Source organism: Squalius cephalus (assembly GCF_949319135.1).
Source record: "Squalius cephalus genome assembly, chromosome: 3".
Classification (NCBI taxonomy): domain Eukaryota; kingdom Metazoa; phylum Chordata; class Actinopteri; order Cypriniformes; family Leuciscidae; genus Squalius; species Squalius cephalus.
Window position 1 is genome coordinate 32,704,952 of NC_137124.1, and position 144,179 is coordinate 32,849,130.

Below are 144,179 nucleotides of genomic sequence, written 5' to 3' on the forward strand. Positions count from 1 at the left end.
TGCACATGAGCTCTGCATTCAAGATAAAAGAAAATTGCTCCTGTTAGGTTGAAGAGGTTCATTTGAGCTCAAGAGAAGTTTCTAATCAATTGAAATTGAGATCATATGTTGGGAGGGAGGGCGAGTAATACATTAGTGGAATTTAAACAGTCTCACAAGCAAACAAGCACCAAAAACAAGACAAACCTCTCAATTAAACCTTCCTTCCTTCCTTCCTTCCTTCTCTCTTGCTCTGATATAAAGGCCAGTTTTAATATTGCCACTTTAAGAAGCCGACTATATTAATTTTAGAAGGTGCGTGTGTGTATGATTGGCTAATTCAGTGCCTCCAATGAGTGCTAGCCCTCATTCTGCTCCAGCTTGTTCTCTTTTAATCGCTTTTTCTTTCTTTTTTAATTTTACACAAGAGATGCTCAAACAGTCTCCTCAGCATTTTGCCTTCCTCCTCAACCTATCATTTCTACCTGCTTAATTCCCCTCTAACGGGCCGCACCAAAGTCGTTAGCTGATTAAGGCTCTTAATTGGACTCAGAAGAAAAGGGTGAAGACAGGGCTGAAGTTTAGAAAAACAACCATTTTCTTTTAGTCGTTTTTTAAGGGTCCACATTTTTAGATGGACCGTAATGTGATGTTACTAAAAACGTAAGGAAATATATTTTAACAACATTTTTAATAATGGTAAATAAAATTGTTTATAACTTTTTTTTTTCACAACTTAATAATCATTACATTGTATAATGCTTAGATCAAATATATATTCAAATAATTATGAATGTGATTAAAGTTTATTCACACATTTTTATTTAATATGCATTCATATTTGAATGTACATGAACTAATAATCTCATAGGAATAACATAATGATCACTAACGACTTGTTAATGAAAGTTATTAGGGGAGTTCAGTAAAAGTGGAAAATCAGGTAAAGTGTGACAAATATGTTTTATGATTGATTGCTCTTTAAATATCAGGAGACAATCAAATGTAACAGTCATTAGTAATTATCACACGGGTCTTTGTCATTATGAAAATGTTTTAATTTGCCTGACATCTTTGTCACAAGTATATGTGATCATGCTTCATCTTCTAATCAGCACCTGGAAAACCCAGCAACAAAAGAAAATGCTCTTCATGAACATGAACATATAAAGAAGAACTCTGTAAAGAATACGAATCATCTGCACACAACTTTTTAACCCTCATGGGATTGTTATATATATATGTGTGTGTTTAGGGTTTCAGAGATCCCAATTATGTATGCGTAAAATAATATTAGAAATTTCCAAATTAGCCTCGTTTCTCCTTTACATTCTTTTAAAATGTTCCTCTGATGTACTTGTATCACAAAGTAAAGAAGTAGACAGAAATGTGACTTGCATCTGTCTAGCTCTCTCTCTCTATGTGCGTATATATGTGAATAAATAAAGTACGCACAATATATTCTATCGATAGCATGATTTATGTCATGTTAACTCATAATATGATGATAATTACTGAATGTAATCCTTTGCAACAGTTGTATAGAGAACTTTGCACATTTATGGAAAACAGTTGAAGTGGGTTGAAATGTTTTTTTTTTTTTGTTTTTTTTTACTTTAGCTCAGTTTGGTCAGATAAACAAGTTCTCTTTAAACTGTTATAATGGATTTTATTCATTAATCATAATTAATCATTCATCATTAATCATTAGCTGTGGGTTAACATAGCATACACCATATTGTACATTATTAAAGTCTGGACATCAGCCTGTAGCTGTGTTAATACAAAAACATGAGATTACATATGGTTTTAGGCCTTTATGTGTCCAGTCCCTGTTTGGTGTTGCAGCACAATGCATGTGTATATTATTTATATTTGTTTATCAGTAAGCCATTGTGAGCAATCATTTTGCACCCTAGGAAAGTCCAGCTAAAACCTGCTTCTGATGATATAATTATGTTATTACCAGCCGAAGCAAGCAGGTCGTTTGTGGTAATTAGCTGGTCCAAGCTGTTCTAGATGATTAATCAGTTACACTGCCAGATGATGTGGCTGAGGACAAGCTGGTAGACCATCTTGGTCAAGTTAGATGTGGTAAAGCAACGTGAACCAGTAACAAACCAGATAAAATGTTCACAGAATTGGTTTGCTTAACAACTCAAGTTGTTTTTCTTGAGCCAAAAAAAAAGTGCCTGTGTGTAGAATCTACAAGATATATATATATGAATTATTATTTTTTTTTTTTTTTTTTTTTTTTGCAGATCTATGTGTGTATATATATATATATATATATATATATATATATATATATATATATACACACATAGATCTGCAGAACAATTAATAAAAAATGTAGCACATTGACTTTGTCATTTTGAAGATTAGCTTATATACTTCCGCAAAACCTGATATATTATATGACTGACTAATTTATATATCATTTATATATGTTATATTCCACAGCGAAGAATGAACCATTGCATTTGCACCCCTGGTGATAAGGGTCATGTAAATGCCGAAAGTGAACTCAAATCAGTTTGTCTCTGATCTCCGCCTGACCTTGTGATTTTCGAGCGCCTCTGCCCTCTCCCTAGGCCGCCTGTCATTAGGAGATGACTGCTTCTCTTTAGTGTGCTGCGCTGTGGGCTGAATGACAATAGAAAACTAATTCACTCCTTCTCCTGCTGACTGGGTGCATGTCTGGGTCATGCGGGACTGGGTGGAGTCACAGTTCAGCAAGGGGTCAAAGCTTTTTTAATGCGTCATTTAAATGTGAATTAGGTCATGAGGTTACACATGAACAGCCTTTTGTGTGTGATGTAATGATTGAAACATGATACGGTTACTTAAATATTTACTTATAATATATGTGCACAGTTTATAGTATCCATAATTAACCGTGCTGTGTTTCTTAATTAAGTCCTTCCATCGTTGTCGCATATAAAACTAATTAGAAATAAATAATAAACCGAAGCCACACTGCTGAGAAGAGTGTCTTCTTTGACAGAGAAGAGCAGCTTCTTTATGACTGAGAAATGTGTGTGAGTATGTGTGTGAGAGGAGGTGATGAGGGCGTTTGGGGGGTAAATCGTTCATTACGGACGAAAAGACATTTGTGGATTTGGGCATGTGTGCTATTACTGAATGATGAGGGGAAAAAAGCCCTGTGTGATCAATGGAGAAAAGAAGAGTGAACTCTGCCAGCTGCCATGATATCACACACACACACACACACACACACACACACACACACACACACACACAGAATCATGAAAATAACACATTTCAACACACATCAACAATTCTCTCTCTCTCTCTCTCTCTCTCTCTCTCTCTCTCTCTCTCTCTCTCTCACACACACACACACACACACACACACACACACACACACACACACACACACACACTGAACAGAGACAGAGCATGACATTTAAAAGGAAAAAGCTGACATTGACTCCATCACTGTCACAGTGGCTGCCATAAAGCAGCAGCAAATATTAAAACATTTTTCATCTGTGCTGCATTATTGGCACCAGAAATTGTTTTCCCCTCCGTCTGATATTCTCCTGAACTGCTACAGCTCTCCCCAGAGACCACATGCTGTTACCAAGGCCTCCAAACATATTGGCAGTTGAAGTGACGGTATTCATGTACGCTTGCCATTCAGTGCATCCTTATCCTGCTCGCCCCACCCCCTGCTTTAACTGCCATCTCTCCTCACACATGTCCTCCTGTCTCTGAGAGAGACACCGTGTGACCCTGACATAGGAGGTGCTATGTAAATATGTTAGTATCTGTGCGTGTGGCACAGTGAATGAATCAGAGTGACTCACGTATGAAAGAGAACCCGTAGGTTGTTGCGTTGTTTTTTTTTATATCGCAGTTACTGTATGCTCAAATCACCCACAATATGTACATTAGAGAGCAAGATCTACATTGCAAGAAAGACATTAAACAGATACCTGTTTTTTAATTACCTTTGCTCCAGAAATTTTGAGCTAAGGTTCTCACACAGGAGAATCCGGCCTGCGTGTTGTCCTGAACCTATTCGTCCTCTTTTCTTCCCATTAGCAAACTGTATCCTCTTTACTGTCTCTATCAAAGAGGAAAACTCACACAAAAAATGACTAGCTATGTTTATGTAAAAAGTTTATAATATTAATAATAATACAAATATATATTATTATTGTTACACAGCTAGTCTCATAGGAAATATATACCTCTACACTTTTTTGCAGAGCCACAAAATATGTTCCATCCGGTACATAACACTGCAGTTTCTAACAGAAATGAACACTAGAGGCAGTAAAACAGCAACCACTTTAAATCGTTTTCTCACACAATTATGATTACAGGGGCAGATTGATAAAGACTTGTTTTCACACGGCTCTTCGCACAATTATGGTATGACCTTAAAACACATTTTACAACAGTGCATGATTTGTAAATGAATATATTTTGGAGTTTGCACCACTTAACCAGCTCCATATGTTCGGTTTTACTGACCCACTAAGTTTGCTCGGTTGCTCAGTTGGTACAGAATTGTAATTGTAATGCGGAGAGCTCGGGTACAAATCCCGTGAAAGACGAGTCACGATAAAAGACCTCAAAGACAAGAGTTCAAAAACAAGCTAAAATGCCATGGTTGCGATTGCCTTTTTATGTCACATTTGATTTTGTTAACAATATCAGGTAGGTTTAGTGTTTAGTGTAGGTGTAGCCTACATTATTTTAAATGGAGCAAGCTTTTAGCGCCACTCACCAGACATTTCAAAACTGCGGTGATTCGCACAAACTCCAACATATTCAAATGTTGCCATTTTCACGCTCATCTGTTCCAGAAAAAAATAAACACGCTTTTAGCGCCACTCACTGCATATATGAAATTGTCGCGAAACGTGTACAACGTAACGTACGCTATTATGCGTTTTGCAAAAATGTTGCCACAGGTAGGGGAGAGGGGGTTACAACCCAACCCGGGGCTAGTTGTAAGTTACACCCTTGTTTTAAATACTTCCACACATGATAGCATGACGAAACTTCGTACTAGTTGCATATAGAGAAACAAATGTGCCAAAATTCAGAAATCTTTGGAAGATATCACTGAACATTTATTTAACCATGGCAAAAGTACATTTCTTACTTATGTTAATTTTTCATCTCTATTGTTGGTGTTTTTATTATTATTATTTTAATCTCCAATATGTTATTTAACAGTTGATATGGTTACAGTATGTAATGCTTCGCTAACAATGCTTTTGTATTTTTATTGTGAATACATTTCCATGTATTTATGCCCATCTCTGGCTATTCTATTCTATACTTTTATGAATTCTATTGAGAAAACATGAGAAAAAGGTGAATAAAGAAATGATTCATTATTATTATGTTTTGAACTATGTTGTATAGCTGTGTTTTCCGGTGTGTTCGTTGTCAAATTTTTTATTATTAAAAAATGCCATTATTTTATATGAAAAAGTTAATAATTGTATTTTATTGAGAAAATATTTTAGTTTGCCTTGTATATTTCTTTGATTAGATCAGATAGCATTTTAAGCAGTCATGTGCCCCTCACATCTTACAATGTCCCCCACCTATGGGACATGTTGTCACATTTCTTTCATTCTTTTGGGGTATATCAAGAAAAAAGCATACATTGTATTAATAAAACAAAACCACATAATTGTACTGGAAAAAAGAAATACTCTGAACCCTAAGTAGATTTACACAAACTGAGAAAGTCAAAACGTGTTAGGTTGTGCCCCACTCTCCCCCTCATTTTTCGAATGAGACCAGGCTGCATATAGTTCACCTGAATAACCACCCACCAACTATCCAATATGTATGAGATGGTGAAATCACAAGATATCATACAAATACAAGACCATACCAATACAAGACCATTAATAATATGACAAAACAAAATCTATTCATAACACATTAACAAAACGTTAACACAAATTATTACAAGTTGTCATGTGTTGGGTATTTATTTAATATAATTATATTATTATTTCATGTATTTGATGTAAAAGTTAAGTTTAAATTGCTCCTTTGTTGCAAAATCATATTTACAGCCCAAAGCAAGCATGGCCATACAGGGAAGTTTTGCCAGAACAGTTTTTCTCAGGTGGCCATATTTAGCTTAAGGGAAGAGAATCTGGCTCTTCCATCTGCTGGCTCCGATAAGTGGTGTGAGTTTGATTAAAATCATTTTCCACGCTGCATCTACTGATGCTTCTGGAAGCCTCTTCATCTTGTCACATCCCTCACGTGCCCGGATGGCCTATTTACACACACAAGCACAAATGCAATTCAATCCAATCGCACAGCACGTGTGTAATCAAAAGAGGAGTATGTGGCAGTCAGTGAAGAGACGACACAGCAAATCTACCGGGATTTATTCAGCTCTCACATCTGATATAGACGTCAGACCACCGTATATACTGTAATAATCACAGAGCTTTGATTACCAGCTCATAAGTCTGCAGTCAGAAATTACACACCTGCTAAAAATAAATCTAGATGGAGTGTATAGGATAGATGAAGGAGAGACCTGTGGTGAATGTGCTCTTGTTTTTACCAGATAATCAGGACTGTTCTCCTTACGTCACCTGCTCCAAATGCACATCAGGACTGCTGTTTCTGCTGGCCTCCAGGCTCTTTTAAGGGCACTGTAAGATATTTGCCTCTAATGCGCACAAATGAGGGGCCCAAATGGTCTTATTACAAGGCCTCCCTCAACAGAGACAATACATCAGGTGAAAACACACTACAAAATGGAGAGCGTGATTGTTCTGGGAGCACAGTGCTCATTACTCAACACAATCTCTCTTGCTTTTTCTCTCACATGTTCTCTCTCTCTCTCTCTTTCTATGTCCCTCCACCTCTTACTCTCTTTTCTTTCACCAACATGCACACATTCACACACTCACACACTCTTTTTCCCCTCCTCCCTCTCTCTTTTCTTCAGCAAGTCTCTGGTTTCTGCAGCCGCACATGCATGGAGCCGGACCGCCCCCCCCCATCTATCAGTCCCCTGCTTTTGTTCTGCATCTCCATAAGAGTAACTAATGCATGTCTGGTGCCTTACTGGATTAGATTAATGTCATTATTGACTGCATTCAGTCTCCGTCAAACGTGCAATGAAGAGGAGATGAGAACAGGCCTTTTGATCAACAGGCCAACATTTCATCATGTGTCTCAGGTTGCTGGCTGGACCTTATGCTGATGCTGATGTCTGAAGCCAGTGAAAGTATGAGAGGGGTGTGTTTGTGCTGTGGGAGAAAGAACAGGAGGATCCATGTTATGAGTGTGTTACCTAACGCTTCAGCTTTTCCACCTCCTGAACTCGGTGCGACCTAGGGGCAGTGTGGGGTCAGTTGCCTATTGGGCGGGATAGATGATGTAGTGGGTAATGACGTTACAGACATCCCTGGAGCCTGTGGCTCTTTAGAGCAATAATCACTCATTGTTACTCTATCTGTGCTTTAAGATTTAAGCCCATTCTCTGCCTGAACTCTGGCATCTTCACAATGCACCACAGCAGCTGATGCATATGCATGCATTATGCAATGCATATTATTAGTAGTACTAGAAGTAAATAATAATAATTGATTATATATATATCAATTTAAATCTCAATTTATTTATTACAGTTTGCTTATTATTTATTTATTCACTGAACAACTATCCAAAAATGAAAAAGTTCTGAGTTCCAACCCTGTCTCATTATATAATTGTATAAGATGTCAAAATCACAAGATGATACAGTAGTTATTCACTGAATAACTATCCAAAAATGTTGAATGCTTGGCATTCCAATCCAGTCTTGCCTTATGAGATGGCAACATAACAATATATCGTACAATTTGGTTCACACAAAAATGCACAACCCACAATTAACTTAACCATAAAATCACACCATTTCTGAAATCTAACTATGATTCAAAAAGAAAAAAAGAAGTTTCACTTTTTCTTTCAAGTTAAATTTTTGTGATATCTTGTGATATCGTCATCTTATTTGAGTTATTACATTGTCATGAGAGTGTGTTGGGTATTCACACAAGCCCATAGACAGAGATAGAGGAGTAGTTTATTGTTACCAATGAAACACAGGGTTTATCTCACCCTCATAGCAAAGAACAAAAATAAAGAGAAACTCTTTCTCCATCTCTCTCTCTCTCTCTCTCTCTCTCTCTCTCTCTCTCTCTCTCTCTCTCTCTCTCTCTCTCTCTCTCTCTCTCTCTCTCTCTCTCTCTCTCTCTCTCTCATTTGCTAGCTGTCTTTGCTCTTGCTGTAATACTCTGTTTATGAAAAATATCAAGAGAAGCATAAGACCACACATGCAGGGAAACTGCTCACTCATTCCTCTCCGCCATCTGCCAGGTCACATGACCCATCTGCACACCACAGCCCTGTCAATCAATCAAAGACTGGGACAGTGGAGAATAATAATCATGACAAACTAGGCAGAGACGAGAGCACACGTCCACACACACACACACACACACACACACACACACACACACACTGACTCACGCTCTCCGTGCATCGAAAAATGAAGGGACAAAACTTAATCAGGAGGGGTCGTGTTAGGGAGTGGGGAACAGATTAAATTACTATGGTATTAGATACGGGAAATGATTTCTGTCAAAACCATCTTTACTGCAATTATAATATGTTAATTATGTATTTCATTAAGTAAGTGGATTAGAGGCAGCGCTGATGGAATCAATCTGAAGAAGGACTGGACCAGGAAGACCAGACACACACACACACACACACACACACACACACACGACAGAATTCTAATGAACTCCATCAGGGGAAGAGTAGAGGTGCTGCCAAATGTGCCATTCTGTCCACTTGAACCACAGCATTTGCTTCCATTTAAATTACACTGACTAAAATAATTTTACAGTTGAATTGAAAGTGTTTTCATCTGTCTCTGTCCAACGTGTTAGGATGGATTTGGCATCTGGTTTTCAGAACACATCCACTTTGTCTGTTCATGAATTTGTGGGGAGATTATAGTATCTACACTTAGTCTGAAGTGTTAACTCAGTACCGGTATATGTAGTTTAATGATAAAAACTGTTAAATATTTAAAATATATTTAATATTAATTTTAAATATTCAAATAAATAACAAATAATTCTATAATTAATATTATAAAATATAATATATATTTATAATATTACAATATTAAAATCTGAGGGATCTGAAGTATGAGAGATGATAAAGTAGTGAAATCTCTCAATTCTGCTCATTCCAGTAAATGCTATCATTCAAAATAATATTATTTTAATGATAAGATAAAGTTATTTTAAGATAATAATACATATGCAAAAATCTAAGAATACCTAACAACAACAACAACAACAAAATCAAATCAAATAATTGAAAGAAGCTTAAAAGTTCCATCTTAAGTTTAGATAAGTTATCTACGTGTGGGTTACAGAACAGAATAGAAAGAAGAATGGCAGAATGGATAACTAAATTGTAAATTTAAAAAGCTACAAAGGTCACTTTGCGGGCCATGAATGTCATCGGAGAAGTTTTGCTAAAGGACATAATACTCGTAGAGAATGAATGGCCAGGATAAAGTTAACAACCATTCGTGACTGGACATATAACAATGTGTTACGTTCCAGTCGGAAACATTGCGTGTGTGCGCTCAATATGGTGCTCTTTTCAAAGGCAGACCAAGACTCCAATTTAGATGCAAATATCTGATAAGAGCGAAGTACATCCTTCCAGTGATGGAATGCACTTTTTCTTTCCAATTTCATATCTGATGTTTATTCTTTGACAGACACCAGACAAAAGTGAATGTTGTGGATTCCACGTTCCTGAGGGAATGTAGAAAATAACAAGAATAAGAGAGAGAAACTGAAAATAGACAGCCTTCCCCAATCCAATTAAGTCGCTTCAGACATTATGTGTTTTTTTTTTGTTTTGTTTTTTTGTTTTTTAAATGAAAGGCAGTCGCTGAAGTATTTGGTGTCTTTCGTAGAAATGTCTAAAAATGTGGCATCATGCATAGAAATGTCAAAATATTATTAGTGGAGACAGTGTTTGTTTACAACATTACCTTTCTGTAAATTCTTCTTTTTTTTCAGTTTTTTTTTTTTTTTTTTTGCCACATCTCAAGGTTTCAATGTCTGAAGTTTTCCATTATTTGTAAGATTGTCCCACACATTTGTAGTGATTCGGAAAAATTCAAAACCTGTTTATTATGTATGTATGCATGTGGGTGGTCAGGGGGAGTTTATCAGTGGTCAAACAAACAGAAACACATACTGAATCATAAAATCACCTCATTCACAGCAGAGAGTCGCCTCCAATTAACGTATTCGTTTACTTAATATGTACAGCATTTTACCTGTCGGAACGCATAGAACACACATGTACACGCAGCCGTGAATAAATCAAAATGTGTCAAGAACAGCACATCACTGCATGTGTATTAATCCAGGGGTCTACTTTATTGGACTGAAGTGCAAAATTTCCATATTAAAGCTGCAAACTTTTAATTCTGCTGATATTGAATTCTTATTCTTGTCAATGAGGGATTTCTTGCTAGCTGTTTGGACTGAAGTATAAAAAAAAATCTCATGCATATGCTAATACATGCAAGATAAGAGATAATAAGCATGACTCAAATACATATAACTGTCTGTTTTTTTCTGGTTCTATTTTTTTCCATTCTTGTTATCATACACCAAAAAAAAAAAAAAAAAAAAAAAAAAAGAATTTATTTACTTGGTCTAAAGTAGGTCTGCATTTGTTCCAGCTATATTACTTTTCACCCAACTCAAAGTGTTTGATGTGCCTTTGAAATGCATTCCTAGAAAACAAAGCCATGTGTAATTAGGAGTAGACTACAATTAGACTGTGTGTTTTCACTGCTATTGAATAATTATCATGAGGATTGTTTGCTTATAGATGCACTGATAGCAGAACAGGAACGAGATGGATTGAAAAGGCAAAGAAATAAGAAATAATGCAGAAAGGTAAAAGTGAATGGAAATTAAAACATAGTTGTACAGGGTATCACTGTGTGTGAGTGAATATGTGGGTATCTATGGAGTGATTATAGAGTCTAAGAGGCTCTGGCAATATGATAAACCCCCTTTTCCCTTCTTTCTCTCTCAGGGGACATATTACACCTCTCATTATGCTACTGATTGGCCTGATTTCATCTACAAAGCATTCTGTGAAGGGCACCATCCCTTCACACCACTAACCCAGCTAACAGAAAAAGAGAGATAACAGAAATAGGTTTGCTCACAAAAACAGCATCTACAGTCAACAATCAGGATATGCATTTACATGTACTTTAAAAGTTATATTTCAGCCTGACTAAACCAATATTTTCTTTCTTTTTATGTTATGTAAACACTTTAGTCTGAATTAAATTCAACAAACATACACTGATCGACTATATAATGCTCAGCTTTGTCCAGCATGCATACACGTTGATCAGACTTCAATTAGCCTTGGTGCTGTTCACATATTCTGTTACGCATTGTGTCATGTACAATTGTAACAAGAGCCTAAGCTTGATTGTGACTACACGTGTAAACTTTCGGGTCCCAACAAATTCCGACCGCATTGTGTCGGCAAAAAAACAATTAGACATTTCTTTTCAAACTATCTTCCACATCTTTTAAATTCCACATAAGAAAAAAAGTCATACATATTTGGGATGACATGAGGGTGTTACAGAATTTTCATTTTTGGATAAACTGTCCCTTTAATGTCAATCAACAATAAATGTTCAAGAATACTTGAGATACTTGCTGCATATTTTAACATTCAGTGCCTGACGGTAAGGGTACAGATACACACCATTCCGAGCGTAGCCAAAAAAGGACATTCCTATTCCATTCTCTTTATCACTGAACTTGGAGCAAACAGTCTAATTTACAGGGCAAACTTTCCTCTCTTCGATAGCCTGATTTGATATACTCCAATAGAGCCTTTCTTCCAGACACCATCAATTGTCTATGGATTTTTTCCTCCCTCTACCCACCACAGAAGGGAAACAAAAAGGAGGCCTGCACAGCCTCCAGCCTGATACGCTTTATTGATATCGATGCAGTAGGAATATTGCCCATTTTCACCAGGGGATCAATCTAGCCCGTCACGGGGTGTTTTACGAGGCGCGTCTTCTCTGTGTGTGGTGGCCCCGTGGTGTGAGCGTGAGTGTGTCTATGTGGGTGACAGCCTCACAGAAACAGGGTGCTGCCGCAAATCAAGCGGCTTTCACGCGCACGCCAGTTGAATGATCACAGAAATCACCCTTGTGACCGAACACAGAGGCTGTTGTTTCTGGAGGTGAGAATCTAAATTGACCAGAAAGCAACAAGCAATCGACAGCAACAAAATCTGATGTGGCGGTCAATATCAGTGCACTAGAGTCTCTGGCTTGTTTTTATGAGTTTTCGCAGGGCAGCCGTGCCGAGAGGAAGTCCACGGCCGCAGCAGGTGTCAGGCCCTGTTGGACAGTGCCTCATCCAGTTGCGCTTTTATAGACTCCAAAGTTGCTCTGATTTCAATGGCAAGTGCGATCTGTGAAGGCATGCTAGCGCCCCTTGGTACTAGTTAGCATGGTGGCTGGCAGCTGGAGCGAGCTGATGGAGGGTGATGAGTGGAGTGGAGCGTCACCAGGATGGAGGGGAGGAATGGGAAGGGAAGGGAAGGGAATGGAAGGGAAGGGGTGGGGGTGGGGAGTACACACCTGGCATCCACCACAGATGGGCATAATCATCTCTTCCCCAGAAGCCCTCCCTTCACCGCCACCATCTCAAACGCTTGAGTGCATGCACACGTACGTAGACGAGCACACACAATCTCACGCTCGCGATAGTTTGCTAGCAAAGCAGTTTTAATCGGTGTGGTGCACACATGCAGATGCACACACACAGACACAACCTCCCACACTCGACATTTGTGGAAACAGTCATATGGTAGTACACAAATCTCACTGAGTGGCTTTGTCTTATTGTTGCCGAGGGTTTGTAGAGCATCGCTTCTTTTGCACAAGGTCCACGGTGCATCATGTGGCACGACACATTACTTGACAGCTTAACATTTATTAGAACACAAGGTACAAATGAGACACACTTATACCAGTGCTCACAGAGGAACTCGAGATACACACACACATTATACCCGTCTATTCTCCTTGACTGTGAATATATTACACAATCACGTTGAGCAATTAGACACATCCATGGGGACCCTACACACAGAAAACAAACAAGCAAACAAATCCTAATAGCTGGAAGAGCACTGGAGCCCTAGAGACACCTCCAGAGGTTTAGGTTCATGTCATTATCAGGGCTCTGTTTTGACACGGCAGAGACACACATCAGAATGGATTTGTTATTTCCAGGGGAGCGAGCTCAGCAAACAATAGGTGGAACACAATTCGAATGTGTATGATGCTTTTTACAGGAAGCAGACACCGCAAGCTGTTATTCAAATGACAAGGCGGCTTTCAGTGGGAGAAAATTTGGGATGGTAAAAGCGGTTTAAAAAAAGACGCTCCGATTATCTCGTGGCCTGTTGGTCGCTAATCGGTTAACGCGTCGAGGGTCCCGTGATTTATTTATCAAAAATATTTCACCAGGAAGCGCGCCCGAGACAGACCATCTCATTTAGCGCCGACACCCCCCAGGGGAGCCCTCCATTTCCAGGCAACAAAAGGGTCCGCTATGCATCCCCTCCACTCCTTTGATGTTTATTTTAGTAGTCCACCCCTGCTGCTCTAGGTCCTTTTGTCTCCAGCCAGGTACAACAAGCTCAAGCTCAGCCCCAGCCAGTCAGGCTGCCTTTTTTTTTTGGGAAGGGGGGGGGGGGGGGGTTGTTTGAAGGCACTCCTCCACTGACCTGGTCATGAGATGTCCGGCCCCCAAAACCCTTTTCCCTAAACCCTTTACCCATCATTCTCCAAGTCTTCTGAGCAGCCCAGGGGCAGCTGGAGGTGGGAGGAGGAAGACGACGATGAGGGCAAATCTCTCACTCAAGCGATGGGAGGGGGAATGATGGGATAGTGGAGAGTATGTGTGTGTGTGTTTGTGTAAAAAAAGGGAGGGGGCAACATTTCCTTTCACTGCCTGCCAATCCATCAAGACTCAGGCTACTGCTGTGAGGCCCATCAGCCAGCACAGAAAAGTACAAGACCCGGCAACAGAGCCCCTCACTCCACGGCCATCACTCATCCGCTCGCTCTGAACTCCCTGTGACCTTTCCCTCACGTTCCCCTCCAGAACTTACAGTCCTCTGCACCTAGTTAGAGCCTAAAGACACAACAAATCGGTGTGGCTCGATTTGTTCTACGCGCTCTCGCCTCATCTCTCGGAAAAGCGGTTTATTTTCATGTCTGTGTTTGATAGTGAGATTACAGTAATAGGAGGAAGAAGGAGAGCGGATGTGTTTACATGACAGTGTGTTTGTGTCAGAACTTTGCTTTTCTCAGCAGTTAGGAGAATGAGAAGGAGAGAGAAAGCAGGAAGGCACACTCTGCAGAGAGAACACTAGTTGACATCATTAGGCTGGACACATTTTTGTCACGCTTCCAGATTTAACCCGTCTGCGTTTCGCTGAATGCCGAATCGGTCTCGCTTTCTTTCTTTTTTTCCTCTGGCTTCTTTCTTTCTTTCTTTCTTTCTTTCATTCTTTATTTTTTAATATCTCACATGGTGGGCATCAGAGACTGTCCATCTCTCACAACAGTCTGATGAAGGGCAGATATTGTGCCATTGAAACCACCTAAACATGACAAAATTAACACATAAAAACAGCTGTCAAGAGGTCAGGACAGCCGAAGACCATATTAAAACACGGAAAAAGCTCCAAATATGTTCTGTTAAAGATATGACTGTCCTTTCCTCGCTGCATCGATTTTTAATAAACATGATTGCATCAGGTGAAATCTAATATGCCCTTGCTTATCGTTTTATCTTCACATAGACTCCTGTAATCCAAACTTACTTTTCCAGCACACTTTGTTGTTTATCAATGACTTAATTGTGTTTGCTGCTGTTGGTTGAGACTGTGAGGCTGTTATGAAATTGTGCAGTTCAAAAACAATCTGACATTGTTGTCTCTGCTCTATGGTGGCGAATCGCGTTATTGCGACGAAGGCCTCGGGACAATGTCTGTCTTTATGACGAGGCGCTCGGCAATATCATGTCCAGATGCCGCACCCCTGAAACAGTACCATAACCTATAAAACAAACCTGACCGCAGGCTGTTCCTAATCGCATGAAGCCTCGGATCGGGACACAATATTGTTTGAATTCTATTTGTATTGGTGCAACTGACCCTTATATGACTCACTGCCGACATTAAAGGGGGAGAGAGAGACGGAGCAAGAGAGAGGAATTGCCCGATGTTTGTGAGCGAAAAGGCGAGGGGTTATTTTTCAACTCGAGATGGATGTGCCAGCATCCAGTGTGATTAGAGAAATGGATAACTCACTAACATCTGTGCAAACTACAATAAAGAGGGATTTAGTGTTACCCTGAGGAAGGAAAGGAGAGGCTGTCTGTCCATTAAACGGTTTATTACAGAGCCAGAAGCCCTGTTCTAACTCACTTATTTCTGCGCGGGGGTTTAGACTCTGTGACTGCTTGTCATCCTCGGCAGACGACGCTCCGGGCTCCGTTTCTCTCTTCTTCTCTCAAACTGACTTCTGTCTTTCTTCCTCTTTCTCACTCCCCTTCTTTCCTCTCACTCTCTCCCATTGCCTCCAATGTCCCCTCCCTCCATATCTCCCTCTCTCTTCTTCCCTCCCTCCATCTAGTTCACTGTCTGCCTCTCTTTCTCTCCTCTCTCTTTGAGTGCACTAGGTGGATGACAATCAAATGACTCATTGAGCAGCTGGAGAGGCCGACCCCCGGCGAGGGCTTAACTACGGAAAGTGAGCATGATCATGTCACACTTCACAATGCTCGTTGGCTGTAGACTTGGCAGCGGGAGGGACAGGGAGGGGCTACTTTAAAGAGACAGCAACACTGTTGAAGCTGGACAACGGAGAGAACCCGTACACGCATATCGTGTTGCTATATTTGTTGACTTTACACTTGATTCATTATTGCGAGGTATCACTTTGTGATGGTGTCTCGTTTTTTTGAAGAATGTGATTGCAGCAGGTGTGCATTAATGTGATATATTGTGTCTGGCTGTTAAGTTTTCTTCTGAAATCTGGCTCAGGACAAGTACAGCTGATGTATTTTACACTTGAAACGGGCGAGGATATCAGATCAGTAATGTATCGTCAAAGCATGACAAACACGAGCGCTTGTCTCATTAAATGTCCCCATGCGCCATTTCAAATCTCGGCTCAGTGTGCGTACGTGCGCGTGTGTGCGCGCAGGAGGAGACAGCATTGGCTGGGAGGAATTGATGCCCTGTGTTTGGCTAATTAAGACAGCACTAGACATTTCCGTGCAGTGAGATGGCGGAGAGGTGCTAATTCATAATTGACGTAATGGATGGAGTCTGTCTGTTGGCTTTTTAAACGCTTGCGATTTCGCTGTGATTAGCTGACACGTACCTTTGTGTGAATAATGAAAATATGCACCATGCTCCACACTTTAATGGATACCAAGCCAATCTCAAACCAGCCTTTTCAGACAGCCATCTTTTCCTCTCTCTCTTCCTCTCTGGGCCTCCCTGGAATGGCTGTCACATGAAAAATGGACCTTATTTGAGATGGACACTTGGTTAAATATAATCTTGTAATATATTCTATTAGTCCAGGTTCCCACCCAGGAGAAAGAGTAGCTACATACAAATCCCTGCTTTCAGCTCACACTGAAGCTTGCTTTCAGCTTCAATGATGGTATCGCAAGTGGAAACCTGCAATTTTGTGTTTGCATTGTGTTATCCAACAAACCTGTGCATTTCATACAATTCAGCATGTTACTTCAAAGTGCACTTTGTATATACATCTCAGTATGGTGTACTGTAGCTTGAACAATGGTTGAAGCATCAATATGATAACACATATGTTTATATTACTATGGGACTGAAACTATATGACCCGCACAACAATGCAAGCAATGCAATGTACGCCTGCAAATGTAACACCATGGTACCACCACAGTAGTTTTGTAAGGGTAAGATATCTACTATCATAGTATAATGATTATGTATATGCCTATATTGCATGGTATGCATATTGTTAATGTAAACACATAATTGTGTGTCTTTTCATCTGTCACAGACATTTAAGTTGTGCAGCCAACCCTCTCTACTGACAGTGTATCCATATCCACGTCACTCACACTGTGGCCCAAACAGACAACTAAAATAACACTCTGGTAGCGTAAACAAAGCGAGATTACACCCATGGGAGTGTGCAGTCTATTGTACACCCTTCACCCCTCTCCTCCTCCTCTCTGCTTGACTACAGCCTCCTGACATTCAGCTGTACTTTTCAGCTGAATGGTTTATATTCTAAGAATTAAATTTGTGTAGGATTGTGAGTGCCTTTGTGTTTTCTGTGGAGATGTATTTCTGTAGGTTTACCCACAAGATTGAAATGATGGGGGGAAAAGAAAACAAGAAAGAGATCTATAGCAGATGCATAAAAAAGATTAACACAATAGAAGAAAAATACTCTAAATGAAATTGCATTAAAAATCATAGGATAAAAAAAAGAGCATGTACATGTGAGAGGAATAAATCCTGTGTTTTTAGCCATAATGAGATTACAGCCATTTTGCACCGTAGTCATTAGCACTGCAGCAGAATAATCCAGCCAATCAGAGTGCAGGGAAGGAATCAGCTCTTCCTCTGATGCCCATCAGCTGTCGAGCAGGGCCAGCTGGGTGACATCATGGGGTCTGTTTCCGTGGTGATGATTGACACTGTGTCTGTCAAAGCTGGAGAGCTGCACACATGTGACTCGTCATTAGCGATGAGAGCGAGAGAGAGAGGTCTCCGCTGCCACTGTCCCCCATCCTGTCTAATCACCTGCCCATTGTAGCTGAAACATGTAAACATTAGCAAAAGAAAAGTGACTGATTTCATCTCATTTCATCTCAAGGTACTCATCGCAGATTACGTTTTTTCCTCCTCAATGTTATTATCTTTTACATTGTGCTACATTTCATGCAAATATGACATACATTTACATGTTTTCAGGCTTCCTTCCTTGCACCATATATGTTAGCAACACTGCTCCGACTGTACTTCAGTTAAACTGTTTGTTCATAGTGTTTGTTCTGACACCAATTTGTAAATGTATGTGAAGTTAAATAGCTGTGTAATATCTTCAGATAATGTCATGTCTATAGGTAGATAGATGACAATAGTACATACATTTTCTATAGTTTTATCAGCATGTTGATGGAAACTGTCCTTAAATAGGTGGCTTGTAAAGTATCCTTGTTCTCTACAAAAAAAAAAAACAAAAAAAAAAATCTTGACCTTCTGACCAGTGGCTGACATTAGCATATGAACCTTGCATCTAATTGTAAGCTCCTGTGTTCTTCTTGGCTGCTGTACAATTACTAAAGATGTTCCACGGTATCCAACAAGTTTGACCAGTCAGAGCAACATTTTCGCCTTTCAGTGGATGTTAAAGTCAAGCGTGCGCCCATGACTAATCGCACTGAAGGCCTCATGCCTCCACAGGGTCAAAAGTGACATGCGGACCCCCAAACCAGCCAGCAAAGCCCTCAATGTCAGCATGTGTACAATGAACTGACATATCCGTTTCGCTTGTTTAGTGAGAGTGTCGTATCCACACTTGGCTACTGACCAGTGGAAGCATCGTATCACACGTGAAGTTGCTCCAGATGTTTCTGCTCTGGCTGGCCACGAGCTGCACATCTGCTTAAGGCAAACCACATATCCAGGTGCAATCTTTAAAGAAAAGATTAATTAGCCAACACTTTAAATTAATGCCCGTTGATGGACCTTTAATTATGGAGCAATTAATTATCATTACAAAACAGACTAATTATATCATTAAGTAAAGTCAACCAAAAATAATTTCATTACACCAAGGTGGTTCCAAGACACTCTACTTATTTTCAACCCAAGTGCATGTAAACAGCATCATTGTTATTATTCGTATGTTCGTGTTCTAGCATCAACAGAGGTGGCAGCTAACCGCACATCTGCCCGTGGGTGTGGGCTTCAGTTAATTCCCCACAATCCATGAAGTTATTTTGAACGTGTGTAATAATAACATCTCCAATACATACAAATAAATAAAAAATAAAATAAAAACATCAGCGTTTTGCAGTGATACAATACTGGGGCTGATTAAAGGATCCTGTATGTGATATCCACACTCTTCTACTCTCTCCCTGTTTTGTTTAAGATTGAAATCCCCATAAGACAGCAAGAGACTGACGGTTCTTCAGCAAAGTTCACACTGTGTGCACCGTGAAATGCACTGAGCCCACCCAAAACTGTCAAAACGACAAACAGTACATCTCCCCTGCAAGCAGAGCCCTGATATCGCAGCCCGTGTCATTGCAAATGGACGACATCTTCTGTGCGTGCCTGATAAGGGCACTCACCTCACGGTGACCTGATTCGATGTACACACGCACACGCTCACAAATATATGCTCGAACGTGAGCATATACAAACACGGGCGCACATCTCATGCAGATACGCAGACACACACAAAACAAATCTCTTGTTCTGTCTCTCTCTGCCATCTTGTTGCCTAGACGTGCATGTCTCTGGCAGATGTACAATGTCACAGGCGGGGGGAAGGAAAAAAGTTGCGTTCTCAGGCAAAAGCCTGCCAATCACATTTCACCCTGTCCATCCTTGTGACAAATCCCGTCATTCAAACCTCACATTACAGACCTGTCCATATGGTTACATGTCTCCTGTCACTCTGTCAATCTCAGCCATCAGAGCTAAAACACAGGTTGGACAAGAGCATGGACTCAAACCCCACGAGTCAGGAAAACTCTCCACCAAGCTAAAGGTTTCCAGTCCTGCAAATGAGTTGACTGACAGCTCATGATTGTCCTTCCTCGGCAGTGACACGTTGGAGTACTCCTAAACTACCAGTGCCTCGTCTTCATCGGGCTTCGCCTTTTCTCATCTTCACTCATTCGTCTACCCCCCACTCGCTTACTCTCGTGCTTTTTTCCCCTGCATGCGTGTGTCAAAACGTCAATTTCGGCACGACAGGATGTGACAAGGCCCGTTGCCCAGGGGGACGGCTGGGAATAGAGGGCTGCGCAAATTGATTTTGATTTCATTCCAAATCATTCAAAGTGTTTAGTTCTAATGGGAGCTGATCAGAGCGCAGTTCGGAGCACGGCACCGGGTCTGGAGATTAGTTCTGTCATTCGGGCGATCAGGGCCTGTCGGGTCCACTCCCTCGCTCGAAGATGGTGAGGGCCACGTCATATTGTGGCTCTCGTCAGCCGAGCTCCATCTAAAGCCTACGGTTTACATAAGAGACACAGTGCAACACGAGCGATACCCTCTACCTCACATGAGAGGTGCAGAGATTCACCCACCAGCACCCAGAGCTGTCAGGAGCATATGCTAATACGACAAGATTGAGGAAAAGAGCCAGTGCTATAAGCACTGTATGCAATCAGGCTTCTGGGACTGGGGGGGGGGGGGACAGAAGTCTCACTGTGGATGGAAAACGAGTGGTAGCTTAGGAAGGTTTCTCGAAGGTTTAGTGGATCTTGACTGCAATTCATGTTTCATGCTCTGCAATCGTGTGATTTTTCAAATGTCACATATTTAGAACAAGTCCTTCAGCCATCTTAGTGTGGAGTAGACTGCCTTTCTCAACATTCATACATATCACATATGCATCACTTTTTCCAACATCTAAATGTTTAGAGTCTGGAGTCTAGACTAGCACACCAAGGGTTGTGTTAAAACGTTTTCAATTCATGAATGTGAATATTAATTGAATTGGTTACACCCTACACAAAGTTGAATCAGAATTACAGGAAGGATTTATCAATCTATAAACCTTTGAACTTCAGGTGTTTGTATTTAAAAAAAATTCAAAACATTTGAAAAGCCAACATTTCAGTTATGTTAATTTCTTGGAATTTCAATCCATTTGAATTCTACTTCCTTATATTCACATTTGAATGACATTGCTTCATAATTTTTGCTACCTCAATTCAAATTAATTTGGAATTTAAAAGGCATGCTCAAGTCACTACTGAATTGTGCACAACCCTAGACCAGCATGTAGACCAGCATTAATGGCTGGTTAAGGTTGTCAAGAAGCATGTTTTTGAACACCAGCCTTTGGGGTCTAGTATCTAAAATAGAACATTGGTGACCAGGGACTGTATTAGAAAAACATCTTAATTCTTGACTTATTAGAATTAAGATTAACATCTTAGTTCTTGACAAAACAAAGTTCTGTCTGAAATTACCGTGGTTATAAAAATATTGGATGGGATTCTAGGTTAGGGTGTTTCTACAGCCCAAGTTACCATATTGTTTTATAATGTGTTTGTTTGTTTAAGCAGGAACCACTCAAATTTGTAATTACCTTTTTTAGTCATCATCTCAATTACAGTCTAGGTGACTGCCACGGAAAATTGGGGCCAGGATATAGTTTTGAAAGCCAAGCCATGACTGCTGCTTTGTGGTGGGTATAAAACAAGATGCCGTCAACTGCACAATAGTTACTCCATGTACAAGGGTTTCTAATTTGCAAGCAGTTGATGGGCCAGAACTTTCTGAGCCGATCAAATGTGACAGCATCAAAGAGTGAGCTAAAGCAGACAAACTTTACAGCCTCTCCATCAGATATGAAATCCCAAGAGAGAGGGCGGAAAGGAAGACTAGAGAGCGAGAAAGAGAGAGAGCGAGAAAAGATCTGAGAGCTTGAGGGTTATTGCGGGACAGACTCCTTAATTTGCACATGCATCCATCTATCTATCTATCTATCTATCTATCTATCTATCTATCTATCTATCTATCTATCTATCTGACTGTCTATGTATGTATGTATGTACAGATAGGTAGATAGGTAATGTCTAAATTCCTGTAAATTTAAAAAAAATAAATAATACACACTGAAGGTTTAATAATCCATCCTGGTGTCCTAGTCACTGAGAGCTTCTATGTCAATCAACAGTATCTCATCAGCCCAAGCTGGACTTATTAAAAACTTTCATCAGTGTGACAGAGGGGCATCACTCCCCAATAGGGTGTGAGCGTCCGTGTGGAATGACAGCAGGGCGAAATGCCAGTCTTCTTAGGGGGCTTGACTATGCCAGAGCCCTGGAGCTTGTGCCCTTACGCCAAGGTCAGGTATGGTGGAACATTAGATTTAGCCAAATGTTCTATTATTTATTTTATACATTTTGCACAGTCTTTTCAGAGATGTCTTAATAATGACATAAAAAAATAAATAAAAAAATAAACTATTTATTATATTTATTAGTATTTGATAAAACATAAACATATTAAACTATTCAAATTCATACAAATTCATTTTACATTCTAAACAAAAATGACAATCATCAAGTAGTACCTTGTACTACTTAATAAGTCTTATGCTTACACAAAAATACAGTCAAAAACTATATGGAACCCCTAAGGGAACATGGTTGTGGAAAAAATATGAGATGGGAGGAAAAATAATAAGTCAATGCTTTTGCGTTCTCTTCCAAATGTTTTGCGTTCCCAGAGAAACTTTTTGCGTTCGCTCGCAAAGAACACAAAAGTTTTGCGAGCGAACGCAAAGTAATATTGTGAAATATATATATACACCTTAAAATATTTCATGTTAATATATTTAAACATGTAATTTATCCCTGTGATGACAAAAATAAAAATAAATCAGCAGCCATTACTCCAGTATTCAGTGCCACGTGATCCTTCAGGAATCACCCTAACAGCATTTATTTGAAATTTAACTTTTTCATTAATAATGTATTTACTGTCACTTTTGATAAACTGAATTTACCCATGCTGAAAAAGTATCAATTTCTTTAATAAATAAATAAATAAAAGTCTTACTGATCCCAAACATTTGAGTGAATATTTGACATTAGACATTACTCGACTTACTCAAGTTCATTATTCTTAGACATCACATGCACATTAGCATGAGAGCTCCATTCAGATGGAAGGTGCGAGCTCACCTGCTAGCGTATCTTGTTAAGGCAGTTTTTATTCTGTGTGAGATCAGAGGCCGGATCCCCATGAGGTCAGCACTTTCTCTCTTTCCCCTGTGTCTCACCACTGCTTTAAGGTGCCTACTCATGCCACGAAGAGACAGAATCTAATAGATTGATACACAGGTTTTGACATGCTATTTGAGCGTGCAGCCGCCCTGTAATTGGCCACGTCATCATGCATTAAATTAACGATATATAGAGAAGTGCCCAGAGACGAGTGTCTTTGGCCGATCCATCAGCCGTCAGGACAAACTGCATCTGACGGCTCTCTCCGTGGGGCTAAGAGCAGCGAGACAGGGAGGGAGAAAGAGAGAGAGAGGAGCAGGAAGGAAGAATTTCAGCAGCAGGCCTTTTTATAGTTTTGCTCATGCTGATGAGGATGTGAGATTGTGTGAGAAGGTTTTTATTTTTAAACTCTTTCCAGGTTGACTTAACTCAATCATTCATCCAGATGATCAGCACGTGCAGCTCAAGGTTCTTTGTTCATATTTGTAACTATAGAAAAATGCCTTCTGGCTACAGTATATATATATATATATATATATATATATATATATATATATATATATATATATATATATATATATATATATATATATATATATATATGTATATAGTAATATTTTATATAAACTGTAATATAAAAAAGAAGAACCTTATATAAAACTAACAGATATTATTACATTATATGATGCTCAATAAGACATTAGTAATTGTCATTGGTAAAAGTGTGTTTGAGAGTGGGACCATCTATTTATATAACCAATTAATTATATACTGTATGTTATGCCTTTAAGGGGATAGTTCACTCAGCCTAATGCTATTCTGAATACAAATCTTTAAAAAAATGTTTAACAGAATGTCCAAGCTGCTCTTTTGCATTCAATGAACATTTGCATTTTGCAGTGAATGAGATTAGTTTTGAGTGAACTTATCATTTAATGATGTTTATCATTTGTCACAGTCTTCTCATTGAGAGGTAATTTCTATTGAATATGTTATTGGTAATGGAACAAAACTTCAGTTGCCGTTGCTGTTAATGCAAGTGTAACCCTCAAGTATCTCACTTCCTGCTGAAAGCTTTATATACATCCAACCTTCCCTCTAATAACCTGGAAATCCACAATTTCCATGCAGCAACCATACAGTGATTAGCTGATCTCTAAGTCCTGCTGTTAAACTAAAAAGAACAAAGGGTGCGATGGAAAATATGACATCCCTTTTTTATGTAGATCTGGATTCAGCCCAGTCTGGAGAACAATTATTCAGTTGGATATATTCACGTAGTGCACAAATTATTAAAAAATATCACCTCATGCTGCTTAAGGGTGCGAGCAAGATGGAGGTGTATAATATGGAAACACTGGCAGAAGCCATTTTGATCTTTAAATTCCTTTAAAAAAGAAGAGTGACCTTTACTTAGAAGTTATATAAAGGTGCAATTTAAGCAGACTCTCTGGAGTTCAGATTTATTAACATGAAATCTGAAGTGGAGCATACTTTATTGCCCCATGCTCTGCCGCAGGACTTACGGGGGCCATTGCCATTTCAGACTCTTGATATTACCATATTATTATTTCATTATTTCTTTATACCAATCCCTAAACTCAAACGTGGCCATAAGTGGCGACGACGTCAGTTTAAAAGGGAAAAGTACATGCGATGTATATTGAAATGCAATCATCGCAGTGACTCATATCTACAGGTTCTCACCCATGGTTTTCTTTGGCTGAGGTTATCACTTACAAATGCTCACTCACCTCAGCCTCTCACACCCTCCCACTTTCTCTCTCACACACACTCCCCACCCTTTATATTCACACAACACCGTTATAGATCTAGTCAAAGGCCCAGGTTTATTTTCCTTTGCACGGGGGATGTAAGCATTGAAAACACAAGCTGTGTTTGAAGGAGGAAGTTGGCGAGACAACAGAGGATGCTTTATGCCGCCGACACAATGGGGAGAGGATCACAATGGCATCCTGCCGAGCCAGTGGCACACAACGTGGGATTACAGCAAGTGGGACTTAAAGCACTGCAGATGGGTGGGGGGGGGGGATCCACTGCAATCTGATGCATCACAAGGGGAGCTCAAGAGATGCTTGCTTCACTCCTAGTGGTGACCCAAATGTTTAAGCTGAATAAAGCTTTGAGAGATGTGTGCCGTGTTGTATAAATATCGAATGTGGCTCTTGTTTTTTCCTCCCACCTCATGATTGAACCAAAGTGTGCACTGGAGATCAGTGAGACACATCCAAACAAACATCATATCTCATAGTCAGCAGTGAAGTGGTTGCCACGTTCAATTACGGAGCATCAAAACAGTAAGTTGTGCAACCCCCCACCCCCCCACACACTCCCTCTTGATACCTGCTCAAACTCAAGTTGTTAACATGCTCTTCCTGGCACTTCCCGCTCATGACTTATCTCCATCCCTCTTGTTGACTTTCACGTCCACATTTTGCATGCGTCACTGTCCTACATTATGTACCTCCAGGTGTCCTTACAGAGGGCTATCTGCAGCCATCGCAGCAGGGGTGCCGAGGGGCTCTGTCATGGGCCCTGCTGTCAGGCTTGGCCCCTGTGACAGGGAGCAGCGCGGCTGCTAATAAGGGTATTCATCACGACGGCCAGGAGCCGTGACAAGAGAGCCTGCACCACTCGATTGTCCCTCAAATATGAACTTATCATTTAATTACTCTCCCGTGCCTCTTGATTGCCTTGTCAAGATGCAGGTTAGTTAAGAGAAGAGATCTCCTGGCCCTCGCCCTGACAACTGCTCATCTCATCAAAACATCAGCTGCCCAGGAGATCCTCGAAAATGAGATTCAATTTCATCCACACTGATGCCGACAGCTTTTTTTTTTTCTCCCCCCTTGCTCAGGGTCGGAGTCATGAAGTGGGAGATCCATAAGTGGGAGAACATTTGATTGCTACACTGTTAGCAGAATAAACAGGGGAGAGAGAACATGGGGACAGGTGGGAGTCCTTACTATGAATCTTTTTTGGATCTTGGTGAGATGAAAGAAATAGTTCACCCAAATATGAACATTGACTTAACTCAATCATAACAAAAATAAATAAAAAGAAAACTGTGCTGTTTTCAAAGGTGGAAAAAAAAACGGGAAGGTATTACCATAAGTAGCAATCCATACAACTCACACACTATATTTCAAGTGTTTGGAAGAGCTTTATGTGATGAATAGACCCATAGTTATTATCTAATGATCTTGCCTATTTGGATCATTGAGTCAGTGATCTTTATAACTGTCCCCGATCATTCAAAAAATCCTTTAGACTGTTTGTGAACTTGATCAACCAATTAACTGATAATATTCTAGTCAAACGAATGATTCATTCACAAATTGGACATCACTCATTAACTCTCAAGTAAATCGAAGGTGTTTTTAAATGAAAGACTAAAGTTTCAGCCTTTTCCTCAAATAAATCTAAAGTATGGCTTCAGAAGACCTGGAATATTGCATATGAGTCATATGGATCACTTTTATGATACTTTTATGGTGCTTGACAGCCCCGCGTTTTCATTCACTTAAATTAAATTGAAGAGTGGCCAAGTTATTCTTCAAAAAATCACCTTTTTGTGTTGTTTGGAAGAAAGTCATACAGGTTAAGAATGACATGAGGGTAAATAAATGATGATATAATAACATCAATTACACCAAACAATTAATTCACATAATGTTTTATTGTACTCATTGCAAAGCAATGTCATCAGACATGCATGCAGCCATATAAAAGTAAGAATTCAAACATAGATAGTATGGATGGATGGATAGAAAGAGCTTGTATAATGAATGTTTATACTTTGGTGCTCAAATAAACTAAAAATAACATGTTATGCGCATAAGTGCACTAAATGCAGAAAAATGGCATTGTGAAGTCATGAAAGTCAAGAGACACTTGGGCTTCTGACAGACTCTTTTCTAACTGTGCCATTTCTGGCTGGCAAGTCGTGCAATTCCACAACTCCAATTCTGTTCAACACTCATGTAATAAAATCACTCTCAGTATTAAGAGGGATCTTGGCATTTCTTTTTTTTTATTTCTGTGCAACAGTTTACAGCCCTCCAGGGGAAACAGAGCCCAACCTATAAAAGTTCCAGCCTAGCATGAACTGAAGCCTTTCAAATGAAGACGTATGTCATGGAGTCAGAATGAGAGAGAGCTAGAGATCTAGAGTTGAAGAAAAGCCAAAGTGAGAGAGGACAACTTTTTAAGTGTGTGCCGTAGATAACCTTTTAAACAAAAAGACTAATAAATTCCACCTGACGTGATACAAATGAAATTGTGAGCATGAAATTTTAGCCATTTCTTTCCCAGATGATTGGAATGAATATGGGGTAGTTAAAGTTTAATATCCTATTATTTGTGTCTGTTTTACTTTCACTGTCCATTGGAAAGGTTACTTTTAGCAGAGTATGGAATCTTACAGAGACCGACTAGCAGTGGTGGGGACAACAAATCTTTATAACAACATGTTCTCATTTGAGTATCAACAGTATGTGTATTAATCCACGTTTCATGTAAATACGATTCACAGTAGACAAGTTCTCAGGAAGAGCATGAACAGTCCATCCAATCCTATCAATCACAACACAAAGGAACTGAATATGTGAGGTCATGTGAGAAAGTGAGAAAGTGAGGTCACTTACCTCACTCCTGTGACAACTCTTTTGCATCCCTCCACCACTACAAACCCACCTTTATTTTATTGAACATTTCAACATTATTAATGAAGTAGCTCAGAGTCGCATCCTTAGATTCTGTTGTAAATATTGGAAAAAAGGTTCTACTAAATGAATACATTTAAACAACTTGTTTTCATATAAAAATGTACAGTACCCCCCACCAAAAAAAAAAGTTACTCAAGTCACATATTAGTAATGTCTAAATGTCTGAATTTGATACGACATATTTAGTGACATTTGCAAACAAACAATGCTACACTTTTTCTGAAATAATTTGAGCGGGTGGTTTGCAGTGAACATATAAATGTATATTCATCTTTACACAGTTTATCACATCATCTATGGACACTTCATAACCAGAAACCGTCCAAATGCTTCATCTTCTTGCTCGCATACCAACGTTAGTTTGGATAATCTCACTGATATTTCTTGCGTATTATTCCTTATGATTAAAGTTGTTGCTAAATGGCATTTCATAATCTTTTTTTCCAGTTACAAACAGCAAGTTGACCTTGCATTATGGTGAAATGATGCTCTGGATATAGGTAAACAACATTTAAATTGACTCTTTTGGCAGTTGCTTTTATCCAAAGAGACTGAGTGCATTCAGGTTCATTTTTTTTTCAGTGTGTTTCATGGGAATCAAACCCACGTTGAGTTACTGGAACGCTGATACAATGATGTGATAGACTAGTGATACCACAGCACTTGGCTGAGTGTCGTACAGCCCTTAACTTTGTTCCTGGCATGGTAGTCAACATCATACAAAAAGATCAGATTGCGTGAGTAGATTCATGATGATCTCACTATGTAGAATGTGTGTTCACCTCCTTTATGAGATCAAGGATATAAATGCCCAGCATGCTTTGTTGATATTGCTGGAATAACATGATAATGGCTCAAATGTGCCCACCCTTCAGACGCCATATGATATTTTTAAAGGCCTCACGGCTCTGTGTAGAGCGTTTTGACGCACTTTCCTTTAAAAGTGCTTTCTTTAACGATGCTGAAACCCATCTTCTTGCAGCTCAAATTTTATCGCTTACTATAAATCCCAAGAATGGCAGAAAGGTGCTGCTTAAAGTGATGTGCGTGGAACTTTCATATGAATTGTGGCAGTCAGAATGCTGACTTTGACAAGCATATCAGCACGTCTCCCTGGATCCCGCATCAGAGGCGCAGTTGAAAAACATCCCGAGATCTACCTGGCCCGTCTCCTCCGTCGGGACGGAGATAGCTACGACGATGGGCTGAAATCACAACGCACTTCCCCCATCTGTGCCGAATCCTGCAGTGACAAGCATGAAAACCTGCGTAATCAAAGCGTAATTGATTATACTAATTGCCAGGGCATAATTGGATCCGACTCAATTAAAAAGCCTGAGTAATTGAAATGAATTACAAATGACGCATTTATTACCATCGGAATAAAAAAAGCAAGCAAGCGAGAGAGAAAGAGAGAGAGAGTGAGAGAGAAAGCAAAAAGCTTGCAGGGTTGGGCTTTGTCTGCAGAGCTTGGGGTCTTGATGCACCTGCAATGCTAAATCATCAGCGCCTCACTAGATAGCGCCGGGCCGGGAATGCTTTGTGCTGTTTTTGCAATTCCTCAATGCGGATTTATATCTTTTGCTTCAGGAAAGGTTGTAATATTTCACGGCGCACGGCACAGAGTGCGACTCAGTACTGTGCGGGCGTTCAGAATGAGTGCTGGAGGGGGACGAAGGGGAGGGTTGAAATACAGTATCAGCATATATTGTAATTTTATTTTGATAAGGCCACGCTTAAAAGCCGAGGAGGCTCCCATGCGCATGGAGGGCGAGCGGGTTTATTTATTTTACATATACACAAAGCCTGCGGACGCTTCCTCAGCCGTCATTAGCGATCCCTCTACGACAGGGGGATATCAGCAAATGAGAACAGGTGCTCCCCTCCCCCCTCGCGATTCAACAGTAGACTTGATAACGTAAACCACTTTGCAGCCACTTCTTGAGATGCAGCATGTGTGTAGTCAGCATCTCCGCATGCCTGAGTGTGTATGTGCACATGAGTGCGCATTTTTTATTCTCCAGCCCTGTCAGAATTTCCTTTCAAACTCGTCTGATCGGGTCGAGTCTCATCACGCTGTCACCCGAGCTCGCTTTTCATTAGTCTGCCTCCTTCTCTTTCTCTCTTAGCCTCCCTCCCGTTCTCTATCTGTCTCTATTCGCCTAGCCAAGCAGAAGAACTCAAACACATGCGCAAATTAAATCGACATCCAAACTCACTCTCATATACAAAGCAATTTAAATGATATTCATTAGAGCGATGACAAGTCCTGATGAGGCTTCCAGGAGGAGAGCACTCCTTCAGCGATTTCGCCGACTCCGTTTCATGCTCACCGATGCGTGATGCCCGTCGCCATACCATCACTTAAAATACAGAGAGAAGAGAAAAAGAGAAACCGAAGAAAACACATATTCCACAACACAGAGGGCTTGTCTCGAAACAGCTCCCCACTCTTTCCCATCCCTTCCCTTGCACACATGCACAAATTCTCTAGACCCCTTTCTGTGTGTCTGTCTGGCTGTTTGCCTTTTGCGCCCTGTCCAAACATCTGACCTTTCTGCTGACAGATTAAACTTCACTCTCTTTTCCTCAGAAAACACGGAAAAGGGACAATTTTTTATGTTACTTCCTGCCTATTTTTGCCTCTCTTTTTCGGTCATTACTCTATTTATGTCCATGGCAATTAACTGCTGTCAGCTACTCTTAATGTATTAAAAAGCCCAGCTTTTCCTCTCTTTTTTATTTTACCCTTCATCCGGACGAGAGCCAATTAATTTGGGCTTTTCTCTCGGCCCTAATTAACCCCTTCAGGACTGTGATGATGGCTAATGCCACTGATTGAGGCCAAGCCTGAAATTACCCAGAATTACCCGACTGCTGTGAGCGAGAAGGGAGATTACCACATGCCCCATTGTTCACAGGGCCGCCATTCATTAGCACACTTACCCATAATTCATTAGGAGGAAAGGAACAAAATGGAGTCGATAACGTAGCGAGCGCGTTACCTACATTTCTCTTTCTCGCTCATGGTCTCCTTTCCTTTCCTCTCTCTTTGTCTGACTCAAAGCTTTGGCAGACATGAGAGCTTGATGTTGTAATCAATATATGTGAGCTGACGTGAGTCTGGACATGCGTGTTAATTAAGCAGCTTGTGGGTGGAAATAATTTGAGTGTGATAATGAGTTTTGAGAGGGGACTAGAACAAGATAACTGTCTCTGGAGTCCAGCCACTGACACGCAGCGCTGTCTAACAGGCTCCGCCTACTTTTCTCAGCCCATTCTGACAGACAAGTAGCAATCAACCAATCACAAACAAGATTCACATTAATGCGTGTTAAAGCTTTTGTGTGGGGATTTACTATCTCAAGTCAAATGCCATCCTTTGGTAGAGTTAGCACCTGAACGGTGGAAGGATCATCTTTAAAATCCACATAAATCAGGATAAAATATAGAGATTATCTATTAATAAATTAATTAAAATGTATACTAAAAATATATCAAATTTAATATTTTAATGCCATTTTTATATACAAATAAATATACAAATATACAACTTTTTAATATAACCGTTGCTTATTAACTTAAAGTATTCACACATTTTCACGTGTAGTGTTTATTTTTTTCAAGCTATTGTTCCAAGAAAAAGAAAAAAAACACCCTCAGGCTGATCACCGCCCCTTGCCATTTCACAAAATATGACACTCACTATAGTTTGGTCATGCTGACCTCTTAATTCTGTTATTCTATTAAAGGTGGGGGTAACATTTAATTTGTGTGTGTATGTGTGTGTTTATGGAGCAGTGAGGGGTGTTCAGGTTAAATGGCGCTAAGCACTTTCCCTTATCACCCCGCTTTAGAAGATTCACCTCTGACCTTTCTGAGAGGTCTTCTTTAGTCTGAGCCCCAGGGAAACAAACCCTCCAACATCAGCAAGCCAAACACAGACAATCAGCTCACATCACTTCCCTGACTGCCCTCAAGCGACACTCACAGAGCTTTCCTTTCCTTTCCTTTCCTTTCCTTTCCTTTCCTTTCCTTTCCTTTCCTTTCCTTTCCTTTCCTTTCCTTTCCTTTCCTTTCCTTTCCTTTCCTTTCCTTTCCTTTCCTTTCCTTTCCTTTCCTTTCCTTTCCTTTCCTTATAAAACTGTTTATTTCATAACAAATTATCTGTTCAATTTTAATTGTAGAGATTGAATTCAACTTCTGTATCCTTTCCTTTCCAAACTGAACCAAACCAAAGAATAAATTAACAAACACTATGAAATGTCATATTTCAAATAACTGTCAAGATGTCAAAAGGAAAAGAAGAAAGATGAAATAGGATGCAAGAACATGTGTCAATGTTGCTAATTCATGAATATATTTTTCTTAATCAGAATATTTACATTTACATTTAATCATTTAGCAGACGCTTAAATGAGGAGAGCAATAGAAGCAATTAAACTAACAATAGGACAACAATATGCAAGTGCTGTGACCCTTCCCAGTTTAGTCTAACACAGTACACATATATATTTTTAATAGGTCTTACATAGAAAAGAAAAGAAATTATATATTAATATATTAACCAGCATTGCCAATCATCCCCAACACAGTGTTAAAAAGCAATACAATGGAAGCAACAAACAGAAAAACAGATCAATTTTTTATATATACAAATTCAATAGGTCCACTTTGCCATGTGAAACTTTTTCTATGTTAATTCTTTTATTATTTTTTTGTGAATTACTTTCTGCTAAATGTTACTAGGAAATACTGAGAAGCAGAGGTTGTGGATGCATTCAACTTCTGCCATTCACCCCCACGATCGGGTCAAAGGTCAGAGGTGGGTGACAGGACAAGAGGGCCATGTCAGGGTCATGTTTGTTTAACTCTTCAACCAATGAGGACGTCACCACATGAGTAACAGGATAGATACCGTAGTGAAAAATAAATATACCAAAATGTATTTGAAATGCATTTAGTTTATGTTGAGTATACTACAAATACATTCACATATACAGTATATAAATACCCTGCAATTGCACTTTCGGTATACTAAATTGGTATACTTAAAGCCTGTTAAATTAGAACAACTAATTTTGTACTGTATGCTTTAACTTAAGTTAAAAAACTAAAATTATTGCTATTGCAAGTATACTTTAGGTAGACTTTAAATATCTATCTATTTAAAGACTGATATTATAAAGTGATCATACTATCCTTACTAATAGTGATATTAAAACACATTTTAGGTTATAGCCTATATTAAGAAATGTGCATTGTGCAATAAAGAAGTACTCCAAAATAAAGTTTAATGAATATTTATATCAGTAGGTCTCAAGCGATATGTCAGTAAAAATGTTAATGACTTTGTAGTATACTTAGTATGAAATAAATTTATTTTAAATACATTTTGGTATAGTTTTTTTTTTTTTTTTTTTCACTAGGGTATAGACATACAGACAGACACAGATTATCTTTTTTTCTTTGCCTGACCTATAACATTTTACTTTAATTTCATTCTTATTCTCTTAAGAGCATTCTGATTCACACAACATTTAGCCTAATAACAGCTTTGTGGCATCTAAATACCATGAACACATTGTACTGAGCATGGCAACATTAAAAATGAACAATTTCAGTTTGTCTCTAGGGCATAGGTGCAGTGCAAACAGAAGTAATGCTGTTTTGAAGGCAAATTAAAATGAATTAGTATATAAATGAAAACATGGTGCAGGCATCAGCAACTCCCAACCATCTCAGACAGATTTTATTGTGTTACATGTGCTAAAAGATTCACCCTCAGTGTCTTTTATAAGCATTTTATAGTGGCTTTTTTTTTTCATTCATCTGTGTTGGTGGGCTTTAACGTCTGCTGTTTGTGATGAATACTTCAGCGTATGTGTGCATCTGTATTGTAGCAACTAACTGCTTTTGCACTGTAGATAATTCTTCCCCCCGGTATGTTTGTTTCATAGACGTGCAGGCCCACGTGGGAATGTGAGCGGGTTAGGAGGGAGTGAGTGTGCGCTCACTGAGACCTTATTACCTTTTTCTGCGTGGAGTGTGTTGTGTCTCGAGTGATTGGTGATCACATTTGTAATGGCACACTGCTGCACAACGCCATTATGCCCTTTGTCATCTTACTGAGCCACTGACAGCCAACCGGCTCTTGGAGACAAGAGGTATAAATGACAAACAAATACACACAACCACGTATGTGAGATGATTCTGAGACTACAGGTGTGCGTTTAGTGCTTTTAAGTATGCATTAAACACTCTCTAACTCCTAGTTCCCTAATATGTGTGGCATATTGATTTCTTGTTGTGCAAAGAACCGTTCAAGCCCCATTTAAGATTTCTATCCTGCACGTAGCCGGGAGCACACCAAGGCCCCGTAAATTAGGGAAATCGCACATTCATCACACGCATTATTTTAAGATACTTTGGGAACGTGACAGCTCGAAGATCAATGGTGGTGCATTACAAAACACTACGACGCCTCCTGTTCTTTCTCTACATTACTCTTTGGGGTAATGTTGGGGTCATTGGGACACACCCATGATTTAAAGGAGGGTTTTTTTGTTGTTGCTAATATCCATTTTTTCCATGTGTGTATATTGTTAGGGCACGAGCGTGTGATTGAGAGAATTTATAAGGTGCTCTAAATTAGCATTTGTAATGGGAGTGCTTCCAAGGTGAGATTGCAGATGGTGAGTGAATTACAGTGCATGTAAATTACACAGGTTAAGAGAGACAGCTCGTCTCAAAGGCGTCCACAGACAAAGTGAAGCCTTGGGTCAGCTCAGCAGTGAATCAATCAGGCCCGATTGTGGAGGAGTGGATGCACGTTGCCTGCGTCATTGTAATTTGCTATGGCTGGATGCGCCGGTGCCCGCTTATTTTAAAGGTCTACTGAAAACTGTCTGTGCATGTGTGTTTGTGATAGTGTGTACACAGATACATTTCCGCCGCCGCCATGCGTAATCCGCAATTTCGTTTATCTGGAAAGTCCAGCAATACATAAAGTCCCTCAGTAGCTCAATAGCATTACAACACACAATTCATTTGTGTTGGAGAGGGCTGGTTCGAGAGTTTCACTGAGCTTTAGACACTCTGGTCTTTTGTAGTGGCGCAACGGAGATAAAGCCTCCAATGTGTGGTTCACTCCTGCACACGTAAACCTCTCATTCTGAGCAGATTATGTATACAGACCAATTACGCTCCTCACATCCTGGGAAATATACTCATTGTTGAGGTATTTAGGCACAAAGCAATTATGAGGGACTTTTTCTACACAAACAAACCTTTGGCTGTGCATGTCTGTTTACTACCCGTCATGAACTGGGTCAAATTCAAAGCGCAACGCAATCTTGAGACCGATATGGCATACACAGTGTCCTGTACATGGATATCATTTAAAGCTTGAGTAACTTTAAAAAGATGCCATTAGTATCAGGGTGGAGTGGGATATTGTTTATTTAACTGTGTAGGCATTTATTGATAGTTAAATGTCTCCATGTACAGTTGTTTTCAACCTTAATAACCCTAAGTTTGGTGGCTCACCAGGCTGGGAGATGCTTTCAATTTCACGCACATTTTCTTTGCGACTAATGAGCACCTTAAATATGGCGCCAGACTTCAGGGTAGCTTGTGAAGGCTGACATTTTCACACACAGCAGCACCTTGTCACCACACATGATGTCCCCTCTACCTGGCTCCTGACGTCTTTGAGTATGTGCGTGCGCATGCTAAATGCTCTCTGACAGATCTGACGAGGAACATATTCGGTAACTAAACAGAGTAAACCATTTTTGAGAAAATGTCCCACCATTATGAGATATTTCTTATACATGCCCCTACTTCCACTGATCTGTTAAGAAAGGTTCTTTCACACACATACACAAACACCAAGCCAGGAATCAGCACATACAGTATGTCATTTACATTTTCTTTCAGTGCAGAATTTTCTAGTCAAACTCTAAATGCGATTCTGTTGTCATCCTGGATGAGGCCCAAACAAAATTGTCCCTGCAAAATGGGAACCTGAGCTAATTACAACAGTGAAAATGGTGAAAAAGAGACAGTTAATGCCAAAGCAATTATCTGCTACATTCCTTTGTAGATAGGGAATGGCGCATCGTTCTTCACACCGCCTGATGCTTCCCTAGTTAAACCATATTAGGAGACGTTGTGAGCCGATGTGTCACCAGGCAGGGAATTAGATGAGAGGAGTGATGGGATAGATCTGCCAAAAATATATGACACCACTAAAGTCTGCCGCATCAGAGATAAACACTTAATGTTTGTGAGACCAACAGCAAAGGTCTATGCACGCACACACAAACACACACACACACACACACACGCACACCTGGCTGATTTTAATATGCTCATGCCTGTCAGAGGTCCGGTGGTCTACCCTTACCGCCACACAAACATATTTTCACACACTTGTCGACTGCTATTTAACTGACAGCAGTTCTCTTTAATCTGCTCATTTCTTATCCCCCGGCGCCCGACAGACTTGTGAGCCATGACACATCAAGTTATTGCAAAAAACCAAAACAATTTCAATTTAATGCTGCAGTAGAAAAAAGGTTATATGAAGTCATATAATGAGTGCTTCATTGTCAACAACAACAAAAAAAGAAACAGCACAGAATGCATAACAGTGCCTGTGCTGTTAACATGCCAATATTTTACACATAAGATTTCCATTCACTGGCAGCTGTCAGTTACTTCAGTAAATTAACTGCCAAAACGTAGCAGAACTGTCAATTGGAGGTAAGGTAACCATGGTTACCTTTCATATCCCCAAAAATGATGAAGCTGCAATGTGATTTTATGGAGGAATAATTAGACAGAACAACAAAATAAAAGATACCAATCAAAAAGGCATTCTACAATATGAAACAACAACCAAGAGTGTTTATAAATAAAAGGTTACATTGTGGAATTCCTCCTTACATTATAAAGTAGCATCTTTTTTATACAACCATTTAAGTGAAATGATGGAACAAGTACTGTCTTGTACAAGAAGTTTAACCCTTTGAGCACGAGGTGGAAATAAAATGTGATTTTTTTCTTCTCATTTTCATATCTTCTGATTAAATAACATATTTATAAAACTATTGTGCAAAACAATTTCATTAATGTCTTCATATATTGTGCACCAGTAGATAGTCATACTCATCTTAAATTAAAAAATATAAAATGATGCATAATTTAGACAGAAATTAGTTTATGTATTTATGTACACATTTTTACACAGACCTGAATTCATAAAGGCCCCTGATTTGAGCAAACTAAAAAACTGCTATTTTGGATTCACATATATTTATGCACTGCAACCTGTATAAGAGGTGATATATCAGATGATGTAACTTTTAATGGGTAGACAAAATACCCTCGAATTTTCCCACTCAAATACATATCAACTTGATTTCCAATCTCTAATTTATCTCTTTATATATATATATATATATATATATATATATATATATATATATATATGTGTGTGTGTGTGTGTGTGTGTGTATGTATGTTTACTTTTGGAGGGGGATTGTAAATATAGAAGTATTTAGGCGTACTCAGAGGGTTAAATTTTTTCTGCTGACACCAGCATACTTAGGTCACGTAAAAAAAGAAAAAAGAAAAGAAAAAAAAAAAGCAGAAGAGAGAAGAAGTAAAGAGAGAGAAAGAAAAGCCCAGATTTAGTTATCAAATATTGAACTAAACCATTTCATTAATGCATGCAACTTACTGCATCTCAAGGATGCCAAAAAAAAAAGAAAAAAAAAAAAGAAATAATCAATTTACACAACTTTCAAATACATACAACTTCATTTTAAGTCTTTTTTTATTTGCCTTCATATTTTACCAGTGACCTCTTCACTCAGCACTGCACAGTAAGAAAATTATCAATTGTCATCATTTTCTCTGTTTTCCATTGTGAACTAAAAATGCAGAAAATGTATGTCTCTAGGGCCAAATGAGTGTTCCCCAGAGGAAAACTCCAAATGATGTGCCAAAACTAAACAGCAGTTTTTTGGCATCTATGTGCAGTTAGTTCTTCGTTAATTACTTGTAGTTCTTTAATATTTTCTTTTTCCTTAAGAAATGTTAGTCAGAAGGCTTGAAAAAAAGGACAGGAGATAAAGAGATGAGAGACAGAGTTTTTGTCCTTGGCCATCGCTAAGGTTTCTCAAGTTCACTAACATACATAAGATGGTCCTCAGGGGATTTACCATGGGTCTTACTCAGATGGAGCTTGACAGCGTGCTTGCTGGCAAAAGTCCGGTTACACAGTTTACACTGATATGAGGTGCCATTTGCCTCCTCATCTGGGGAAGGGGAGGGGGAAAGCGAATGAGGACTGGGGTTGGGGATCGAATGGGCCAAAGAATGCACTTGGGCTGAAAGCAGTTTCTCAGAGAGCCCCTTGGTGTGGCGTGAGATCTGGCTAATAAGATGCTCTCCAGACAACTTAGCCAGGTCCCTGAGCCGGAAGCCCAGATGTGATTCAAGATGGCTGACATAGGTAGAGGGGGAACGGATTTGTGATGCACAGTCACTGCAGAAGAAGACAGGGTGGCCAGAGTCTAGATTTTTCAAGAACTTTGTGCCACCTGTCCGCCTCAGCTGGTATTTGACGTTGGCCAGCCAGTGACTGATGGTGGTCATCGAGAGGCCCGTAAAGCGAGAAATATGCATGCGCTCCTGTGGACTGAGGTCCGACATAATGTACTTGCCATCACCTGTTTGCCGCAAACTGGAGGCAAACTGTGCCTGAAGGATAAGTAGATGCTGAGGATTCCAGTTGGACTGCCGGCCCTTTCGTTTCTGAGCGGGAGAGATCTCCTCTGACTCCTCTGGAGTCGATCCATCTATATCCGAACGCTCTGAAAGACTCGTTGGTGTTGAGGATTTAGACGCATGGCTCTCTGTTAGGTTGCGCAGCATATCAGAGATGTCGGAAAGGGCATTTTCTCGCAGAGGTGAGTTGGACATGAAGGAAACCACAGCAGATGAGGCTTTGGCCATGGTGATGGTTGATGATGGTGAAATTGAGGTGGGAGTGGAGGTGGAGGAGGACAGGGCAGCAGACCCCAAGGAGTTGCTCTTATCGCTCTTGCCTTTGGTCAGATCAATAGGCTGGTCATTGTTGATGTGGTAGAAATAGCGGTCTAGATGCTCATTGTTTTTTTTGGTCTGAGATGGAGTGGAGGCAGCTACAGCTGCCTTCTCTGCCAGGCTGTTGCTCATCTTGAAGAGCATGCTCATGGGATCAAGAGATGGCAGGGCAGGTTTGGCAGCTTTGCCTAGGTGAACATTCATGACAGACTGAAGCGCACTTAAAGGGTTGACAAATGGCTGCTCTGGAGGATGGTCGGTTATAATAGCAGTGCTGCTGCATAAGGTAGACACAGGGGTTTTGACAACATGGTCAGTGCCATTCTCCAAAGACTCTTTTGTGAGAGCATCACCATTTGAATCTTTGTGAGTATTTCCGCCCCCATTAGTCTCAGGGGTTTTGGCTCCTCTCCTTTCCTTGGGGGACTCCCCTCTGGCAGATTCCCCTGCATCGCTACTGCAAGGAGAAGGTGTGGTTCGTCTAAGTGGGGAGGACCTGGCTCCAGGATCCCTCATTTTCTCCTCTACTTTGGCCACTTTTTCTGTGACTTTTTTGACTAGCTCCTCCATGGCATGGAAGTTGTTTTTGGGCAAAGGGGATGTTTGGCAACTAGGTGGAGAAATAAGAGGTTGGCTTTTGGTAGGAGACAGAATCTCTTCTCCAGAAAACATATACTTCAGAGGAGAACTTTTCCCTGAGTTGCGCAGGGACAGTTTCATAATGTTTGGAAGCTGGTAGGCAGCGTGAATACTGGGGTAGCCTCCCCAGCTGGGTGTGCCATTCTGTGCTTTGTTGATGGCAGATGTTACTGTATTCTCAAGAGACTTCAATATGTCAAACCCCCCCTTAGGGCTTTCTTCAAGATCTTCCTCAGTCAAATATGGATATTTGGATGAAACTTCAAACTTCTCGTCGGTTTCGTTTTCTGTTGCCTTCTTGTCTTTGTTATTATTTGTCTCCTTGGTACACTCCACTTCCTTCTCCTCTTTTTTAATCTCCATGGGTGTGATGGCAGGGGAGATACTAGGGGGAGGAGGTGCAGGTGGTGGTGGAGAAAATGCGGTGGCAGCCAGTGGCACTGATTGTACCTTTTCTTCATTGGTAGGTATGGTGTTAGGAGCCGTTATGGACATCGACTCCATGATAGGTTTGCCTTTCTTGATGGCAGAGTTAGTGACCTTGATGAAGTGTCCTGTGACCATCATATGGGCCGTCAGTTCCTGCAGTGTGTCATGCGAGCTTCCACACTCCATGCATTTCAGGATCTGGGATTTCCGTGACTCAAACTGCCACGCATAACTAGCACCGTTCTGGTGTCCATACCGATTGTTGGGTGTGATGTAGGGATTGGGGGTCTTTTGCAGAAGGTCATTGGTGTCAGATAAAGAAGGCTTGGGGGTGCCGCCATTGGAATCTGGTGAGCTGGGGAGTTCTAGCTCAATAGGGGCTCTTTTACGAGCTGAAGAGATAATCTTGGCTGCCACAGGAGTTACAGGTTCCTTAAGAGGCACTTTCTGGTAGTGTTTCGTCTTGATCATGTGAACACTAAGGTCCTGCAGTGACTCAAAGGAATGTCCACAGTACATGCACTTAAGAACTTTCTGGGCATCCTCTTTTCCTTCCATCTCCAGGAGGGAACGCTTGCGAGGCTTTGACCAGCGCTTGGTGCCTTCACTGTCTGTCTCATGGTTGTCATCCCGGTAGTGGCCCGTCTCGTTCATGTGCACCGTGAGCTCGACCAGAGTATCATAGGCGGCACTGCAGTCTTTGCACCGGAACTTGCTTGCACCAGTGAAGATGGAGCCATACAGTTTGGTGCTCTGTCGATAAAGCTGCACAGTACTGAAAAGGTTTGGCTCAGAGGCTGGGTGCATCAGTCTACTCTGGTTCTGTGAAACATTCTGCAAGGTCTTTGCAATGGCTGTCTGGTGCCAGTCGTAACCACCACTACCACAGCTACTGCTGCTGCTACTACTGCTGCTGCTACTACTGTGGCTACGTGGGGGCTTTTCTGCTGGTTGCTGAGACACATTCAGGTTCAGCGATGACCAGTAAGAGTTGGTCAGGAAACTAGTGTAGATAGCTTTCATCTGCTCCAGGCTGTCTGGCCCTAATTGTGTCACCTCCTCACTGATTGGTGTGGCCGTTGTCGTCATCATCATTGATGAAGTTGAAGAAAGAGAGGTGAGGGGCTCCTTGGCTGAGATATCTTCTTCGTTCTTCACTGAGGCACTCTCAAAGTCTGACATGCGGTCACTGGATTCACTCAGGTGTGACTCGCTGTCCATCTCATGGCTGGAGAAATCGGCTGGTGGAGAGTCATGAAAGCCTGGCCTGTCTTTAAGGAGTAAGTCTTTGTCCTGGCACACATACTTCATGGCAGGTTCCTCCTCCAAAGCTGAATCCTCTCCTTCAACATCCTCATCGAGTAAGGCACCCTCCTTTAGCTCCTCTGGCACATATGCTACAGGTAAAAAAAGAGATAAAAGAAACAAAAAGAAAAGATGTTATCACATTGTCCAAATGAAGATTTAACACACTGCATTCCTACAATGCCTTGTATGGTGGATAGACAGCTGATAAAATGGCAAGCATCAGTGTGTTTTCTCCAGTAGTGAAAAACAGTCGGTCAGAATTTTTTATATTATAAAGTGTTGCAGTAATTCTTTCTCTGCTTTCCAATTGCATTACATTGCCACATGAAATGAAGTTATGTTTCTCTTTTCCTTTCTGAAAAGAAAGTGCAGCAAAAATAAAGAGACGTTAAAAGAACGGAAAAAATGACTCTTCAAACTGAAGTTGCCACCTTATTCTTCTCAAGGGGCAACAGCTTGAAATTAAAACTAAATTTGAAATTAATGAAGCACATTCTGGAGGTGGCATTCGTTTCTAAAGTAATAAATTACTTGTATCAACCTCAGAGACAGCAGTTCCTGTCTGTCAATTAATATGTCTTACGCTTCTTCAGCAGCACCTAATGCATTCCCAAACAGACACACTCACCATTTAAATTAAGAAAGCATTCTCACTCATTACACAGCAAAGGGTTGCCTGCTTGTAAATAAAAATTATTGTATGTACAATCTTTCCTACATAAAAATCCCTGCTTTTGAAGTTGAAAGTTATTATTTACAGTTTAGCCTGGAGAACGCAAATGCTCAAGAAAAACATGGTCATGTTTTGTGCACGCCAGCCTGAAAAATAAGAAACTAAAATATATTAATTTTAATTTCCAGTGCAAGTGATGCAGAATGAAAGGCAGAAAAAGAGAAAGAGACACAGAGAGAAATGCAATGCACTGAAATAATTCCAAGAATTCCTAACTGTGTCAGTTTATCATGCTTTTGACCAGGTATGTAAACAATGGAGAGAGAGGACACTCCATTGGACACACTGGTTTTCTGTGAACACATTCAATCATGTCTAAATACCACAAAAGTCAAACTAGTCATGCTAAAACTTCAACACACAGCATTTAGATTTAATTCTAAATACAATATGTAAATTTGTATACAAGGAACATTCAAGGGTTTCCACAACAAAGACTGCATATAATTAGAATTTCATGAATCATCCCCTTAACCCTCTACTGCACAGTGTTGCCATATGGCAACATACCCTTTCTTTGGACATTTCTTGAAATTTGAAAATAAACATGAGCTCTGATTGATCTTAAATTCATGGTAGAACCTGGTGGTAACCAATGATATGCTTTGATGACATCACATGACACTACACACCCTTGCACTGTCATTCTTTTCACACACGTTTGATGACTCCAGTTGCTGAAGAAGTGCTCGTGAATATGTGAAGATTTTCCTAAATTTTTCATATTTCTTCAGAATTTAAAATTACATCATGCATCTGGGGTAAGTTCTAATCTTTTTTCAATCATTGTCACATTGTTTTGATACTACTATTACCTTTTTATTCAATAAAATAGGTATGTTACCAAATGGCAACATTGTGCGGTAATGGAACAATATTTTGCCCATGCTAATGCAGAGTAGCTTTGTATGAATGACAATGTATGGATGCACTGATATAGTTGGATGGTTGTATTCTACTCATATATTTATATATATTTGTATATATTTATAAAGTAAAGTAAAAGTAAAGTATAAAAGTAATATATATATACGCTTATTTTGTTTAGAAAATGAAGCCGTCAGTATGAGAGCCAGGCAGAATTAGGCCTAGTAGACTCAGAGGACGAAGAGACAGGTATGTATCTATTCCGGTATGTTCAACATTCAGGTTACATGTCGTCCTTTGCACAGTGTTGAGCTGATGTTGGGAAAGGTGTAAAGTAGATCAAGAATTTGAGGTTTTTGTCATTCCAAAATCTGTATGGTGAACAAAAAATAACCACATACACAAGTCACTGTGCAGTCCCCATGCACATGTGCGCGCACACACACACATGCAAAGGCACAAACACATGCATGTTCTATCATCCTAAACTTGATGGCAGCAGTAACTATTTTTTCTTATATTTCAGTTGAAGTTGAAGTTCAGAGGAGGCACCTGCACCTCCTGAGGTGGAAAAAGCTCAGAATCTGAATTGGCAAAGGAGGCGAACCATCCTGCCAGTTGAACAGTTCTTATGAGTTTGCGTCAGATGTTTTGTAAATGTTGTTGAAATAATCGTTTCACATTGTTGAACAGTTCTTATGAGTTTGCGTCAGATGTTTTGTAAATGTTGTTGAAATAATCGTTTCACATTGTTGAACAGTTCTTATGAGTTTGTGTCAGATGTTTTGTAAATGTTGTTGAAATAATCGTTTCACATTGAGTAGTTTCACTTGAACAGTTCTTATGAGTTTGCGTCAGATGTTTTGTAAATGTTGTTGAAATAATACTTTGAAAATTAGTTTCATATTTTGTACACAAAGCTCTTGAAAACATTTTAAATAATAAAAACAATTTCATTTCTAAAAGACAGGTCTATAATCATCTATGAATTTCATGTCATTTTGGGAGAAAATACATTAGGCTGTTCCATTGTCGCACAATGTTGCCATATTGCAACGCACCCAAAAGTACCCCCCGAAAAATAAAAAATAAAATTAAAAAAATATAAATATGTTAATTTGAGTCTATTTTATATATAAAAAAACACTGTAACATTTTTTTCCATGATTGCATAATAATGCGTGCAGTAGAGGGTTAAAAACAATCTTTTTAGGTTAGTAAAGAGATTTAATTTAAGCTTAACAAGAAAACACTGCTGCGATGCAGCTATGATGGTTGTGTAACAACAACAACAAAAAAGTAAAAAGAATGCCATAAACATGAGGACAGTCAAATTGTAGCCCTTGGCAGAATGATGTCAAGGGACTGGCAAAAACCCTTTTTTAGTTTGTAGTTGTAATATGCGTACCTCATGGCTTCAGGCATTCTGTGCTGTTGCAATAACCCTTAACAGGACTAAATTGTTTTTTATAATGTAGTCATATTATTATTATTATTTATTTATTTTGTTAGTATAATTATCATTTTTAATTAAAAGAAAACATCTAAACTGATAAATCCAAAAATTATGTAATAGGATTTAAACCATAGATTTCAAATGGTCAGCTATTTAATTTTCTGAATATTACTCATCTCTCTCTCTCTCTCTCTCTCTCTCTCTCTCTGTGTCTGTGTGTGTGTCTGTGTGTGTGTCTGTGTGTCTGTGTGTGTGTGTGTGTGTGTGTGAGAATGTTTGAATCTGACAATATTAAGAAACTAAACAAGTAGTTTCAACAAAACTTTATTCCAAGTAGGCAGAAGAACATTCAATAGTGATTTTTTACAGCATTATTATTAGGATCCATCTTCTCACACACATCACAGTCAGTCTGTGAAATCGAATCACCCCCTACACAAATCACAACCAACTGTGATCGTGCAGCACACACAAACTCACATGCACACGCTTACACACAGCCATCTGTTCTGAATCAGCCAAAACGACAGCTGTTTAAGAGAACAATGCCTTCGTTCAGGAAGCAGGAGAAGCTGAGCTTTACATCAAGGCCAAATAGCAAGGTAAAAACCCAATTCCTTCAAATACATACACTTTAAACCTCCTCTCAATGATTACAACACACATGCACACACACACACACACACACACACACACACACACACCACACACACACAAAGGTGGAGATTTTAGCATGAAATTTTTAGCTCCCACTAAACCACTATATGTAAAATGTAAGGTCAACCTTGAACATAATTACACAAAATGATTAGCTGGTAATTAAAGTTAAAAAGGAGGGTGAGTGTGCCAATGGGTAGAGAGAGAGAAAGAGAGAGAGAGAGAGAGAGAGAGAGAGAGAGAGAGAGAGAGAGAGAGAGAGAGAGAGAGAGAGAGAGAGAGAGAGAGAGAGAGAGAGAGAGAGAGAGAGAGAGAGAGAGAGAGAGAGAGAGAGAGTTTGCTCATCACTTCAAGTACAAGCAAACCTGTCTCACTGTAACCTTGACCTGAACTTGACTATATGTAGAGCACAGAGTGAGTATTGCCAGTGAGTAGGCGTACGCCCTACAGCAAATCTGAGGAGAAGTGTGTACGTTTGTAATGTGTTTTTTTTTTCAAAATTCATTATTCCGACACCAAACACAGAATTAGCACTGCTTGACATCACAATAATCAGCCGTAAGCCCCAAGGTAACATGAGCGGGATGGAGAAAGACGAGAAGAAAGCAGAGGCAGGGGCTAACGAGAGAGAGACCCAACAATCTGTGACACACATCCCGAGTGTTGGTGCATGTCCTGGCTGTATTCCAGGTTCCCAAGCCCCCAGTGTACCTACAAGTCTGTGTGATCTGGCTGGGAACAATATTGAGATTTCATCCCTGGACCTTCAGAAGCCAGTGCTCTGGTCCAGGCCTACTCACACCACACAGGTGCTGTTTTAATTAGAAAACAGGATGCTTGGATCCAAGAGTGGTAAGGTGGGGGTAAAATCAGAATGACCTCCCAATGATTTGGCATCAGATTGGAAAAAGAGCTTGATCTAATTTACACTCAGACATCCAGGGAGATGACCAGCAGAGAATGCTGTTTTCTAAGGCAGTGGAGAGCGTAACCTTGCACATTTAAAGGGCCGTCTGGGTCTGGACTATTAGAGCACATACTGTCTTCACAAAACATCAGAGTAAGTGGAAAACCTTAATACATATAACAGTGATAAAACTAATCCACAAGCCCTTTTATCAAAGGAACACGATTAAATGTTAACTATGCAAATATGACTCTTTTCCACAACCATGTGTGACTAAATTGTTTGATTACAAGAACTAAGGTGCACTTTTTAATTAAAATAAAATGTCTACTGTCAACCAGAAGTAAAAGTCAAATGTATTGAATGTGACAAAAGCTCTTTACTCTGTCCACTAGGATCTAGGAACTAATGTGGGTTTTCCATCTATATGGCCAGTATAATGTGAATATAAGACACCACTAATGTACGAGTTTTTAAATATTTTTTTAAATAAGTCAGTAAATCAGTAACAATGTAAAATATTTTACATTTTTTGTTCTATTTTAATATATTTTACATTTAATTTTGAGCAGCCATTACTCCAGTCTTCAGGGTCATATGATCCATCAGAAATCATTCTTATATGCTGCTCAAGAAACATATTCTATTACTATCAATGTTGAAAACAGTTGTGCTGTTAAATATGTGGAAACTTTTTTACAAGTAAAACAATGTAAATGCAAAATGTAAAGAGTCTTTACTGTCACTGCTGACTAATTTAATGCATCCTTGTTGAATGAAAGCATGAAAAAAAAAAAAAAAAACTTTTGCTTTTGGTGCGTTTCATCCTATATACATAATAATGTAGAACCATACATGCATGTGAACCAAGTTAACACCCCTCAAGCTGCTGCCATTTGTTCTTGTTTGGAATTGAACCTCATTTTTACAGACAGAAGTTGAAGTCTGCAGCCCGGTCCAATACTTCTGGGTGTGCGGATGAGCTGGAGAGAGTGAAAGAGTAAGTAGTTGGTAATTAAAGCTGCTATATATAGCCCCTAAAGCCCACATTTATAATGGGAGGTATCTCTCTCTAATATGCCACTATCTGCAATGTGATATCATTAGGAGGAAAATGGTTTGTAGCCTTAAGCAGACAGGCTGTCTGTGTGCGGCTGGAGAATATGAGATAGCACCAATCCACTTCTCTTCTCCTCTTTCCTCTCGTCCTCCGCCCTCGCACCTTTCCTCACCTCCCCTCCATCTCTCCTCGGCTATCCTGACCCGTGTTAATGAAGTTAATTGAATCTGAGATCAATAATGCTTAATTATTGCAATTTGACATGCACAGACAAATTGGTGGGGAGGCCAGACGTGTACGCATGCATGTGTACGCTAGAGGAGATGTAAGTGTGTGTGTCCAGCACCAGGGTGGGCGAGAGGGCACGGCTGGACAGCAGAGGAAGAGAGAGAAGGATGGACGAAGCAGACAGGCGTGCCATCGATTCCAGAGAGACGCCCCATCGACCAGTCCTACTGAGTGATGGAGGCCCTGCTCCAAGGCTAGCTGGAGAAAGAGAGAGCTCACTGAGACCACTTTCGCCAGCCTGGCCTGCCCTGCCCACAAACGGCACATTGAGATAGATTGGATGGACAGAGGAGCGTAACACAGAGAGAAAACCAGAAAGAAAATGGCAGACACAGATAAGAGGGTTCTACCTATGGAATCACTGGTGTTTTGTTTATAGAACGCATGGCTGTTACTAAGTGATGGTTACCATGGCTATAACTGTAACAAGTTTTGTTTCCCTGCATTGTCTCTGCAACCAGATGAACCAGAGGTATTTTAATTTATGAAAACATTAAAGGAATATTCTGGATTATTTACAACTTAAATGTTTATGGACAACATCTGTGACTTTAATTGCAATGTTGATAGCTGCATATTTTAAATGTTTATTTGTGATGCTGCACACTTGCCTGCTAGGCTTATGCTGCCAGTGCATTGCTGTAAACACATTTCGCGTTTATTGAAATTACTGACTGCAGTAACTGACAGCATACCACAGATGCAGTAGCCTACACGGACACTAAACTATGAAGAATATTCCCAAAATATTCCTTTAAAGTAAATGTGAATTGTCATTTGCAGCCAATTTTACAACCACATTTCCAAGTGAAACGGGACATTCAATTGGGGGAAAAAATAGAGTAGGATTTTAGCTATAAAAACTGATTGGATTGTAAAAACATTCTATTACAAACTGTAATGCGGACAGACTGAATGATAGTTTGTTAAATATGAATGACAACAGCAAAAAGACGAGCTAAATTATTTTAAAAGATTTTTTTAAATAACATGTACCATGTTACCAATTATTCCCAATTAGACCAGGAACATGCATTAAGAAATTAAATTCAAGTTCATTTTGATTGTTTCATGCTCGATTTAAGAAAGAATCATAGCTACAGTGATATCAAAAACCTTGAAAAAATGTTAACAATGAATCACAGGCACTTAAAACCTTTAAAAAAAACCCTCATCTTTTGTTATAATAATGTGGAAATATGAGGTGGTGGAAGAGTGTGAGAGAGAGCGAGAGAAAGAGGTGTGGATTAAAGAAAAGAAACAGGGCTGGAGGTGCATCGGCGCTGGCAGAACTGAGAGAGAGAGCTGGTAAACACAGACGCTAGCACGGCTAATCGCCCGCTCATGCCACTCAGCGGGAGAGCCCCTGACAGTGTGTGTATGTGTGTGTATGTTTACACACCCCCGCTCTCCCCCCCTGCATGTGCACAGCAACCGGTAACCACGCTGGAGAACAGAACTTCCCCCTGCTGCCATAGCACCTCCACTGGAGTTAACACTCCTACACGGCATCAAGATTCGACAGCCTCGAACACACACGTGAGCGCTCAGTCATACAAATGATCCTGTGTGCAACACAATATCGTACAAACAAAAAGTTGATTTATATTCAGAAACGGGCTCGGTGCTGATGCAGGCATTTAGAAACCCCTGGCTAAGGAAACATACTAAAGAAACGTATTAATAGTCTTTAACCTCTGATGAGCGTGTTTTAGCACTGATTATTACAATAACTGCTCAACTGAAATATGCTTTATTCATTGACTTCAGTGATGTACACGTTTGTGTTGACAAAATTGCTCTGGAGACGCATCCTCTCGAGACACCTCCAATAAAAACCTTACATGTGCTTTTTTGGATCTATCTCTTTAGAAATTTGAACTAAGAGGTTAAAACAGCACAGCATGGACGTTCTCAGGAGTAAAAACACGCTCCACCTCTTCCAAAATGCTATTAGTTACTAATGAACACTAACGTCCGCCCTGAATGTCTCCTACGATTCTGGCTAATGCTTCTTCTGAAGGTTTGCCCACAATTGCTCCTTTAAGAAGGCTCACATCATCAGACAATCATTTCCATGTCCTCTACTTAAAAGACAAATAACAAATTAGAAACAGGCAAAGAATTTTCTAAGCAGTGACAGGATTATATATATATATATATATATATATATATATATATATATATATATATATATATATATATATATATATATATATATATATATAGGAAAAGATTCTGAATTTACTGCTCACCTGTGCAGATAAGATTAGATAACAATGAGGATATAATCTCTTTTATTTTCATGTGTGTATACACACATAAATATTCTTTACTGATTTTTTTTTTTTTTTTTTTTTTGACTGGTTGAATATATTGTAAACATGGGGGGCCCAGATATGAACTCTAGTTAGTTAAATGTAACCTAATGTACAAATTTGTATTCAGTCATATTAAATAAAAAATGTAAAAAATATATATATATATTTTAGATGTTACTACATGAATCACATTTTTTATTTTAATTTGTTACCTGAAGTTTTTTATTTATTTTTATGTTTTATAGTTTGGGGTCGATAATATTTTTTTATGTTTTTAAAAAAAGTCTCTTATGCTCACCAAGACTGCATTTAAAAAAATATTATTATGAAATATTGGTAACACTTTACAATAAGGTTAATTAATTAACATTAGTTAACTACCTTAGTTAACATGAACTAAGAATGAACAATACTTTTATTAATTTGTATTAATTGAAACATTTATTAATCTTAGTTAATATTAATTTTTAACATTTACTAATACATAATTAAAATCAAAGGTTGTATTTGTTAACATTAGTTAATGCACTGAACTAACATGAACAACGAACAGCTGTATTTTTATTAACTAACATTAACAAAGATGAATAAATACTGTAACAAATGTATTGCTCAATGTTAGTTCATGTTAGTTAATACATTATTGTAAAGTGTTACCGAAATATTATTTAAAATAACTTTTATTTTATTATATTTAAAATGTAATTTATTCCTGTGATGCAAAGCTGATTTTTCAGCATCGTTACTCCAGTCTTCAGTGATCCTTCAGAATTCATTCTAATATGTTGATTTGGTGCTCAGGAAACATTTCCTATTATTATCAAAGTTGAAAACATTTGTGCTGCTTAATATTTTTGTGAAAAACATGATGTGTAACACCGCGTTTACACCGGACGCGAGCGGCATGACACGACAAAAGAGGACAGAATCCATTATAATCAGTGATGTTGTCTACACTGGATGCGACATGACATGGCAAATACCCTTTTATGTCACGTCCAGAGTAGACAACCTTTAGCTGTTGCGGAGCGACAACGGTTGTGTCCCGCGTAGACAAGGTGTAACTAACTCCATCAGGTCTGTGATCTATATTTCAGGATGTCACACTGGAAATTAGTGGTTTCTAAGGCTGTTCTCTGAACGATGAGTAAACGTTCTTGAGGGCAGACAGAAATCTGTGACTGCATCAGGTGTTTCCTGTACGAAAAAGATGCTGAATTTACTGCTCACCTGTGCAGATAAGATTAGATAACAATGAGGAAAAATGTGTACATTTGTCCATATCTCTTTTATTTTCATATGTGTGTATACACACATAAATATTATTTACTGATTTTCTTTTATTTTTTTGGACTGGTTGAATATATTGTAAACATGGGCCCAGATATGAACTCTAGTTAGTTAATAATCAGTCAAATGTGTGTGTGGCTCTGTTGTCTGAAGCAGCTCTCAAACAGACACCACAAACAATTATAAAGCAGGAGGAAGATGATCTCCAGCAAATGATCCACCCGCCTGCCTTTGTTATTCAGATGAGCTCCACTTGGAGAAGTCACATTCCTAAAGCACGGGGCAACCGGAGGTCAGACACATCTACACAAACACTAGGAACTCCCAAGAGGCCGAAAGAGAGCCGGAGAAAGGGAGGGGCGATTGTCTTTGAATGAGTTTACATGTGTGTCTTACTGAGAATCTCTCGGTTTTTGTCGGTGACTTGTGTTGTTCCTCTTCCTCTTTCAGTAATCCCTCCCATAATGTGTCTTTCCCTCCCTCTCTCTCTTGCTCTGTCCCACTCAGAATCACAGGAGTGTGTCAGTCTCCCATTAGAGAGGGTTGCTGGGTAATGGGAGAGAACAGATCTGCCTTGCTGTGATCCCCAGGGCCTCACTCGGCTCGACTACCACACACACACTCACAAAACACATATTAACACCACAATATAAACATGGTTATGTGTCTGCAGGAAGAAAAAAAAAAAAAAAAAAAAAAAAAAAACCTGCATAGACATGTGACAAAAGACGAATATGGAATTTTAAAAATCGACTAGGCTGTGGGTCTCTGAATGACTAGTTAGCTTATCGGTCTGAAAAGGATAGTTCATCCAAAAATGAAAATTCTGTCATGATTTACATTCTTTCTTCTGTGGAACACAACAGAAAATATTTAGATAAATGTCTCAATTTAATTTTTTTGAGTCTATACAAAAGAAGTCAGTGGTAACCAAAACAGTTTGAGATTCTTCAAAATGTCTTCTTTTATGTTCTGCAGAAGAACGAAAGTCATACAGGTTTGGAATAACTTGAGCGTGAGTAAATGATGACATCATTTTTGGATGAACTATCCCTTTAAGAAACATGTTGTTAGAGGGCATTTACATAATACAAGTTCTTGCATTTGTAATAGTTAGACTACTTTTAATTGAACATGCAATGACGGGACTCTCAACGCAAAACGGCCTAAAGACGTCCATCTGAATGTGTAACTGTACCGGTGCTGCTTTAATGTGTCATGTTCCTAGCATGCTAATTAAAGCACCGGTGCTAAAAACATCCAAATACCTAAAAAAAAAAAAAATCTCAACCTCACTTACGGACAAGTCATCCAACAAGCGACAGTCGTGACCCATCCCTCCCACAAACACACAAAGCCAGAAAATAGACAAGATCTCTGATTTAAAACGAAAAAAGTCACTGTGTCTCTCCAACGTACACAAGCCCTGAACTTGGCAGATACGTTAGGCAGCAAAATAATAGGCATTTTCCAACCCATAATGCAGAGTGTTAGCCAGTGGCAGTCCACTGATTTAGGTACTACGTCGAGACGTCAATCTGAAGGCCTTGGAAGAGAGAGAGAGCGAGAAGGAGGGGGATGTAGATACACAGAGAGTGGGCCTGCAAAGCAAAGATGAGCGAGATAGAGCGAGCGAGATGCTCCTAATGGGAGACATGCAGTCATCTAGTCGCTGACTCTCTCCATTCAGCGTGTCACTGGGTATCCATTACCTGCCACTCTCCTCTGATCTCTTTGGACAGCTCTGATCAAAAGATGTCATTTGACCTACTCGCCCGCTCGTGCTGGCCCGCCGGGGTACGTGGCCCGCGAGCGCGGGGCTGCCTCGCCCGTAAATAAAACGACATCATCGCTTCAGCGTCCCGTCATGTTCTCGGGCCGATTATGATAATAGTGGATCTGTCAGCACGTAAACGGACAGGGCAGCCACGGCGCTAATGCGCAGGATATAGCCTCTCTGCCTCCGCCGCCTTAGTTCCTGCTTTGCTCTTTATTGGGTCGACTTTTCCCTCTCTCTCTCCTGCTCCTCTCATTGGATGGCACCTGAGAAGCAAGCCCCGCTCGTTGAGGATGTCAGGGTTAATCTGTTAGCATCAAGCTGGGGCCGCGGAGGCAAACAGAAAGAGATTTGCCTTATTCTGATTTGGAGGGAGACAGGGCAGAGGGTGTAGATGAGCTGGGGAGGGGACTGATTGTCTATGATATTGCTCGTGCCGCGTTTCGAGAGGTCCTGCTCGGGCTGCGGGCAAACATGGAAACAGACACATAATCTAAACAAAACCAGACGTAGAAACAACACGCCGGCGCACGAGCACATCATAGAAGATGAAGAAAATTACACACAATGCCGCAAGAGGAGACGCACACAAAACGCTTGGGCTCGGTGGAGGCAGGACGGTAAAAGGCAGGCGAACGTGCAGGGTTTTAGAGGCGAGAAAAACGGCGCACAATAAAGCGAGAAAACAACACTGCTCGGAGGCAATTTAGACTGCAAAACACAAACCATTAAGTTTGTGCATTATCTTTTAATTTAATCTGGAATGATTTATAATCCATCACGCAAGGCTTCAACCATATCCAATTATTCTCTGTGCCTTGATTGACAACAAAGGTGATTTATTAAGCTAATAAAAAGTGATGTGCACCCAGCCCCCCTCCTTCCCCCCTCGACACCCCCCACCCCCCTGTGAAAATAGCCAGTGAGAGACACACTCTGCTTACAGGGGTGTAGCGGTTCACTGCCGCCCTTGGCCAAGGGGCTGGGGTCACGTTTGTCGTTCTGGAGGTGTAGTTAGAAAGTAGATCCGAGATCAGAACATTGCAATAAACATGGTTTTTCTAATGACTTCATTTTATCTATATTTCAAGATACCCCTATCGATGCATGACAGGAAATTAACAGTAGCCTGATTCTTGTGAAGTACTATTAACATACTATTTGTTTATCTCAAATGACCAGAAAATTACATAAATGCATATTCAGAGGGAGAGAAAGATGCTCTCTGGGTTTTGGCAAAGAAAAATGACATTATGTCTTGGATTCGTTTATTTTGGGTATGTATGTGTCATCTTGTCGCAGCTGCTAAGGGCTAATGTTCTGCTTTGGATATTATTTCTGATTATTAATGAAAAGCAGAGGACAAGAATGATGGTTTTCTTCAGGACGCTCGTAAATAATATTAAAACTGTGCCAACAACAGGGCCGGCCACCTAATGAGCCTTTAACCCCGTGAGTCGCATATGCCTTGTGTTAATTTTAGACCTATAGAGCTATGAGGTCACATTCACACAGCTGTGTGTGGAAGTAGAGCAAAGAACCCATACAACACACTTTACCTCTTTTTACTGAAAATAAAAGATGTGGCTTTAGGGTACGGAATAGTTTGTGTGCAGATTCCTTCAACTGTACAGTATATTGTCACGTGAACTGTCGATCGCACGTGTGTGTGTGTGTGTGTGTGTGTGTGTGTGTGTGTGTGTGTGTGTGTGCATGCACGTGTTCTGAATGGCTCATAAACCACAGGAGGACACATTAATGTCCACAATGTTCAGCCTGCCCTGGTAAACACACAACCCCCTCAACTAATGATGCAATAAGAAAACAAGCCATCACAGCCCCTCCGCAGAGAGACACACACACATACACACACCCGCTGTAGCCGACAACAGATTTAAGATCTTAATATCACATACTTAATAAGGGTGGGGAAATATGTTGGTGGTCTACCAAAGAAGTATTTACTTTCTTTTCCACAAAATTCTCAGAAATCTCTGGGAATAGCCAGAGGACGACAACAACAGAAACACAACGATAAGATACTGAAAGGTAAAGAGTCACTGAATGGACGACTTATAATGTTGCAAATGGCACATTTTCCTTAGCATGTGTGAAAGTGAGGCTTGAAACTGGCTTCTTTTGTCCAGATAAGCAGACACGGCTCTGGCAGTACATTCTCTCAGCTCATAAAACTGGGGCCCAGGGCAGAGGACCCTGTTCACTCTCTTTACAGGCTTCCACTGTTAACGAGAGAACGGCTCTCGTTATAACTGTCCCGGCACAGCCGCGGACCTTTGCTTTGTGACGTTTAAAAATGTTGCCTGGCTACACTAGGTCACTGTGATGCTATAGAGCCATTATTTCACTATCTTTATCTCCTGCCCTCCTCTCTCTTATATTTGTGTCAATTATATATATATATATATATATATATATATATATATATATATATATGTGTGTACAGAAGTAGAGAAGAAAAATCTATATTATATACGTATAGAAGAAAGTTGGGTGGAAACTCGCTTGTGTGCTACGTGCCGAAATGAAACAATAGGATGTAAACAGGATGTGCAATTAAGACACCACCAATCCAGACAGTTGGGCTGCTGCATAACACACACGCACACACACACACACACAGAGAGATGAACATGCAGAACAAAATACAGAACAAGTCATTTTAAATAGTGATAACTAAATCAACAAACTAAACAAGCAGGTTCTATCAGTCTCATCCTGTTCTGTATAATTATGTATGTTTTTCCTTAAAGCAGAAAATGATTGCATGCTTTTAAATGGTAATAATTCTTTTTTTTATAAAGTCATTGTACTATGATTGCATTTAAATCAGCTGATTGTTGCTCTTCATTAATAAATAATTATTATGGAATTTCTCTCTCTGTATATCACTTTTAAATCAAAGACGAAAAAAACTGTACAGCTGTATTCCATAATAAAAGCGGATTTCACTGACTAAAATATAAAGATAATTTGTAATATTAATGTATATGTATTTTATATAAAATATAGAAAAAAAAAACAGCCACCACCACTAAAAACAACATTAATTATTATTATTATTATTATTATTTTAAATATTTGTAGTTTTAAAAAATACAATAAACTCTGGGATCTGTTTTAGTGATAAGAAACCAAAGTGCTGCATATCAATCAATTTGCAGAACTCTTCGATGAGGTTTGTTTCCCTCTGTGTCAGATTGCATCCTGCATATTTTCCTGTTTAATTTGATATTTCAAAACCTGAGCTCTTATTTGGAATAAAACTTTGATTATTATGTTTGTCTTTCTATGATTTATTGCACGACTGAAATTAAAATGCAACTCTAGATCTTTTAAAATGGCATTCACTCTAAAAGGGCATTCATTTACTTTGATATTGCATTACAGACAAGTTATTCCTAAAATCACAGTGAATGATGGATAGCTAGTACTCTATAGCCATCAACACCTCTTAGTGGGGGCCACGCTCTGATTGGTCGAGTGCCGCAGGGCCCTCTCCTCCCCTCCCCATTGAGTCCTAGGGGCCGCAGGGCCACTGATCTGGGCTGGGAACTGATAGAGTATCCATTTCAAAGGCCTGGCCTGTTCCACGGCTCCAAAAGGGGGGGGAATGAAATATAGCAGGAAGAGGGACGCCACATTTAATTATCTCATTATCACACAACGACAAACGAACACAAATGAAACAGGCCAAAGAGTGATCCCAGAAACGCAGAGCGTTAAAACCGCCCCTATGTCTACGTGTGAGTGTGTGTGTGTGTGTGTGTGTGTATGTGTGAGAAAGTGCGTCAAACCTCAAAGAACTAAAGGCTTGTATTTAGATGTTTAGATGTACAAGCTCCTTTAAACTGCCATTTAAACTCACACACACACACACACACACACACACACATGCACACACCCTCAGGGCTTATGCTTGGGAAGATCATTAACCTCTCCATACCCAATTAAAGTGAGAGTCTGTGTGAGCGAGTGTGTGTAAGAGTAAACGTTTGCTTCCATATGTGTATGTGAAATATTGCATCTTTACCTCAGTGTGATTAATTTACAAAACATTAACATCAAGAACACACGGTGAATACAATGCGCGCACACACGCGCACACACACACACAAAAGCTAATCAGTGTGTCTGTTGTGAATGCAGTAAGGATGAGGAAGAGTTACCACCTAGCATTGTGTTTGCAGGATGGAACTCCACAGGGGAGCACAGAAAACCGAGCCACGGCCATGAACCTCACAATAACACCACAATACAATCAATACGACACACACACTCTGCACACAACTCACGGCTAAAAAAATAAAAAATAAAACTGGTTTCTTGCAATAACCTGCAGCTCAGATGCTGCTGCACACTACACATGGCTACGAAGAATCACAGTGTCGCCTTATGAAATACGATAATAAATTAAGTGAATACTGCAAATGTATGGTCGTGGTCTCCAGAAATAATCTGAGGCACTAGTAAGAGTTCAGACACACACACACACACACAACACACTTCCCTTGCCTACTGAGAGGATAAGGAACTCTAAATGTCACAGATGTTCTGAAACACCTGCTTTGGAAACCCGAACTTACTCAAAAACAAAAAACAATGAGAATCGAGACTGCCCTGCTCAAGGCCAGTATTAAGGATTAAGAGGACTTCAGTCATTTTTATTCATTTTAGTTTAGCCATTTTATAATGTATAGACTGCAAAGGGAGGACAGGAAGCGCAGGATCAGGATATGACGCATGCTGGAATCGAACTGGAGTTGCTTGCATATGAATGTCTCAGCTTGATATGTCACAGCATGTGTAATAACTGCTTGTCCTTTGATGTTTGGATTAATTGCATTTATTTATTATTATTATTTTAAATTTAGTTTTGCTGTAATGGCAAAACGGCCAATGGTCGAGATCATATAATGTATCATTATCACAATAACTTACCAAATATGTCACCGCTTTTCACTCCAGTGGAATAAATCACTCCCTTCTTCCTGAACAAATCTTTGTGTGAGTATGTGTGTGTATCAGGGAAGATAAAAAAAGACTCTAAAGTTTGCCAATTTTTGCTTGATACCATCTTCTCCCTAGTCTCATGTTTTTTTCCACTACCACTTCTACTTTCTCCTTTCTTGCAGCACCTCCAAACAATAAATAAAGCATGTGTGTATGTGTGTGTGAGCGCGGGCTCTGTTGATAATCCTCCAGAGCTGCAGCTTATCTGCATTGTAGAGAGGTGCGAGGCAGACAGTCCCTATCGCAGGTATTAATGTAGCGCAGTTCCCTGTGTCACGATGGAGAGATAAGCAAACACACAGAAGTCCCAAACACTCCACACACACACACACACACACAAAACATAGCCAGATTACAGATTGTTCCCCCCTTAGCCTACAACTGAAACACAACTAAATTGAGAGCAGCTTTATTACTGAATCCAAAACATAAAACACACGTAAAAAAATTATAAATATATATATATATATAATATATATATATATAAATACATTTTTGCAGGAATAATGTGTTAGGATGTTGAAAGAGTGGTTTGGGAGTGTGTGTGGACACAATGGGACAGCTGTATGTCCAGACCTCCTACCCAACTGTTACACTCATGTGCAGCATGTATGCAATTCAATTACACAGCCAAAAATTCATTTGATTCAATCAAAGCCTTCGTTTTGCATCCACACACACACACACACACACACACACACACACACACACACACACACACAAATACCTCTTGCTCAGATGTGCATATGTGTACTTAACACGTTACGGTAAAGATACGCAGTCAAGATGGCCAGCGTCATAACATTTGTGGTTTTACACGCACAGCTGGGAGCGCAGAGACGTACTCTGGCACACAAACTTTTCCCCCACTGAATTCCAGGGTTGGGTGACTGGATCGAGCCAGAGGAATTCATAAACAGTGAGGGCCTTATCAGCCGGGAGAGGGACATCCTCTCAAGCGCACAGCAGGAGTGATGTGGACCGTGTCATCAAAAAGCGCCACAGACAGCCGCAGGAGAGGGGAGGAGTAAATGGCACTCATTCATTTAGTTCTTTTCTTTTTTAAACACCATATTTTTATAAGAAATGTGTTAAATAACACTACAGGATAAAATATGCTTGTAGGAATATGTCACATGCATAAGAATAAACACATGTAGAAACTAAAAATAAACTTTCTACATGTTTTTAATACATAAAAACAATTATTCTATTTTAACACTACTAATAATGCTAAAACTAATTTTCTTCATTTAAAAAGAAAACAAAAATGTAGCATAATAACATAAGAAGAAACATTGTATTCAGAATAATTTATATTCAATTTAAAACCACTTTTGGAGACAGAATTTTTTTAGCAATCCAGTTGTACTGTACATAGCTAACCACGCTGGGTCCATTTTAACATTTGGTTTCAAAGGCATTTGTTTTTAACATTAACCGGCCCGTCAAATTAGGTCTATGTATTGGAGCGGACAAAATTTGCATCAGCAATCAGTCGTGAGAGTTGTAATGTTTGACTTCAGTGCGTAACTAGCAGCTATAGGGACTGACCCAGGACCAGGTCAATATATAACCTCACAGCGACTCAATAAATCACTTAAACCCATGTTTGACACAAGTGCAACTGCGAAGAGAGATTACGCTGATAAGCCATTTAGCTACACATTTACTGAAGCCAGTGACTGAACTTACGATTGATTATGTACCAAGAGCAGAGCAGGGATGCTAGGAAAGCATTTTAAACATTCAGAAGTGCCCTACCATAAACTAGCACACAAATTACATTAGTCCCCCAAAAAAAGATTTATAATATTTTTATCATGGACCGAGTAACTTAGTAACTCTGAATAGTATATGCACCACAATATCGTTATTTTTACAGGAAATCCAATGGGGAAAATTATTTATTTTAATAGCCTTGGGTAAATGCCTATTTTTGGATAATTAAGTGTAATTCAATACTTTACACGTTAAAGGTGCTTCATCTAATTGACTATTTTCTCTTTTTATTTTCTCCTTTAAGATTGACCCAACCATAATTTTATTCAGAGCAAATAAATGATAAGTCTCGCATCAGTGTTAAACAAAACTCAATTGCTCAAACTCAAAAACCAATTACATACTGTTGCAATATGGACAACTAGTCTAAACCCTGTTTTGTGTCACATGTTCACAGCTCTTCTTCGTTTACATTTTTTAGGCATGTCCAGCTCTGCATTTTCTCATTGTGTTTTGTGTCACTCTCATGTAAATAACATAGAATGCCCACCAAATGTCGCATATACACACTCCGCAGTATAAACGGTACAGCCAAATATCTAGCGGTTGACACCTTTTCATAATATCAAAGAAAACGCTCATCATATTAGTCTGCAGAGTAATAGTTTCATGTCAAACATATCAAACACTAATCAGATATAGGCTATAGCCTGAACAACGCCTTTTTTAGCAACCATCCTGTGAAAAAACAACTCTAACGCTCTCACAGACACTGAGTTAAGAGCCTTGACATTTCCATCTCTATAATTTTATCAGAAAGGTATGTTGAGGATGCGTGAGAGTAGTCGTGTCTATCTGAGGCATATTTGTGGTACGGGCCGGCGCAGTAAAGCTATTTTTTCTCCATTTACACAAAGGGCAAACCATGTCAGTGTGACGTCTATGAGTGCGTTCTGCAGTGTTTTGACTGGACTCTTAGTCTCCACCTGTGTGAGAAGATTAGAGTGACTCTTTTATCTGATAATGACTAACCAAACACTACTTACAACATACAGCACGGCACTGTCTCGCGTTTAAACTAGCATGAGGGAAAAGCACCATTTTAATATTTTAAACACCTCTATTCCCATTCTGAACCAAAACATTGAAAGGATTCACAGGATGATTGCTGTGTGAATTCTGACTTTTACAATAAACTTAGATATGAACGTATCATTCGAGAACACTTTGGCTTGGGAGGTGATCACATTGTTCTGACTCTTATCGGTGTACGTAGAGTGAAATGATGGAGAAAGAGAGAGAGAGAGACAGACAGAGACAAAAAGACAGGCCCATGGGAGAGCTGCTGCTAGAGGCAACATGACCTCACATTACCTCAGAGACATGTAGGTGCAGGAGACACTGCTGTCTAACCAAGTGAGCAGAGACACGGGCACAAACACTCCACACACCATGTTACTGCAAATTATTACATGGCTCTCCAGAATACTTGATTCTGATCTGTTAATGCAGGCATTCTGTGGTCAGATATTTTTGGATAATGACAGCTAAACTGTATGATTGATCGTCTGACTCTTTATTATCCTATTTACAGCACAAAAACCCAGCAAATATTTACACACAATGTTTTGCCTGCTATCAAACCCAAATAAATGGTGTGAAAATAAGGCAAAAAAGGTCAAAGGCATAAAAGAGTGATAAAGGAGGAGAATACAATGGTTAGAAATCTAGTCTAAAACACATTTGCCAAAAAAAAGTTTAATTAAAAAATGTCACCAAGAAACCACCAAGCGAAAAATAACAACATTTTACTTACACCTTAAATGAATAAAAATATAATAAATAAATAAAAAACCCTCAAAGCTTTCCATTGACATCTTGTTTTTACAAGTGTTGAGCATTGTAGGCAATCACTATCATATCTATTGAGCACGTGAACGAAATGGCCTATCAGAGGCGCTAGTCAGAATCCGCTTAACATCGATGAAAATGCATGAGGCGCACGCTTGCCAATCCTTTCATTATAACAAAGTGTAAACACGATGTAAATAAGAGATTCATTGTACAATAAAGAGCTTTTTTTATTATAACAGGAGTTTGAGAGCGTGCGGAATTATGTGCTATAGAGATTGACAGTGATCATAAAGTGAGGGCTCTTCTCTTGATTTCTGTATATAACCCATTCACAATCTGAATACAAGTTAAGCTTTTAATGCTGCTAAGTACACTGCAAAGTTTCTGGATTGACAACTGTATTTAAAATGTGCGACTGAATCCGAAACTGTGATAATTGACAGTGATGATAACCAACGGACAAGACAAAATGGGACAAAAATATTTAAAGTAGGTACTTAATTCAACAGTCTTTGCTCTGGTACCGAAATTTTAATGGTATTGGTACAGACTAATGACATTTTGGTACCGTGACAGCGCAAATGTGAATGCTATAGGTTTTAGTTAGGGCTGCACGATTTGGGAAAAATGTCATATTGCGATAATTGAGGTCAATATTGCGATTTGCGATATAATAAAAAAATGGTTTCATGAGTCAACTTGCTTGGTTCTCAAGGAAAATAAATGCACACACAGATTAGTGATAATCAGCCTAAAGAAAAAAGTTCTTTAGTTAAGAGCAGTGAGTGTTTTTCTCTGTTCCCTTTAGTGACAGATTTTTTTTTTATTGCATTTTAACAAGAACAAAACATAATTTACATACAAAAGTACATATAACCATACATGTCAGGGGTAAAGAAAAATAATAATAATAAAAAAAAGAAAAAAAAAAGAAAAAAAGATGAACTTTAGGACAGATGTAATTAGTGGCTACTGTGTACTGTCCCTTTAAGACCAGCCGCTGTCAGAGACGCGGATCTCACACGCGCCTCATTCTTTCACGAGTCATCACAACTCTTCATGTTCATCATAAGACTACTCTTATGTTATTAAGACACTCGACAAAAAGACATTTTGGCATAATTGTGTGTGTTATTGTTCGTTCAAGCTCGAAAAAGAACTGTATTCTGTCATGCTGTTTTGTGCGCACGCACGATATTAGCGCGAGTCTTTCTGTCTGTCACTGTCAGGACGTTCACAGGCAGCGCGTTCATTTTGGCATACATGTGTGTTGTTCGTTCTACCGCGAAAGAGAATTTGATACTGGCGCGCGTCTATCTGTGTGTGTGTGTGTGTGTGTGTGTGTGTCAGGAGGACATTCACAGGCAGCTCGTTCTTTTATGTCTTATCGCGCATGAATGGTTTAAAAGCATTTGCTATAAGTGCGTTAACAGCGCTAATTTGTTTATTTATTATAAAATCGCAGCATTTTGCGTCATATAATCGCGTAGGCTTGACATCGCGATTGCGATTGCGATACGATTAATCGTGCAGCACTAGTTTTAGTTGTTCATATTTTTGTAACAGTAGGCCATAAAATTGATTACCTTTATTTAAAGAAAATAATACACACACACACACACAGATACAATGTAGTCTAAAACCCATTTGCCAAAATTAAATCAAATTGAATGTTAATTCATGGTGTAACTATCAAAAAAAAAAAAAAAAAAAACATTCTCTTTACAACTTGAATACATGTAAGCATCCACATTGTAGTCAATTTAAAAATGATTATGATATCAGGACAGCTGTATATCAACCTGATATTTATTTGAATGTATTCTTGACTAAAAAAGATTTTTAAATAAAAAACGTATGTGCGGTCACTCATTATTCTGGACTGTAGGGCTGTCTGTCTCTCGCTGTATCCGAATAACATCAGTGACTATAAGTGTGTGTGCACACGCATTTCAACAGAGACATCTTAAGCTAGAGTTAAAGAAGGCACACCGTGTAGGCCTGAGGCTTTGTGGGAAAGTCGCAGCACGTACACACACACACACAGACACACACTCTGAGGCACACGGGAGAGCGTGCGACATGGATTTGAAGAGGAACACTTTTAAGTACGCGTTTGTAGCATTTGCTCGAATCAGAGCGAGGTACTCAACCCTTTCATGTGGTTTCTCTCTCTCTCTCTCTTTCCCCTCACTCACTCTCATCTCCTCCGCCAGCCCTTTTATTATTTCTCTCCCCTCTCTCTTTCTCCTCCGATCTCTTTTTAATTAATTACAACCTGGTCTAGTGACGGAGAGAGTAAGCTTTATCTTCCTCTGCTCCACTCTCTTACCGTGTCGAGAGAGTAAGACTGAGTTAAAGAGAGAGAGAGAGGACATGCCACACGCCAGTGCTTTCCTCCTGCTCCACTCTCTTCCTTACCCTCGTTCTTCCCTCTTCACTCTCTTCTCCGGCAACCCTGAGCAAGTGCTAGCAAGGGTCATATCTTTTTAATTATCTTTCTTGCCTTTGATTAATTATTCCGTCTGACAATAGCGTGTTTCTAATGCTTTTCACCTGCCCGTCTTGATTGACAGTGCCTCTGTCTGAGTCAAAGCAAACAGCTGCTGCCATGATTGCCTAGCAACCAGGAGGTGATGGATGAGACCCAGAGATGGATGGCCACAATAAATCATGTCTCCTGCTATAAAACTGGAAAAAAAGAGAGAGAGAGAGAGAGAGAGAGAGAGAGTGAGGGAGGGAGAGAGGGGTACTAGGAAGGGGAAGAAATAGAGCATACAAAAACAAAACAACCTATTCTCTCCATCCTGTTCTTGCTTTCCCTCACGCCTCTATGTTTTTCACATGCGCGCTCTCTCTCTCTCTCTCTCTTTCTATCTCTCCCTGGAATGGGTCTGAAACTCTCTTAACAGTTTGACCCGAGCTTTCAACCTCCCTAAGAAGGGTGCAGCTCAAAAGTGTGGTTTGCAGGGGCAGATGAAGCCCATAGGACTTTATAGAAGCAGACTGCTGAAACCCAAACGCTCGAGGAGTTCGTCATAGGGTGGGGCCTGTCATGAGTTGGGACACGTTCTAGGTGCTGGAAAATTCAAGAACAATGAATCCAAGTACACCCACCACGTCCAACGAGACTGCAAAGCAAAATAATTCATCAAACCCATTTCAATGCGGCCGGGAGCATGATGCATCTCACGTCGACGGTCGCATAGCCCCCTACCGCAACAATGGACAAATATATCAAGCATTGTTGAGCGCTCAACTGCCACTGCCAGAGACGACAGGAATCTGACCAGCCCGTGAACTGCAGGCACACAGCGAGAGCGCACCGCTAACCGAATTATCAGATGCTTATAGATACTGTGAAAATATGATTCGGACAGATCTCCTCTTACAGTCACAAAAGGGACGGAGGAAAACATGACAGAAATGTTTTCATTAACGTGGGCCGGGCGCGGAGGATCACGTGCGATTGGAGCGCTCAGATATGCGTTTCTTTTTCTGCTTTCGTTAAAGGCCGGCTTCATTTCCTGCTAATGAAGCCCAGCTGTTCCCGCTCTTTTCGCGTCCATGACGACAATGGTCACCTCGTTCCTGAGGGGCTGTCGACAAAACTTTACGACCTCGATGAAAAACGTGTCAGCGCTGGGGGAGGAAAACAAAAAAGGGAAAAAAAGTCAGGGTAACCTAGGTTACAGGGCCACAGTGTTGACAAATAAAACACTTTGAGCTTTGTTTTCAGGAGCAAAAAAAAAACAGGGTAGTGAGTGGGTGAATGAGTGAGCAAAGGAGTGCGGCTCCTCTGGTATCTGGTAACGAACAGTGCAAGAGCTCGGCCCATCCATCAGAGGAAGCCCACGTCCTGCTCCGAGCTCTCTCTTGTTCCCTCTCTCTCTCTCTCTGAGCCCTGCTCAGGTTACAGCTTTACACGGCCAGTCTAAATAATATTCAAAATGATGAATGACATGGCCAGCCTCGTATCCATCATCAATTTCTTTTTTTAAGGAGCATCCATCTTCAGTAATGCTCCTTTGAATCATGGGAAAGCGAAAGAGCTCCGATTCACTCATGCAGGCCCCTGGAGAGGCAGAAGGAGGGACAGGAGGAGGGAAAGAGGGAGGGATTTGGGTTCTGACTGATACCTGACAGCCAGACCTGCGCACGGACACAGCCTTACCGAGTCGGACACATGTAGGCTCACTTATAAAACCCAAGACTTCCTGTGACCTCAATAAATACAAACTTTTGTAAGTGTGTCATTAAAAAAATAACCTTCACAAACATAAAAACTGAGGAAAAATTTGAGTGGCATTGTTAGTGGCCGTGTCTCCCCCTCATCCGCCATCCCCTCCCCTGGCTGTGCAGACCCCTCGGTGGCGTGGAGGCAGTGGCAATTCTCAGAGGGGGGGACAGCCCCTAACACTGGGCTCCTTGGCAAGGGCCCGTTTGATAAATGACACATGTCATTCTGTCAGGAGAGAAGGGTGGGTCCATGATGTATGACCGTGCTGAGGAGCTGGGGAAATCGACTGTTTGGCATGGAGAGCCTCTCTCTCTCGCTCTCTTACACTCTTTCGGTCCTGCTATCTGGGTTCAGGACGGCATCAAAAAGGTCGAAGAGTTGTATCTGCGTGTGTGAGAGCCAGAGAACAGGCCGGCTGTTCTTTTTTTTTCCTGTCTATTGCTCCATCTCACTCGCTTTCTCTCATACTGTCCTTTTTTTTTAAGTAAAAGGAAGAGGAAACAGGCCAATGAAGGAAAGAAAGGGGGAAAAAAATGTGTAGGAGAAAGAAACAGACCTAAAAAAAGAAAACCTGGCTCGGAGTAGTGCGAGAGGGCAAGCGTATCAATCAAAGTCAACTTCGGCAACAACGAGACTACTATTTCAAATAAAAACTACATAAGGCAGACAAACGACCTCGGCGCAGGACCGAAACCCGAAACGGCTCGCCGACCGACCAACCGAAACTCTCTACTCATCCCTTCTCGTGTCTCCTCAAAGGCAGGCTTCAACTCACCCCTCCTTTACTGTAAAAGTCGTCTTCTTTTTCCTTCCTCTATCTCATGCTCTTTTCTTTTTTAACACACTGGCAGTGGGGGCCTGACATCTGCAGAGTGCATTTAAAGAAAAAAATGTGTCAAGGAAGCGTGATCCCCCTCCACCCTCTCTCTCTCACTCTCTCTCTCTCTCTCTCTCTCTTTCATTAGCTCACTGGCAGGGTGGCACTTCTCAAGCTCATTACAGCCAGAGGATTTATGGTGCCGAACCCAATGGCGGAGAAAAGGCATCTGTCAATAATTGCAGGGAGCAGCGCACACACATCTCGAGAAGCTTTGAAATCTCATTAGGTATGCAGTTATCAGGCATAAAGATCAAAAACATTACTCAACTCAGACAGAATCCTACCAAGAAACATTAATTAGCAACAGGCCCGCAGTATAAAATAAAACAGACTTCCTCTCTCGCTCTCTCTCTCTCAGCCTCCCTCCCTCGCTCTGCCCCTCACACCTGCCTGCCTCTGCCAAGAACCAACACGACTTACCCAAGCAGGCGATGCGTACGAACACATTAAATAGCGGGATCACACAGGAAGGAAACGCCGGCATGACATTACACTCAAGAAAAATGCACATCATCATACGCAAACATCCATATATGTGCACCGAGGTTGCGCAGATACAGACGTGGACAAACACAAACGCACCGGGGACTCCGGCAGAGTTAACAACATCCCGAACCCCTGCGCGCTACATTCCCCTCTTCTTCCTCTGCCCTCATTAAATAAAACACAACATGGAGGGAGGAGGGATAATTCCCAGCATCTGAGACTGATCAGGACATGAGAGAGAAGGAGTTTGGGAGCATTTGAGGGCCTCCCCTCTCTCTTTCCTCCAGTCTGGGTAGTGAGGAGAGAAGGAGGAAGAGGCCTGTCAGGCCGGAGAAGGATGTCAGAGCTCAGGCTGGCCCTGATTACTAGGGCCCCTCTCTCGCTCTCATTCTCTGCTGCTCTGCCTTTCATCACCCGCACCGCCATCAAAAAGCCTGCATGTCACACGCACACACCGTGATAAAAAGCGAAGCAAGACTGATGGCTGTCAGTTTTCAGGCTCGGAGTGAAAGAGGAGGAGGGTGCCGAGACAAGCCGAGCGGTGGGGCAAGATCCCTGCCATTTCTGTGGAGGAATCGCACACACACTCACACACACAGTGTCACTCTGAAACAAACCAACAACCAGCCCCCTGCCAAAATCTTTACTGTAGTCCCTGCCCCCAACTTACTCTCTCTAAGTAATTTTCTCAGCCTCCCTCGGCACGTCCCTATCCCTCTTCGACATGACAGGGATTACTTCCACGCGGCCATATTTCATTGGACTACACTGGGACTCTCGCAGTTGCGTGTAGCTGCCAGAGTGGACCGGCCTCACAGATACACACACAAAGAACTACAGTATCACTCAGAGTGAGAGAGCGAGAGTGGGAAGGCGGGACAACTCAAGCATATGGAAAGAGCGCAGGCCGGATGATTCATTAGTACTGTGATACTCAGTGCCACCTCTGTGCAAGGCTAAGCTAATATCCCTCACAGTACTGGGCAGGGTAAAAATAACTGTCTACCACAGCCAGACACATAGATCCCAGAAACCCTCTTCATTTCCTGTCTCCTCCCAGATTCCGCCCCACCGGAAGAGGTGTGGGTCACGGTAACAGCGAATCATGCAGCACAGCCGAGAATCTTGACCAATGGCCAGCGTCAAACAACAAGTAGATTTGGAGGCGTATTCTGGGTATCACAGCATAATCGGCAAGGTTCAGTGTCCATTGTTGATCGATAAAATAAACAAGAATCAGGAAAATGAGCAAAAGGGATATGATCAACACTTGCTGTGGTGCGTTCTCTCCATGGGAACTGCTTTGTAAAACATGTTTAACTATCACAGTGCATGTAGTTCCAATTCTCTCAATAACAGAGGAAATCATCAACAAACTACAGCACACAACACGCTGAACTACAACTATTCAAACTTTTCATCAAATCAAAGCACACAGAAACCTTGAAGGGGAACATAAACAATTTGGAAATGTTTCTTTTTCTTGTACTTTTTAACGCGTAAATGGCAGATAAGCTACTCAAAATGTTTTGTTTAAATGTCACCAACAACGCTTAATTTATTTTCAATTTGTGTGACTTTCTCAGCTGTAGGTAAAACAAGAACGATGCACTTTTTCAATGTTATTCTTCAAAAGATGAATAGATTCATTTAAGCAGAATAAAATCAGACAATGCATCACAAACCCATAAGATAGCAAGCAAATTCAGTGTCAAATTTAACAAACACCAAATGCCTAATAAATGCTAATCTATTTTTTTTTAATGTCCACTGAATTCCACGCAGGAAGATAGCCTATTTCAAATGAATAATGTTGCGAATATTTAAAGCTTCACATTATTGCATTTAATACAAGACAAATATAATATATTTTTGACAATGTTTTGCATCCTTAAACAGCATGAACAAAAAATGACTTGTGTGTTTTACTGTAGGGCTGAAATAGCACGGTTATAATTGATCAAATAACGATAATGAAAATAATTGAAAACAAATTTAATTATCAGTTAGTCGGGGCTTTGCGTTGTGCACGGAAAACCTCCATCAACGACATCACTTTAAATTTGTGAAAAACACATTTGGTAAAAAAAAAAATATATATATATACTACATTTTATATGATAATCTTATAATGCAAAACAATGTGTACTAACAGCAAGCGAGCAATTACTGCCGGTGTAAAAAGTAAAATCTGCATTCAGGTCAATCACACTTAGCGAAAAAGAAAGGAAGGGAAATCATCTGGATCAAAACAATATTCACTTTTAAACTGTACAAATGTTGTTGTTTTTTTACTTTAATGGGATTTACTGAATTTTGTTCCCCTTATATTATTTTATTACAGGAAAAACAGCATTTTATGTTCAGATTATGGTCAATATGGTCAGAGTAATAGTGTGTTTCTGCAACAAAAAAATCTACCTTTTTTTACTAGTTAATACTTTGTGGATCTGTATTTTTGGTTATTTAAACTGTTGTAACCACTTTCAAACAGTGAAATCACTTTATATTGTAAACTTTATATATTATAAACATATTTTGCACACAGTGTGTAGCATAACTACTTTACAAAAGCAGTGCGCAAGATGAATCATACAAATAATCAGCAGATAAATTGTTTCTTAAAATAGTTGTTAGCTGGAGTGTGTGTAAAAGTGAGACGCACACAAACAATGGAATCTCTGGAAAAGAAGGGGTGAAAAGAAGGGAGGAGTGAGAAAGAAACAGAGAAGGAGAGAGAGAGAGAGAGACAGTAAGGGGGTAGAAAGGGGGAAAAATGAGGGAAGGATGCAGCCTTGTGAGCCAATTTAAGAAATAAGTGCTGATGCATCAGCTATTGACTGTGTGAACGCTCCTGATAACGCTCAAGGCGAAACTGTGAGGGAAATGACAGCATCAACCGCCTGCAATAAACTGCAGCCCGCGAGACCAAGGGAGCCCTAATTGACAGCTGTCAAGCTAATGGGAGCCATGACGGAAGATTCAGGAAAAAAATTCTGTTTATCAACCATCAACCCTGGTGTGGATCCACAGGGAGGAGAACTTCCCCTCCCTCTGTTCTCTCTCTCTATCTATCTTTCTCACTCTGTTTGGCTGTTAGGTTATTCAGCTTTTTTCCCTTAACCCCCATCCCTCTTTCCTTCGTTCTTTCTTTCTCTTTCTCTCCGTTCCTGTGCTTTTTCCCCGCCTCTTCTGCTCTTAACCCTTCTCATTGTTGCTCACTTCTTGCGGTGAAAAAGGCGGAGGACAGCCATAACTAATCATAGTGTCAGTTGGCTGCCTGGGAGCGCAGGGTTTGGGCCAGAGCAATGTGAGGAGGACGAGGACGAGGACTCAGGCCCCATAATCCACGCGCGCACACACACACACACACACACACACTGCTGAGGAGACACCTACACAGGGCCAAATGCAGTTCTCTTTCCAGCTACTGTGTACATAAAAGCAAAGAAAAATCTGCGACTACAACAATAAACAAATTTCAGTGTAACAATATATCCAACAGGCATGCTGCTCACTCTCCTGCTAAAATGACCATCAAGCTATAACAAAATGTGTTCATGCGCTTCATTGATAATGCTGTTAGATAAAGAAATTTGATACAGAAATACTCAAATGCCTATTAAAGAGCTGCAGGTGATGTTTAATTAGATCTCCTGTTAGATTTGAAGATTTTATTCTTACGCTCATTAAATGCAAAACATCTAGATTAAAATTCTATCCGTCTAGACGTGCATTAGTATGCAAACTTTTGATTAATCATTTTCTGAATTAAATATCTGTATATATTAAACAAAAAGAAAAAAAGAAAAACCCAATCATTTGAGGAGAGGAACGTAATTCTGGACAGTGGTGTACATGACATAATTTTCCTTTTCTTAATAATGCATATGATTATCATGACTAGGTTTTAATAAGGGTAATTAACATAATCAAGTCACCATGACGTTTCATTATAATTTAAGTAATTAAATTGCAGCAGGGGAAGGAAAAAAAGAAACTTGAACCAAAGTGGACGACTCTTAATTTGCGAAGAAGTCAAAAGAGATCACAGACACACACAAAACTTCAACACCGCCAACTACTACAATATACTTTCTGCGATTGTATCTATACTAATCATAACTAACCTATTAGTGTACGTGTGTTCCATATAAGCATGTGCTGGTGATCATTATGTGAATGTGACCGTATTTACGAGCCCACCGGTGCGGTGTTCCCCATATGATCTCACGCATGCAATCCTCCACACCCTTGCCGGAACAGGCTTTGAGTTTGATTAATCATTGCTCCCTGTCTGCAATCAATCAAACACACACAAAATCACAGAAATCAGCTCCTTTCCCCAACTGCAATCCATCTCAGCGCAGCCTCCGTAACATTCGTCACAACCCAAATATTTTTATAAATCATATTTAGCCGCTCTAAACACAATGCTGAGAGTTAACATTTATTCGAACGCAGATGAGATAAACTAACTTTAAACACGCTATGAACGCCATCATGATGACCGATATCAACATCATCTGTCTTCATACATCAAATCCGCTTGGTTCAAACAAACGCACGTATAGAGATTACATTTCACCAAACTATGAGCCGAGAGAGACATGTAAACATGGAGACTGTAGTTTGGACACTTCGGTATTAAGGGCACGTGGATGTTTCCAACAACGCTGTGCTTTAGTAGCTAGCTTTGATATTAAAAACCGAGACGGACAAAGAGATAGCTGGAGGAAAAAAGTTTGATGTTCTCTTCGACTCCCCAAAACAATTGATATGTTTGGTCTGGCAAAAGCTTTGAAGCCTGTGAACAAAAACATGGTGTGTACGCTGCATTGCCTGCGCCTGAATGGCTGATTTTTTTTTTTTTTTTTTGGCGGGGGGGGTGAATCACCCTCACTAGACAGAGAGTGCTGTGTCTGTCTGTTAAAAAAGAGAGATATATAGAGTAGACTGAACAAATGGAGAGCAGGCACACACACACAAAAAAAAAATCACGTCAAAGGTGCGCATGTACGCGCACAGAGCCTGTGACGCGCTTCCACACGGTTACCTTCACAACACGATGTTTCTGCGCCTTTTGATTCTGTTTTGTCACCTCGCCACTATTATTGCTCTTAGTCTCTTGACCATTAAAAGCGCTCTATTTCAGCCAACATGATTACCCAGGTACCCCGGCCCATTTGTCACCTGCAGCAGCAAATTGAGTTAGTGCACCAACTAAAGGCATGGAGGACTGTGTAATATCAACTTGATTACATCAAACTAGCTGCAAACCTAATTGGGCTGGATGACAGTGTGCGGAGCTTGTCATCTCCAATCATTAGGCCTGTCAGGAATCCATCAGCTTTACAGCTAATTAGGTGAACACTAATGAAGCTGGCAAAACAACTTTTCTTTTTCTACGGCTGAGCGGGCCTTCCAGACTTGGTGGGAGGAGGGAGGAAGGGAGAGACAGAACGAGGGAGCGAGAGAAAGAGACAGAAAATGTGAGGGAGGGCGAAATTTTCTCATGCAAAGCTCAAGGTTGCAGGGGACTGGATTTCCCAAAGTTCCTAATCAAGGCCCATCATCTGCCATCTTTCCTTTGCTCTTTCCATCACGACGGCGCAATCAATTTGTCATCACTCTTTGTATGCCACAGTGCAGTCGTCAACCTTATAACTTGCAGCTGTGAGGGCTGCTGGGAGGGAGGGAGTGAGAAGATGAGGGAGAGACGGAGGGGAGGGGCATTGGTTTGAAGAAAGGAGAGAGGGAGTTAAAAAAGAAAAAAAAAATATCACAGGAAGTTGCCTCGTCTAAAGAGAGAAAAAAAGGCTCTCAGCCTGCTTTCGTATTTGTCTTCATCCGCTCATCAAAGGCATAAATGCCTGATTTTCTCTCTCTCTCTCACTCACTCCTCTGAAATGAGAAGCTTCTCAGTCACCCTTGTTCCCCTCCTCCCTCCTTCCCTCTACCTCTGCGCGTCCATTAGGCAAAAGCATTTTGATAAAGTAAAGCACGAGCCTATCGTATTGGGAGAGAAAAGGAGAGGAGGGGAGGGGGACAAAATGAGAGCACTCACTCTGCCAACTTCTGATTGACCATTAGAGCTATTGATGAATGTGGCTGTCAAAGGAGAGACAATTAAATCAAATATGAAACAAAGTTGCTTTGACGGGTCAGACTGATGGAGCAAACCATTCTTCCGTCTCCAGATTAGGTTATTAGTTTGTGCGTGTGTGTGTGTGTGTTTTTCTAGGACTGTAGGTGTGCCCTCTATTGGACCGTTCACGAGTGTTTCATGCTCCGGTGATATTCGTATGCATGCAAGAGTGTCAGAGTTGATCGTACAGATCTGTACATGGTGTAAACTTGTGAACTGTACTCAACTGTTGAATCTGACTGTCAATAGTCTACTTGTTTTTATTTAGATAAGATCTTCACCTGAAAGTTTCAGCAGTAAATATTGTGCCGTGTATGACACAGTAACAGCGTGCAATTCATCCATGAATAAACAAAGACTTCTTGTGTCCCCTAAAGTTAGACAAGGATTCAAAAATCACAAGACGTACGTATTCTAGTTTTGAACACAACAAGAATATCATTCACTGCTTTAAACCGCAGCTACACTGTAGGCCTACAAAAGACATTAGCAACAGTTAAGCTGACAGATTTCTATTTTTGTTTCTTTGACTACATCATTTTTCCTTGTAGCAAATTTGTCGACTAACAATCAAAATGTCATAAGGTATCCGTTGACGTGTTATTTTTAGACAGTTCATTAAAAATAAAGCAGATTTAGATGCCGTCTATCATTATTTAAACGGTCTGTTTTCCCCGTGTTCCTCATGTTAGTGGTCTTTGAGCAGTGGAAGTAAATGTGGCCTTGTGCCCTGGCCTATGTCGAAAAAAAAGTAGAAAAGCAGCAATTAAAGATGTTTTAATGGGCGGTTGTCAGAGCAGACGTGACGTCACGGGGTTGTGGCGTTGCCATGGCGAGTGATTTATTGATGTTTATCAGGAATGAATAGATCAAAGAGCAGCCGAATGACAGGCAATCAATCAGCCGTCAAATCAAAGATGGCAATTGTCCATTAAAGGCTCTTCTTAGACCGCTCGTGCGTCGGCTACAAAATAATCTTTTGAGGCTTTCCCAGAAACGGAGGGGAGTGATAGAATATATATATAAATAATAATAACAATAAAGTTGGCTTTTTGTGATCAAATGTTTTCGCACAAAATCCCCCAAAACAACGAAGACGAGCATCAAAGAGAGTCATGACAGTCAGCTGACACCTAAGCCCTTTTTTCCCTGCGCTTCTTTATAGATCTCTAATTCATGGAGTCAATATCTACGCCCTACGAGGAAAGAGAGCGGTGTGAAACAGAGAACAATCAAAAGACTTGTAGTCGACTCAGCTTCAGCTGCATGGGGCCAGGCGAGTAAAATAGTCAGTATTCACGAGGATAAAGTTAAATATTGTTATTATTCGGTCAGTTGACTACTCTGATGAAAGGAAATGTCACCATGTGGCCTTTCCACATGAAAAAAAAAAAAAAAAAAAAAAAAAAAAAAACCCTGCTTGACTAACATGTTAAACTTAAAATAAAACGCCAGACTTTAAAAAAAAAAAAAAAAAAAAAAAAACTTTTTTTCAAATACACATCATACCGCTGGAACACTGGATGAGTCCAGATCGTACACACACATATTCAGCGTTACTATGAAGAAGATGGCTCAAAAAAAGAATAATAAATAAATAAACAAACGGGAAGGTGAAGAGGAGCAAATGAGGAAGAAGAAGAGCCGTACCTGCCGAGCGCCGGGGCGCTTGCTGTTTCCTCCGCGGCATGTTTCTCTTTCAGGGTTTTTTTTATTCAGGAGCCCCTGAGATCCCGAGAGCTGCTCCGCTTCTGCTCTGATACACGGCACCTGGGGCGCTTTCACACGCCTGACATGTATCGGCAGTTTTCAAACCAAAAAATCAGACGGTAAGATCTGAAGAGGATGAAGACGAAGCGGGATTTTCCCCCTCTTTCCTCTCTCTCTTTCCCCCCGCGCGTCTTTTGGGTTTGACGGAGAGTCGAGCCGTTACAGCGGGGAGAAAAACCGCTCGTGCCTCGGTGCGATTCTCACTCACTCCGCGCTGGAAGCTGCAACAGGCAAGCTTAAAGGAAAACGAAATGATCGCGTCACTCAAAGTCTGCAAACAGAGGCAAACATCAAGCACTGTCATATTAACTCCTTCCATCTCGAATGGGTTAGCTAGCTCATGTCATGTGGGTAGGCATATGTCTCTCTCTCTCTCTCTTTCTCTCTCTCCCTACCGCAGCCAACCCCAATGCACTCTAATAGTAAAAGTAGCAGGTCACAAACACAACACTATAGATATGCAATGATTGACTCTAACATAGGAGTGTATCAAATCGACAATCTGACTTCATGTTTTGTTTAAGCGTAGTACGCTTGCAAGGCAGGCAGCAGTCGCCTTTATCAATGATTTAGGAACGTAATAGAGCAAAGCTTTACTTACTCGATAGCTTGAATAAACGTGTTATCCATGAGGAATCCGGTCCGAGTAATCGCAAAAGCAACACACACGCACACGCACGCACACACACACACACACGCACACACACACACACAAAAAAATACAAAATATTTTTTTTTAAATCTGCGCTGCTGTCGCCGATAGCTTTCTGTAAAAATCCAAAAGACTCCAAGTGCCCACCGCCTTTCAAACGTCCATCTCTTTTATAATAAACAAACCGGGGAATAGACAAAAAGCTTGGAGGAGATGGACGGACTTGTCGCCCGCGCGCTGCCTCGTTTGCTTATTTTGTCCGCGCGCGTTGGGAATCCGCTGAGAGAATCGATGCGATAGGTGTTTGATTGGGTATTCCTGCTTGTAATAACGCACATCAGAAGGAGGGGATTGACTCGGGCTGCGCCTCAGCTGCTGCTGCTGCGAGAGCATGGATCACTGAGCTATTGCCAAACACTTTCTTGGCCGCTAATAGCACTTCTTAGCCTTCTTTGTGGTGCTCGTAGCAGATATTTAAAAAACAGCAACGGGCGATGCAGACGCGTCTTCCTCGCGCGCGCGAGACGCCTTTTCTCTTCTGTAATGTCACTTTCGAAAATCCCTTATCAAACGCTTTCTTCACAGAACGGACTTTTTAAGACGGTAAGATCAACATTTTCCAAATATGTCCATCATCAATTAAAAACAGTGTTATTAAGAGCTGATTTTTCGTTTTTGTTAGCGTGAACTGGAGTCAAGCGTAAACTCTTTGTAGTGAAGAATCAAAGTTGTCCGTATTGGATGAGAGAGGGAGATGGGAACTGTGTCCTCTGTTTACTAGGTGAGGGTGAGTTGTCAGACACTGCCTCTTCCCCTAAAGTCCTCGTACTGTCTTCTCCTCTCACTCATCTGCCCGCAAAGGGAATCGCATCGAGCCCTCGAAAGGGGGCAGTTGGAGTCGTATAGCGTTCACTAAAACTAGAATGTCCAGAATCTCTTGAATGTCCGCGCGCCGAGCTCACGGGGGAGATTGAAAGGGAAGAGCAGTCTTTCACGGATCCGGGATGTTTTTGCCCAATCTCACTCACTCGTGTGTGTGCATGCCGTTAGATCCGCCCAAGCATCTGTCCGTCTAACCATTGGCGCATCCATCAGTGTCACACACACACACACACGCGCGCGCGCGCCGCACGGAGTCGCTTTAACTACGGGAAGCTTCTCTTCTTCATCAAACGACGTATAAAGCAAGATCACACTGTTTTATGGGGGATGCATTCCGATTTTATTGTAAAAGAAATAATGATTTATTCAATTGCTATAGGCTACCTAGGCTAATGGTGCATCGGAACGCTGTACCAAGTAGCCTATATGAGGATGTAGCCTATTTTCAAACTTTAGTGGACGAATGTTTTTCTCTATTAGCTACTTAGCCTACACCTATAGCAACAACTATTAATAATAGCCTACCGACGAGTAATGGAAGCGTACTTGTTTAAAAAAACTATTTAAAAATCTTAAAATCTTACAGCAACTCACAAACAAGTTGATGCAAAGAATGTTTTCTTTTTCTTTTTTTTTCTCGTTTTCTTTTGATAGCCGGCTTTTCAGTCTCGATGGCAGTTGGCAGAGTGATGTGAATGTATTTTTCTTGATTTGCTATGGATTACCACGTGAAGGATATGAAACAGGCTATTCTGGACCGTACTGTTTATTTATAGAGCCATATTTCACCGATGGCCTCAGTGCACGAGCATGTGCAAAACAACTGTAATTATGAACCACAAATTTAATTTCGACTTTGTTAAAAGTTTGAATGTCTGTAAAACTACAATAAGCACAAATAAACTGTGGCTGATTTAGTCTCAAAGACTTAAACAGCAATTAAACAGGTAAAAACTCTCTCCCTTTAAATGTTCTTTTCAAGCTATATATAGCCTAGATTAAATGATCTTAAGCTAAACTGAAACATTTATACAATTAACGAACGAGAAAATCGCATATGTATATATATATATATATATATATATATATATATATATATATATATATATATATATATATATATATAGCCTATATATAAACTAACATCTTTATATAAAAATGTACTCTGTGTGTGTGTGTGTGTAACGGAGAACAGCTGCATGAGTACATGAACGTGAGCGCGCAGTTCATTGTAACCGCCCCCTTTTATGTGCTTATTCTAAAATCCCCCAAAATGTTTTATTTTAAATAACATCGACGTAGGAAGTTTTACAATGCTATTTTGTCAAAAATCACAGCACTAACTGTCATTGTGCTCAGTTGTCCAAAGAGAAGAAAAGGTACGTGATTGTCTTGTGTTTCACTTGATTTTCTATGTATTCCTCAATGGGTATATCCTTCAAGAGTCTGTTTTGTCCTGGTATTTTATGTGTCTTTAACTGTTATAACAAATAACCACTGTTTTTAATGTCAAGACGAGAGGCATCTGTTTAACGTGAAACATAGGCCTTTGCACCTTAAAAAGTCTTATTTTCTTTCAACTTATCCATTATTATTATTATTATTATAATTAATTCACAGTCTTTCAGAATATGCAGACTTGTGATTTATTGTTATTGAGGGAGAATGGAATGACATTACAGAGTTTCTAAGACTGTGAATGAACCTGAACATTATTCTTAAAACAAAGATAAACTTTATACTTTAATGAACCCTTTGCTATTAAATTAATATATCCTAATTTCTGGGAATGCTGGTCTCATTTTGTTTTTGCATATATGCCACTATGAGAAAGAGAGAGAAAGAATATTTGTATCATAAATAATGAGTTATTCAGTACCACTTGGAGGCTCATTTTAATTGCCACATGCGCTGAAGACAACAGGAACGCTACTATGTTTTATTTGCCGCAATATGCTCATGGTGGCTTTGTTAAAACATTCCTGCTTTATAAACTGTTGTTAGCTCAGTTTAAAGAAATAACTTTTTATTACATAAAATTTCTAGTTGAAAATGAAGAAATTAATGCTTGTGTAATCTGAGCATGAACACACATGACGATGTGAAAATACTGTCTTATTCTCCAAAAAGACACTAGAACTTTGACATTCAGAAAAATATACGAAAAACGTGCTAGAACGAAAAAAAAGTCTTAAATATGTGGGTTTGTGTGTGTGTGTGTGTGTTTTTTTTGCCTCCACATATTAGTGGAGCTCTCACTAGTCGGAGAAATTTGAGAGTTCGTTTTTACCTTTAAACCGAGAGCAAAGTCTGAAATAGCCCCAGTGGATCCAAGTCATTAAAGCTTGAGCATTACCCCAACATGACTTTAATCATACACGTATATTTATCCTATACGTTTTATAGTCTAAACTAATACTTTATTGGAAAGTTCCAGCCTTTTTTAATTACACAGATGTCTAAATACCGGAGATTAATTTATTTAATTTGCCCAAACTAATCCAAATTTCAGCCTCAGCTCTTTCAGTTCATTCAGTCTGGTTTCCAAAAGTGTCCGATGCAAGCACGAAATTAAAGAAGTGAAAGAAGGGAAAGTGCTATATTTTGCGCACTATTTTACAGGCATGTGAACTTCTGTTCGTTTGTCTTTTTCCTCATTCGTCTACACATCTTTCTTTTGTTAGACATTTTGCGTCTAAAAAAAAAAAAAAAAAAAAATTTAATTTAATCTAAGCATTCGTAATTAGTGCCATGCACATAAGTTGAATAGTGAAGAAATACGCAGTGCTTCATTCTTTTTACGCAAAATCTTGCGAGGTGGCATAATACTTTGAGGGGGAAAAAACGTCAAGAGCTTATAACAACTTTAATCAGTTCAGCCCCTTTGTAAATCTAGAAAAATAAATAATTAAAAAAAAAATCACTGTCTCATTGTGCTAAATGCAAAAGTTCAACACAATTCCAGACGCTTCATAATCCCTCTCCAGTTTAACACCTGTTTTCCATTTTGTGATCGCAATTCATCCAGAATCTCAGTACGATCACATAAAGCAGTGCCAAGTAACAAACGCGACAAACGACATGAAAACCATGATTTTTACTCCTGCTCAAATGAATGACTGTTAAGTTTAGTTAGTCTGTTTATAATGTGGAATTCAGTCATTTTGTAGTTATTTTGACTAGCTAAGCTAACTATTCATTTAACATTAGTTGTCCTATCAGTGATATCATTAGGTTGGAGGCATTTTATATTGAGGTAGCATAAGCAGGATTGAGATGTTTCTACAGTGAGAACTATCAGGTGCATATAACCTCTGGTGCATGTTTAACCTCCCTTACAATCCTAAAGGAAATAACTGTGTGTGTGTGTGTGTGTGTGTGTGTGTGTGTGTGTGTGTGTGTGTGTGGCCTGGTAAACCCTATATTATGGGGACACAATGGGAAAAGATGGCACAATCCAAAAATTGTTGGTCCCCATGAGGAAAACGGCTTATAAATCATACTAAGTGATGTTTTTTGAAAATGCAGAAAGTTTTCTGTGATGGTAGGGTTAGTGTAAGGGGATAGAATATACAGTTTGTACAGTATAAAAATTATTATGCCTATGAAGAATCACCGCAAAGATAGCGAAACCATGTGTGTGTGTGTGTGTGGTCCTGGTAAACCCTTCTTTGTGGGGACCCACAATGGTAGTAATACCATCTTTTTGGTCCCCATGAGGATAACTGCTTTTAAAACATACAGCATGATGTTTTTTGTAAAAAAAAAAAAAAAAAAAAAAAAAAAGTAAAAATGCTAAAAGTTTTTTGTGATGGTAGGTTTTAAGAGTAGAATATACAATAGAATATATAGTTTGTATAGTATAAAAATCATTAAGTGTCCATAAAACATGGAAACGTGTGTGTGTGTGTGTGCGCGCGCGAGTGAGAGAGAGAGTGTGTGTGTGTGTGTGTGTGTGTGTGATTTCAATTTAAGCCATGAAAAATTACTTAAGGGTAATTCATTTATAGCTTAATAGGATATATATATATATATATATATATATATATATATACACACACACACACACACACACACACACACATATATATACATACACACATATACATTTATTACTTTAATTAATAATTCTAGATCACATTACTACTTTTTAAAGTGTGATCAGCATTACTGAAAACATTGTTGAATATTTATACAGTTATCATACTGACTAGCATGTTTTATATTATGTTTACTAGCAGTTTGATGTGATCAATATAGTATCGAAGTTAAAGTTGGGGTTTATTGGCCATGTAAGACTGCTCTATCCATGGATTTGAGTTGCTCCCAACATTAAACACAAAACAATTTACAATGCAATACAAAATAAAATACAACATATAGCACAGCATAAGATACACAGGTTAGGCTCAGGGCAGCAGCAGGCACTCACATTGTTTCAAGGAACATCTCTTATGAATAAAGGTTAATATATGGTGACACCACCCATGAGACTATGAGACCCAGCTGTGCTAGACCAGGGTCAGATCAGGCTAGACCCGCACAGAACATGCTCAGCTTGGTACCCAACTCATTTTTGTGGTTTGAAGAGGGCAAATATCTTTACCGTCACCTTGTCCTCTGAAAATAATGGCTAGGACTAGATCCTGGCCAGCTATAAAAAGCATGTGTCGTAATTAGAGCTAGAGATTTCCCGCTTCTGGAGCTCACGCTCTCCTGCACCGCGCATCTTCACGGCACACTTGTTCCTAGTAGTGTGTGTAAAGAGGCATCAGAGAGATCTACTCAAGAGAGGCACAACTTTTATTCAGTAGCAAGCAGCAAATGCCTATTCTAGATATAGCAGATCCCACATTTGACACACGGAATATTTTTCTATATCACTCAAATTGTGGCAGTTTTACATTGCACTCACTCTCTTTTTCGCTCCACACTCTCATTGAAAATGAATTGTAATCTGATTGTAATATAGGTAACTTGCAGTGCAGTACAGATCAAAGCCATTTAAAATGTGCAATATAGCCAGATATAAAAAACATGTAAAAAACAACATACAACATAAAGTACAATAGCATCATGCCAATTCAAACACTGGCCTAAAAGTGTCTAAAGTCTGATCTCTTCCAGGGCATCGTATGAGTCTTATATGTATATTGTGTACTATAGGTAATTAGAACATATTTAGGACTGGTTCACCATGCGTCTAGTTTGGCTCACAATTGTTGTTCAGCTCTGAAATTTAAAGTGCCCTCAGAGGAAGAAAAGGACTGCTGGCCTCTTCAGAGAGGAACGATATTTCCTCTGCCTCTTACTGCTGATGTGTGTCTCACACTCTGGTATGTCCTTCTTCCTCAGAAGAGGAACCTTAAGTGTTGGGGGCTGCTCTTCTCTCTCTCTCTCTCTCTCTCTCTCTCTCTCTCTCTCTCTGGGTGTGCTAGCTTGCAGGGTTGAGAGGGCAAGTGCTGACCAGCCCTCTTTCTCTGCCTGTTACTAGGTCATGGAGTGCCCCCCCTCCCCACTCTCATACCTCTTTCTCCGGCACCTTCCCATCCTCTGCCACCAGGGAGAGGGTAATTTAAGCCCTGCTTGATATATCCAATTCATCACTGTCCCACAGACCCGCTTCAAAATTAAAGTCTGATCTACAAAGTTAAAGCAGGTTGAGATAAAAATTGGCATAGGTCAGAGAAGGAGGGAGCAGTCAAAACATGTGATGCTTTTTCATCTCTTTTGATTTATGCTTTCAAGGAGAGCAGCAGAAAAAAATTAAAACATTGCCCAGTTCTATCAGTTGTAGCTTATGTTTTGGTCATTAAAGCCAAATCGGGTTAGATTGGAAGATGAGGAACATTTGGGAGAAATGTGTTACTTCAGAGGTTTGATGTGAGGGTCAACAACAAATATAAAGAAGTCTATATATGATAAAGGCACACACACACACACACACACACACACACACACACACACACACACACACACAATAATAATAATAATAATTAAAAAAATAAAATCAAGTTTAAATAAATAGTTGACTCAAAATAGTTCACCCAAAAATGTTGTCATCATTTTACCCTCATGTCATTCCAAACCTTTATGACTTTCTCTCTTCTGTGGAACATAAAAGAAGATATTTTGAGAAATGTCTCTCTTTTACAGTGGAAATCAGTGGTAACCAAAAGTATTTGGTTTTTTATTTTTATTTGGTATATATATATATATATATATATATATATATATATATATAATATATTAGGGCTGTCAAAAGATTAATCGCGATTAATCGCATCCAAAATAAAAGTTTGTTTTTAATAATATATGTGTGTGTACTGTGTATAATTAAATTTGTATATATAAATACACACACATGCATGTATATATTTAAGAAAAATGTGTTATTTATCTATAAAAAAAATTATATTTATATATAATATAAACTATATAAATATATATACAGTATATGTATGCAAATATTTCTTAAATATATACATGCATGTGTGTGTATTTATATATACAAAATAATTATGCACAGTACACACACATATATTATGTAAACACAAACTTTTATTTTGGATGCGATTAATCGCGATTAATCTTTTGACAGCCCTAATATATATATAAATGATATATATATATATATATATATATATATATATATATATATATATATATATATATATATATATATATATTATTATTCTTTTTTTTTTTTTTTTTTTTAAAGAAAGTTGTTCATTAATTTAAGTGTAAAAAGTATTTTTAGTTTTCAAATATCATACAATTTGTGGGGAGTCACATGAGCCACAAGCACAAATTATGTGATTTTTTTTTTTTTTTTTTAAATCAAGACATTTGATATTTTAAAATTGACTCTACACCTACACAGCTATTAAGACATGCTCAACAGAGAGGTGTATTCAATTTTGTATGTAGGATTTTTCGAATAAACATATAAAATGATACGCAAGTAGGCCATTATGGTCTTTTTTTATCTTATTTTAATTCACAGCAATTAGGCTACATACCAAAGAAATCAGTTCAAATTACATGGTTTAGCTCAATAGTTTCCTGGTTTGATGTCAGCACCATTATTGACTGTATGCAGTTTTTTGATCTTGAAAGCATTTTCTGCAGATTATCATTGCCGAAACAGACAGTGATTGAAGCTCCTGAGTGAGATAAAGATTTGCGGTGTGTGTTTGTGCAGGAGATATATGATGGGTGACTGTGATTATACAATAAATGAGCAGATGTGGGTGAAGAGCTTGATTATGAGTGAATGTTTGACTTTGATGTAGTGGTGAAAGAATGACCAAGTAAAAGAAAACAACTTTCACTTTAATGGGCCCATGGAACTCTGTCTGATTGGACGGAATGACGTAAAGCAGGCATGAGTCAGTCGTGATTGAAGGAACATGTGAGCATGTGTGTGAGGGACATGAAGTGGTTGGGGCGGAGGTACTAGTATCAGCTCACAATAAAGACTGATTGTTAGTGCGTGAGAGTGCACATGATGTGCGTGGGAGAGGAAGCGAGTGTGTGTGCGTATTTGAGCATGACCGTGGATATAAGAACGTGTGTGTGTGTGTGTGTGCAAAATGGCACATTTTCATTCATTTTGTGTGTGGGAATAAGCCTGCATGTGATTGCCTTGCATCTCTGTGTGCGGGACCTGATCCACGGCGCTGTATGGTAAACAGGAACGTTTTCCCTGGAAGGAGGAATTTCCCCCAGCAGCCCCCTATAGCAGTAATGGTGGTGGTAATGAGCTGCAGCTGTCAGAGCTCTTTCCGCCTCTCGTCCCTGATTCATGTTCCTGCCGCACAACATCTACAACTGGAACAAATGTTTACCCCAATGAAAACCAGACAAACACGGCCAGCCCGGCTCACAGCTCCTAACGGAATAACTAATAGCCCCGGCTCGGTTTTAGCGCTAATAATGATGCAAGTGAGCTCTGAAATGCAGACCTTCAAGGTCAACAGAACTGACCATCAAACAAGGCTATCATTATTTTAAGACACAGGCATTGCTGAGATTTAATTGACCAAAATATTATATTTTTTTAGATTAGTGTGCAGGGATTCTTTAAAGAAAAGCAGAATTCAATGCAACCATATATTGTTTCGTAAAATCCAGTGTTTCAATCAAGGCATATGTGTGTTTTTATAGAGCAGATGGAGCTTGACTCATTCTGGCTTCCTGACTGGGTTTCCTCCCAGTATTCTGCTCCCATGAGGTTGATATTACTAGAGAGCACAATCTATATCCATTGGAATGAGTGTCATGATTCAGGGATTGGGATGAGTCACTGATTGTGACTGAGCTGGAATGGGATAATCCAAAATGAGTTTTCATAACTTTTTATAACTTGCTGTCATTATACTGCTGTAAATATAGCTGCTGTCTTTTTACATTCCACTTGGCCGTTTTTCCCTTCTGCAAATGGCATTCTTTTTTTTTTTTTATTGTGGCTGTTTTACCTTCTTCTATTCATAATGAAGAATCGAGTGCATTAAGTGATGTAGAGAGATAAAGCGCCTAAGAGTGTGTTTGTGTGTTTACCCCATGCGGCCATTAATGCTACGGCTGTGTGCCAGCGATGACATTAATCCATTAATCACACTTTTTTTTTGTATTTGTGCAGGCCTGCTTTATTAATTAAATGTGATGTAACGCTGATACAACCTCTCTCTGTCGGACTTCCTTCCCCATTAAACACAAAAACTCCCATCAGCCACCTGTCAAAAGACCCCACCCTGGAAATCAGACTCTGGAAACTGTAAGAAAAGACATGGTAACTGTGACACAAGAATGAGGGGGAGATTAGAAGTTATGGAACAACATTATAAGGGTTTACAAACAAGCAAGGAGTGCTGGAGAAGAAGAAAAAAAAAATCAAAGATTAGCCACATCTGGCCTAAAAGATCAACCTTTCTTCCTCTTTCCCTCTCTCTTTCTGCTGTCTTGTCAACCGTGTGAGAGCCACTTCACTATGCTGGTGTTTATCTTACGCTGACATTCTCTGCTCCATCTATTTTTCAGCCCTCCTAAGCAGAAGCCTCACCTCGAAACACTCTAGGAGAGTCTAATGACAGAGAGATAAAGTGAAAGAAAAGGGATAAGAATGAATCAACACAACCACATGGCAATTTGTAACTATTTTACGTTTTGGCGAATTGGTGGCTTATTTGTATGAATGTGTACGTTTTCATACGTTCTGCTTACGCCCCAATGACGGGTATGTTTAGGGGTGGGGTTAGGGATGGACCTTCATGCACATTCGCATTAGACAAATTCATTTGGAATCACCACCTCGTAAAATAGTTACGTTTTTCTGTGAGATCGGGTTGGAATAAATATACTTACAGTAGGGACAAGTCACTACTTTGATCAAAAACAAATCTGATCGGGTCAGTGTAGATAGGGTACAATGGGGCTAAAGGCACACCCGGGTAAAAGGCGCCTTTAATTTTATTTTCCTCTGAACCACTAGACGGCACAAAAAATTGCTGCAGCACTTTCCAAAACATCTGCTTTTTAAGATGCACGTGGAAATTTGGCTGATCCTTGACGTGATCGCGGGCAGAAAGTTGATTCTGTGATAATTTGATCGAATAATAGATGTTTTTAAAATGTACTAACAAAGGTCTTGTTAATGATTTTCTGTTTTGTTCAAGGTAATTAAAGAAAAAGTTTTTCAATAATGGAAGAAAATGTAAAAGTTTGGTATTTGGGGTAAAAGGCGCCCCTGCTGTTGGGGTGAAAGGCGCAATAATTAACATGATAGGAAATAGCTGGCTGACTTTTCCATTTATTGACATGGGATGGTTAGATTCAGATGTCTACCTTAGAGATAATCACCATAATGCAACCATCATATTAAAAAAATATGATTTTAATCATACCATATAGAAAATATCATGTATTGTTACTAGTGTAAATCTATATTAAATTATTATGGGATTTCCTTAAATGTTTTTAGGCCCTGTTTACACGAGAACGCTTGCGGGTGAAAACGTAAAAATATTTTATCAGATGTGCCTTTCGTTTAGACGGCGACGGCGTTTTTGGTGCTTAAAAACGCAAAAAAGTGAAACCACCCTCCAGAGTGGAAATCTTAAAAACGCTCCACCGTCGCGTTCCCGTCTGAACGGTAAAAACGCAAAAGTCTGCTAGACAGTGAAGGCACCGATCAGTACTTCACATTGCCACCTAGCCGCCTGGAGAGCACACTACATTGAATTTCACACACTTTTGTGTCACCATATGCACGCAGATTTCCCCCACATAACGCTCGTCTAAACGCAGAATAAAAAGTGATCACTTTTGCGTTTTCTCTTCAGATCGTTTCCGCGTAAACGTAGCCTTAGAATCTTTACTTTTTAAAATAATCGTGTTTCTGTATTTTTTAAAATATATTTTTATCTTAACATTTTAATTACAGTATTAAGTATTATTATCTATTGAACAAAAATGTATTATTTTATTTATCAAAATAAACATAAAATAGTACATATTTTGCTAAAGTATTAACTTACACATACTTCAGCAAAATTAATGTTTTCAATAATGTCTATGTCTTTGGCCCCATGCTGATTTTACCCCATGTGTGGGCTAAACGGCCCACCTTGCCACCCCATACATTTATACGTTTTTTAAACAAAATAAACTACTTTTATGAATTATTTTCATACATACACATACATACATACATACATACATAATTTCATACAATTATTTTCATCCCCCTCCTCATTATCATGTACTACTGGGAGTAGTGAAAAGCACAATTTTCTTAAGGTGTGCCTTTAGCCCCATTGTACACTGTGTATAACCCTGTGTGTGTGTGTGTGTGCGTGTGTGTGTGCGTGTGTGTGTGTGTGTGTGTGTGTGTTGCTAGAGCAATTTCAAGCTAATTATATCATTTTTTTTAATAGATGGATAGATAGATAGGCAGACTATTATATTATTTGACTCAGAGATGAGAGAGAAAAAAATAAAACAAGATCCCACTCAGTAGAACCAATAATCACATTACAGCTGAACAATGTGACACATTGCTTTTGAATAGAAATCTGATCAGAAGACAAATTCAAATACCCATATCAGTGCACACACACACACACACACACACACACACACACACACACACACACACACACACACACACACACACACACACACACACACACACACACACTATCAGATGTCATCATGTTGACTCCTGGCTGACTTGGTTTACAATGAGAGACACAAAGTGCACCCAGAGGCTCGCCTTTACAGCCCAATGATTAGCATTCCTGTGGCTAAAGCCAGACGCTAGAAGAAGTGACACTTGTGAGCTGGCTACTGTATGTTTCCTGCCAGTGTAAATCAGCACTTCCACATATTCTCCTTACGTCCATCTGAGAGTTATCAAGGGCATGTTTAAAATACACTGGCACAGAATGTATCAGAAAGGAGTTTGATTTAACATGCAAATGTGATAAAAGCATGATGTGATTTCAGCACTTTGTATTTAATTAAAGGTCCCGTTGCATGCGATTCCATGTTTCAAAGTTTAGTTAGTGTGTAAATAATTTACACACTAGTTTAGTTGTTGTTAGAGTATAAATAATATCTGTAAAATTATAACGCTCAAAGTTCAATGCCAAGCGAGATATTTTATTTAACAGAAGTTGACTACAAAAAAACGCCTGGATTGGACTACACCCCTCTACTTCCTGCTTTAGTGACATCACCAGAACCGTGTTTAGACTAAACTCTGCCCACAGGAACACAGGCGTATTGATGGCGAAATGTCAACAGACGGTTGATGTTTATCTATAATCGGATACCGCAAAAGTTTAATTCGAAGTTGTTAGTTTGCTCTGTCCATTTCACCACGGACTGTTTTTCTAACCTGGGATAATATCAAGCAGACTTCTCTCAGCGTTTCATACTGACGAAGGGGGCAGTTTCAACTATATTCCAGCAAGCGGTAAGTACAAGTAGTGATTTAATATGGAAGTAGCGATCAACTTCACATCGTTTCTCTTAGTAGGATGAAAATAATCTTACTTAAACTGTGATTAATATACAGAAAGCGATCACAGAACAATCCCTTTCCAATCGGCCAAGCTGCTGTCGGTGACACACAGCGCGAGTTTATATGGACACTTGCCAAAACTCGTTATGAAATCAATGACGCTGTTACACTGCACAACGAAGCTCTTACTGTATTTATATGCCTCATGTTTGCATTGGTGAAATCATTAGTGAGAGTGCAGAAACTGCGTTGCAATGATAAGATCTTTCACGCGATCAACAGACTGTCATCTGCTCAATGCTCATCATCACTGCAATTTTCTATGTGATTGAAATAGATCTAAATACTTAAAAAACTTCTCACGATTCGTTAATCCCGATAGCTGTAATAGTAAAAACGTATAATAGCTGTAATAGTAAAAGTTTTCCAGATAGTTCCACATGTAATGCCAGATATTTCATATGCAAGCATTTCAGCCAATCACAGCAGAGGGCGTTTACACTGAAGTCTCACAGCAGACACGCCCCTTCAAACAGGGTGTTCAAACCAGGGAATGAAATCAGGCTAGGAAATATGCCTTTTACTTCTAAATTATAACAATTTTTGATCTAAAAAACATACTAACATTATAAGGGCACCCCTGGAAACATGATAAAATAATAAAAATAATCCATGGAATGGGACCTTTAAAATCAAATTTGAAAATTCTCAAAATGAAACATATCATTCATAGTAGCTATTTTGGCTGGTATTGCCAGTGATATGAGTTCTATTTTTACCTTGAAAAGCATTTCACTGAGTCCAAATTCTAACGTGTGTGAGTTCTCTGAGAAGGTTTTCCCTTCTGAAATGGGATCTGATATGGAGAAACTGTCCTCTTTATAAGCAGGAAGTGATGTGTCTCACACCTGATAATAGTTAATCATTCATCTAACCATCATAGACTCAAACAGGGCTCAGTTTGTACGAGCCTATAACAGGTGCAGGAGGAAGGGCACACAGGAATTCTAAAAAAGAAGTGCACGTCAAAAGTCAAATGTATGAGTGCACAATCACCAGGGCTAAATAAATAATAATAATAAAATGGTAAATGATTTTCTTCCTCAATGAAAATACTTCCTCAGATCTACTATAGGAGATGGTTTGTGTCTGTGTTTGTGTGTATGTGTGCAGTGACTAATTAAATGAGTACATTAATTACACGTTAGATACAAGACACGGTGCATGATCTCCATGTGTGCGCACACGCTTCCAACAATTCAAAACCGTGAATACAATGGCAATAATACAGAATAGGCTCACACTGCGTGTGTAATGACTAAATGAAATGAAGCCTGCTGGTTTTCCTGGGCTCATTGTGGCCAGTGTTCAGCTGTATTTTAGTACTGTGTTCCCCAGCCAAATGTCATGCAAAGTGTCTGCAAAATGGTTTGATCTGAGCAAATTAATGTTGGACATAAAAGTCTAGCTTTCTCTTGGGCAGAGGCCAGGCTTTTCAGAGAGAAAGGGGAAAAGCACTTAGTTGTAAAAGCGAGTTGTGCTTTACATTTTGATTACGGTCGTTTTTCATGACTGAAAAGAAAGAAAATAGAAAAGCTTTTGATTTCAGGGGTTAATGTGAGGTATTTATTCCCTTTAGTGCTGATATAAGCTCCACAATATATATTTTTTTCTCTATAGAAAAAAAAAAAAAAATTCTGATATGGTACATCAATATCTACTTTGAATAACAGAAATTGTTTTCAACTCAATAATGTGAATAACTACATGCTTTTAACTACATGCAGAAAAAAATAAACCAGCCCACGAATGGTTCGTAATACTTCTATCCATAATTACAATGCTTCAGTCTGTGAGTAAAAATAAAGGCCTCCATCATAATGTCAGTCTCAGATGCTCAGACTTGGATCATGATCTATGAGCGGTTGGCTCCATGGTAACCAGTATTAAGTGGACACTATAATCATATCATTAATTCAGCTTTGTGACCTCTTTGTCTCTATTTTTGAAAGCAGGTGAGAAGGTAACAGAGCTCCAAACTCCTCTGCAAAACAGCTCTCCACTCTTACACAGCAATTTTACACTACTGCACATCATTGGAGAACCAGTGGTAGGTCTCTTAATGCCTTTACTGAAGAAAGAAAAAAAAAAAATACAACATTCTTATATTATTAGTAGGTATGCAGCCTGCTTTGACTTGACATTATATATTGTAACAGATACATTTAGTGTCTCTATTGCTTTGTTTCTTTAATTTAGTTCTTTAATCAATAAAATCTCTCTATATTTGAACTACCGTTCAAAATTTGAGTGGTATAATTTTATGTTTTTTAAATTCTTATTTATTATGTCTCTTATGCTTGCTAAGGCTGCATTTATTTGATAAAAATACAGTGAAAACAGTATTATTGTGAAATATTGCAATTTAAAATATCTTGTCTGAATATGTTTTAAAATGTAATTAGTGATGGCAAAGCTACATTATCAGTAGCCAGCACTCCGGTCTTCAGTGTCACATGATCCTTCAGATATCATTCTAATATGCTGATTTGCTGCTTAAGAAACATTTATTATTATTATTATTATTATTATTAATAATAATAATAATGCTAAAAAACTGTTCCGAGTGTGGTGTGTGGTGTCGATGACTGACACTAGGGGTCGTAGTTGGGAGCCCCAAAAACCTCTGATACTCCAGTGAGAATTGGTGAGTGGAATTTGCATGCCACTCCCCGGGACAGTGGCATGCAATGGCATGGGTATAAAAGGGAGACGGATAACTTCTTTTTAAAGATGCCTTTCTGTGTTTCTGGATGCGGTCGATGTCTTTCAGTTTCGGACGGTCACGATCGCTGCCTCAAGTGTTTGGGTCTCACCCACGCTGAGACAGCGTTTGTAGATTGTCCTCATTGTGAGAACATGACCATGGCAAAGTTGCAATCACAACTCTCTTTTCTGGTAAGTCAGCTCAGTTGCTCATCCCGGTCCTTATGTGATGTACAAGGCTGCTGCCGCTAGGGCTGAGAGTAATATGAGGGTTTCCACCAGGTCAATCCCGTTACTCTTCTTGCACGTTGCACACGGTGGAGTTCCCAGATGACTTTGGCGGTGCATCTGACTTCTCATTTGGGGCTCTGGATGAGGAAAAAAACTACCGATAGCAGCATCAGAGGATGGGTTTATGCCTTCCGATGCTGAGGAATCAGCTGGGCTCCCACCCTCAGGTGCGGTAGCTCAGTCTGAGTCTGATGCAAAGTTGGCAGCCATGCTTGCCCAAGTCGCCGCGAACATCGGGCTAGAGCGGAATCCTCCTCCCTGTTCCGAGCGTTTCGTGGGTGGATGATTGGTATCTGGGCTCGGAATGCGACTCACAGCCATGCCTGGCCCCAGTCCCTTTCTTTCCAGAAGTGCATGAAGAGCTGACCAGGTTGTGGAGGGCACCTTTCACTGCCAATCTTGCTTTACAAGTTCTTCCACCCTCACTACTCTTGATGGTGGGACGACCAGAAGGTATACGGACATTCCACAGATGGAGCATGCGGTTGTGGTGCATTTATGCCTGCAAAATGCTGCCACCTGGCAGAATCGTCCCAAACTCCCATCCAGGGCCTGTAAGTTAACTTCGGCTCTAATGGCGAAGGCTTACAGTGCTGCTGGACAGGCCACCTCCGCCCTGCATGCCATGGCCATCCTGAGGTCTATCAGGCCAAAGCACGAGGGTAGTTCTGAGCCGGGATTGATACAGGAATTGCACTAGGTGACCGACTTCGCTCTCTGAGTGGTCCAGGAGCGCCATCTCTGGCTTAACCTTGCTAAGATGAGGGAGGTAGACAGGTCCGTTTTCTTGACGCCCCAATCCCAGAAAATGGTCTCTTCAGGGACACTGTCAAGGACTTTGCCCACCAGTCCAGAAGCAGACAGAGGCGATTAATCACATCTTCCCGTGGCGTGACTCCACCGCCACCTACAGGCCGCCAATGTCATCATCTCCTCATTCATTCCCTCACATCAGCTCTGCTGCAGCCTGAGCCCACAGCCCATCCGCAGAGCAGAATCTTTGGTTTAATTTTCTTTTTGTTCCACCACTCGTCAAAGTGGCACTGGGACCCAAATTTTTAAAGAAAGAGCAGCCTCCACATTATCTGGGTCACATAATTCTCAGCCCCGCCATGATGACTGGCGTACCGCCTCATGTTCGGACGCGACTCACACAACCCCCCGCACAGGTCAGTGTGGCAAGTTCAGAGGATGTGCAGCTTCCTCAGCCGTCACAGGCCGGTTCCAGTTGGGGCTTACGGAGCAAGGTAGGTGTTCCAGTACAGCCACAGGATGGGGACATGTGGCTTCCCAACATGGTGGCCGTCTCTCTTCAGGGGGAGTGGAGACTCCTAGGAATCCTCCGATGTGGTATTCCCTGACCAAGGCCCCCCTCAGCATGGGCGTGCTGGCACACAGCTGGCCCCTGGGCCTTTGCAAGTATGCATTTCCCCCAGTGAGCCTGATTGCACAGACGTTGTGCAAAGTTAGGGAGGATGAAGAACAAGTCTTGATGGTTGCGCCATACTGGCCCACCTGGACTTGGTTCTTGGAGCTTTAAGGAGTCACTTTAATTTCGCTAACTGGTGTGCTTCCTGAGGGGAAGACCCACAAAGATGCACAGTCAGGTCAGTGCTTTGCTTGTTGGAGGGCCGGCTGTCCCCTTCCACCTTGAAAGTGTATCTGGCTGCCATAGCAGCACATTACGATGCAGTGGATGGTAAGTCTTTAGGGAAGCATGACCTGATAATCAGATTCCTCAGGGGCACCAGGAGGTTAAATCCTCCTGGGCCATACCTTGTTCCCTCGTGGGATCTATCTGTAGTCTTGCTATAGAGAGCTCCTTTTGAGCCCTTGGAATCAGTAGAGCTAAGTAACCTCTCTGTGAAGATGGCCCTTCTGACCTGATCCATTTCCGGGGAATTCGCCGGATTCGCCAACATAAGTGTTTCTTAAAGCTGATCTAGTTGTTTTCGGTAACATGCTCGTTTTGTATGGCTTGTAATCATATTGACAATATGCGTTACTTATCTGTTGTCATTGGCAACATGCCTGTCGCTGCCAACATGCTATGCTTAAACCTATCAAGTATAATAATGAAAATAATGATTCAGTGATGCAAACAGAAGGGACATGCTGCTCTTCTCAGCTGCTTGTAACAGAAGAGCACCCCTTCACTGCTACTCCCATCATGTAAGGGGAACGCTGCCCCCAGTCTGCTATTTCAGAGGGACATGCTGCTCCTTTCCAAAATGTACTCTTTTTATCTGTTTTCCAGTGTCAGAGTCATTCTTTTTCCAGTACCAAAATGAGAGAAGGGGAAAAAAAGGGACTGAAAGAGTGATTTCAGGCAAAAGACTGATTTTGCAGTCAGTTAGTGGTTGGTTATCGCTGCTCTCCCTGCATCTTATCCATCTTGCCCAGAACAGAACCATACCGCCAATCCAAACTGTATGCTAATTTTTTAATCATCTTTGACGATAGCGGTCCTGACAGAAATCAAGCGTAGTGTTAGTTCTGGGAGGTCACGCTAGTCAAGCTTGTATCAGCTGACTCTCAGCTGATCCATGTCTACCTATAGGAATATGACACCTATCACTGCATCCCTATATATAAGGTCCATTCAGTATTATCAGCAGCTTTATCATGTGGCTCAGGAGCTAATTACACTCCTCCATCCCCAGCTCCTCCTCTCGTCCTGTCAGGACTTGGCTTTCTGATATTCCTCTTCGAATCAGACTAATTCTTCTTGAATTATATTGTTACATTAAATTATTGTCATTAAGAACATTAATGATATCACAATACCTTTATGTTGGTTCTGTTATGTTATGTTACCCTAAGGGGGGTTATCGCTGCTCTCCCTGCATTTATCCATACTAGACTTCATGGATGGGGCAGGGAGTTCTTGCCCAGAACAGAATCATACCACCAATTCAAACTGTATGCTTATTCTTAATCCTCTTTGACGATAGTGGTCCTGACAGAACTCATGATGCATGCCCTTTTCAGGCCAGTCCATATACTTGGGCTAGTTGCTCCATATGTAGTTATTCCCTGATAGTAATCCCATATAATGTTTCCCTAATGGTAAACCTATGTCTTCCCCTAGGCAGAGCTCCATCTCTGCTGGCAGTCGCTGCGTTTGAGAGAAAAGGTCAAAAGACTGACTGAAGCGACCCTATCGTAAGTACTGTCCTATATGTTCCTGTGTGGTACGAAGGACTACATGGCTTAAGTGGGTCGTTGGGTAGGTTGCGAGTGCGCTTGTTACCCGGCACGCTGGGCTTGCTAACATCTGTACCTCAAAAACCTCACAACACGGTTCAGCTGTTGTGGTATTTTCCCCGGGAGACCCCTAGTGTCAGCCATCAACACCACGTCAAAGTGACTGACAGATAGGGAACGTCTCGGTTACTATTGTAACTTTCAGCAAGGATGCATATATACACATATACTGTATATATGGCTTGATAACACTATGAATCACAACACATTATTGAAGTTACTTTTAATTGTTCTTTTTTTTTCTTTCCTTTTTTAGAGAAGTGAATATCCCGAAGAATCAGATGGATAACGCTTGTATATGAATTCAGGTCAGTGCCAAATCACATCATCTTAAGTCATACTGCTCACATTCATGCATTCACTCTCTCATACAGATGAATCTACAATCCACCTGTGCCAAAGACAAGAATCAGTCTAGTCACACCCAGTAACGTTTGCATAAATAACAAGCTCATCAAAGACATTAAGTGAAATTACACATGAGAAGGACCATATGCACGAAAATTCAGACACACAGACCAAAGCGAAAGGTGTACACACACACACACACACACACTGCTGATATGCATAGAAAGGTGTCTGTCACTGTTAATATAATTCTGTCTGCTAAGTGAACGTCTCAGTCACCTCTCATTTCCTTCTCATCACACACTCTCTTTTTACTCTTTCACATACAAGTAGACACATCATCATCATCTCACACACATCAGCAGACACTCACTGGACACACACACTCACGCATATCCAGAAACCGAGAGATGGTCTTTCTGAGTGAAAGAGGGAGAGATGACAAGTAAGAGGGGAGAACACAGGAAGCACATTAGTTGTCGGTCTCTCCCTTTCACATCCCATTACAGTTACACTCTTCCATCTGCCCCCTCACTCTTCTTCACCTCTAACAGTCTGCCCTGCTGCACTTTACCTGACTAAATGACACTTCACACCACACACATACAGATGACCAGCTGAAATATTTACAGAGCTGTAGGATTGAAAAAAGAAGCAAGGATTGATGGAATAAAAAGGAAAATATCATGGTTTCCAAAAAAAATTATAAGCAGCAAAACTGTTTTCAACATGGGTAATAATAGGAAATGTTTCTTGAGCAGCAAATCAGCATATTAGAATGATTTCTGAAGGATCATGCGACACTGAAGTAATGATGCTGAAAATTCAGCTTTGCCATCACAGGAATAAATTAAAAAAATTTTAAATATAAAACAGTATAACAAATATAATATAAAGTATCAGATGTAAAATATAACATTTTATATAACCCTATTGCTGTTTTTACTGTATTTTGATCATATAAATGCAGCCTTGTTGAGCATTAGAGACTTTCAATTTTTTTTATTTTTGTTTAAAACTCACACACACACACACAATATATATATATATATATATATATATATATATATATATATATTTCACTCATTGAAACCTATCGCTATAAAATAGAAATTGTAAATAAAACAAAATTTGTTGAAGTAAGTTTTATAAGAAAATACTATTTCAGAGTTTCTACTTCAAAATTTCATGTATAATTATGTGTTACTTGGCTTTGTCACACTTTTTTTCCCCCCAGTATATTCCTTGAAACACACTGATTATCTGCTTATTTCACTTCCTGTCTGTCCATAATCTTAAATACCCTCCCCCCCCCCTCCCCTTTAAGCAAATGCAAAGCTATAAAATACAATTATCATGAGGTCGTCATATGTTTACCTAATTTACAAAGCTCTTTTTTCCATTATTTCTAAAAGTAAACATTGCAGCAATGGGAGAAAGAGCATTGTTGAAAAGCCACAGTTGTGTTTGTCCCTCTAGACTCTCCATACACACAGACCTTGAGGGGGGCTCGCACAGAAGCTCTTCGGGGGGTTGTTAGCTGTGAGCTTAGCCACCACAAGGGCTCCAGCTCACACACTAATTATTTTCATAGTCAGCCGGGTGTGCAGAGCTGGCCTGCGAGTTGTGCAAATGCTTATTTAAGCTGTGTAACTGACATCCATATGGTTTTTATCACCATGAAGAAACGTTTGAACTGGTTATGTTTTCATGCAGCCAAGGCTCTGACCTGTCTGTCAGAAACACTCATATGTGTTGCGTCTTTGGGAAATTCTATTCCATAATGTTCTGGATCAGCATGTTTTTCCTTCACTGAGTCACTGTTGTACTGTAAAAGTGTTAATAAAAACTAAACCACATTTGGCATTTTTAGTTTTGTCTTTTTTCTTTTTGGAAATGATTGAACATTTTAATGAATCAATGTTTTCCATAACACAATACTGTGGCACTCGTTAATTGTGTAAGTAAGATTTTGTCATTGTGATGCTTAATTTTTTAACAAATATATGTTAGTAAATGACTATTAAATTATTTGGAGGTCTGTTACAAGCGACACTTTTCAATGATTATCTACCACAACAAACTGCATACACATAATAGCAACCAAGCCAGTGGAAAGTCACACACTGAGGTACTGGATGAAATGTGTAATTCTGAGCTAACTGATGAATCAGAGTCTCTGATACACTTGCTGCAGAATGCTGAAACTCCAGCCCAATTACAATTCTGTTCATGCAAAACATTAAAGCCACAACACCACAATGCAGAATAACCACAGGCGTTGTCAGAGACAATTGTTTAGGAAATGTAATTCTATGTAAAAAACGTCCAAATGTCTCTCTGTACAGTAGTTGTACGGGCAGTATTACTTTAAATAAACATTGCAATTCCAGCATGGGTTTGTGAATAAATAGAACAAAAGGCAAAGAAGCGGATTTCCTCTGCTGATTGCAGCCAGATGTTAGCAAGGGTCTGCTGCTGCTTAACTGGCTATTAAGAGGGAAATTTGGAGTAATTCAATAAATAAATCCGCCATAGGAACTATAGTCTAATGTGTTATAATGCAGGCCGAGAACTTCCACACTCTCCCTTTAAGTACAAACACTTACAAATAAATAGATAAAAGTATACACACATAGACTAACTTTTTAAAGTGGATTTTAAAGAAAAAGAAATCACATTTAAATTACAGGAAATAGGCTAAGGAAGATTCATAACAAATAAAAATGTGTTCCTGTGTTTTAAAATGCATAAATCAAATTACAATAAATGTTAATAACAACAGAATGTTAATGTGTCACTAGATGAGCAATTTTTTTTTATTGTTCTCATTTTATTAAAATTTTTGCATTTTTCTATTTTCAAGCAGTGTATGTCAAATTATATAATTAGACTGAGTAAAAACGTAATTAAACAAATTAGTATGAGTTTTCTTTTTGCTTTAATGACAGCAGCACTTGAGCTGCATATACTCCACAAGTGTGTGTAAAACCTGATGAGCATGTTCTTCAGTATGATTTGACCTAGAAATAGTAGTCATATAGCTATTTTATGTCATTATATGTATTTTTATATTATAATCATTTTTCCAAAATAGTTTAAAATTAGATTTTAGATTTAAATTAGAATTCCATTAGAACTTGCTTCATTTACGCATACAAATATACACAAACACTGGATACAAAGAAGATGTTAGTGTCCCCATTGGATTTATTATGGATCTGTTTGCTTTGGTGAGTAAGTCAAGTGCTTTCAGTCTCTCTCTCTCTCTCTCTCTCTCAAATTCAAATGAGCTTTATTGGTATGACTTGTACAGTATTGCCAAAGCATTGGCCATTACATAAGCAATGAACAAATAATCTCTCTCTCTCTCTCTCTCTCTCTCTCTCTCTCTCTCTCTCTCTCTCTCTCTCTCTCTCTCTCTCTCTCTCAGACCCAAGTGTAATTAAGTAAACAATGCTAGTGTTAGGATTGCAAAAATGTAATCAATACAAATAACTGATAGGATACAGTGAGAGAGAGAGAGAGAGAGAGAGAGAGAGAGAGAGAGAGAGAGAGATCTAAATAATCAAACATATCCCACAGACAGTAAAACATGTCATTTCCTCCTCTCCCAACCAATATTCTCTCGCTCCTCCTCATTCTCTCTAACCCATATTCGTGTGTGGCACAGATGATCATATCGTCATACAGATATCTCCAGTACGAAAAGAGAGAGAGGCAGAAAGGTCAGACTCACTGAGTGAAACGGATAAAGGCTAATGATTATCTCAACCTTTATCTAATCAATAATCATTTATCCAGCAATATTACCGCCAGCTACTGGCCATTCTCTATTATCCCAGCACAGACGCCAGTGGCTGTATTGTCTCAGTCTGTCAGCTTTATGGGCTGGGTGAATGGTAGGTGAACATCAGGGCTGTGATACTCTGTGTGGCAGCCGGCTTTAGTCGTATATATATCTGTGCGTGTGTAGTCTCTGTGCCAAACTATTGCTATTACAGCTAATGTACAGTGTGTATATATGTAATAAATCTGGGATTCAAGAGCTAATTTAAACCTAGAAACCTCTAGCATTGCTGTTATCAGGATATGAGTTCATTTCATTTTCAGCTTTTCACTGCAATTATCCCGATATAATATAATATAACAAATCGTAATGAAAATATCTATCTATCTATCTATCTATCTATCTATCTATCTATCTATCTATCTATCTATCTATCTATCTATCTATCTATCTATCTTGTGCTTCAATTAGTATTCAATTAGTAATCATATTATTCTATACATTTTAGATTAGTTATACATCATCAGAAAGATACTTTGAAATGATGACATTAACAAATAATTTTAATCAAATTAAATTAAAATACAAATGTGAATAAAATACATTTTAATATAGTAGTTTGTTCTCATTTTTATTCAAATGAGCTAAAAAAAAAAAAAAAAAAAAAAAAAAAAAAACAGAGATGATACCCCATCCCCTTTCCCCATCTTTCTGTCTGCTACTGATGCCATCATAACCTCCCTCTTTATTGCTTTTAATGACTCTCTCTTTCCTTTCATTAATTCTTTATCGATTTCTCTGGACGGCCGTTGAATTAATTTCCAATTACTAAGGATTAGAAGAATAGACAAATGCACATGTTTGCATCTGGTTCCTAGAGCGCATTCCGGCGTGTAAGCACATATGTTTGGGAAGAGCGAGAAACATTTTGACAAACATGTTTTTTTTTTCCGTCAGATCAAATGCCCCCCCCCCCCCCCCCCCCCTCACAGTGTTTTAATGTGGTTGAGGATTTTCTTTTTCATAGACTGAAGAATTCAAATAAAATAAAAATCTCACATGCAATCACGGAAAACACGAGCACACACGCACACACACACACACACACACACACACACACACACACACACTTACGGACTACACACACAGGAGAGTGTTGTGAATCTGACAGAAGGAAATTGCAGGAAAGGTCAGTGTGAGCTAATGGCTAGGGTACCTTACATGAAATAAGTCCAAAGCCTTTTGACAGCTCCCTCAGTGTCACAGTACAGCCTTTAACTACCGCTACTGACGTGATCGGAAAACCAGCTTCTGCTTTCTGTGTGTGTGTGTGTGTGTGTGTGTGTGTGTGTGTTTGAGTGTACGAGAGAAACAGAGTGTTGTCAAGCACTGACCTGGATAGCCTTCTCATTTACACACACTTCAACATCCAAAACATTTTGCTGCAAGCCCACAAAACAAGTACCATCCAGACAATTCACAGCACTCAAGACTAGACTATCAATATGAAATTGCCAATGGGCATTAATTAGGGCAATTATTCACTTTGAAATCTGTGACAGATACTGATTGTCATTTTCAAAAGAACTTTGAGAAAGTTATCTTAAAGAATATGGACAAATCTATGAAATTAAACAGGCTAAACCATTTCAAGATGAAGGCAATTGACCAGACACGGAGATCCAGAGCCCAGTGCAGTATCGATGTGTCCTGCTCAGATATATAACCTTTAGCGTAACTGCATAACTTTGAAAAGAGAGCAAGCCTTTGTTGTTGCTGTTTGTGTGTAACATACCTTCCTTCATCCTGTAGATCCCTGGGTAATCATTATACTTCAGTGTGTCTGTGTGTATTTCTGTATGTACTCTTAGTTATTGTATATGTGTATGTGTGTGTTTGTGTTGACCCAGGTCTCACTCAGCTCATCCCCATGTGTGTGTCTGTGTGTGAAATACTGCACACTAATAGGCAGAGCCGACCTCGTACATTCTGTGCCTCGCGGAGGGCCACTGCGCGCTGTCACTTTAACAACCGGGAATTATCACCAACATCCAGATTTGGGGTTAAGAGTGTCTCAAACAGTATATAGATACATTTTCCATCAATAAATTCACCCTGAATCCAGCCTCCTCAGCCCAAAGCATCCTGTCGCCTGATTGACGTTTTTACCACAAAATTATACCATGTCTGTCGGTGGAGGAGAAGAAACATGCCGCCATTCCAAAATTAGCTAGCCATCAACATAAAACAGGATAAGTCCACTGTGGTGTCATCTCACAAGAGTATTGATTCGGGCAGACGTTCGGGATAGAGAGCGGATTTCCCATAAAGCCAGTAGCCAGCGTGTCTTCTTGGGGAGACAGCGAAGGAGAACGCATAAATGATACAATATACAGGTCCGGAGATTTAAAATCCTTGACACAGCTTGTTCATACTAATTTAACGTTTCATTTCATTTTTGGAAATGCACACTGGTTTTATATTTCATAGCATCACTAAAATGCTAAAATGTAAAGCTATTGCAGCTATACAAATCTACACAAGTCCAGGGCAAGATGTCACATTATTTTCTCCGGTGAATATTTCTCAGGACAGGTTATTTTTGAAGGTCATCTTCTGTATAGGCACATATACTTTAAAGTATTGAGTCTCAACAAATATTGTATAAAATTAAGATGATTAAAACAACTTGCAAGAATGAGACATCCTGGTCTGACATTCATAAAAAAACAGTTCTGCCTTCAGTATTGTTGACTCTTGTCTGGATGTATGCCAGTGTGGTTTTATTGTGTTCAGATATTACAAAAACACGCTGCTATTGCAATTTTAATTAGGACAAACACATTCAGAATAAATGATTCCAGTTTAAGACAGTTGTTGATCTATTTGCTGAAAACCAACATACCCACAGCTAGAGAAAATACACGTGTCTAACTGGACTTTTGTCTCAAAAGCTCATAGTTAATCAAGGTATAGTCTTTATGTAAACTTCCCATGTGTGACAACTTGCCCCTGTCTCCTTTATATGCAAATCACATAAACTCTGGGAACCACCAAGGTTTTTAGCTGATCACAACAATATGTTTTATTATAAGTGACAGCCGGACCATCCAACTGGAATCATGCCAAAATATTTCCGCAAGCCAATCAGATTACATGTAAGTGCTCTGACAGTGGAGAATAAAAACATTGTTTAAGCAGCCAATCAGATGCCACGTAACAGCTCCGGTGTGCCTTCGAAGCAAAACCCTGCTTAACCAGGCACAGTCACTGTGCTGTAATGAAATCCAGACCGAGACAGCGTTTGGATTGATTTCCAACATCTTGATTTAATATCCTGAATTAATTATTTTAACTTGAATAATATATAAAGGAAAATAAATGTAGAACACTCAAGGGAACAAGAGAGGGCTTCTTTCTTGCAGAGTTATCTCATGGTCAATCTCACCCTGAGACTACTTTCAGCTGTGTGCGTGCCTGCCTGCAAGCATGTGTGTGTGAGCGAGCCAACGTGTGTGAGAGTGTATGTGTGCATATGTCTGCACTGAACGATTTCCTGTAAATTACTTTGTTGGTATGGGCTCTTTGTGTGTGTGTGTGTGTGTGTGTGTGTGTGTGTGTGTGTGTTCACAATATAGAGAATGCATGTTTGATTGAAGTTTACTTATGCATCCTTACAAAAGGCTTGAGCCGATACACTCAGCTCACCCTACATGAAGAGCAGATGGTCTTACTGCAGGTAGGAGTAAGAACTCAAGCATGACTCCAAATCTTTGCAAGGATATACACATCTAGATCGAGAACTACTTGTGTGATGCATTTCATTTTGAATTCTGGCTGTTCATGGCTGAACTGGTGTGTGTACCATGAGCGCCTTAGAAAATAGGGTAGGATTTAAAATGCCCCCCAAAATAAAAAAAAGGCCAAAATATGTTTTTTTTAAGTTTATCTTGTAATTGAATATTGATGGAGCAACACATTTTTTGTAAAATGAAAAGTTTTAAAGATGTTTGTTTTGATTAAAAAAACATGCACATATGAAGGCAGCTAGAGCCTGAGGCAAAATGCCCTCAGGGGAGCTAAAGTGATATAGTGTAAAATATGAGCAATAATGATAGGGCTAAATTTGTCAACATATACAAATACTTTTGATATAGCAACACATATATGTAAGTAATATATCTGAGTGAAATTCACTCCCCCCCACCCCCACCCCCACCTAAGACACCTAATGTAAAGACGGACAAATGTGGTAATCTAATAGATAATCTAAAGGTTGAAATGTCACATTGGTTAAACAAAATTTTAAGTGTGCAGACATTTACTCTCCATGTTCCCTGTGTTTTTTGCATTGTGTCACCTGCACCCTACTTGTGTAGGATGTGCAGCCTTCTCTATAGAAGAAAAGAGTACCCGAGGAACGTCTAATATTAAACACCTCTGTGATGTCTCGGCAGCCGCCATTGGCACACCACCATCCCATTCGATTACGGTTATTGATAAGTTAGTCTGCTTTTTCCTCTCTGAATATCTGAAACAATCATCGGCTCATAAGCCTTTTTTCTCGTCTCATTCTAAAGTGAAATGAGAAGGCACATAAAAAACTCATATTGAGGCTGGTGTCAGAGTGTCTCAGCTCGATTGGTAGCTAGCTGAGGTGCTTCTCTCCTCGTCATCATCTCTATAACCTGCGCACTTCTGACACACGGATTATAATAAAAGAAGACTACTGTCAGAGCAGGGTTGATTTAAAGACGAGCCGAGTCAATCAATCATAAAGTTCAGATTAAAAGTACAAGTATCGTTTTCCCTCTCTCTGTCTCTCTTACTCTCATTCTCTTTAGCCTTCTAGCAGCTTTTTTTTTTCCAGTTTAATCTGAGTGAAAATAAAGGAAGGCCTTTAAATTTCATAGCTTCCATGAAACTCTGGCAAGTATTCATTGTGTTCTACTTTTCCCTTTCAACCTCTCCACAGGAGGCTGCATTCATTACAACTTTATATATGATGTTCTCCTTTCAAAATGCCACCGATGGCTCAGATGAGCTGTGCACTGTGATCCTGCAACACAAAACCACCGGCGTCAGATTCTTCTTATTGACACGCGCTCGCAGAAGTAGCCCGCCTGAGCGAGCCAAAGGGCGTAGTTCCTCGCTTTTAAAACACTGCTTTACATTTTCCCCCGCAGAAAAGCAGCTAATTATAATGAGAGTGTTTTTAGATGATAAAACGATATCGAATCAGATTGCATTCCCTTCTTTTTTCCTCGGCAACTTATTTTATGGCGAAGTTCAACAGTGTCACCGGGACAGAGATAGCACTTAATCACCCAGACAAACACGCCATTACCCCACGAATCCTGTGAATGCAGAGTTGAATTAAATATGGTAAACTATCTCATTACACAAACACATGCATACAATCTCCGTCTCGGAGCGATCAAAGGTCAAAGAAGTGAATATCTAAAAATCCTTCTTTGAATTCATTTGGCGTTAAAAGCAAGCGCTCTCCAGAGACTGCAGTCACCTGCTGCTAGCTGGACTCAGGTAATGACTATCATCTTAAAGGCCTGTCTGCCATGACAACGTGTGTTGGAAAATATGGGAGCGGCCGTTCTGAACGCTTCCAGGAGGAGATCACAAAGTCATTAACTATTTTCTGTCTTTCTCAGCAGTTAGTGTTGATGCAGCCTGCTTGCAATAATGTATTGTGTTGCAAACAAGAAGGATGGCCACTTCCCTGCCTCCTGGTGCAGAGGGGGCCCGCAGTGACACGGAGGCTCAGGTATATGGATGGCCTGAGGAGGTCTCCATCATTCATAAAACATGCTGCTGCCGCACGCCACTGAATTGATCTTGCAAAAGAAGCAGGGTGGCATGCCGACCACTTCATTAGTCTTCCACAGCCACAAATCACAGTCGTCGTAGCCTCACAGGGACCCGCTGTTACCGCCGACATCACCGTAACGCACTTGCGCCATCAGAGATCTCCAGCGCTCCGACAGCGTTCCCAAAATGCTCCGGCGATGTTGCTGCTACGTTGCTACATTGTTTATGGCGGAGTGGTCACGGTCTGGCTAAAATATGTGTGAAGAGAATGACAACAGCAGCCAGCCTCTCAAAATAAGAAATGCACACAATTTTTGAGCTCTGTAATTGATTGCCCGTGGTCATTTCGGGCGTCATGGGATGAAATCAAGTGGCTTCTCCATAAAACAATGTCAAATATTGATGATATTTCTCTTCCCTGGCCTCTGAATGAATTGCCCTACTCACTGAGGCTTTTTGATGAATGCTTTTTATTGCCTTTTCTGTTGTTGCTAGAGCAGCTGGAAAGAACTCGGCCTGGTCCTCTCAGAGTCAGCTAACCAAATTGCCGTGAGAGGACTGCCACATCGCAGTCCACAAATCAGAGCTGTGCATTTTATCATGCTTCTGTTCCATTCTTTTTGATGGTTTAGTGACATTACTCGCTCTGAAGGATTCAATGATTATTTCTCTTGTGAAACAATCCCATGATAAAGTTATTATTAGGCTGCCTTTTCACTTCTTGCGACAGATGTTAGATCAGAAGTCATTCATTTCTACTGGAACCACATTGAAGTTGCACATTTGAATTGGGTAACAATTCTTTTATCAATCTTTATCCTAAACATCTATACTTAAGAATGAACAGGTAAGAACAACAAAAAAGAGTCTTAAATAATTATTTATATTGTTTAACACTGTAAGCCTGGACATCCCATAATATGGTTGCACCAAATGTATTGGTGGTCATTTGTTCTATAGTGGTTTAAATCATGTCATTCAACCTGCCATATTTAATAAGCTGAGGGAAAATGCTCTTACTGTGGTGCTCCTACTGGCACAGTGGCTTCACAAACAAATTGAAAGTTCATTATGACTTCCACTAGGGGGCAAATCCAGAGGCTGCAGACAGTGAAAAGGCGGCTTTCCCAGCAAAATTTTTTTGGATTTTTTGGAACGTTAGTTTAAGGTTCTAAAAAAATAATACCTTAAAATAACATTCCTAGAATGTTAGAAAATGGTTCCCATAAAATAACCAAATGAGAATAAAATGAATAAGACTTTTTGTGTTTGCTGGGTTTATGCTTAATATCCACTTGTTTGATTGAACTCGAGATTTAACTAGACTTAATTCATTTCACTGAAATTGATCTTCTCAAATTAGCATAATATGTTATTGCAGTTTCTCGAAATGTAAAGGGTGGGAACAAAAGATTGTAATGGTAAGATACAGATCGCAGATCACGTCAAAGTGGCCTCATAGCTTAGCTTGTAAATGTGAAAAGAAAATGGAATGTCTTTCTCTCTCTCTTCTCTTTTGTCTGTCTGTTTCTGTGTCTCTCAGAAAACAAACTGTTCTTACATTGTGATGTCTCTTTAAAGTTGCATGGTTACCCCTCAACCCCCCTCATTCCTGCACAGTCTATTCCCTCAACTGTCATGCTGCCAGGCCTAAAAGCCTGTCTTGTGAAATGTTCAACATCAGAAATGGTTTGTGTGCATGTCAGTTTGGCCTACCAAAAATCCTAACAGTTAAGCCAAAGGCACCATAGGCACGTTCTCTTGTGAAGCTTTGTTTTTTGTTTTAAAGGCCTTTGGTTACAGCTAAGCCACTATCCCTGGTTATCAGGTTAGAGATGCACTTTTACCACAGACATTGTGATCTAGCATATGCAGATGCCTTAGAAGCACATCATCGACATCACATCCTGTTAGAATACTCAATCAAATAAGCATTTGCCTGGAAAAAAAAAATCTGTTTAGTCTCTTTACATTTCCACAAACATACATCCCTCTCTCTCTCAGCCTGCCTCTCTCACAAAACTCCCCATTTGACTTGTGAAACATGATGAACACATTTGAAGATCAGCATGAATAATTCAGTCCACTCGGGCTGAAGCGGGTGAGCATGTAAGGATGAGAGGGGAGGGGGGAGAGGGGGGAGAGGGGGAGGGGGGTCTGGAGAGCAAGACAGCAAACAAGTCCCTCCTGGTTAGGCTTTTTTGAAGGACGGCCCAAAGTGCGTAGCAGCAATGTTACAAGTGCTGAAGGTCCGAGGGGAATTAGGAGCATCTCCATTACCAGTGTGGAGCGATTTGTTTGGAATTATGCCATGCTGCAAATATCTGGACCTTTGGGGACACTGATACATCTGATCCCAAGGCAAAGCAATCTCTACAAGTTTGCTTTTTTCCTCTCCTCATGCCACAGACCCATCAACCCTCGGGGGTCTTTAAACCAAATCCATCTTTTGACTTTCGCAGGCATATTTGTAGTGTTAATTTTGTCAACAACACAAAAATGTTTGTTAAAGAAGTGTTTTTATATTATTTTGTCTACAATAACAAAAATGAGACATTAATAATAATAATAATAACAATAATGATATGATCGGATCATTATTGTAGTGATTATGTTTCTAACATGTTATATGTTTGGCAACAGTTCTTCTAACCCTAATTGATGGAGTGTGTAGCTTTTCATTTCTTACTCTTAAACTCGGGTCTTTAATGACCCAGGACGCAATTTACTACCCTCTTCCTCATTGTTATGATGCAGAGGCAGGAAGCAGGAAGCAGGATCCAAATACAGCAGTGTTTTATTAAATAAACTTAGACTAAGACTAAGACTAAGACTAAGACTAAGACTAAGACTAAGACTAAGACTAAGACTAAGACTAAGACTAAGACTAAGACTAAACTTATTAAAAGACCAAGACTCCGGGACAGAACAGATAACATGCAACGTAACAACATCAAGAACTCACAAAGACTGAACTAGACACAGGGGTTAAATACAAAGGCAAACAAGCTAAATAAGATAACAAGGGGGCGTGGCTAATCAGAGACACCTGGGAAGACTAATCAACATAACGGGAGACAGCTAAACATGAAAAGACAAGGGAACACATGACAGACAAGAACAAGACACAAACCCACACTGTGACACTCGTTACATTTACTTTACATTACAAGTTAGACATCAATCTTCTTAATTCCTCAATATTTTTTTTGTAAACAACATACACATTTTTTTTTTTTTTTATAAAATAATGAAGGTTTTCCCATAATTTTTTTGTACAAACTGTATAGGGTCGCTAACGACCTGAGGTGTGTAAGTAGGCCTATATTTTTTCTGCACAACAATAATTTAATCTTTGATGACTGAATAAGTCAAATTTACCTTTATTCTACAAGGTGGCAATGTCTGATGACAATGATGAAGTGATGTTTCACTCAGTTACCGCAGGCAGAAAACAAAAGAATAGGAAGTATCATCAGCAAAACTTGAAATGGCTCAGTGATTTACTGCAGAGCAAGTACTGAACGCCGTCAAATATTAGTGTCACTGTCACTTGATGGTGGATCTGGTGAAGAAGCTGCCAGTGATCGAAATATTGATTTTCTGGCTTAATCTTCCAAGCTCCAAAAGGTAACAAAATATGCTTTATTTTATTCTTCTGTAATTGTTTCTCTAATATTTGGAGAGTTTTATATTATTGCAACAGGTAGAGATCCATCCGTGTTAAATCTAGATACGGGTCTCTAAAGACCCGAATATGTAATAATGATTGGCGAAACATTCATGTATTTAAGGGTTAAACAACCATGTAGGAAGACACATCAATGCAATATTCAAGGATGGCAATGTCAAGATTCATCAAGCTCAAATTGTGAAAGAATGTTTGGGAGGGAGCATGAAGAATCATTTTCACACATGAAATGGCACCTCCGGCTCCAGACCTTACATTCATTGAAAGTCTTTGTGATGTGCTGGAGTAGACTTTACAGAGTGCTCGACTCTTGCATTGTCAATACAAGATCTTGACCAAATTTGATGCTCCTCTTGATGGAATTAACCTCACAACATTTATTTTTTAATACAAATTCATTGTTTTCATTGTCTTAAAGTGAAACTGGACACGGGAATGAAAACTGAAAATGCCTCTCTTCTCTCTGCCTTCTTTGATGTAATCATCCTGGTTTTCTTTACATTAGCGCTTTTTTGGACTGATTGTTTGAATGAATTTGTTTTTACGATCATTGGACTGAAAACTTTCCCAGAGTTTAGCGGCTTAAAATGACCTGATCGCATACAGAGAAGCGTGTGCCATTTGTAGATGCTCTAGACTAACTGTAGAACTGTGTGACGAAACGTAAATTACTTTAATGACTCAATTTCACATGTTCACATTACTTACGCAAAATTATTTTTACGCGTTATGTTTATTTTTCCTTGTGTCTTTATAATATCTGTGTATGCTTTTTGATGTTTTCTTTGAGTTTCAGATCACCGCTGATTTGCCAACAGCGCTGCCGCCTGCCAGCAGTAATTGGATGATCAGCTGGCGCTCCTTTTAAAAACTCCTCTTCCGCTTGTCAGAGTTGACTTCGGGTCGGTCGCAATGGCTTAGACTTCCAGCCAGCCGCCAGATCAAAATATTCTTTTGGTTGTTTGTTTTATTTAAAATGTGGTGATGTAGGAGAGACCTGCCCTTTTGTTTGAAACTTATTTATTCTATGTTTTTGATGAGTGTAGTTAGGTAAGGTTTATTGTAGTTTGTTTTCTTGTCTTTGTGTTAGGTTATTTATGTTGCTGTTTAATTTCGTTAGATTGGGTTTTGTTTGTTATTTTTTATATTGTTATATCATTTTGTTTGGGCCATGGGTCCTTATGACGTATTCTAACTGAGATATTGTTACTTACTTTTGTGATTCACAATAAATTTATATTATAATTACAGTGTTCGCCTTGGTCCTTTTTGCCTGACGGCCTGGTGGAAGCCTTTCATACTTTTTTTTTTCTTTAAATTATTGCGTCTTACCCTTAGCGGATGTAATACGCGTTAAGGATTTTTAAGTAATCACATACGTTAATGCGTTGACGTTGACAGACCTAGTTTAAACTGAAAGTCATAGCTGAACTATTAAGAAATTCAATTACACTGCTACAAGTTTTACATAGATAAAAATATGCGGTGTAAACACCATTCATCTTCAATTCATTCCCGTGCAGAGTAGGACAGAGTAGGATGTGTTGCTAGGGCACAAAGAAAGAGCATCAGCAATCTATTTACACATAACTCTCTTTCTAACTGATAAGAGCTGTGACAGCAGAAATGTTTGTGTGACAAGCATTTGGGGTCTTTAGTCCATTAACAGCCTCTTTTGAGTCTCCTTGGCGGGTTATTGGGCCAGTGAGTCAAAACCTTGCAGAACTCCCCTTCCATTTATATCATGCAAGACGGGAAGGGGACGTGAGGACACAAAGAAAGAGGGACACAGAGAGAGAAGCTGGCGTGTTTTCACCGGTGTTTAAACAAATGTGATATGACAAATTGAAAAAGGGTGCATGGAAGTGCACGCGTATTTGTGTGTATGCATGCATGTCTGACGGAGACAGGATGCGCCGATCAGCTTTGGGCATACGTCCATAATTAATGTCCAGTGACTGGACACACTTCACATGAGGCACGTCAATCAAGCTGACTCTAGCTGTCAATCAAAATGACACATGGCCATAAAACACACAGCTATTAAATGCAGGGAAACACAGGTGTGATTGTGAAGTAAAATTAACATACTGTATCTCACATAACAAAACACAAAAGTATGTAAGCTTAATATACAATATCACATTTACCAAAATTAGAGTAGTTCAGATTTTATTAACTTAAAATCTCAGGGGGCTTCAAGCAAATATATAAGGTCAAAGAGGTTCAGCTGACAAACAAGTTGGGGAACCATGTACATATCAAATGGCATGAATGTGTACATTTGAATGTGTTTGAAAGAAAAAGAAGCCTTCCAAAGACAGTAATACATGGTAAAATGACTCACTGAGTGATAATTCAAATAATATTTGTGTTCGCCAGAAGCTGATTAAATATGCAGTGTTGCAATGTTGAGAAAAGACTTCATAAAAGTGAAATGATTTCTGTAAATTAGTGATCAAATGCTGTGTGTGTCTCACTTTTCAGTGATAGGCACATCACTATTATCTTGTCTGTGTGTGCAATTCCACCAACCTAGAAAACCTTTTTAGAAAGGAAAGTTTAAAAAATAAAAAAAAAGTTGTAATATGGAGAGTTAATGAATTATAAGTACTTAACTGCCATTGTGAGAATAACATGTAATCATGTAATCAATAAAAATAATTGAAGTCTGATTACAAGTAAAATGAAATATACTCTAATTACAAGTGTGCTTATTTTTTTGGAATCTGATTATGTAATCAAGATTACATGTAATCAATTATTACCCAGCACTGGTCTTACCCCATCTGAATGTAAATATAAAAAAGATGTAGTTCACAAACTCTGAACACATCTGAACTCAGTTTTAAGCAGTTAAAGAGATGAAGATGGCTTTGCCACACAATATGGATGTACATTCATAATGATTGTTACCTTATGTCATGAGATGGACTGTTATACATGAAAGTTACATTTTTTCTTTGTTGTTTCTGTCTGTTTGCTGTCACTAATAATCCTCCATACAGTAAACAGTGGTTATCAATCACATATAAGCTGAAGTACATGGCAGGACAAGGCTCACTCAATCATATTTTTCATGAAATGTTCAGTATGAGGGTGTTCTGGACGCAGCTGTCTAACCTGAGGTCTGACTCCTCATGGAAAAGGCTGTGTCTGGTGCTGGCTATTTCTGCATGACGTGGCCAAGCATCTTGTCCCAATAAAGAGCAGAGGATGTTGACGGAAAATGCTGTACCATTTTCATTACGCTCACCATGCTAATCTGATTTCATGTTCTCTTGTTTTAGGTAATCACATGCCACCATACAGCATGTTCCAGCAGTGGGGCTATGGCAGATGTATTAAATGTTACGGCTCGCAAGTTTTCACTTTTTATGTTTCAATTTTGAGAGAATCATATTTTCAGCCAAAACCAGGAAATATATCTGTATTTTTCCTCCTCCTCCAATATAAAAAAGAAATGGACCAAGTTTAAAGTTACTTTATGTCTTTGTTTCTTTAGAAAAAAAAATAAAAATAGAGAGAGAGAGAGAATGTTGTCAACATATAGAACTACACTAGCATACTACTAGCAGAGATCTAACAAACAGCAAACATCTTAATTTATTTAATGGGAGATAGTTCACCCCCCAAAATTTTAATTCTGGCATAGATTTTCATTTGTTCAACACACAAACATATTGGATCATTTCAAGCAAATTAGAATGCATGAGGTGTATGGATTTATTTATTTATTTAGAGTACAGAGTACAGTCTTCAGAATTTAACCTTTTGTGTTCCACTATAATAATAAAGTCATACAGGCTTGACATGAGGGGCAGTACATTATTATTTTTGGCTAAACGCTTCCTTTAAGGATAGTAATCCCATGCAGTATCAGGAGGATTGATGCAGAATAAGTGTATACAAACTATTCTCCTTTTCATTTTCATTCATCCTCTCTAAAAGGGCGAGTTGGATGTCACATCAGAGATCCTTTCGCTATACTTCCATCACTGCAGAGAACGCAAAAAGGAACAGAGAACAAAGTTTAAAAAAAATAAATAAAATAAAAGTCCCTCGTTTATTTTCCACCTTTGTCCTTATCAGTCTACTCGCTCACCCTCTCTCATTCCTTCTCCCTCTCCCTCTCTCTCTCTCTCTGCTTGGCTGGGCTAATTGAGTGTCTAAACAAACTAATTAATCACTGGCATTGGTGGAAGACGGACAGGCCTGGAGAGGTGATGTTCATCAAACTCCCCCCAATTTGTTTTTTTAATCCCTGTAGTCGTTTATTTGCTGAATATGCACATATTTCCCCCTTCCCTGAGATCTCTTTGCCATGGCCAAGGTTAACTGTACACACGCTCATTCACTATTTATGATTTTGCATAGAGGATAAGTTTTTTTTTCTGCTCTTATATTCACAGTATCCAGGCACATTAATCAAAAATAATGAATAAAATGATCCGTCTGACAATGCTCATACCCTCCCAGGTTTCAAGAGAATATCCAACCAACTTTATTAATCAACATCCAGATTAATTGTAACAAAGTGTCATCCATACATTTCCCTTTCATTTTAATAGTACTTTGCCCAACACTAACAATATCCCTTGTGACTTCAGATTTATTGAGGGTTGTGGCTATTGCGGAGAGGATGAGAGGGTGACACGGTACTGGGGGAACGGCACAGATACTGTGTTCCTCTGCACACACTGACGTCCAAATGGAAAGGACCAAAACATCTCCTCTCTGGACCAATTGAAGGCATTTAAAGATCCCTTGGATCGAATACTTCCCCTTCTTTAGCAAACGCTTTGGCGGTGCTGTAATGGCCATTTGTTGCCCTTAGACAACTCTCCTCTACCCCCACCCCCTTTCTGGCCCCGCTCAGCTCTCTGTAGGAGAAGGTGAGGCGTTGGAGTAAACCATTAAGGGTGACAGTTTCACTTTTCTCCCCCTAATTACTTGTTCCTGCCTATGTGGCATTTCTTAGAAAAATTTGTTGAATAATGACCGGCATTAAAATGGAGACTCTTAAGAATTTATACGCGCCGCTTAATTTATCATGTACTTTCTTTATCTCCTCAGTGGATTTATGTCCAAAGTGTCGCAGGCCCCCTCTGCCTGCTGACAGCGCCGTCATTTTCTTAAGGGCACAGCATGCATATCAGTGACAAATTTCCCTGACGCCACACACTTCATCCCAGAAAATTGCATGCAAGCAGACCAGATTCACACCCTGTTTGTTTGTGCTTTGAACATGCTAGTTACACCATTATTGACATTACTGTCTCAAAAAGAAAATATTTTACGAGAATGCCAGATTTTTCTTTAAAAACCGAAATGAATAGAAAGGAACATTTTAATGTCTGTTTTTGGGTAGTAACTGATTACATGTAATCAGGATTATGTAATCAGATTCCAAAAAATAAGTACTTGAAATAAGATTATATTATGTAGTGTTACTTTTTTGTTGATAACATGATTACATGTAATTCTCTCAATGGCAGTACATTATTTATAATTCATTAATGCTCCCTACACTACTACTATACTTTTTAAAATTTCCTTTCTAAAAAAAAAACAAAAAAAAACCCTACTGCTTATATACATTCAGGTCTTAGGTTTGTGGAATTGCAGATCAGACCAGATAATAGTCAGTTCCGTCACGATCCCCAGTCTGGGAATACGTAATGTAATATTTAATGCACTTCATGTTGTTGATAACAATGGAATATATTTTCTTCCTCTTTGTATTTTTATTTCAACATGGTACAACATTATCCTATCAATGTTATAAATGTGTTATGTCATCAAAAAGTAGTAAGATTATATTACCTTACATGTGTCATTTACAACTACAATTTGTGTCATGTAATTTAGAATCAGTATCTGAATACAATTTGTAAGTAATCTACCCAGCACTGCTTAGATGCTTTTTTGTGATGCAAGTGATACATATTTTTGGAGGGAAAATGTGGTATAGTTATTTTTGACTTCAGTCAATTAGAACAGAGTTTCTGTTGTAGATCAACACAAAATATTTATGCGTACACATTGTGTTGCTGAAAGCATTTGTGGTAAGTGTGTGTGATTGAGCAAGCAAGCGCTTTTAAATGTGTCGCTCTGTCCCATATGTGCTGCAGGTACGACCACCCGTATATGTATGACTAACTCCACAGATTTGCTGTCTCCCTCTCCCTCATTAAAATATGCACCCTTTTTAGTCCTGTATTATAATGATTTATGAAACAGATCAGGCTTGTGGTTCTAAAAGCCACCTATTGCCTTCATTTTATTGCTGTTGTTTTTTTTCCCCCCACTATTTTTCCTCACGGTAATATACCGCGATCTCCCAGGAGCACACGCTCTGATGGTAGCTTTTTTCAAGGGCATTCAAGTGGGTACTAGCTCACAGCGGTTTAATATCTGCTCGAACACATTGCGAGGACATCCAACCGTCTCCGCTAACACCATTACATGCCACATTTTTGAATGCTATGCTAGATAGCGATCTAACCCGGGCTGCTCGCACAAAACAGGGCCACTAATTTTTTAAGAGCTAATATCCAAAAATGGAGCACCCCTATTGCTGAATCGCATGTGATTCTGATCACTTTACAAATGAGGTTGAATTTGAAGGGGTTAAAGGGTAACTTTTTTTTAGGGATCCCAAGTCTATTCTAACTCAAATAGAATGTCTTCCAATGTGAGCAAATAGATTCTGGTTATCTTGCTGGCCTATTTCCCTGGCAGTAAGACAACAATGAATACATTATCATGGACTCCAAGTTAAACACTTAGATATGTGACCTAATGAAATTACAGGCTCCCCCTGTCTGTATGGCTTTGCTTTAGCCCCCAATGAGCATTTCTATGCTAATCAGATGCAAATACATGGAAACGATGGCAGATATTTAACCCTGGAGTACTGGAACGCCACAGAATTAAAGAGATTCACCCCTCCCCAACCCCTCCACATTTTTCCACCCCATCTAGTTAATGGGGGGCCTTGGAGAGTAGGCAAATGTTTTACCTTTTTGAAAGTTAAATGCCCACTTTCGCCTTGATATTAAACCACACATACAGGCCTGAACTATAACCTTTCCACATCCCCATTTCTCCTGTAAGCCATTGCCTGAACCACTTTCGGCAGCGGTCTAATGAAATGTAATTTTTGTTAGCGGTTCTCGTGGCATTATGGAGTATAGTTCATATTGGTCTGCAAGGATCTGGCAGTGGTGTTAAATACGGAATGGTTAGCACAAGCTCTATGTCACATTATTGTAATATGAAGTAATTCTTTTAGCTAATGTGGTTACATCTATTCCCTGCTATTGTCCACTGTTGTGTGCAGTGAACTACTCCCTCTGCCATTAGAACTCACGTGAACACACACATTTTATTAGTGTTTCACGCCCCTGCGATTTTCATTACTTAAGCAGGACACACCAAATGCATTCTACACAACACACACAAATGAATCTTTTCCTCATGCTTTTACTCGTATCAAGGACAATGATGATACTCTGACGACCCACTGACCCATTAAGTGGAATGATGGCAGTGCCAGTGTGTTGCTTCAGGCACGTCAGACTAACATACATACACAGGCAAATTATAAAAATAACTTGAGTTAACTGTGAGGGTTTAGCATGTTAATCTGTATGGTATGAATGCTTGATTTGATGTTAACAAAAGCTTAGAATGTATTTAGAGTCATCAACTGGCTCCTCAAGCTCTTTGATGCAGTCACTTATAGTTTAGCAAACTTTTATGTTAGCAATAAAAAATATTAACTATTAGGTTGATTAGGCTTCTTCTACCCATACCTACAGCAAAATGAGAACACTAATCATATATGAATATTTATAAACTTGGCAAGAATATTACTTAGAAATGAATTGGCATGAAAGAACAGCCTGGTCTCATTATTAACATGTAATTTTCAAAGATAGAAAACATACTTTTTGTACGTTTGGATAGATGCTGAAACGTATGATATGGACTTATCTGCAACATTTAAACGTAACATTATTGCGATTTTACAGCTACAAAACGTTAACTAATTACAAATCTTTCATATCATAAAGATATCTGTATAATTTCCCTTTTACTGTTTTATAGATAAATGTAAGATCCCATAAAAAAGTGGTTCAGGATTTTGGACATCGGACCTCAATTCCAAATTAGACTGGGTGTTATTTATCAGTGGAGACAGTTTTCAAAAATTTTCACCCAGTCCTCCCAGTTGCATAGTTCGCCGGTGCTAGGCTAGCGCGAGTCAACGGTAACTGCTAGCCTGCCATTAAAACAGTTTTACCCACTCCACAGTACACCAAAAGCAAATAAATTATAACGCCAGACTATCGATGTAAATGTCTGTTGAGAGAATAATGTTAGAAATCAAACTACCCTTTCATCGCATTGCAATAGTTATACTTTGTTCCCTGTATTTATTAGCACAGTCTACAGCAGCGGCGGAGTGATATTAAGTTACCTAGGCAACCGAGACTACTACTAGCTAGCTAGACGTCCCGACTGTAGTCCGCTTCTGTTCTGTGTTTACTTTTCGGCGCAGTTCTAACCGGAGCAAAGTAAAATTCCGCCGCTGCTGAGAAACTAGTTCCTGTAAATGTAATGCGATCATTGAGATGCAAGAGTAGTTTGATTTCTAACATTATTCTCTCAACAGACATTTACATCGATAGTCTGGTGTTATAATTTATTTGCTTTTGGTGTACTGTGGAGTGGGTAAAACTGTTTTAATGGCAGGCTAGCAGTTACCGTTGACTCGCGCTAGCCTAGCACCGGCGAACTATGCAACTGGGAGGACTGGGTGAAAATTTTTGAAAACTGTCTCCACTGATAAATAACACCCAGGCTAACTTGGAAATGAGGTCCGATGTCCAAAATCCTGAACCACCCCTTTAACCCAACGCTATCTCACGACCAATTCGTACGAATTCGTACGAATGATAAAAAGTTGGCTAATTCGTACTAATTCGTACAACCTCACTCGTACGAATTTGTACGATTTGTCTAAACCCACGTGATGGGTAGGTTTAGGGGCGGGGTCAGGGGTAGGTCATTCGTATGAATTCATACGAATTGGCCAATTCGTAAAATATGTACGATTTTGTAAAAATCTTACTAATTCGTACGAGTCAGGTCGTATGAATTCGTACGAATAAGCCACCTCGTAGAATTTGTACGTTTTCCCGTGAGATCGGGCTCCTTTAACCCTACTCCCAAACCTAAACATACCCATTTTATACAGAATATAAAAAGGATAAAACGTAATGGACAGAGTTGTGTAGAGAAATGACAGCTTTATTAAGAATATAGCATTAAAAGACATTTTGAGCCACTAATCCTACTCCTACCCATAACCTTTTCTTAAAACTACGTAGGCTACAATTATGAAGAAAAACAACAGACGTGTAATCACAATAATTTATTTATTGCGAAAATGTCAAAACCGGTACCAAAAGTCGTTCACATCACGATGTGTTGCAGTCGCAGTCCTCTCTGGCAGTATATAATAGTTTCGTATATACAGCATAGTTTTGAGGTACAGAGCAGAATTTAAGTTATTAATCGATGAAAATGTTCGGCTTTGCTCTGTGTGAAGGCGCGCGCGCTTTTACATTTCAAATGTAGTACACCGACTGAAACACGGCATGTCGAAATCTGTGACGAGGCAGGCGAGAGCCAATGAACGTTTGACATCACTGCCGTAAAACATGTAGCTTCTTAAGGGCGCAATTTTTGAATTATTTCATCACGAGCGTGGGATTTGACGTTTACGGTCGCTGCTGAGAATTGAGATGAAGATCGCTGGATAAAGGTCTGAATTTGGATCTGTTTCTTGCAAACATATGGATTCTAAAGATTTGGATTACATCAAGTTAATAAAATTGATGTCTTTTGTGAATTTATGTTGTGCTTTGGTGTATTATGGTTCTATAAGAGAAAACGCCTTTTGTGTCTCACGATAAATAAACCAAATATTATAAAATGGTTAAACGATTAAAGAAGGTATTTTTAAGGTTTTAAAGTGTAGTCTTGTTTAACACCATGTAGACTAATCCTCCGAAACGAGTTTGCAGCAGAAGGCACGAAATGTTATTATTTCTTAAATGAGTAAACTACATTTAATAAATCCAACTGAAAATGTAATTGATAAGACAATTGAATGCATAGAGTCAAAACATTAATGCCACGATTTTAATATGCATAAATAGGAATACGTACAAATTTGTAAGTCGGTAGAGCTGTTCATACATAAATAATTTACGTTTTTGTGCTGTCAATACGTAAATATTTTATGTTTTAGTGCTGTAAATACGTCAGTATTATATGTGTCTGTGTGTATAAAAGTAAATGTACGTGTGGTAGAACTACACTTTACGTAAAAATACACGTATTCTCATGAGATCACATTGGAAAGAACAAATCCAAAATTCACACATTTATTATTTGCATTCATAAAGCCATAATTGACAGCTTGAACCATATTCTTCAAACAAAAATTTCTAAAAAGATTCAAACTCTAAATGGAATCATGTTATTTACTCTAGATACCAGGTAGCCAACTAATGCTAGCAGCCAATAACCTCTTAAAAGTTGCTAAGTGTAAAAATACAGTTCTGTAATGAAACTCTAGATGGTGCAGGCTGATAGGTCTTTAACCCAATCTGCTTGCAATCACATCATTCTCTATATGGCACAGCTGATTGGTTCCTGCTGTATCACTAGCCAATGAGCTCGCTGCTCAACCTTCAAATACTTGGTCAGCATTTGCTGCAGCAGTTTGCAGTGCGCTTTCAGAAACCCTCCACCTTCCCCAGCTCCACCTGTAAAGATCTGCAACGGGTAATTCATGTATGCTATATTGTACAGCAGCAGCATGTCTTACTTGCTCATAGCAGTGTGTTGTATATGTATTGGCAGTAGCAAGTCTCATACTTGCTCTGCAACAGCAGCAGCGTAGCAGATCTATTCCGCCAAGAGCAAACATATCAACATTGTCATATCCATTACCATGCCAAACACTCAGAGAGTTTTTGATTTTCAACAACTGTTGTGTAATGTAACCATTCGTAAAATCAGTTTAGAAATGTAAAGTGAAACATTCAGCATAATCTGAAAGGAATGCGAAAGTTCGTTTTTTTAAGATTGTGGAGTGCAAACGAACTGGACTATTACATGGGACCCTCAGATTAGCACTCATACACCGTTAACATCTGTAAGGGACATCATAAACACCTGGCCTTCAGATTAACACATCATGTCTTTGAAAATTATCAGTGTCATCTTTAGAAAGAGAAAAAGAGGGCAAGAGACAGAAAAAAAAAAACATAGAATGACAATTGTTCATTATTTTTGTGAGTGCTTTTATGAATGATTTTTTTTTTCTTTCCTAGGGCGAAATTTGGGAAATTTCATCCATACTCTTCTCCCTGGACACCTCAAGCAGATATTATTCTCTCTCTCTCTCTCTCTCTGGGTATCTCTATCTATCTAGCGATAGGACAGAGACAGATAAAGTAGAACAAAGGGAAAATCAGTGTTTAATGAAATGAAAATTAATAATAAGCAAGAAAAAATATATGAATTTGTTATTTTTTGGTGAATGAAAACATAAAACTTATCGATCAAGGACATCTTCAATAACACATCAGTTGAAAACCACACAGTGCTACATATCCTGGTGAATTACAATGTAGTCATATAATGTTCACCAGGTCAGCTAGGCCACTTCACTGAAGTACTAGACTGCTGGCCTCTTTTCCTGAAGATGGCACTTCAACTTGAGGTCCTTGGTGACTTGAACAACTATTTGGACAAGCAACAAGCGGTTGCTTTTCTTTCTCTCGTCCTCAAGACTTTAAAAAAGTACAAACCCCAGCAATGCACAAAACAGGCAACGTCATTCGTCAAATGTCATTCAAATAAATAAATACTGCACTGCTCTACTGTTGCACCACTCTATTACTTTTGCCATGCTGATGTTACTAGTATAGTGGATTAATTGCTTATGCCTCCTTTATTCTCATTTGTAAGTCACTTTGGATAAAAGCATCTGCTAAATGAATAAATGCAAATGTAGATGATTTATTCATTTGGAAACATAGAATCTCTTTGTGTAAAATATTTTAGACCTGAACATTTGTCCTCATCGATTGTTCTCTACATTTGGCATTTGTTCTATGTACATTCTCCTAAATTTTGTAATGCTTTGGCCATGGACATTGTTTTTTATCAGCATGTACAAACCAATTATCTTGACATTTTGGAAATCAGTTTCCAAGAAAGCAGGCTCAAAGTTTCTGAGCAAACCGACGCTTCCTTCCTAACACACACAAACACACAGAGATGCCTTCTCATCCGCCGACGTGTGAGTGTGTGTGTTTGTTGCACGTTACAGCAGAGGCAAGAAAATAAGCAGACATTAGCCTGTCCACTTGACAGCAGCGTGTTCAGCTGACCAGAAAGTCCTGTAATTAAATGGCTGCTTACCCTGTCGAGTGAACTGAAGTTAACCTCTGCTTCAGCACTGACAAACACGCAACAGGGCCCGCGCATCTGCTCGCCATCCAAGCAGCCCGAGGAGGCTTCAGAGGCAATGGAGAGACTAATGCAGGACTTTGAGGTCTCTTTGAGGAAGTGTGTACGGGAGGTTGAGCTAATTGTGCTGAAGCTCGGAGTCTTAATGAGATACTAGTGGACGCCGCATTCGTTTCACTTTCTTATTTATGCCACATTATTTTGAAGGATCACGCACCGCTTAGATATCGTGCTGTGTTCTGCGCTCCTTTCCGGGCAGGTTTTGGGAAAGGATAATTTATTAAAATTACTTTTTACTCATTTTGTTTAATGTATGCACTTTAACAATTAATAACCCAAGCGCGGGAGATTTTCACTAAAGGCCATTAATTTGTATAAAGCTGCCGCCACTGACAGAGGAGATTTTTTAAACTGATCAAGAGAAAGTCAAATTATTCTCTAGCCTCAGGTTAAATATTACTTTCTTCAGGAATTCTTTGCCGTGCCGTCCCGCTTTTTATGACCTTGTCATTGATTGCAGCTTTCAGAGCCATCTTGTGAAAGCCTCCGCTGCCGCGAGGGGGGTGGGTGGGGGGGTGGGTGTATTGTTTGTTTTCTGATCACCATCTCTTTGTCCCATCTGCAGGCTGAGTGTTGAGCATGTGAAAATTCAAGGCCGAGCTGAAACAGACCTACTTTGTATCTGCAATATCAAATCATCCCCTTGTACGTAGACAGGCTGTTTTACATGTAAGCAACCCAAAACCAATGATAGTTTGTGTCAGTCTTTTTGTGCTTAAATTATTCAGACCATGAACACCTTAACCTCCAATATCACACTCCCTCTATTGTTGCAACCTCGTCTTCTCCTTATTAGCCTCCCGTATTTTCTCAAAGGGTGGAACCATGTTTATCTTTAGACATTTTCCTCTCGCAGCTATAAACCCACGAGGGGGACGTCTGCTAGCATCTCTGAACTGCTCTGCTAGATGTTTATTTACTCTGCTCAACAGTCCAATCAGTCATCTCGGGCCTCATTTTTTCATTGGCACTGTTTTTGGTCAAGCACGCCAAGGGACAGCAGTTTTATTGTTTTAACAAAGAAAGCTGCTTGTAATTCAAAGTTTGTGACAGTATATTCATTGCAAGGGATGGCTGAAATGTTACTGATTTTCACTGAAGCAATATATAGAGATTACATTGCACTATGTCCAACTAATAGCCTGCATTCTGTGTATTTATCAGAACATGTTTACTGATAATGCTGATCCTGCTTAAGAATCAAACAAAGCCTCCAAATGTAGCAATTAAATCAACCGGCCGCTTCAAATTAATATGGCTGATCTGACTGCATTCGTCAAAATGGATTTTCATTTTTGTCCTTTCTTTTCCTTTCCAATTCTGCTCTCTCATCTCACTCTCTTTCTCTCCCCCTCTCTCTCTCTCTCTCTGCAGTGGTACTTTTAAGTTCAGAAACTGAGAGCATGTCTTCATTAGCTGCATTAACATTCACAGGCTGTAGTAAATTCTGACAGTGAAAAGGTCCCCGTAACCTTTAGTTGTGCAGAAATTTACTTCCCAAGAAAATTACAGCTGGCACTGTCTTAATTAATGCTCGCTTTCTTTGCTGAAAACCCATGGCTTGTCAGAAGAAGAGTGGGGAAGGAGAAAAAGAAAAAGAGGCAAAGGAAGAACGAAATAAGAAGGTGAGGCGATTATATGGAGTGCAGAACGTGCAACGCAGCTGGAAACGATAACTGAGGAATCTACGAAAAATTCACAAATATTTTTCACAAATTTCACAATATTGGCCAGGTTTTAGAGGAGTGGTCGGATATTTGAGGAGAAATAAGCAGATTCAGAATGTTGATTTCCCTCTTTCTTCTCTTGCTTTTTGTCTTCCAGCATGATATATATAAAAAAAACCAATACATATTTTATCCTCTGCTATCTCTCGACTGCATGCTGCGTACTATAGTCTGTTTGGGAAGTGACTATCATCTTCTAATACCCAGGCCATCAGACGAGCAGAGAGGAGGTCACAGATAGATTAGAATGCTACAAAACAATTTGTCCTCACCCCAGGAAAAGAGGAGGAATCCAGCAGATACATAAAAAAAAGGAAGACGATTGGACCAAAGCAGACATTTATGTGCACGGTGACTTCATGTTACACAATGGGTCATAATTAAAAGATCAGCAAAGAGCCTGAGTATCAGGGATAACACAGAATAAAATCAATGCCGTATACTTTAAAATGGGTCTCGTACTCTCTGCGGGTCTATGAATTTCTGGCACTGACGTGGGAGACTCACATGCCTTGAGTTCCTATTGGATTAGAGACTGCGGGGCTAATGTGTGAGTACTTCTTCTAATGTGATGTTTGCCCATATTCTGTCCCTGTCACTCATGACAAGCCCTCTGGGTTTGATCATTAAACAGCACTGGAGGGCAAGGCTAGACTGTCTGTCTGCTCTTTCTCTCTCTCTCTCTTCTCTTCTCTGACACTAATTAGTGGTTGTGACTCAGAATGTGGTTGATAGACAAATGTCAGAAAGCTCATGTGTGGGGTATTAATTGCTGAAATAAAAGCAGGGGAGGCATGCTGAAGATCATGTAAACCTCTCTCTGCAGATGTGTTTGTTACTCAAATCTGCAATTCAAATGATGCCAAAAAAAAAAGTCATGTGTTAATTTCTTGTTTATTTTAAGCTTTTTCTAATGTAGACCAGTTTCTTGTCTCTCAATGATTATGCTTTAAATAGGTTTTGAACACATAATCTAATTATAGAAAGGGCTATTTCACACAAAAATTTGAATTCTTTTCATTTACCCTCAGGTCAAAATCTGGAACATAAAATGAGAAATTATGAAGACTTATACCATTAGTGTTGGGTTCGAGTCCACCTTAGTTGAGTCCGAGTCTTTAACCAATCGAGTATGAGTCCAACAACACCAATTTTAAATGTAACAAAAGCCAACCTCTATCGCATCTTGCCATTTGTATTTCACGTCATCTTATAATTAGTATTCTGCTCAGTAAAGTCATGCAATGGAAGTTATGACGAACTTGATTTCTGTATTGTGACATTTCTGAGTGAACAGGTTTTTGAATGTAAAAAGCTACAGGGTGGGACTTGACGTGCCATCGATATAAATTTATGAACGATAAAAATTATGAATTTATATGAATTCAAGGCAGGGGGTGGTAATCGGGGTAGCTTCGTGAATGGGAACAGCCTATTGGGACCCGAAGAGCCGAAAATGCAGTGGTAAGGGGACAGGGGAGGGGACCTACAGTCTTTAAAATGGCATACATGAATGCATTTATGATAAACAAATTACATTATTGGAACTTTATGGATCTATGTTTTCAAGTTGATGAATATTTTGGTAGGGACATCACCCTACCTGCCTATATACTGTACAAAAGCCACACCTGCATATAATTACTGTATTTAACTAATACTAGTCTAACTAATGTAAGCAAAAAGGGTCAAACAAATGACTAATAAATATATTAATCAAAATTACAAATGAAATAAACAGTTTTTCATGTAGGTACTGTATATAGTATACTATAGGCTACTACAGAAATAGCCTACTACAGACATATAATAAAGTAAATGTAAAAAAAATAAACAACACAATCTTCACTTTATGCAGTAAATATAAATAATAATAAAAATAAATAAATAATATACATTTATAAATATATAGTTACTCGTTCACTTAAGACATAACTGATTGTATTTACGAGAATACTCACTGAGAGGTGAATTTTTACATACATTTGTGTGTATTTAAGAGTGTAGAAGCACAATAAAAGGCGAAAGAGAACATCTTGGTTACGTATGTAACCCATGTTCCCTGCAGGAGAATGTTACGGCAGAAGTGATCTGACGAATTGGGATCTTGCCAGAGAGCCCAATCACCTTTGAGTGTAAACTAAACGAGCCAATGGACATTGGCGTGCAAGATTTGCATCGTGCACCCCGCACCGCAAAGCGGGTATGAATGGAAGTGCGCTTGCATCGCACATTCAGGTTTTCTGAGGAGCCGAGCCGGTGCCGAGTGGTACACCTCAGCGGCTGAAGTGATAGTGTCTACCACCACCTGGGGTAGATCACCTAAGTCCTCAGCGTCCCGTCTAGAGACCATATGTGGAGATTCCAGAGGTCTGGACGCGGGTGCCATAGGGTGCCTCATCTCTGCAAAAGCAGGTCCTTCCTCAGAGGACTGCGCCAGGGAGGTACCATCGCGACGAGCATGAGTTCTGGGAACCAGGTCCGGTTGGGCCAGTAAGACAAAACTAGCATGTCCTGCTCCTCGTCCTCCCTGACTTTGCACAGTGTCTGTGCAAGTAGGTTCACTGGGGGAAACGTATAGCTGCGTAGGCCCCGGGGCCAGCTGTGTGCCAGCGCATCCATGCCAAGGGTCCCAACAACTGGCAGTGGGACGTGTCCAGAGAGGCAAACAGGTCTACCGGTGCGGGTCCGAAGCGTCTCCAGATCAGCTGGACCGCCTGGGGATGGAGTCTCCACTCTCCCGGAAGCGTAGACTGTCATGAGAGCTCGTCGGCTGCACGATTGGCACATGCGAATGATTGACTTTTGTGAAAATCAAATGCAGTACTGACCCAATCTGGCCAGTGACAATTCCATCAACTGTCCCGAGCATATTTCACCCAATCCCTAGACTCGGTTGGACTCGGGAACATTTTTCGAGTCCCAAACACTCAAGTCAGAGTCAAGTCTAAGTAAAAATGCATCCGAATCCAGTCCAAGTCTGTTAAAAGTTGTACTGGAGTCTGTGTACCCCAAGTCCATAAAAGTATCATAAACTTGGTCCACAAAGCTACATTAAGTATTCTGAAGCTTTATGATAACCTTATATTTAGAGCAAACTGAAATTTTGCTGTTATTCACTAAGAATCTTTACATCCACCTTGCACGTTCATGACAGCCCATAATAGAAGTCTGATGTTTTGTATAAATAATTATTGTTGTATAAAGAGTTATTTTCAATTAGTTGGTTGATTCATTTGACAAAACTGGTCTGAAAAAATTCATTTAAAAACACTGACTCAATGTTTCACTGAGAAGTAAATCAGACAGGTTTGAAACAACATAGATAATGACATAATTTTAATTTGTGCATGAAAGACTTTAAATCATTCCATTTTGTCAATATGTTCCTATTAATTTCTGTTCATATTTTTTATGCATACATATCAATGTTTTTATGACTAAACATGTTCCACAAGTATGAATCTAATTTACAAAGTACACTGATGCTGAGATGAGGACATGGAGAGAATAATTTCTGTGACTGTAACTGACATATTACCATCACTCTAGTGATACAATAAGGTAGGCCTATTACATCAACTAATTAAAACAATTAAACCATGGAAGGCCTGGTATCTAAATTTCTGTCAAGCCTGGAGTCAGCTTATTAAAATAGTACTTTAATGAGGTACAGCCGCTCGTCCAGTGTCTCTTCTTTCGCTGGCCTGTTTTTTCCCTAGAGAGAGAGAGAGAGAGAGAGAGAGAGAGAGAGAGAGAGAGAGAGTATGTGCATAGATGAAAATAATCTATTACATCACATTTTATAATACGATTTTATCATGTCTTTCATAAGGTATTGTGTTCTGATTACCTGGTTTTAACACTATAACTTATTTTTCCATAACAAATAGTCATACAGCATAGTCAACAAAGTCTGTGGATTGCTCAAACAACTGTAAACAAAATTGTCTTTAGTAGACCTGTGTATAGGCTGTATAATTATGCACCTGTGAATTTATGCATTTAACATGTCTCGAAAAAATATCTAACATTAAAATTGAATCTAAAATATAGTCAACCATCACGCCCCATTCATATGGTAGTTAACATGGGATGATAATTTCTCATACTAGAATAATGCTAGTATGATAAGCACTTTTTTACTGTAAAACAGGTTCATCTTGCAAATAAACAAGTGATATTTGAAGATTCTAAAAGATTAGAAGGAATTCTGTATTGTATATTTCCATTGGCCACTAACACATCATCACTGGTTTTTATGCTCACTCTCCTGTAGAGCATGAGCTCACGGGCCTGCTCCAATGAGATGATAAACTGCCTCTGATTCCATGATTCCAATTTGTAATTTTCAGAGTGCAGAGGTAAGACTAAGACGATTGATCAAATTGAGGAGCAAGTTGAGCGACCCTTCCCTCTTTCTCCCTCTCGTCTCTCTCTCTCTCTTGCCCAAAGACCCTCTTTAAATATTCAGCTAGATTTATGAATGGTCACTGTCTCCCACAGCTATTTATATCTCTTATATTGACAGAAACACATTCAGGAAGAGGAATTAAATTTTGGTTTCTGCGAGTGCGACAGGGGAAGTTTGATAGAGCGTAGTCTCACTCGGAGGTGGGGGACTGAAGCGCTCAGATTAATGTATTTTTTGGAACAAAAGTAGACATGGATTTATTCCTATTTTCCCTCTCTTTTTATGAAAAATTCAAATGAAGGTCAATTTTCAGGATTACCTGCCTCTCTGTAAAATGTTTCAGGACATTTATCATAAAGCAAATCAAAAATTAAAGACACAGGAGGCAATTTTAACAGAACAGAAGACATAGGTTAGATATACTGTAGATGAGGCTTTGTTTGATAACGTATAGACTCGTAAAGTTATGGCATCGGAAGTACAAAGTCATTTGAATTTGTTCCAGGCAACTGCTGAATCGTCTTTACCTTTAATAATGCAAGTTCTGTGTCTGCCTCTTCATGTTCTCCACTCTGTTCGGGTCTCAATCTCAAGTGATATCACAGACACGCCAGTCTGTTGGGACACTGTCCCCGCCATTCGATCCGATTATTTAGGAAGGACAAAGTGCTCGTGTTGATGAAGAGCCTGCTCGAAAATCTGAGAGTGCAGAAATCAATGTGGATCCAGCGGGCCCCGGAGCATTGATCACGACTCCCTCTGCATTGACAATCCATGCCTTGTTTGGCTATGTGCGTGAATAGGGCGAAATGAGCCTCCAGTGAACACTTTCTGTACCATCTTCCTCATGATCCCTGTCTCTTGTCCCCCCCTTTCTCTGCCTCCGTATTGACACGGCTCCTGCCATGATTTATAATCACACAGTCAAAAGTTTTGAGTGAGGAAGCAAAGTTTGCATTGCAGACCCTCAACAGTAAGCAACACCACCGCAAACAACTTTCTTTTTTTATTATTATTATTCCTGTTTTTTTTTTACTTTAAGTGATGTTCTTGAGCGAAGGCAAAACATCAGCGAAGGCCTTATAGTTTGTGGTGGAATCAATCCCTGAGAGCGAGAAGACACTCAAATGAGGGTCTCTCATTATGGACTGGCATTGTTTGTCCAGAAATCCTTTTCTCCGCACCTTGTTAGAGATGTCCAGTCTGCATAATTGGAGCCGGCGCTGACAGATGCTTCACTGAAAGCTTTTGTAAATGACAAATGTTCTACCTCTCTGGGAAAGATGACCGTTTAAAAGAATGACGTCTCGTTATTGGTCCTGCGGATGATTTGGAAGGCTCTGGCAATCAAGCTGCTCCTAACAGTATCGAAGCATTTCTCCTGAATACAGTAAGAAATCACCTCTCTTCGGGATGTCTAACTCCATTTAAAATGAAGGAGATGCTTAGTTTAAAATAGTTTTGCAATAAATAAACAGTCGGTTTATGATTAATTGGAGTTAAATTGTAAATTGTTAAAAACCACGTAGCTGTAAATTGACTACGATGTATCTGTAAATCTTTAAAACAAGATGATGATATCAGAGGAATGAGATAACTAGAGCACTCTGAGTAACCAAAGACAGAAAAGTTTTTTTTTTCTTTTCTTTCTTTCTTTCAAAACAGGTTAGAGTTACACATCTGTTTTGAGATGCTCAGGTTCAACACGGACATTCCAAACACAGATGACTTCTCTTTGGGCTGTTTTTGTTTATAAAATCCAAGATTCCTCTGATTAGCTTGTCACTTTGTTTGGATCCAGGATGATCAAGTAAAAACCTTCATTATAAGAGTCAGATTTTTACTTGTGTACTGGAAACAGTCTTGCAGTGATGAATTCTATTTTATAAGAAACCACCTGTTGTGAACTTTTCAATGGAAGTGTCACCCTATTGCAACAGAGCCGTGTAGCTTTTCCGCATATTCTCATATATTGCATCTTCCTTATGCAATACATGCAGAGTAAGAGAAGATGAATTTCTTTGCTATTTATTCACAAATTAAATGTCTTGGATACTGCAGATTGTAAAAGTGTTACTCCTGTTAAAATAATAACATGTTTTAAGATTCTATTCACAATAACGATAAAATAATATGTAACACATTCTTTCACAACTCAATTAATGACAATGAACCAAAATGACAGACATCTTGCTGCCAGTTATGTGGATAGCATTAAATGAACAATTATGCAATTGTAGCTCCTTTATATAGTCTATGTGTAAAATTGCTGCCATCATTAGCTGGCAGGCTGTTTGATGGCGGGGAGGACCTGGCAACCTCATGGTTGACACAAGTCACATTTCGGCTCAGCACAAGATGGAACCAGGATAATTAGCAACCATACTGTGGCCATTCAATTGAGAAAATAAAGACTGGAAGTTTAGTCTCAGTGTGTGTTTGATTTTTTTAAGTTCATGTCAAAGTCGTCATTAAATGCGACTAAATGTGTGTTATAGATCTTACTGTGAATGTAAGTAATAATAATTTTGACCACAGAATTTTTGATTCATAACTGGATATTCAGGTGGCAATCACAGACTTATCCCTGGTGATGTATGTCAGCCCGTTCTCATCCCCAAGTCGTCATATACTGACGCTTTCAAAAATGCTTCAATATCTGACGCTCAAAGCACCCTTTAGCGTCCATATGAGACGCATAACCCTACCACAGACCTAAACCTACCCATAAACGAAGCGTCTCATATTGACGCTAAGGGTGCTTTGTGCGTCGGATATTGACGAACTTTCGAAAGCGTCAGTTACATGACGCCTAAACCTACCCATAACCGAAGCGTCACATATGGACGCTAAAGGGTGCTTTGAGCGTCAGATATTGAAGCTTGTTTGAAAGTGACGCTTTGGGGTGAGAATGTGTAGAATGTGTTGTGTATGTAGGACTCCTCCAATAATTTACTCCACGTAAACCTTAAATGTAGTTTCATTGTGACTTTAAGTTCAACATGAAATGTTTGCAACCCATTTTACTACTGTAACCTGACACTTTTCAGAGTGAAACAGGATTATGAATAAGAAAAAAAAGTGTACAGTATACTTGATTTTATCAACCGATTAACTGAATTGTAAAAAGTGCCCATTAATATCAGAGACAGGAGGTTGAAAAAGTCAGATGGATTTGTGGTATCAGCCGAAAGGGAGGGTCAAACATTTTTTTAAAAACAATTTGGAATAACACGCACTGATGAATGGTGCACAATAAGACCATGAATGCCTATTAAGTAATTAATAGGTAATTAGTAAATAGGGTTAACTGTGTCAATTCATGTTGATTAATCAATGATTTTCACAGTCTTTGTTGCTCAAGGAAATAGTGTGTATAAAACTGGCTTAGTAAAGATACTGTACAAAGTTTGGTCGTAAGACTTCAGAGAGTGCCACATTTAGTTACAAGATACTTTAAAAGATGCATACTCATCTTGTGAGGTGTTGAGTTTGCCCCATGGTGCAGGAGACACAAATGTATCCCTCCTCTTCCTGCTCGCAGGCCGATTTAACACCAACCAGGTCAAAACACACTGCTTCCTTCCTCTCTAAAAGTAAGCCAGGCGGGCTTGCAGGAACCATGGTATGTGTTTAAATTGTGTATATAGGGTTTGTTGCATTGTGTTTTTCAGGAACAGGGCTGCCTTGAAGTACATTCAGTTTGTTTCAATAGGTGAATGAAAGTAATTCGCATCTGCTTAAATCTTAATATCTTTCAGTCAGACCAATGAAACGTGTGACATTTCACAAACACTTCAGTCAGCATCAGACATATCATCTATATTGATTCTTCCAAACTTTTCTGCTGTTATTGTCATAACTCTGCTATGACAATGACACCAACAACACTATACACAAAATGAGCAGCAATAAAATGAGAAACACAATGTCTGTCACTACCAGGATCCCAAGGTGGGACTATCCAATTCTTCAACACGAGTAAGACCATAGAAGAATAAACCACTACCTGAAAAAGTATAGTATTAATTATAGTATTGTTATATTGTAACTGCGTCCTGGCTGATTAAAAGTAATCATTTAAAAATCATACCCACTCCAAACTTCACCTTATGACAATATCAAGTTCTGTTGTTGAAAGTGAAAGTAAAGTACACAGTTTGAACTACAGAGTAAGCATTTGATTTATTTCAGATTCGCCAACTAATTTATTGCAGTACAGCAGAGATACAACACCTACCATTTGAAACCAGTGGGTGAGAAGGTAATTCTACCGAGCGGTCCCTGTTGTTGCTATTATCTGCTTTATTGAACATAGCACTCCGTTTCCACGGCCATTTACATAAACGGAGGAGTCTATATATTAAAGTAGCATCAAATGACTCATGACTTGGGAGAGGGGGGACCGGTGGCCCCATCCCTCTCTCCTCTTTATGCTCCTCTCTGCCTCTCCACCTCTGCATTGCAAAGCCCCTTACATTAAATTGTGATAGATGAAGAGCGGAGGGCATTCATACAAATCAATGACTTTAGTGTATGTGTCATTAGCTTGAGAGATGCAGGCAACGGTCAGTGCCATAAATCAAGCGATGATCGGCCTGTCTGAGACGCGGAGCGGCTCCTCGCACAGACGCATGCATGAGCCCGGGGAAGAACAGGAAAGTGGCTCCTCCGCTTATTAGCGGCATGCTTGGTTAGTGTGCGATCTAACACACTGAATGATGCCGTTGTTTTTTTTAATGTATATTTAAAAGTGAGCTGAATCTGGCATATCCCTGATGACCAGGCCGGCCGGTGGATTAATGACTCTGTGCTCTTGCTACTTTGACACCAATACTGATGGCAGAGATTTAGCGACCCAGAACTCCAGAGAGACAGCAGTCAATAGAAGACCCTCTCACCCAGTGAACCACAGCAGGAGAAAAATCATTCTCACAATTTACCACAGAGAATAGCATTTAATATAGACTCAAATGTGCAAGATTGCAGATTCAGTGTAATTAGACAGTACAGTCCATACAGAAGCAACACTGGAACACACTGAACGCTGAACCATGTGAGCAGGGAATGGTGTGAGCAGTGAATCATCGCAAGGCCTTGCACTTCCTTCTGGATCTGAAAGACTTACTGTACATTGTGTAACACTATCAGAACCATCACTTAAATATATAATGTTGTGTCATTTGGTAATGTATGACTATGAATTAAAATACATAAAAAGTGTGTTGTCTTACCTGTCACTTTCACACATCAAACTCCAATGAGACTTCATTCTCTATATTTATTTTTTGGGTGATTGTCATTTAGTTGGTGCAGCTTATATAACAATTAAAATTGCAGGCATAATTACTTTTATTGTGCATAGTGTTTACTGTCAGTTAAGATCTATTTGATGGAGATATTTTGAACTTAATTTTCCTAAGCGGTAATCACTGCAATTACCTACATCTATTTGATTTTATGAAATCAAGTATAACGTAAGAAATGTTTTGTCACTTATAAAATGTGCTTCTCATGGTAAATTCTAAATTAACATGAATTATTCAAGTCAATAAATAAAAAATATTATTTACTATCATTGAATCAACCCAAGAAAAGTCGTTTTATGGCTCAGCTCAAAAAGAAATAGCTCCTCAATGTAACAACTGCACATTCTCATTTATCACAGTGTACTTTTCCCTTCTGAACTAAACACTGCATGTAAAATTGAGAAGAAAGAGACAAAGTAAGAAAACAAGACAGCAAGAGAACAACAGGTTTTTCAAATTGTATATTTTTATGGAACGGTGAACGACAGCAATCTTCTATTGCTTATGAAACACATTCATCTTTCTCTTGCTGATCTAGGGGGTGAAGAGGGTTCAGTTTGGAAATGGTGAAATCACACACTTGTGACTCATTTAACATGCTCATTTTGGAAAGAAAAAGAAAAAGGAAATGTCTCTTAGACTTCAAACAAAATCATTAACATATAAAATATATCAGTTATTTAATTTTTTTAATACTAGACAGTATGGACAAAGCAATCAAACTAACAGCACAGACTGAATTTCCATAGTTCTCTCTAGAGGCCATATCTGCATTTGATCTAAAAAAAATTAAAACTAATTATATATTTATAAACACAGTTATATTCATTTTTGTCTTTGATGTTTGTTCTCATTTCTGGCATAGAGAAAATTTATCAATTATAATTTTCTCTAATGATACTTCCGTTAAATCTTATATTTTTTGATATGTGCTCAGCGTTGTACTAGTTTGACGTGCATCTAACTACAAAGGAAAGAGAGAGTATCTGTATATTCTTCACATACATTTGAATTGTGTTTGTGGATAACTGCAGATATATTTGTTTCAGTAAATTCTCTTGATACAAGTAGGCTACAAAGGCCAATAAATATACACTCTCGCCCTTCTAGAACACACACACACTCTCCAGGTTGACATATCCATATCCAGACACCACCTGACCTGCTGCTTAGATAATGTCCCAACAACGGTCCCATTCCCAGCTCGTTCCCTTATACTGTTTCTTGCTATAACCATTGACACCATTGGACATCAGTATCATTAGCCGATTAGGCGAAACATGGTGGGGGCAAGATCTCACAAAGCTGCAGAATTGGGGATTAGAATGAAAAGGTAGATGACGAAGGCTCTGAGGTGCGATGAACCCTTCCCAATTACTCCACTCCGGGACCTGAGCTCAGAGGGGTCATGCATTAAAGCGAAAAAATGTATCTGAAATGATCCCTGAGCTAGAGTTAAACAAATCAACATCCACCCTAGGGTTTAACATACTGACTCCCTCTTGGGAGGGAGGGAGTGAGGGGGGAGAGAGAGAGAGAGAGAATCAACATATGAAACCCATCTTCAAATTCAGCATCTGAGATTGACAGAAAGAAAAAGACAACCGGAAACACTCTCTTTCCAGAGCTCCAGCGACTACCTGCCTACTTCCTAATCCTTCCCTTTGTTTTCTTTTACTCCTTTATTCTTGAAGGAGCCTAATTAGCCGTTGCTGAGGGCCTCTTTCTCCCTGCCCTTAAATCAGTAATTGGTTTCAGTGCTGAGACTGTCAAGAAATTAACACATCACACCCTGACAGCAGCTGTTTTTTTCCTCTTATTTGTCATCTGAATCGCCACTGATTTGCCAGAGAGCATAACAAATGAGTGGTTGGTAATCAGAGGCTACTCTCTGGGGTGGAAGTGTGTGAGAGCATTTGTGTCTGAAAGAGACAAGAGCAAGAGTGGGAGAGGAGGAGAGTTAGTGAGGATGTTGATGCCCGCAGAAGTTCTCCATGATTGATATTTAACAATGTTTCACTTGTGAATATGGCCAGCTATATTAGGCCTGCCAGATGCTAAGTTCTCAAAACACACAGAGGCATAGTGTCACGGTACCAAAAATCTAGTAGTCGGTACAGATACCACCAAAAGTACACGATACTCGATACCAAAAAAGAAAAAAAAATTATAGGCCTACTTAAACGGTAACTTTAAGGTGGAGAAATTACAATCATCTCACCAAATTGTTTGCTCACTCAATTTGTGAAAAAAACGTTTTTATGAGGTAGTTTGTTGCAATAGTCAGTAATAAAACAACAATGAATAAACACATTAGAAGCAGTAGCATAAATAAATACAATAGAATAAAGATACAAATTAAACAACGCTGTATATTTTTTCAGGTAGTTCTAAAAGTAGTATTCAAGTAAAAATACCACAGAAATTGAATAATCAAATATTAAATAACTCTGCATAGTCATAACTGTAAAAGTTAAATATAGATTACTCCTTATTAAAGCTTTTCTTTTGTTGTTTGCTTATCATTATTAATACAGACAGCGAATAGTAGACGGTAGCAGGTTTTAAAGGCTGTTGTCACTAATACCTAATGGACTGAAACAATATGCTGTTACACATGCAGTTCACATTCACATAACCAACGCTAATACTCACCAAGACGGGCATTTTGACATAGCTATGTGTGTATTTGAAAGTTTATCTCACAGAAAGTTTAAAAATGACTGATTTGCTCTGATAATCTGTTTGGGTTCAACCTACACATTATAGTGCATAAATTGTTCAGTACCATCGATACTTACAGCACTGTAGAAAAACAAGTACCATCAGGATTTTAAATTCATCCCTTATTCTGAGGTGGCCATCTCAAAGATTCAGAGCTTGACTCATGCATGGTCAAGCTAAACCCCCTTCATGGACGCATTTATTCATCCTTCTCTTCAGTCATTTGTCTAGGGTCAGCAGACAGCCACCTTCAGATTAGAACAATCATGATTTAAGGATTAGAGCACAATCACCAAGTCACTGATAAGACGGCCATTTAACACCACAGATAAGATCAGCACATGACTGGGTTGGGTGAAGGACATGACTACATTTCCTCTTTAAAAAGTTGACTGCATAACTAATTTAAACGCAAAAACAGCAAACTCATTTATCTGAAGTCTGATGTATCAGCAGAACTGATTTCATAATATTAAGACATGCATCTTAAGCAGTAAATCAGCATATTAGAATGATTTCTGAAGGATCATGTGACACTGAAGACTGGAGTAATGATGCTGAAAATTCAGCCGTTTGCGCCGATCCATTGTTCACCAGCACCCATTCCACAAACACGGCAAAATCTCCCTGAGAATCAACACCAGGCAGCCATGCCTTGAATTGCTCACTGAGGCTGGTATAATAAAACACACAAAACGAGCGGTCAGGATAGTGTGTAAGGCACGCCAGATCTAAAAAGTCCGTGTAGTGGTCCTCTAGTTTTGCTCCTTCTGTTCCAAGAAGAGCAGTTGGACGGACGCAAAGTCCATTACAAAATAGGGAGAAAAAAATACTGCAAACAAAAATCTCATCTGAGCCCGGTATTCTGTCGTATGTGGCTGTAGTAAGTGCACGTCGCAGGAGATTCAGAGAAAGAAACAGTCTTTAATAATAAATCCAGGGAGAAACTCAGGAGAACACAACCAAGTTAAACCATAGATAATTCCGGACAAAGAACTAAGGGCATAAATACACAGGGAGAGTTAATTAACCAGAACAGAGACAGGTGCGGCATTAATCAGCAACTAATGACTAATGAACACAGGCAAAATGGGAGAAGGAAAAAAGAAACCAAAACACGATGGAACTAAACATAAATAGAAATAACCCTGAAAAAAAGCAATTGCATAATGAAGTTAATTCTTTACATTTAAGCAGTAAAATGGATTCAACATGTTTTAGTTTTTAGAGTGTAACATGTTCTCTAATCAGAGAATTTTAGTAGATGGTGAGAGTCTGTGAGAGGCAGAGATGTATCCCGCCTGTCCATAAATCCCTCAAACTCTACAGGCAGATAATGGCCCAATTAACCTTTTCAAACTACCACTGTCAGCACAATTTGCCATGGCTTTTTACAAAATGAACTTCTTTTGGCGGCAAACTGTGTGAGATTCAGATCACAGTGAGGGCCTGCCACCCCTTGGTCATCTCTTACCGACCTTCCAACATGTTCAAGTCCCTCCGTGAGTTTTTCATCTTTCCAGTCCTCCATTTTGCCTACTTACTGCTCTTCGCTGACCGTTTCTGTAATCAGTACAGTGAAGGACACTGGACTAGCGTTAGCTTTTGAGTGGAAGGCCGTACAGGTCAGATTGTAGTCCAGATGAAGAGAGTTGAGAGGGGTGGAGGTGGCAGCGAGGCTTAAATTGGCCCTCTTGCACCTGCACGCTTGTGACGAAAATGTCACTCGGTCTGTAGCAGGGAGAGGTCAAGAGGCCCATTGTTACGACCTAACCTCCTCAAACCAAGCATTCACCTCAAAGTTCACCACCATTAGACAGAACGGCACATAGCCATTCTCACTTTAAAAGTGTGAAGCTAAAGAAGTACTCATTAGTCCTCGTAATACATAATTGCACAAGTGCACACTGATTACACATCACAGAAAATCGTTTCTGTACTTTAGCTCACAGGCATATCATCTCGGGTGTTAAATGTATAGAGTGTAAAAATAAAGCACATATTAAGATTATTAGTCCCACGCACATGGTGACATATCAGTTTGGCTCCGATTAACTTAAACAGTTTATCCATTAGAAAATATTATGTTTGTTCATTTGCTTCGTGACATGAAACCACGTTCGAAAAGGTGAGGTTAAATTAAAAACTGCCGCTGATGCAAACGCTCATGATCTAATAAAGAGACCCGCCTGGAAGAAAGTCGCAGCGGTCTTGTCATTGTCACTTCACATTAATCAAGCAGTCCGGTGCTTAAAATGTTAGGTGGGTGCAAGGACAGAGAAATAAAAATCTAAAGAAACAGTAGCGCGGAAAACGAAGAGCCCGGTTGCAACTGCTGTCATTCAGGAAATATATCCGAGTCTATAAAGTGTTCCCTCAGGTCCTTGTTGTGTCTTTCACTGTCTGTAGGTGTGTACTCACTCCATCTCAGTGCTGTCACACAACAAGAACAGTCTATTTGGGTCTTGCATGTTAGCCAGTGTTTGTTTGTGGGTGTGTGACTGACACCCTGAGGCTACAAATACAGTTATACAAAACAAGGGTGGAAAGAGGCCGCCGTATGATATTTCTTGATTTTGACAAGCACCCTGCCAAGGTGAAATTGTTTCTGATGTGCTTTTGAGGCGCTTCCCTCTTCCAAAAGCCTTGTACATGAAGTTAGTGTTGTTTTCTACCTCATCTCCTTTCCAACGTGGCGGCAGGCTGAGGAGAGAGGTGGCTTTTGCGCCTTCGTGTTTCGTGAAATTGGACTGCCTCTCCCCATTATTGTAAACATCATCCCCACCGACATGGCTGGCAGTTGCCGTGGCGTCGGACCTGGCTGCCTTGGATACATCTGCTAAAACACATCCATTAAGGCCAAACTACTTTTGATTTACATGTTGAGACTTTTTAAAAGTGTCACATCCAGTGGCATTTGCCCAGACAGCTCGCCTGTGTCGCAGAAGACCCACCGTCTCTCTCTCTCTCTCTCCCCCTCGAAGGCTTTATTTACTCTTTTTTTTTTCCTAGCTGCTTCTTCTTTTTCTTTCTCTTCATTTTTTTTCCCCCCAAAGGAAGAATTCTCTTTCGTTCAGCACTGGTCACATCACACCAGGCAACCCCTCATGGCTCGGTAAACAACGCTCTTCAACTAGCGTTCGCTCCTCTCCCTTTCTCTCTTCTGCCTCATTACTGCATAAGCACAACTTAATGACCTTATCGTCAATGCAGTTCCCTATCACCTGTCACACCAGCAATTAATTTGATTCCAGCTATAAATTATGGCAGATCTTTTCTTTCTTTTTTTCCTTTTTGTGTCAGAATGTAATTTATAATGATTAGGGGAAAAAAAATGTATGTGACATGGGTATCATGAGAAAGGACAACAAAATGCTCATTAAGCATGTAGAAATTGTCCATGAGGCTTTTGTTGTCTAAGGTCTCACTGTAATTAAACTTGTATCAGCTAGCTCATAAAGAACAGACAATTAAAGCCACAAGAATGGCTAAACAATAGGCCAAAGGGTTTCGAGTAGTGCACTGCAGAATGTTAGCGATAAAAGTGATCATTAGCTACTTTTGTCACATTAGTTATGGAAGTTCTAGAGTAACTTATATTTGTTCAAATTTCTCCAAACAATGTGCTGAATGAGTGTCATCGAAATTGCCCCACAAGTTCTCATTAAAGTCAAATTGTGGCAATCGCATACTTCAAATTTTCCTCTTAGATCAAAGTAATGAAACAAGCCATCTCTGCATCAGCATGCATCATGTGTTGTGTTAAAAGCATTGCTACTGACAGTTTCTCTTTGATTCCTCTGACTGACAAGCTCACCACATCCAACGCACCGTTACGTGTCCCATGTATCAATTAGAGACCTCAATCTGATTATATCTAACTTACTAGACCTTGTATGTATTACATGGCTGCCTTTAGACACGCTGGAGGGCAATGCTTCATCTTCACTTGGCAAAGATTTTATGAATCCAAGTGATTTCATAAAAGTCCCATTATATCTGAATTTACTGCTGTTATGGCTTACGATACAAATATCTCAGCAAGGTGTGAATGTCGCCAGTGGCTATGCTTGTAAAGAATGAGGCGGTAATATGTAGCGTGTGTGTGTGAGAGAATATGTTCTGAATGATAATATGACTTCCTTGCACAGTAGGACTATATAAAAGATACTCATGAATGTATTATGGGTAATGGATTAGTTGAGTGTTTTTATGGACGTTTTGATTCTCACATATGTTAGCGAGCAAATTACTTAGTTTTCTCAAAAATGCTCGGGGCTGATCGTCACAACACGGCAGAGTTCATGATTCATTTATTAAAAAGGATTTGTCAATGTTACATCAGCCCGAAAAGGAAAAAGATCAGGGAACGAGAAATGTTTCTGGCAAAAGACCACCCTATAAAACGCATAGGTCATGTATTTGAGGCAAAAGAGCCAGTATTGGTACTGAAAGGGTTGAGAAGGTTATTCTAGATTTATTAGCGCACAAATTTCTTGTTTAATTTTGTTCGTTATTTTATCCTTTTTAATTTTGTCATTGTTCCAATGAGAGCTCTGCGAGGACCTCGGTGGCTTTTTCTTTATTGGGTCATAAAGGCTTGTATGTTATGACCGGTTAAAAGGCGTCACCTTAGATTTGAGCCCCCTCACATCAGGAGGATCTCAGATATGTTTATAATGTTAAAGCTGAGCACCTTGATCCCATTATTAAGAGAAGTCTTTATGCACAGAGATAAAATGTGTGACAAATGCACGGAGGACACCTTTACGTGACTTCTTCAATCAATAGAATCTTCCTTATTTTCCACAATAAAATTAGAATTATGCATCTTCAGCTGATTGAATTATACAGGTAATTGCACATCTCATCATGTTCCCCACCGCCTGTTCACTTGATCTATTAACGTAGTTTCCTGATCGCTCTTCCAGCACACACTACATCTGAGTATGGGCTTGAGGAGAGGGTCAAGGACACCTAAACTTTTCATCCTCAAGTACTGGACTAATCATGCAACAATAATAATAATAATAATAAAACATTGAAAAACAATAAAAGGATTACAATTAGTAATATTTAAGACAAATACATGTATATAATATGTAAATATGTATGAAGTGTGAAAATAGACAGATATGTGTAAACTTAATGCAGTTACAGTAGTATATTCAAAATACTTATTAAATACTTATTCTTTTATCAAATCAAATAATAGTAAATATAATAATAGTAAAATAGAAATGTGCTTTGTCAAGTTATAAGATACTGCAACATAATGCATTATGTAGTCAATCTGTAAGAATCATAGCCTGACCTTTGAACTTTGATATCCATATATATTGATACGAGTAGAGATACATATATTCCTCGCATTAAGCAACCCAAATAATAATAATAATAATAATAATTTTAAAAAATGATTAAAATCATAATGTCTCAACATTTCACTGAGATATAAAGACTAGCTTACAGATTGACCTGTTTTTCACTAATGCAAGGGGGGAATTGTTAAGTAATCCGGGTGGTATAAGTAAAAAATAAATATTTTTTATAAAAAATAAAAATAAAAAAAGATTCAGTGTGGTGATGACTATTTATGACCTGTACATTTTCTCAATTCATTCAACTTTGAAAGATACAGTCAATTTTGGACCTGATATGCAATCTTTAAGTGTGGTGCTTTTTAGTTTTGGCTTTCCTCTATAATGAGACATCTTTTGTATCAAAAGGGGAATATGTCACAGTAGCAGCCCAGGTTTCAAGGACAATTGAACTCTATTGGAGAGAAATTAGGTTTGGTCTTCAGCTTATGACAAACTATGGCGCCACTGCACCTAATGACCCTTGTGATGTTCTTCTGAATGGGTCAATGACTAATAAGCAAATATCACACTTAGTATGCCATTGCTATCGTCTGTCACAATTAAGCTTTTTCTCCCTTCTCCTCCATTTGACTTGTTTTCCCAGAGAATTCTGGTAATAACTCAGATGAATGTAGAATTAAGCTGTCTATGTGTGGTGTTTCTTTAACTGCAAGGCTTTATGAACATCCAGATATTTTTGCATGTACTTAAAGCCACTTGAATGAAATATTATTCATCGTCTAATACAGTGAATGATTTGAAAACCAATCCGAGCACTATTTAGGAATGCAATTTGCAATTTGCTTATATTAGACACTATCTAATATTAATAAGAACTGAAATAATCACATATAGATTTTCACGTGTGCTTATATGAACAATTATAGTATTTCAAATGATCTATTATTCTCTTTCTTTGGCTAAATAAGTGTATATGATACCATTCATCAAGTGCGGATGAGGGGCTGACATGTCTTCCCTCTTCCATTCATCATGATTATAGGGTGATCTGTCTCATTTTGTGTCTAAAGCTGTGTGGCCAGTGTTTTTCACCTGTTTCCTTTAGTCACATAGTGATTGTCATTATTACATAAATGAACGCTTGCTCTTGGTTTCTGTTTTATGAGAACACTCTTTTTTTGTGTGTTATGTGGAGAAAATGAGTACTGTTTGCCCATTCAAAATACTCTGCTACAGAGTGCTGTATTAATGATATATATACACACCAGGCAATGCCAATATGCACGCATGTGGACACATACAGATAAACACACACTCGGAGGGAGGTGAAATGAAATGAAGTGTGCAAAGTGCATAGCAGGCCTGGCCTTATGTACTTGATATGCTATAATGCCTTGATATGTTAAGTGCACAAAGCATAATTTCAAAACAAAACATCTAAATTACCTAAAATTTTCACAAACAAGATGCATATTAAAACAGTTCTGGTTAAATTAAGATTCATAACTGTCTTTTGCCAGATAATGCCAATTTTAACATGCTTATAACATGCTTATAACAGTATAATACATCTTTGTCTCTCATTATAATCCCATTAGAAGTCAAACTGATAAACCCTTCCATTTAACTATATATGCTTTGAGTTGGACTGATTTAGTATTTCTGCAGAGGAACACACACACACACACACACACACACAAATCAAATTTCTTAATTTCTGCCAAAGCAAATGCATTTAGTTGGTTGACTCAAAACAATGCTTTACTCAATTAAACATTTGATAACCAAGTCTTAATATCATCTGCAGTTGATATAAGAGACATAGAAATTAACTTCATGATAATTTTCACAAATATTTCAGACCACAGCAGGCAACAGAAAGAGGCACTAATGCAGTCCGTATCCACCTCAGTGGCAGAAACGCATTTCCAAACGGCACACACTCACACTCCGCTCAACACAGACAATCCATCGCCTGACAATCTGAGACACACGCGGAGATGGAACTCATCTCTCACTTCCTCCTCGCTCGCCTCTATCTGCAATGCAAAATTAACCTCACTTTAATCTGAGTGTGCTGGGGCAGGGTGGAGAGGTGGGGAACTGGGCCCTGATGAAGAGCCGCCAACGACGCAAGAGTTCAAATCTGGTGTGTCGCTCAATTATATTTCCTTGTTTTGCCTGTCCTTGAGAGGAAACCCCTCTGCTCAGCCACATTATTCTAGTCCTATAACAAATGACACCGCAACACCCGAGCACAGCAGCGCTACATGTACGAGCAGGCGTGTGTGTGTAAACGGCGAGTAATATTCTCCATCTTGTTTGGCAAAAATGACTTTCTTTTTGATGTAAAGGTGGCGCGTGTGTGGCTGCGCGTGGAGGGGAGGATGTGGAATTGTCTAATGCTGATTGTGATTGTCAAGCGCAGGCCAGCCCAATTATATCACTGAATCTTTGTTAAGCAGGCCTTGAAAATGCCTGACAGTATAATTAATCTTGCCATATGAACAAAGAGACCCTGCTCAATAGTATTGAGGACGCTTATTAAAAATACTAAACACCCTCTGCACCCTTTTGAAAATGTGATGTGGGGGGTGGGGGTGGCTTTTGAAATAGCAAGACGCAAGTCATTATCTTTTTGTTTAGCTTTTTTTTTTTTTATCCAGAGGTGAAATTGATATTAAGGGGGAGGGAGCCATGATTTTGCAGAATGATGAAAAATGATGCCTGTGAATACGAGATATCATTTTGAAAATGATGCTGCTCTCTCGTGGAGCTGACGATATACTGCTTTAATTAGAGTTTCGCGATGATAAGATACCTCATCACAGAGTTTGAGGTGTTATTCACAATACTTTAATTTATAAAATATAACAACATTACACTCACACTAATTGCACTGTGTGTAAAAATGAATGATCTGTTCCTGAGGAATGGCCAGTGTTACTAAAACAGAAATATGATGCCTGCTGGTACAGTGTTAATATATCGCTGTACTTATTCCCTTATGTTCTGCCGCACTCATTTATATGACACCACAGAACTACAGTAAGGTCACAGCTTTCAGACAGATTAGCTGAATAACCTCTTTTAAAGACATTCAGGATTTATACATTCATCAATAAAGTGACAAAAAATGAAAAATCAAGGATGAATGATTATTTCATGATGTAAGGTTAGATGTAAGTGTGCACTTGACTTAAGTTGAAGTCCCTTTAAGGTAAGTGAGTGCACATGGTACTGAGGAGCAGAGATAAAATCTAACAAATGGAATCATGTTTTACTTCTTTAGCTCAGAAAAAAAACCCACACATTTTTTATGTTTTATGAGGACTCTCCATAGACATAATGATTTTTATACTTTACAAACTTTACATTATATCCCTTAACCCCACATCTAAACATAACCCTTACAAAAAACCTTTTTGTATTTTTACATTTTTAATAAAACACTGTTTAGTATGCTTATTTACCGATTTGAATTACAATTACAGTTTAGAAGTGTGGCCTGAAACCTGAATACACTACATTATGAAGCCCTAACCCTAACCCTAACCCATTACTCTACATTGGGTCCTAATAATGTAAGCCAAGCCAGTGTGCGCACCACGCCATGCCCACGCCAGACATGTGC

At 39.4% G+C, this 144,179-nt stretch overlaps 1 protein-coding gene and 1 long non-coding RNA gene across 4 annotated transcripts; one reads left to right on the plus strand and one right to left on the minus strand.

The window, feature by feature from the left end:
- Positions 1-36,435: 36,435 nt before the first annotated feature.
- tshz3b (teashirt zinc finger homeobox 3b) lies at positions 36,436-75,246 on the minus strand. The gene is made up of 2 exons (XM_079867267.1): positions 74,766-75,246; positions 36,436-41,487 (listed from the first exon to the last, which is right to left on the minus strand). Exons 1-2 carry the CDS (start codon positions 74,803-74,805, stop codon positions 38,084-38,086), a joined length of 3,444 nt encoding a protein of 1,147 aa, XP_079723393.1. The 5' UTR covers positions 74,806-75,246; the 3' UTR covers positions 36,436-38,083.
- Positions 74,900-96,972, plus strand: LOC307156065. 3 transcript variants are annotated; one of them, XR_013820650.1, is made up of 5 exons: positions 75,611-76,140; positions 76,220-76,318; positions 90,463-90,557; positions 95,028-95,079; positions 96,599-96,972. It is a non-coding gene; the product is annotated as an uncharacterized lncRNA (long non-coding RNA). The 3 variants fall into 3 exon arrangements; XR_013820649.1 differs by lacking the exons at positions 75,611-76,140; positions 76,220-76,318 and adding an exon at positions 74,900-74,944; XR_013820651.1 differs by lacking the exon at positions 76,220-76,318 and having other exon boundaries at positions 75,614-76,140.
- Positions 96,973-144,179: the final 47,207 nt, after the last annotated feature.

Excerpts from the sequence above, each read along its gene's own strand:
- tshz3b (XM_079867267.1), bottom strand. The coding sequence starts at position 74,805 with ATGCCGCGGAGGAAACAGCAAGCGCCCCGGCGCTCGGCAG. Across the intron at positions 41,488-74,765 it reads AGCGCCCCGGCGCTCGGCAG|CATATGTGCCAGAGGAGCTA; the intron begins GTACGGCTCTTC and ends TTTTACCTGTAG.